The sequence below is a fragment of the Mustela erminea genome, chromosome X, assembly GCF_009829155.1.
Source record: "Mustela erminea isolate mMusErm1 chromosome X, mMusErm1.Pri, whole genome shotgun sequence".
Taxonomy (NCBI): domain Eukaryota; kingdom Metazoa; phylum Chordata; class Mammalia; order Carnivora; family Mustelidae; genus Mustela; species Mustela erminea.
Window position 1 is genome coordinate 80,956,218 of NC_045635.1, and position 144,179 is coordinate 81,100,396.

Here is a 144,179-nt window from a genome sequence, read left to right on the forward strand (position 1 = left end):
TTATAATTATAACATGAAAATCGGATACTCACTTCTTTTTATCTTAAGTATAAGGGCATATAAAAATTTATTTTTATGTTATTTGAATATTTGCTATAAAATTTTTTCTACATAATGATCTGGGCCTAGTATTTTGTTGTTTGTGAGATAACTTTAACTATATATTAATTTATTAATAAAATGTTTACTGTTGCAATTTATATTGTTCAAGAAATTTTTTCACTGTGATTAAATTTTCAAATATACTGATTTAAACTTTCTCAAAATTTAAATCTTTTCAGATATTTTGACTTTATTATTTTTTTCTAAACAGTTTTTAGCAATATTGAACATCTTCAATATATTCATTTATCAACTCTGCTTTAGTTGTATCAAAACAGGTTTATGTGTTAGGGCGCCTGGGTGGCTCAGGTGGATCATGACCCTGCCTTTGGCTTGGGTCATGATCACAGGGTTCTGGGATCAAGCCCAACATCAATCAGGCTTCTTGCTCAGTGGGGAGTGTACTTCTCCCTCTTTTGCTCCCCCTGCTTGTGCTCTCTCTCTCTCTCTCGCTCTCTCTCAAAGAAAGAAAAGAAAAGAAAAAGAAAGAAAGAAAGAAAGAAAGAAAGAGAGAGAGAAAGAAATAGAGAGACAGGTTTATGTGATTTTCATTTGCTATGAATTCTAAGTACGTTAATATTTACTTGTGATTTATTCATATATATATTTAATTTTTTCTACTTAAAAATTTAAAAAGTTTGTCATTTTTTTACTGACTTAATTATGTTTTCATTAGAGAATGTGTTCTTTATGATACCAATTCTTTGAACTTTTTTGAGAAACATTATAGGCTAGGATATAATTGATTTGAGGAAGTACTTTTTCAAAAATATGTATTTTATATTTGATGAATTTTTTTGTAATTGATTATAAGTATTTTTTCTACTCTTTTAGTTGTTTAGTTTCAATGATAGTCTGCTGTATGGTATGTACTGGATGTCTAGCTTGTGCAAGTATAATCTGAATGTCCCTGTTAAGGATAATCTTGAAAATGTTGTGATCCCATCCTTCCTCTGTATTCCCATCAAAGAGAATATGTAGAAGACTATGCTGTTTAACATTCAAGGTTGAGGACCAGGAGTAGAGTGGCCAATCCTGAGTGTATCATTTCTAAGAAAATGTGCCTGAATGACAAGCTTTGATTTCCTTGAAACATTGGCCAAGCAAGGAGGGGAAAGGCTACAGAATACTTGCTTGGCTAAGCTGCTGCATGATAAAAGTTTGAGGCATGTAGATCTTAGCAGCAGATGCTTTGTCCAGTTGGCAACTCCTGACTCCCTGTAAGAAAGTTATGTCTCCATCACTATCTCAAGATCATTTTCTCAGTTTCATTGGACTATCATTCACCCTTGTCTTGGAGTCTGCTAAAAAAATCATATTTTTAAAATTATATAAGTCATATATATGTATATATGACTTAACTTAATGAACTTAAGTTCATTAACTTAATGAAAAATACTTAATGAACTTATGAACTTAATGAACAATACAAGTGCTTTTTTAAATATTTTATTTTTTTTATAAACATATATTTTTATCCCTGGGGTACAGGTCTGTGAATCGCCAGGCTTACATACTTCACAGCATTCACCATAGCACGTACCCTCCCCAATGTCCATAACACCACCCCCCCTTCTATCAACCCCCCTTTCCCCAGCAACCCTCAGTTTGTTTTGTGAGATTAGGAGTCACTTATGGTTTGTCTCCCTCCAAATCCCATCTTGTTTCATTTATTCTTCTCCTACCCCCTTACCCCCCATGTTGCATTAACACTCCCTCATATCAGGGAGATCATATGATAGTTGTCTTTCTCTGATTGACTTATTTCACTAAGAATTATACCCTCTAGTTCCATACATGTTATCACAAATGGCAAGATTACATTTATTTTGATGGCTGCATAGTATTCTATTGTGTATATATACAACATCTTCTTTATCCATTCATCTATTGATGGGCATCTAGGTTTTTTCCATAGTTTGGCTAGTGTAGACATTGCTGCTATAAGCATTCGGGTGCACGTGCCCCTTTGGATCACTACGTTTGTATCTTTAGGGTAAATACACAGTACTGCAATTGCTGTGTCATACGGTAGTTCTATTTTCAACATTTTGAGGAACCTCCATGCTGTTTTTCAGAGTGGTTGCACCAGCTTGTATTCCCACCAACAGTGTAGGAGGGTTCCCGTTTCTACGCATCCTTGCCAGCATCTGTCACTTCCTGACTTGTTAATTTTAGCCATTATGACTGATGTGAGGTGATATCTCATTGCAGTTTTGATGTGTATTTCCCTGATGCCAAGTGTTATGGAGCACTTTTTCATATGTCTGTTGGCCATCTGGATGTCTTCTTTGCAGAAATGTCTGTTCATGTCTTCTGCTCATTTCTCAATTGGATTATTTATTCTTTGGGTGTTGAGTTTGATAAGTTCTTTAAAGATTTTGGACACTAGTCCTTTATCTGATATGTTGTTTGCAAATATCTTCTTCCATTCTGTCAGTTGCCGTTTGGTTTTGTTAACTGTTTCCTTTGCTGTGCAAAAGCTTTTGATCTTGATGAAATCCCAATAGTTCATTTTTGACCTTGCTTCCCTTGCCTTTGGCGATGTTCCTAGAAAGATGTTGCTGCATCTGACGTCGAAGAGGTTGCTGCCTATGTTCTCCTCAAGGATTTTGATGGATTCCTTTCTCACATTGAGGTCCTTCATCCATTTTGAGTCTATTTTCATGTGTGGTGTAAGGAAATGGTCCAATTTCATTTTTCTGCATGTGGCTGTCCAATTTTCCCAACACCATTTTTTGAAGAGGCTGTCTTTTTTCCTTTGGACATTCTTTCCTGCTTTGTAGAAGATTAGTTGACCATAGAGTTGAGGGTCTATTTCTGGACTCTCTATTCTGTTCCATTGATCTATGTGTCTGTTTTTGTGCCAGTACCATGCTGTCTTGATGATGACAGCTTTGTAATAGAGCTTGAAGTCTGGAATTGTGATGCCACCAACTTTGGCTTTCTTTTTCAATATTCCCTTGGATATTCAAGGTCTTTTCTGGTTCCATATAAATTTTAGGATTATTTGTTCCATTTCTTTGAAAAAGATGGATGGTACTTTGATAGGAATTGCATTAAATGTGTAGATTGCTTTAGGTAGCATAGACATTTTCACAATATTTGTTTTTCCAATCCAGGAGTATGGAACAATTTTCCATTTCTTTGTGTCTTCCTCAATTTCTTTCATGAGTACTTCATAGTTTTCTGAGTATAGATTCTTAGCCTCTTTGGTTAGGTTTATTCCTAGGTATCTTATACTTTTGGGTGCAATTGTAAATGGGATTGACTCCTTAATTTCTCTTTCTTCTGTCTTGTTGTTGGTGTAGAGAAATGCAACTGATTTCTGTGCATTGATTTTATATCCTGACACTTTACTGAATTCCTGTACAAGTTCTAGCAGTTTTGGAGTGGAGACTTTTGGGTTTTCCACATATAGTATCATATCATCTATGAAGAGTGATAGTTTGACTTCTTCTTTGCCGATTTGGATGCCTTTAATTTCCTTTTGTTGTCTGATTGCTGAGGCTAGGACTTCTAGTACTATGTTGAATAGCAGTGGTGATAATGGACATCCCTGCCATGTTACTGACCTTAGCGGAAAAGCTTTCAGTTTTTCTCCATTGATAATGATATTTGCGGAGGGTTTTTCATAGATGGCTTTGATGATATTGAGGTATGTGCCCTCTATCCCTACACTTTGAAGAGTTTTGATCAGGAAGGGATGCTGTACTTTGTCAAATGCTTTTTCAGCATCTATTGAGAGTATCATATGGTTCTTGTTCTTTCTTTTATTAATGTGTTTTATCACATTGATTGATTTGCAGATGTTGAACCAACCTTGCAGCCCTGGAATAAATCCAACTTGGTCATGGTGAATGATCCTTTTAATGTACCGTTGAATCCTATTGGCTAGTATTTTGGTGAGAATTTTTGCATCTGTGTTCATCAAGGATATTGGTCTGTAGTTCTCTTTTTTGATGGGATCCTTGTCTGGTTTTGGGATCAAGGTGATTCTGGCCTCATAAAATGATTTTGGACGTCTTCCTTCCATTTCTATTTTTTGGAAAAGTTTCAGGAGAATAGGAATTAGTTCTTCTTTAAATGTTTGGTAAAATTCCCCCGGGAAGCCGTCTGGCCCTGGGCTTTTGTTTATTTGGAGATTTTTGATGACTGTTTCAATCTCCTTACTCGTTTGTTGGGTATGTTCAGGTTTTTTATTTCTTCCTGGTTCAGTTATGGTAGTTTATATATCTCTAGAAATGCATCCATTTCTTCCAGATTGTCAAATTTGTTGGCGTAGAGTTGCTCATAGTATGTTCTTGTAATGGTTTGTATTTCTTTTTTTTTTAAAGATTTTATTTATTCATTTGACACAGAGAGATCACCAGTAGGCAGAGAGGCAGGCAGAGAGAGAGAGAGGAGGAAGCAGGCTCCCCGCGGAGCAGAGAACCCGATGCGGGACTCGATCCCAGGACCCTGAGATCATGACCTGAGCCGAAGGCAGCGGCTTAACCTACTGAGCCACCCAGGCGCCCTGGTTTGTATTTCTTTGTTGTTAGTTGGGATCTCTCCTCTTTCATTCATGATTTTATTTATTTGGGTCCTTTCTCTTTTCTTTTTGATAAGTCTGGTCAGGGGTTTATCAATCTTATTAATTCTTTCAAAGAACCAGCTCCTAGTTTCATTGATTTGTTCTATTTTTTTTTTTTTTTTTTGCTTTCTATTTCATTGATTTCTGCTCTAATCTTTATTATTTCTCTTCTCCTGCTGGGTTTAGGGTTTCTTTCTTGTTCTTTCTCCAGCTCCTTTAGGAGTAGGGTTAGTTTGTGTACTTGAGACCTTTCTTATTTCTTGAGAATTGCTTGTAAGGTTATATATTTTCCTCTCAGGACTGCCTTTGCTGTGTCCCACAGATTTTGAACCATTGTATTTTCATTATCATTTGTTTCCATGAATTTTTTTCCATTCTTCTTTAATTTCCTTGTTGACCCATTCATTCTTTAGAAGGATGCTGTTTAGTCTCCATGTATTTGGGTTCTTTCCAAATTTCCTCTTGTGATTGAGTTCTAGTTTCTGGGTATTATGGCCTGAGAATATGGAGGGAATGATCCCAATCTTTTGATACCGATTGAGACCTGATTTAGGAACCAGGATGTGATCTATTCTGGAGAATGTTCCATGTGCACTAGAGAAGAATGTGTATTCTATTGCTTTGGGATGAAATGTTCTGAATATATCTGTGATGTCCATCTGGTCCAGTGTGTCGTTTAAGGCCTTTATTTCCTTGCTGATCTTTTGCTTGGATGATCTGTCCATTTCAGTGAGGGGAGTGTTAAAGTCCCCTACTATTATTGTATTATTGTTGATGTGTTTCTTTGATTTTGTCATTAATTGGTTTATATAGTTGGCTGCTCCCACGTTGGGTGCATAGATATTTAAAATTGTTAGATCTTTTTGTTGGACAGATCCTTTGAGTATGAAATAGTTTCCTTCTTCAACTCTTATTATAGTCTTTGGCTTAAAATCTAATTGATCTGATATAAGGATTGCCACTCCTGCTTTCTTCTGATGTCCATTAGCATGGTAAATTGTTTTCCACTCCCTCACTTTAAATCTGGAGGTGTCTTTTGGCTTAAAATGAGTGTCTTTTAGACAACATATAGATTTTTTTTAAATCCATTCTGATACCCTGTGTCTTTTCATTGGGGCATTTAGCCCATTCACATTCAGGGTAATTATTGACAGATATGAATTTAGTGTCATTGTATTTCCTGTAACGTGACTGTTGCTGTATACTGTCCCTGTTCCTTTATGATCTACTACTTTTGGGCTCTCTCTTTGCTTAGAGGACCCCTTTCAATATTTCTTGTATAGCTGGTTTGGTGTTTGCAAATTCTTTCAGTTTTTGTTTGTCCTGGAAGCTTTTAATCTCTCCTTCTATTTTCAATGATAGCCTAGCTGGATATAGTATTCTTTGTGCATGTTCTTCTTATTTAGTGCTCTGAAAATAGCATGCCAGCTCTTTCTGGCCTTCCAGGTCTCTGTGGATAAGTCTGCTGCCAATCTAATATTTTTACCATTGTACGTTACAGACTTCTTTTCCTGGGCTGCTTTCAGGATTTTCTCTTTGTCACTAAAATTTGTAAATTTTACTCTTAGGTGACAGGGTGTGGACCTATTCTTATGGATTTTGAGGGGGGGTTCTCTGCACCACCTGGATTTTGATGCTTGTTCCCTTTGCCATATTGGGGAAATTCTCTCCAATAATTCTCTCCAGTATACTTTCTGCTTCCCTCTCTCTTTCTCCTTCTTCTGGAATCCCAATTATTCTAATGTTGTTTCATCTTATGGTGTCACTTATCTCTCGAATTCTCCCCTCGTGGTCCAGTAGTTGTTTGTCCCTCTTTTGCTCAGCTTCTTTATTCTCTGTCCTTTGTTCTTCTATATAGCTAATTCTTTCTTCTGCCTCATTTATCCTAGCAGTGAGAGCCTCATTTTTTGATTGTACCTCATTAATAGCTCTTTTTATTTCAAGTTGGTTAGATTTTAGTTCTTTTATTTCTCCAGAAAGGGCTTTTATATCTCCTGAGAGGATTTCTCTACTATCTTCCATGCCTTTTTCGATCCCAGCTAGAACCCTGAGAATTGTCATTCTGAAGTCTAGATCTGACATATTACCAATGTCTGTATTGATTAGGTCCCTAGCCTTCAGTACTGCCTTTTGTTCTTTTTTTGTGGTGAATTTTTCCGTCTTATCATTTTTTCCCGATAATGGTATATGAAGGAACAAGTAAGGTACTAAAAGTGTGGCTACAACCCCAGGAAAATATGTTTTAACCAAATCAGAAGTGATCCCAAATCGTGAGGGAGGAGAAAGGAGATAAAAAGAGCTTCAGGAAAAGAAAAAAAGAAAAAAGAGATAGAAAAGAAGCAATGAAAAGAAGAAAGCAAATAAAGAAAAAATATAAAAAAGAAAAAATATGTATTAGATAAACTAGTTAAAAAACATTAAAAAAGGGGTAAAAGTTTAAAAAAATTAACATAAGAAGAGAAAAAAATGAAAAAGAAAAAAAAATTAAATTAACTACAAGACTAAAGAATCATGGGGAGAAAGCCATGAGTTCTGTGCTTCGCTTTCTCCTCCTGTGGAATTCTGCTGCTCTCCTTGGTATTGAACCTGCTCTCCTTGGTAGGTGAACTTGGTCCTGGCTGGATTTCTTGTTGATATTCTGGGGGCCTGTTGTAGTGATTCTCAAATGTCTTTGCCCCAGGTGGAATTGCACCGCCCTTACCAGGGGCCGGGCTGAGTAATCCGCTCGGGTTTGCTTTCAGGAGCTTTTGTTCCCTGAGTGCTTTCCGTAGAGTTCCAGAGGACGGGAATGAAAATGGTGACCTCCAAGTCTCTGGCCCAGAGGAGCCGAGAGCCCGGGGTTGTACTCCTCAGTGCGACCTCAGAGAACAGCGCCTAGTTACTCTGGTGTCCATGGCCTCTGACCACGCTCTGATCTCACCAACCCTGGGACCACTTCAAGGTAACCCTGAGCTGGGAGCTCACTCCTTGGCTCTGTCTCTGTAGCTGGCTTCCCTTTCTAATACTTATAAGCTCTGCGACACTCAGACACCCCCGATCCTTCTGTGACCCTGTGGGACCTGAGGCCACGCTGACCCTGCGTGGTCTTCACCCTGGTTTAGCCTCTGGAGTGATGTCCCTCAGCAGAACAGACTTTTAAATGTCTTGATTTTGTGCTCCGTTGCTCCACCGCTTGCTGGGTGCTGGCCCCTCCCCCCAGGGTCTATCTTCCCGTTGCCTCGGATTTACTTCTCTGCCAGTCCCACCTTTCAGAAAAAGGTTGATTTTCTGTTTTTAGAATTGCTCTTTTTCTTCTCTTTGATCTGCCGTTGGAGTTGTAGGTGTTTGCAATCTTTAGATTAGTTATCTAGCTGATCTCCTGCTATCTGAAGTAGTCTCAGCCTGCTACTTCTCCACCATCTTGACTCCTCCCCAATACCAGTGCTCTAAAACAGTTCTGATCACCTTGTATATGTGTACATCTACAAACTTGTATGACATTTTTATTCTTTGTTTTAGTCTTATCTTATTTTTTTTTAGTTCCAGAAAATGTAAATCACTGGTATTGTCCTAACTTTTGAATTATTAAGCTAATCTTATATTTTTGAGACAAATATACTTAGTCATATAATCAATTTAAAATATTGTTAGATTCAGGTTGCTAATAAATCATTAAATGATTTGCCTCTAAGTTCATGAATGCTATTAATCTGTACTTTTATTGTAATGACTTCTTCAGAATAAAAAAATGGGTTATAAAATAAAATATGTTGAGAAGTGCTTTCTTAATATATATATATATATATATATATATATATATATATATATATATATTTTTTTTTTGGAGTGGGTTTTTGGAAGATTTGCATTATTTCATTCTAAAATGTTTGATATGTGGGCCTGGATGTTTCTTTGTAAAGAGATTTGTGATGACAAGTTTAATCTTTTACTAGATATAGGACTATTCATATTTTCTGTTTTATCTTCTGTCCCTTTTAGTATTTTGAAAGAATGTATCTGTTTTAACTAGATAGTCTAATTTGATAGCATAAAACTGTTTATAATATTCTTACTTTTTTAATGTGTAGAATATGCAAGGATAAGCTCCATTTCACTCTAAATAGGGATGATTTGTATTCTCTTCTTTATTATCGATCAAGCTAAGGGTTTGTAAATTTAGTCAGTCATTTCAAAGAACTATATTCTGTTTTTTATTTCACTGATTTTTAACCATATCTCTAACACTCCTTTTCATTTTCTTATGATGGAATTAATTTTTTACCTTTGTAAGGTAAAACATTAAATTATTAATTTAGGACATTTTTCTTTATGTATATACACTTTTAAAACTATACATTTTTCTTTAAGTATTGCTTTGCTACAACCCATAAATTTTGATATGTGTTACTCCCATTAAGTTTGAAAAATTTCTGCTTCCAATCATGATTTTTTTCTCTAACTCATGGAATTTATTGAAGTTTCTTTAAGTATCTTATTTTTCATTATATTTAATATAATCCTGCAGTGGTTAGTGGAAATACTTCATATGACTTTAATCTCTTTAGGTTAGTTGAGTTTTTTCTAATAGTCCAACATGTGGTCTATCTTGGAAAAGTATTAGGTTCAATTGAAAAAGAAATGAATTGTGAAGTACTTAAATGTAGTGTTCTATAAATATTAATTAGGTCAAAGTGGAGAATGATGTTATTCAAATCCTTTGTATCTTCTTTTATTGTCTGATTTATGTTTCTATAAAATTCAGCCGAAAAGAATGAGGGAGGTATTAAAATCTCTAATTATGTTGTACTTTTGGTTATTTATTTCTTCAATTCTGTCAAATTTTGCCATATTTATTGTGAATCTCTGTTATGAGTTACATCATACTTATGAGTGGCAATCCTTGGATGGATTATTTTATTATTACAAAAGGGTCCCATTTTCTCTTTACATCAAAGTCTATTTTGTCTCATATCAACACATCTTTCTTAAGCCTACTGATAGCATTAGATCTATTTTCCCATCAATTTATGTTTAAACTATATCTTTCTATTTTATATAGTATCCTCTACTTAGTAAATCCAATATATGTAGTATATGGAGTTTCAGATTCATATATATTCTTTTTTTCCCCTTGCTGATTCCCTTTTTTAAAAGATTTTATGTGTTTATTTGACAGAGAGAGCAAGCACAAGCAGGGGGAGTGGCAGGCAGAGGGAGAAGCAGGGTCCTTGCTGAGCAAGAAGACTGATATGGGTATTGTTCCCAGGATGCTGGGATCATGGTCTGAGTCAAAGGCAGATGTTTAACTGACTGAGCCACCCAGGCATCCCTCTGCTGATTTTCAAACAAGATGGCTTGTTATTTAGAGACTTATTTATTTATTTATTTACTGTGAACTTATATTTGGTCAGATGTTATCTGTGGGATATTTTGAGGTGACAGTTTAAATTGTATTCATGTATAAGATATGTTGGTTGTCCATGTCAGTTTTGTACTGTTTTGTTGGTGTTTTGGAGCACAATCAATACAGAAAAGTGTAAAACAAAGTTTCAGCTTTGATTTTTCAATTGCGGTAAACTATGCACAACATAAAATTTATCATTTTTAAGTGTAAAATTTTGTAGCATTAAGAACATTCACATTGTTGTGTGCCCATCATTACAATCTGTTTCAGAACTTTTTCATCATCCCAAATTGAGACTCTATACCCATTTAAAAAAATAATAATTCCTCATTTCCTCTTCCTCCAGCCTATGTAGCCTCTATTTGACTTTCTGTTTATATGAATTTGATCATTCTAAGTACTTCATATAAGTGGAATCATACAATATTTGTCCTTTGTGTGATTTCTTTCACTTAGCATAATGTCATCTAGGTTCTATATTGTAGTATTTATCAGAATTTATTTTTAATGTTGAGTAATATTTCGTTATATGTGTGGATATACAAACACACATACATATTCATCTGTTGGTGTATATTTGGGTTCTTCTCACCTTTTGGCTATTATAATAATGCTACTATGACATGGGTGTACAGATATTTGTTTAAGTTATTGCTTATAATTCTTTGCACATATACCTAGAAGGGGAATTGCTGGATATATGTTAACTGTTTAATTTTTGGTAAAATGTTATACACCTTCCACAGAAGCTTCACCATTTTACATTTTGAGGAGAAATGCACAAGGGCTCTAACTGGTCACATTCTCATCAACACGTTTTTGGTTTTTTTTGTTTTCTGTTTGTTTGCTTGTTTTTGTAATAGCATCTTAATGGGTGTGAAGTGGTATCTCAATGTGAGTTTGATTTGCAATACCTTAATAACTAGGGATGTTGAAGATTATCTCATGTATTTATCAGCTATTAATATGCCTTCTTTGGAGAAATACATACCCATTTTTTAATTGAGTTAGTTTTGTTGTTGTTGTTATTGAGTTGTGTGACCTAATTATATAATTCTGACTATAAATTATTTATCAGAAAAGTGATTATCAAATTCTTTTCACTCTCTTAACAGTGTCATTTTATGCATATAAGTTTTTTTTCTTAATTTTGATGAAAGTTACTTTACCTGTTTGTTTTATGTTGCCTGTATTTTGTTGTCATTGTCAAGTCCAATGTCATGAAGTTTATCCCCTATATTTTTCTTTAAGTTTTCTGGCACTTAAATTTCACCTCTGATCTATTTCAAGTTAATTTTTATGTGCTGTAAGGTTAGTGTCCACCTTTATTCTTTTTCATGTTGATATATGTCTTTTGCCTGATGTAGAACCTAAGAAAACAATAGAACAGATCAATGAAACCAGAAGCTGGTACTTTGAAAAATTGATAAATATCTTTCTCCAGCTCCTTTAGGTGTAGGGTTAGGTTGTGTACCTGAGACCTTTCTTGTTTCTTGAGAAAGGCTTGTACCGCTATATATTTTCCTCTCAGGACTGCCTTTGTTGTGTCCCACAGATTTTGAACCGTTGTATTTTCATTATCATTTGTTTCCATGATTTTTTTCAATTCTTCTTTAATTTCCCGGTTGACCCATTCATTCTTTAGAAGTATGCTGTTTAGTCTCCATGTATTTGGGTTCTTTCCAAACTTCCTTTTGTGGTTGAGTTCTAGCTTTAGAGCATTGTGGTCTGAAAATATGCAGGGAATGATCCCAATCTTTTGATACCAGTTGAGTCCCGATTTAGGACCGAGGATGTGATCTATTCTGGAGAATGTTCCATGTGCACTAGAGAAGAATGTGTATTCTGTTGCTTTGGGATGAAATATTCTGAATATATCTGTGATGTCCATCTGGTCCAGTGTGTCGTTTAAGGCCTTTATTTCCTTGCTGATCTTTTGCTTGGATGATCTGTCCATTTCAGTGAGGGGAGTGTTAAAGTCCCCTACTATTATTGTATTATTGTTGATGTGTTTCTTTGATTTTGTTATTAATTGGTTTATATAGTTGGCTGCTCCCACGTTGGGGGCATAGATATTTAAAATTGTTAAATCTTCTTGTTGGACAGACCCTTTGAGTATGATATAGTGTCCTTCCTCATCTCTTATTATAGTCTTTGGCTTAAAATCTAATTGATCTGATATAAGGATTGCCACTCCTGCTTTCTTCTGATGTCCATTAGCATGGTAAATTGTTTTCCACCCCCTCACTTTAAATCTGGAGGTGTCTTCGGGCTTAAAATGAGTTTCTTGGAGGCAACATATAGATGGGTTTTGTTTTTTTATCCATTCTGATACCCTGTGTCTTTTGACAGGGGCATTTAGCCCATTAACATTCAGGGTAACTATTGAGAGATATGAATTTAGTGCCATTGTATTGCCTGTAAGTTGACTGTTACTGTATATGGTCTCTGTTCCTTTCTGATCTACCACTTGTAGGCTCTCTCTTTGCTTAGAGGACCCCTTTCAATATTTCTTGTATAGCTGGTTTGGTATTTGCAAATTCTTTCAGTTTTTGTTTGTCCTGGAAGCTTTTAATCTCTCCTTCTATTTTCAATGATAGCCTAGCTGGATATAGTATTCTTGGCTGCATGTTTTTCTCATTTAGTGCTCTGAAAATATCATGCCAGCTCTTTCTGGCCTGCCAGGTCTCTGTGGATAAGTCAGCTGCCAATCTAATATTTTTACCATTGTATGTTACAGACTTCTTTTCCCGGGCTGCTTTCAGGATTTTCTCTTTGTCACTGAGACTTGTAAATTTTACTATTAGGTAACGGGGTGTGGGCCTATTCCTATTGATTTTGAGGGGCGTTCTCTGAACCTCCTGAATTTTGATGCTCGTTCCCTTTGCCATATTGGGGAAATTCTCCCCAATAATTCTCTCCAGTATACCTTCTGCTCCCCTCTCTCTTTCTTCTTCTTCTGGAATCCCAATTATTCTAATGTTGTTTCCTCTTATGGTGTCACTTATCTCTCGAATTCTCCCCTCGTGGGCCAGTAGATTTTTGTCCCTCTTTTGCTCAGCTTCTTTATTCTCTGTCATTTGGTCTTCTATATCACTAATTCTTTCTTCTGCCTCATTTATCCTAGCAGTGAGAGCCTCCATTTTTGATTGCACCTCATTAATAGCTTTTTTGATTTCAACTTGGTTAGATTTTAGTTCTTTTATTTCTCCAGAAAGGGCTTTTATATCTCTCGAGAGTGTTTCTCTAATATCTTCCATGCCTTTTTCGAGCCCGGCTAGAACCTTGAGAATTGTCATTCTGAACTCTAGATCTGACACATTACCAATGTCTGTATTGATTAGGTCCCTAGCCTTCGGTACTGCATCTTGTTCTTTTTTTTGTGTTGAATTTTTCCGTCTTGTCATTTTGTCCAGATAAGAGTATATGAAGGGGCAAGTAAAATACTAAAAGGGTGGCAACAACCCCAGGAAAAAATTCTTTAACCAAATTAGAAGAGATCCAAAATCGTGAGGGGGGAGAAAGGGGATAAAAAGAGGTTCAAAAAGGAAGAAAGAAAAAAAAAGAAAAAAGAAAAAAAAAGAAAAAAGAAAAGAAAAGAATTTAAAAAAAAGGAAAACACCTAAGAAAAATGTAAAAAAGAAAAAATATATATATTAGATAAACTAGTAAAAAATCGTTAAAAAAGAAAAAGGTAACAGTTAAAAAAAAAAAAATTTTACCCGAAGGCGAGAAAAAAAAAAAAAAAAAACAAAAAATGAAAAAGAAAAAAATTAAATTAACTGCAAGACTAAAAAAAAATCACAGGGAAAAAGCCATGAGTTCCGTGCTTGGCTTTCTCCTCCTCTGGAATTCTGCTGCTCTCCTTGGTATTGAAACCGCACTCCTTGGTAGGTGAACTTGGTCTCGGCTGGATTTCTTGTTGATCTTCTGGGGGAGGGGCCTGTTGTAGTGATTCTCAAGTGTCTTTGCCCCAGGCGGAATTACACCGCCCTTACCCGGGGCCGGGGTGAGTAATCCGCTCGGGTTTGCTTTCAGGAGCTTTTGTTCCCTGAGCGCTTTCCGTAGAGTTCCGGAGGACGGGGAATACAATTGGCGGCCTCCTGGTCTCCGGCCCGGAGGAGCTGAGAGCCCAGGGCCGCACTCCTCAGTGCGCCCTCAGAGAACAGCGCCCAGTTACTCCCGTTTGCCTGACCTCCGGCCGCGCTCCGAACTCTCCGAGCCTGCGACCAGTTCAAGGTAACACCGAGCTGTGAGCTTACTGTCGGCTCTGTCTCTGTAGCCGGCTTTCCCGTTCCAATACCCGCAAGGTCTGCGACACTCAGACACACCTGATCCTTCTGTGACCCTGCGGGACCTGAGGCCATGCTGAACCCGCGTGGGCTTCGCCCCGGTTTAGCCTCTGGAGCGATGTCCCTCAGCGGAATAGACTTTTAAAAGTCCTGATTTTGTGCGCCGTTGCTCCACCGCTTGCCAGGAGCCGGCCCCTCCCCCCGGGGTCTATCAATCCCATTTACAATTGCCCCCAAAACCATAAGATACCTAGGAATAAACCTAACCAAAGAGACACAGAATCTATACTCAGAAAACTATAAAGTACTCATGAAAGAAATTGAGGAAGACACAAAGAAATGGAAAAATATTCCATGCTCCTGGATTGGAAGAATAAATATTGTGAAAATGTCTATGCTACCTAAAGCAATCTACACATTTAATGCAATTCCTATCAAAGTACCATCCATCTTTTTCAAAGAAATGGAACAAATAATGCTAAAATTTATATGGAACCAGAAAAGACCTCGAATAGCCAAAGGGATATTGAAAAAGAAAGCCAACGTTGGTGGCATCACAATTCCGGACTTCAAGCTCTATTACAAAGCTGTCGTCATCAAGACAGCATGGTACTGGCACAAAAACAGACACATAGATCAATGGAACAGAATAGAGAGCCCAGAAATAGACCCTCAACTCTATGGTCAACTAATCTTCGACAAAGCAGGAAAGAATGTCCAATGGAAAAAAGACAGCCTCTTCAATAAATGGTGCTGGGAAAATTGGACAGCCACATGCAGAAAAATGAAATTGGACCATTTCCTTACACCACACACAAAAATAGACTCAAAATGGATGAAGGACCTCAATGTGTGTAAGGAATCCATCAAAATCCTTGAGGAGAACACAGGCAGCAACCTCTTTGACCTCAACCGCAGCAACATCTTCCTAGGAACAACGCAAAAGGCAAGGGAAGCAAGGGCAAAAATGAACTATTGGGATTTCATCAAGATCAAAAGCTTTTGCACAGCAAAGGAAACAGTTAACAAAATCAAAAGACAACTGACAGAATGGGAGAAGATATTTGCAAATGACATATCATATAAAGGACTAGTGTCCAGAATCTATAAAGAACTTAGCAAACTCAACACCCAAAGAACAAATAATCCAATCAAGAAATGGGCAGAGGACATGAACAGACATTTCTGCAAAGAAGACATCCAGATGGCCAACAGACACATGAAAAAGTGCTCCATATCACTTGGCATCAGGGAAATACAAATCAAAACCACAATGAGATATCACCTCACACCAGTCAGAATGGCTAAAATAAACAAGTCAAGAAATGACAGATGCTGGCGAGGATGCGGAGAAAGGGGAACCCTCCTACACTGTTGGTGGGAATACAAGCTGGTGCAGCCACTCTGGAAAACAGCATGGAGGTTCCTCAAAATGTTGAAAATAGAACTGCTCTATGACCCAGCAATTGCACTATTGGGTATTTACCCTAAGGATACAAACGTAGTGATCCAAAGGGGCACGTGCACCCGAATGTTTATAGCAGCAATGTCCACAATAGCCAAACTATGGAAAGAACCTAGATGTCCATCAACAAATGAATGGATCAAGAAGATGTGGTATATATACACAATGGAATACTATGCAGCCATCAAAAGAAATGAAATCTTGCCATTTGCGACAACATGGATGGAACTAGAGCGTATCATGCTTAGCGAAATAAGTCAAGCAGAGAAAGACAACTATCATATGATCTCCCTGATATGAGGAAGTGGTGATGCAACATGGGGGCTTAAGTGCGTAGGAGAAGAATAAATGAAACAAGATGGGATTGGGAGGGAGACAAACCATAAGTGACTTTTAATCTCACAAAACAAACTGAGGGTTGCTGGGGGGAGGGGGTTTGGGAGAAGGGGGTGGGATTATGGACATTGGGGAGGGTATGTGCTTTGGTGAGTGCTGTGAAGTGTGTAAACCTGGTGATTCACAGACCTGTACCCCTGGGGATAGAGTATTATGCCTCCATCAGAAAGGATGAATACCCAACTTTTGTAGCAACATGGACGGGACTGGAAGAGATTATGCTGAGTGAAATAAGTCAAGCAGAGAGAGTCAATTATCCTATGGTTTCACTTATTTGTGGAGCATAACAAATAGCATGGAGGACATGGGGACTTAGAGTGGAGAAGGGAGTTGGGGGAAATTGGAAGGGGAGGTGAACCATGAGAGACTATGGACTCTGAAAAACAATCTGAGGGTTTTGAAGGGACGGGGGGTGGGAGGTTGGGGTACCAGGTGGTGGGTATTATAGAGGACACGGATTGCATGGAGCACGGGGTGTGGTGCAAAAATAATGAATACTGTTATGCTGGAAATAAAAAAAAATTGATAAATATCTATCCAATCTTAATCAAAAAGAAAAGTAAAAGGATATATGTCTTTCCCCATTGGACAGCTAATAAATTTGAGGGTTTATTTCTGGGCTCTTTATTCTATTTTATTGATCTATATGTCTGTCTTTATGCCAGTACCACACTCTTTCAACTACTGTAGCTTTAAAATAAGTTTTGAACTTAGGACTTTGAATCTCCCAACTTAGTTATTTATCGAGTTACTTTTTCTTACTTAGGTTTTTCTGAGATTTCATATGGTTTTTCTATTTCATTTGAGTTTTGATGGTGATTACATTGGATCTGTAGGTTGACTTGATTAATATTCACACATTACCATATTAAGCTTTACAATCTATAAATAGAAGATGCCTTACCCATTATTTTTGTCTTCTCTAAATTTTTCAGAACTGTTTTATAGTTTTTTGTATTCATGTCTTTCACCTCATTGATCAAGTTTATTCCTAAGTACCTTATTCTTTTTGATGTTCTTGTAAATGAAATTGATTTCATAAATTCATTTTCAGATTTTTCATGATTAGTGTATAGAAGTGTAACTGAATTTTTAAATTTTTTTTTGATCTTGCAATATGCTACATTTACTTATTAACTCTGATAGATATTTTTTGTAATCTTCAGGATATCTACATATATGGACATATCTTCAAAAAGAGATCATTTAACTTCTTCATTTCTTTTTTTTTTTTTTTTTTTTTTTTTATTATTTATTTGACAGAGAAATCACAAGTAGGCGGAAAGGCAGGCAGAGAGAGAGGGAAGCAGGCTCCCCGCCGAGCAGAGAACCCGACGCTGGACTCGATCCCACGACCCTGAGATCATGACCCGAGCCGAAGGCAGCGGCTCAACCCACTGAGCCACCCAGGCGCCCCATTAACTTCTTCATTTCTAATTCAGATTTTTTTCCTCTTGCTTTACTGCTTTGGCTAGATTTTTCAATACAATGTTGAATGTAAGTAACAGATTGGTCATTCTTAATTTGTTCCTGATTTTAGGTAACAGCTTTCAATATTTCACCAGTAAGTTTGATCTTAGCTGTAGATTTTTCATATACGGCCTTGAATATCTTGAAGTTTTCTTCCATTCCTAATTTGATGAATGATTTCATCATGAAAGAGTGTCATACTTTCTACATCAATTGAGAAGTTCATGTAGGTTTCTTCTTTTGCCTTCATTCTGTTAATGTGGGGTCTTATGTTGATTTATTTTCACATTTTGTATTCTAGGATTAACAGAAGACACAGAACATGTTGCTGACTTCAATATAGCTTTGGTGATTCATGCTTTCTCTTTATTTTTAGCCTCTAATGATGACCCTTTCTTATCTGATATTTGCACAATACAGTGAAGTCTTTAAAACATTTTTATCCAGTATTTTTATTTTGTAAGACAAGATGTTTTCTGAAACATGTAGCCCACCATATTGCCACACACATAACTGCATCATCACTCATTTTTGTCAGTTTTTCTTAAAGGCCATAAAACACAACTGATTATCTTCTGCAGTTTGTTTCTAGACAATGTGTGAATTTACACAGTGTTCAGGGACAAATCTTTGGTAATAAACATTTCCACATTTTGGTTACCAAGGTATGGGTTCTGAAAATCCTAATTTCTAACATTTTTGTAATTATAGACAGCATGCAGACTGTGTTTAACTCATTGATTACAAACTTAGTGTATGTTACATCACTGGTTTGATAATCAAACTTCTACTCCTGGACTTGTAACTGTTGTCCAATTGGCCCTTCCAAAATCTCTCTTTTTGGGAATTTTATTTTGGGGTGAATAAGCAGAAAAATTCTGGAGATATAGGGTAGTGTATCAATGCAGAGACATTTGGTATACAGTTGCAGATAGATAGGAACAGAGAAACTTCAATCCAAGATGGTAATATAGAAAGACCCTGATTCACCTGCTCCATGGAACACATCAAATTACAACCATTTATATAGAAATTTCTCCTAAAAAAGAACTGAAGGCCAGCTAAACAACTTCTGTACAGAAAATTGTAAAGAGAATGGCGAAAGAGAAATATAGCAGATACAGGACATGGTAATAGAGGGAACCCCAAACCTTAACGCCAGGAACTGCATTATGGAGGGATAGTACTGAGGGTCCAGGAACAGATTAATATTTCCTTCGGCACAGAAAGCAAACAAATAAACACAGTTTAAGAGAACAACTAGTATATAAAAAAAGCCATCCCTAAAACTTGCCAGGCTGCATTGGGAGCTGCTTTAACTCTCTCTGTATGGAAGAGACTGATGGACAAAGCCTATATTCTCCCTCTAGCTTGAAAGCACAGACCAGTACATGCTAACCAGTTACCCAGTTAGCTAATCAGACAGTTAACCAGTATGTCACATCAATGAACCCAAGGCCCCTAACACACCTACCCCAACAATCCCCACCAGGGTAGTCACAGGGTGGTGTACATGGGGACAACCCTGGTTAGCAGTCACTATAGTTCCAGCATCCCCGCCAAGAAGACATAACTAGAAGGTACCTCAGAATGCTCTAGGCTTACACCACTTTGGCCTCAGAACTCTTGCTAGGGCACATCCAGACCAAAGTGCTCTGGAACCTTCTGGTTGACATCTGCTTTGGTCCAGTTGCCCTGACAGGGTTATCCTTTTGCAGGGCATCCTGGAAACCTCTGACATAAGCCTACCTCATTTCAAGTAATCCTGCAAGAGAACTCCCAGCATGGAGTTGACCAGATTCCCCAATGTACACTCACTTTGGATTTAGCTGTCCTGTTAGTGTGCCCTCAGCATGTAGAACTATGAGAGCCCCCACCCTACCTCTACTTCAGCTTTAGCTGTCCTGCCAGAATTCCAGCTGTGAAGAAAGCTCTGGGACCTCCTGGTGTGAATCCTGCCTCAACTCCAGTCATCTGGATGGGACACCATATGTGCAGAAAGCCCTGGAGCAGCCAAGATAAAAACTTCAGCTTTAGCTATCCTGCCAATGTACACCCTGTCTACAGAAACTTGCAGCACACTAACTTACACCCATTTCAATTTCAGCTGTCCTGTCAGGACATCTAGAAGATGGAGAGGCCAGGGAACCCCAGGCCATATCAGCCAGAGATCAATCCAGCCAACAAAAGTCACCAAGCATACATACTCTACCTAGTGGATAATTATTCATAAGACTGTTCCTTCAAGTTCAGGAGAAGTAGCTGTTCTGCCTAATTCTTAGAAATAAACACAGAAAGTCAAACAAAATAGAGATACAAAAGAATATCCTCCAGACAAAAGAACAATACAGAGCCTCAGAAAAAGAACTAAATGGAATAGAGATAAGCAATATGCCAGATAAATAATTTAAAGTAGTGTCCTGGGGTCAAGATTGTGGGTGTTTCATCTGGTCCCTCAAATTTAGCTGGATATCTACCAAGCCATTCTGAACACACATGAATTCAACCTGAGATGTAAGAAGTTTTATCTGGATCTCTGCAAGCAGAAAAATGACTACTTTTTGGAAGGTAGGAGGTCAGAATCTTGAATCTTCAGGGGAAATATTGGAAGACAAATAAAGCGGACAGGGAGCCTCTATAAACCAGCCAATGGAAAGTAATATAATACTGGAGCACAAAGTTGGGACACTCTGAAATCTGCTCTAGTGAGAGATACCCCTTTCTGAAAAGGGAAAAGCGAATGAACAGGGCAGAAATCCAAGTGGATCTTTGTGGTCTCAGGATCTCAGGAGACTCAGAAAGTACAGGGGAGCCTGAACCGATAGAGTGCCCAAGCAGTGGAGCATTGACACTGGTTATGGTCAACAAGCACAGAAGTGACTCTCAGCTCCAGTCACCATAAACTATGAGCCAAGCCAGTAGGGATACCACTCTCTGCCTGAGCACCCTGAAAAGGACCAGAAGGTGTGGGCCATTAACAACATAGAGGGGGTTTAAAATAGTTTACATCCATGACAATAGCTCTCAGGGCAGTGTGGCCCACAAAAGAACACAAGGGCAAAACCTAGCATGACCTGGGAACTGTAGAAAAGGATGCAAATGTGAGCCCACAGCAACTAGCAACTGCAAAATCGCAAAGTGAAGCCATGCCCACAGGTCCCCATAACTCCCCCTGGAGAGGAGCAGCACACATGAATACCATGAGTCTGTGGGTTGGTACACACAGAAGTGGAGACTATTTGGCCTGGAGGATCTATTGAAGAAAGGGGAATGTGAACTTGTGGCTCTGAGCCAGAGATTCCCAAATGGCCCTATTTGTTTTGACACTCTAAAGAGAAGTAGAAAGCCACCAGGGAACAAAAGCCACACAGATGTCCAAGTCACATTAAGCCCATCCAGTTGATAAGGAGTGGGGCAACTCCACAAAGGCAAAGATACCTGAGAAGCCCAGCAGCTGGCTCCTCCCCAGGAAAACATACTGGAAGAACAGGTGAATGAATAGCTTATTTCCCACAGAACTATAGAACTCCAGCACTAAAAGAAAGTAATATAAGGAGCTCAATATGTTCCCTCATGACTCGTTTATACTTCAGAGTAAAATCTTACATTTCTTTTTTATTTCTTTTCTTATCCTTCTTTTTTTTTTCACCCTGTCCTATTTCAAATAGATTTTTATTTCCCAACTTATATTTTTAAGTGGCTTTTTAATTTCTATTTTTTTCACATCTAAGTTTTATAGATTTATGCCCCATTCTAGCCCATTTTGCACTTTATTCAATTTTATATACATATATATTATTTATATATATGTACATATACACATACATATATATACACACACACAAGTTTGGATTTCTTTGTAACTTTAGGATATAGTGTCTTCTAATATACAGACAAAAATCAATCAGGAACAAGCAGACCACCCTGCTTTGTCCACCCTGAAAGACTATACTCTCTTCTCCCCACATCACCTTTTTTATTATTTTGGATCATCTGGGCTTGGGTGGCATATCTGTGGTAGCTTTTGAACACTTCTGATTTTTTCTGAGTTCCATTGATATTTTGGGCTCTATTCATTTGCTCAACCATCCCTCAACGGAATGACTAGGAGGAGGACCTCTCAACAAAGAAAAGAACCAGAGACAATGTACTCTGTCACAGAACTAATGGATATGGATATAAGCAAGATGTAAGAGATAGAATTCAGGATAGCAATCATGAAGTCAATAGCTAGGCTTGAAAAAAGTATCAGTGACAAATAGAATCTCTAAGGGCAGAAATGAAATCTAATCAGGTCGAAATTAAATTTTCTATGAATGATATGCAGTCTAAACTGGATACTCTAACAGGCAGTGAAAATGAGGCAGAACTGTGAATCAGTGATCAAGAAGAAATGCTGAAAGAAAGGAAGAAAGTTGAGAAAGATAGTGATATGCAGCTAGTAGCCCATGAAAACAGACTTAGATAGACCAATTATGCCATGAAACATTCTAATGTCAGAATTAATGGGATCCATGAGGGTGTGGGGAAATTGTATCTGAACATATCTTAGTTGAGAACTTCCCTAATCTGGGGAAGAAAACAAGCATTTGTGTCCAAGAAGCAGAGAAGACCCCTCTTAAGATCAATCAAAATAGATCAACACCCCAACATAAAATAGTGAATCTTGGAAATCTTAGAGCCATGGAAGCTATCCTGAGAGCAACTGGGGAAAGAGATTTCTTATGCATGGAGTGAATAGCATCAGAATAACATCAGACCTCTCCACAGAGACCTGGCAAGACAGAAAGTGCTGGCAAGGCATATTCAGGATGCTAAGTGAGAAGAACATGCAGCCAAGAATACTTTATCCAGCAAGGCTGTTATTGAGAATGGATGGAGAGATAAGAAACTTCCAAGATAGGCAGAAACTGAAAGAATACGGGACTACCAAGACATCCTTGTAAGAAATATTGAGAGGGTCCTATTAATGAAGAAATACCCCAAGAGTAATATAGACCATAAATTAACAATATACAGAAACAGGGACTTTATGAGCAATAAAATGGCACTAAATTAAAATCTTTCAATAGTTACTTTCAATGTGAATGGGCTGAATACTGCCATCAAAAGAAACAGGGCTTCAGATTGGATTTTAAAATAGCAGGACCCATCCATATGTTGTCTACAAGAGACTCATTTTCAACCTAAAGTCACCTCCCAATTGAAAGTAAGGAGATGGAGAACAATCCACCACACTAATGGACCTCAAAAAAAGCTGGGGTAACAATCCTCATATCAGACAAATTAGATTTTAAGCCAAAGACTGTCATAACAGATGTAGCGGGACACTATATCACACTTAAATAGTCTATCTAGCAAGAAAAACTAACAATTGGAAATATCTATGCCCCTAACACAGGGGCAGCCAACTATAGAAACCAACTAATAACCAAAATAAACATATTGATAATAATACATTAATAATAGGAGATGTCAGCATGCATAGCTACAATAGTAGGAGACCTTAATACTCATAGCTATAGACAGATCATCTAAGAAGAATTTCAACGAAGAAACAAGAGCTTTAAAAGGCACATTGGACCAGATGGACTTCATAGATATATACAGAACATTCCATCCTATAACAACAGAATACTCATTCTTCCTCGAGTGCACCTGGAACTTTCTCCAGAATAAATGACATACTGGGTCATAAATCAGGTTTCAAACATACCAAAATATTGAGATTATTCCCTGTATATTTTCAGACCACAATGCTTTGAAACTGGAACTCAACCACAAAGAAAAATTTGGAAGGAATGCAAACACTTCAAAGTTAAAAGGTATCCTACTAAAATGAATGGGATAACCAGGAAATCAAAGAAAAACTTAAAGAATTCATGCAATCCAATGAAAATGAAAACACATCCATTCAAAACCTATGAGATACTGCAAAGGTGGTCCTTAGAAGGAAGTACATAGTCATCCAAGCCTCTCTCAAAAAATTAAAACAAACAAACAAACAAACCAAAAAACAAAACAAAACAAAACAAAAAACCCACAAATGCACAAGCTAACATGACATGTAAAGAACCTGGAGAAAGAACAGCAAATAAAGTTTAAGCCAAGCAGGAGAAGAGAAATAATAAAGACTAGAGCATAAATAAATAAAATAGAAAACAGAAAAAAGGGAGAACAGATCAACAGACCTAGAAACTTGCTTTTTGGCAGAACTCATAAGATTGATAACCCTCTGGCCAGATTTATCCAAAAGAAAAGGGAAAGGACCTGAATTAATAAAATCATGAATGAAAGTGGAGAGGTCACAACTAACACCAAGGGAATAGAAACAATTATTAGAACTTATTACCAGCAAATGTATGTCAAAAAATTAAGCAATGTGAAAGAAATGAATTTCTTCCTGGAAACTTATAAACTACCAAGACTGAAACAGGATGAAATAGACAATCTGAATAGACCAATAATCAGTAACAAAATTGAAGCAATAATCAAGAGCCTCCCCACAAAAGAGTCCAGGACCAGGTGGCTTCCCAGGGGTTTTCCACCAAACATCTAAAGAACTCATACATATTCTACTGAAGCTGTTTAAAAAAAAAAAAAAAAAAAAGAAGGAAAGAAAAAAAGAAAATTAAAGAAATAGAAGGAAAACTTCCAAACTTCTTCTATGAGGCCATTATTACCCTGATCCCCAAAGCAGGGAATGACCCCTTAAAAGGAAAACTACAGACCATTATCCTTGATGAACACGGATGACAAAATACTCAACAAGATCCTAGCCAACAGGATCCCACAGTATATTAAAAGGATTACCCATCATGACCAGGTGGGATTTATTCCTGAGATGTGAGAATGATTCAACATTCACAAACAACCTGATAGAGCACGTTAATAAAAGAAGAGACAAGAAACAAATGATCCTCTCAATTGATTAAAAAAAATGACAAAATACAACATCCTTTCTGATTAAAACTCTGCCAAGTGTAGGGATAGAGAGAGCATACCTCAATATCATAAAATCCATCTATGAAAAGCCCACGGCAAATATCATTCTCAAAGGGAAAAAACTGAGAACTTTTCCCTTAAGGTCAAGAACATGACAGGGATGCCCACTCTCATCATTATTATTCAACATAGTACAAGAAGTCCTAGCCTCAGCAATCAGACAGCATAAAGAAATGGAAGGCATTCAAATTCCCAAAGAAGTCAAACTCCCTATCTTCACAGATTACATTTTACTGTATGTGAAAAACCCAAAAGACTCCACCCTCAAAATAATAGAACTCATACAGCATTTCAGCAATGTATCATGATAAAAAATGAATGCACAGAAACAAGTTGCATTTCAATACACCAACAATGTAACTGGAAAAAGAGAAATTAAGGAATCAATTCCATTTACAATAGCACAAAAAGCCATAAGATACCTTGGAATAAATCTAACCAAAGAGGTAAATGATATATATTCTAGAAACTACAGAACACATAAAAGAAATTGAGGAAGACACAAAGAGATAGAAAAACATGCCATGCTCATGGATTGGAAGAACGAACATTGTTAAAATGTCTCTGCTTCCCAGAGCAATCTACATTTTCAATGCCATCCTTATTAAAATACTATTGGCATTTTCCACAGAGCTAAAAGAAACAATCCAAAAATTTGTATGAAGCCAGAAACCATCTGGAATCGCCAGGGGAAAGTTGAAAAAGAAAACCAAACCTGGGGACATTTTGGTGCCTGACTGGAAGCTATATTACAAAGCTGTTATCTTCAAGACAGCCTGATATGGGCACAAAAACAGACACATAGATCAATAGCTCAGAGTAGAGACTCCAGAAATGGGCCTTTACCTCTATAGTCAACTAATCTTTGGCAAATCAGAGAAGAACATCCAATGGAAAAAAGAGAGTCTCTGCAATAAATGGTGCTGGGAAAATTGGACAGCTGCATACAGAACAATGAAACTGGACCATTATTTTACAGCATACATAAGGATAAACTGAAAATGGATGGAAGACCTCAATATGAGACAGGAATCCATCAAAACCCTAGAGGAGAACATGGGCATTAAATTCTTCCACATTGGCTACAACTTCTTTCATGACGTTTTTCTTTTTTTTTTAATTTTTTTTAATTTTTTATTTTTTATAAACATATGTTTTTATCCCCAGGGGTACAGGTCTGTGAATCACCAGGTTTACACACTTCACAGCACTCACCAAAGCACATACCCTCCCCAATGTCCATAATCCCACCCCCTTCTCCCAAACCCCCTCCTCCCAGCAACCCTCAGTTTGTTTTGTGAGATTAAAAGTCACTTATGGTTTGTCTCCCTCCCAATCCCATCTTGTTTCATTGATTCTTCTCCTACCCACTTAAGCCCCCATGTTGCATCACCACTTCCTCATATCAGGGAGATCATATGATAGTTGTCTTTCTCTGCTTGACTTATTTCGCTAAGCATGATACGCTCTAGTTCCATCCATGTTGTCGCAAATGGCAAGATTTCATTTCTTTTGATGGCTGCATAGTATTCCATTGTGTATATATACCACATCTTCTTGATCCATTCATCTGTTGATGGACATCTAGGTTCTTTCCATAGTTTGGCTATTGTGGACATTGCTGCTATAAACATTCGGGTGCACGTGCCCCTTTGTATCACTACGTTTGTATCTTTAGGGTAAATACCCAATAGTGCAATTGCTGGGTCATAGGGCAGTTCTATTTTCAACATTTTGAGGAACCTCCGTGCTGTTTTCCAGAGTGGCTGCACCAGCTTGCATTCCCACCAACAGTGTAGGAGAGTTCCCCTTTCTCTGAATCCTCGCCAGCACCTGTCATTTCCTGACTTGTTGATTTTAGCCATTCTGACTGGTGTGAGGTGATATCTCATTGTGGTTTTGATTTGTATTTCCCTGATGCCGAGGGATATGGAGCACTTTTTCATGTGTCTGTTGGCCATCTGGATGTCTTCTTTGCAGAAATGTCTGTTCATGTCCTCTGCCCATTTCTTGATTGGATTATTTGTTCTTTGGGTGTTGAGTTTGGTAAGTTCTTTGGGTCAACTAATCTTCGACAAAGCAGGAAAGAATGTCCAATGGAAAAAAGACAGCCTCTTCAATAAGTGGTGCTGGGAAAATTGGACAGCCACATGCAGAAAAATGAAATTGGACCATTTCCTTACACCACACACAAAAATAGACTCAAAATGGATAAAGGACCTCAATGTGCGAAAGGAATCCATCAAAATCCTTGAGGAGAACACAGGCAGCAACCTCTTCGACCTCAGCCGCAGCAATATCTTCCTAGGAACAATGCCAAAGGCAAGGGAAGCAAGGGCAAAAATGAACTATTGGGATTTCATCAAGATCAAAAGCTTTTGCACAGCAAAGGAAACAGTTAACAAAATCAAAAGACAACTGACAGAATGTGAGAAGATATTTGCAAATGACTTTCATGACGTTTTTCTAAAGGCAAGGGAAATGAAACCAAAAATGAACATTTAGAACTTCAACTAGAGAAAAAGCTTTTGCATATCAAAGGAAACATACAGGGGCACCTGGGTGGCTCAGTGGGTTGAGGCCTCTGCCTTTGGCTCAGGTCATGATCCCAGGGTCCTGGGATTGAACCCCACATTGGGCTCTCTGCTCAGCTTCAACTTCTTTCTGCCTGCTTCTCTGCCTGCTTGTGATCTCCCTCTGTCAAATAAATAAATAAAAATTAAAAAAAGAAACACAAAGGAAACATACAACAAAACTAAGAAGCAACCCACAGAATGGGGGAAGATATTTACAAATGATATTGCAGATAAAGTGCTGGTATCCAATATCTATAAAGAATTTCTCAAAATCAACCCTCAAAATAAAAATAATCAAGTCAATAAATGCCAGAAGACATAAAGAGACACTTCTTCTAAGAAGATGTATAAATGGCTAATAGGCACATGAGGTGAGGATGTAGATAAAGGGGAAACCTCTACTCTGTTGGTAGGAATGCATGTTCAGATAGCCACTCTGGAAGCACTATGAAGGTTCTGCAAAGTTGTTAACTATAGAGCTATACTGTTACCCAGAAATTATACTACTATGTATTTACCCCAAAGATACAGATGTAGTGAAAAGAAGGGACACATACACCCTAATAGTCGTAGCAGCAGTGTCCATAATAGCCAAACTGGATGGAGGTGAGATGTCCCTCAACAAAAGAATGGATAAAGAAAGTGCGGTTCATATATACAATGGGATATTACTCAGCCTTCAGAAAAGATGAATAGCTGTCATTTGCATCAACATAGATGGAACTAGAAGGGATTATGAAAAGTGAAATAAGTCAAGCAAAGACAATTATCATATGGTTTCACTCGTATATGAAACATAAGGAATAACACCAAAGACCATGGGGGAAGGAAAGGAAAACTGAATGTGAAAAAGTCAGAGAGGGAGACAAACCATGAGAGACTCTGGACTCTGGAAAATAAACTGAAGCTTGCAGAAGGAAGGAGGTGGGAGATGGTGTCACTTGGTGATGGGTATTAAGGAAGGCATGTGTGATGATGAGCACTGTGTGTTATACACAACATCTAAAACTAATGATGTACTATATGCTGGCTAATTTAAAATAATAATACCAAAAAAAAAAGAAAGAAAGACATGACAAAAATAATTTAAAGTAATGATCATAAAGCTGCTCATCAGGCTGGAGAGAAGAATAAAATAACTCAAAGAAACCTTCAATAAAGAGATAGGAAATCTAAAAGAGAACCAATAAGGTTTGAAGATTATAATCATTGAAACTAAAATCACTAGAGGAAACAACAATAGATTACTGGGTACAGAAGAATATAGCAGTGATCTGGAAGATAAGGTACTGGAAAACACCCAAGATGAACACCAGAAAGGTGAAAAGAGTTTTAAAAATGAGGATACTTCAGAGATCTCTGACAACATCTAGTGCACAAGCATTAACATTATAGAGGTCTAAGCAGAAGAGAAAAGTTAAAGGACAGAAAAAATATTTGAAAATTTCCTTAACCTTGGGAAGGAAATAGATATCTCAGTTCAAGAAGCACAGAGAGCTCCAAACAAGAGAAATCCAGGGAGCGCCACACTAAAACATACAAAAATTATGTCAAAGTTTGAACATAAGAAAATTTTGAAAGTACCAAGAAAATTTCCGAAAGTTCATTTTTTCTTTTGTTTCCTTTGCCTTAATCAAGATCAAAAGCTTGTGCACAGCAAAGGAAACAGTCAACAAAACAAAGAGACAACCCACAGATTGGGAGAAGATATTCGCAAATGACAATACAAAGAGATGGTATCCAAGACCTATAAGGAACTTCTCAAACCCAACACCCAAAACAACAGATAATCAAGTCAAAAAATGAGGAGAAGACATGAACAGACACTTCTCCAAAGAAGACATACAAATGGCTAACAGATACATGAAAAGATGTTCATCCACTAGCCATCAGGGAGATTCAAATCAAAAACACATTTTGATACCACCTTACACCAGTTAGAATGGCCAAAATTAACTAGACAGTAAACAACATGTGTTGGAAAGGATGTGGAGAAAGGGGAACCCTCTTACACTATTGGTGAGAATGAACGTTGGCACAGCCACTTTGGAAAACAGTGTGGAGATTCCTTAAGAAATTAAAAATAGATCTTCCCTATGACCCTGCAATTACACTACTGGGTATTTACCTCAAATATACAGATGCACTGAAAAGAAGGGCCATTTTACCCCAATGTTCATAGCAGCAATGGCCAGTCACCAAACTGTGGAAAGAACCAAGATTCCTTTCAATGGATGAATGGATAAAGAAGATATGGTCCATCTATACAATGACGTATTATGCCTCCATCAGAAAGGATAAATACCAAGCTTTCATATCAATATAGACAGAAATGGAAGAGATTATTCTGAGTGAAATAAGTCAAGCAGAGAGAGTCAATGATCATATGGTTTCACTTACTTGCGGCGCAGAAGGAATAACACAGAGGACATTGGGAGCTGGAGAGGAGAAGGGAGTTGGGGGAAATTGCAGGGAGAGACAATTCATGAGAGACTGTGGACTCTGAGAAACAAACTGAGGGTTTTGGGGGGGAGGGGAGTGAGAGGTAGGGTGAGCTCTGTGGTGGGTATTATGGAGGGCATGTATTGCATGGAGCCTTAGGTGTGTTGCATAAACAATGAATCTTGGAACACTGAAAATAAATAAAATAAAATAAAATGAAAAACAAAAGAAAAAATGTTAAAAAGAAAAAGTAGCAAGAGAAAAGAAAAAAGTTACCTATGAGGGAAACGCTATAGAGCTGTCAGAGAATTCCTCAGTAGAAACTTTGCAGTACAGAAAGGAGTGACATAATGTGTTAAAACTGCTGAAGGAAAAAAACAAAAACAAAAACAAACTTACAACTAAGAATATGCTACCTGATAATATTATCATTCAGAATTGAAGAAGAGATGAGGATTTCCCCAGACAATCAAAAGTTAAAGGATTTTATCATCACTAAACCAGTGATACAAGAAATGAACTTCTTCAAGGGAAAAGAAAAGGCCATTATAAGAAAATTATTAATAAATTATTTAAAATAGGACAACATATACATAAACCATGGAAAAGGGAATAAAAAAGTTTTCTTTAGAATGCATTTGAACATACAAGACCGTCAACTGCTATGGATATTGTATATGGACCTTATAGTAACCACAAAACTGAAATGTAAAACAGATACACAAAAAATAAAGACAAAAAAAGCCAACATCACTGCAAAAACTCATCAATCACAAAGAAAGAGAAGAGGAGAAGAAAGGAATAGAAAATTACATGAACACCATTAAACAACAAAATGGCAATAAATACATAATTATCAATGTTTTCTTAATTTTTATCTTGTTTGTATGCTTCAAGTTTTTATTTAAGTTCTAATTATTTGGATGTATATTTATATACATTTAATGTATAATGTATATTGTAATATTGGTTTCATGAGAAGAATTAGTGATTCATCATGCACATATAACATCCAGGGATTATTACAATTGCCCTCCTTAATATCCACTACTAATTTAATTCATTCCCCACTGATCCAGTTTTCTCAGTAGAGTCAAGAGTTTGCTTTATGAGATATGCCTCCCTCCTTTTTCCCCTTCCTCTATGTTCATCTATTATTTTTTCTTAAATTTCACATGAATGAAATAATATGGTTTTATGTCTTTCTCTGACTGACTTATTTCACCTAAGGATAATACTTTCTAGTTCCATCCACATTGTATCAAATGGAAAGATTTCATTATTTTATATGCCTGATCAATATTCATATCTATATACTACAACTTCTCTATCATTCATCAGTTGAAGGACATTTGGGCTCTTTCTATAATTTGTCTATTGTTGATAAAGTCACAAAACAGTGGGGAACATGTATCCCTTAGAATCAGTATTTTTGTGGGGCGTCTGGGTGGCTCAGTGGGTTAAAGACTGCCTTCGGCTCAGGTCATGATCCCAGGGTCCAGGGATCGAGCCCCGCATCGGGCTCTCTGCTCTGCAGGGAGCCTGCTTCCTCCTCTCTCTCTCTCTCTCTGCCTGCCTCTCTGCCTACTTGTGATCTCTGTCTGTCAAATAAATAAATAAAATCTTTAAAAAAAAAAGAATCAGTATTTTTGTATTGGTTGGGTATATACCTAGTAATGCAATTGCTGGGTCAAAGGGCAATTCTATTTTTAACTCTTTGAGGAATCTCCATACTGCTTTCCAAAGTGCCTGCGCTAGTTTGCATTTCGAGCAATAGTGTAAGAGGGTTCCCCTTTCTCGGCATACTTTCCAAAATCTGTTGTTTTCTGTGTTTTTTATTTTAGCCATTCTGACAGATATTAGTTGATATCTTGTTCTAGTTTTGATTTGAACTTCCCTGATGATGAGGAATGTTGGGCATCTTTCTGTGGGTTCGTTAGCCATTTGGATGTCTTTGAAAAAAAAAAATGTCTGCTCATGTCTTCATAACTTCATTTCTTAACTGGATTATTGGTTTTTGGGTGTTCAATTTGTTAAATTCTTTACATATTTTGGATATTAACCTTTTATTGCATGCATCATTTGCAATTATCTTCTCCCATTCCATGGGTAGCCTTTTAGTTTTGTTGATCGATTCCTTCACTGTGTAGAAGGTTTTATCTTGATGGAGTCTCAATTTTTACTTTTGTTTCCCTTTTGGAAACATGTCTACCAAGAAGTTGATACAGCCCAGGTAAAATAGCTTGCTGCCTGTGTTTTCCTCCAGGATTTTGATGAGTTCCTGTATCATATTTAGGTCTTTCATCTATTTTAATCTATTTTTGTGTATGGTGTAAGAAAGTGTTCCACTTTCATTCTCCATCTTACTGTCCAGATTTCCCAACACTGTTTGTTGAAGAGACTGTCTTTCTTCCATTGCATATTCTTTCCTGCTTTGTCAAGGATTATTTGACCATAGAGTTATGGATCAATTTCTCCTATTTTGTCTCATTGATATATGTGTCTGTTTTTATGCCAGTACAATACTGTTTTAATCACTATACCTTTTAAATAGAACTTAAATTATGTAATTGTGATGCCTCCAACTTTTCTTTTTTTTTTTCAAGATTATTTTGGCTATTTGGGATCTTCTGTGGTTCCATAAAAATTTTACGATTTTTTGTTCTAGCTCTATAAAAATTGCTGGTAATAATTCTTTTTTTAAATCATGTAAAGAATTTTAGTGTATTTTTTCTGTTAAAACAATGGGCAAGAAATTATTGTTTCTGTGGCCCCCAAACACCCTATCAAACACAGGATGTAATAATATACTAATAAAACAATCATTATCAATTGTCCTTGTAATTTACAAAGAGATTTTACATATAATATTTCACTCAGTTCTTCTTTGACACAAACTGTACAAAACAGAAAACTAAAGTGAACCAACTTTCCCAATTTGAAAATGGCAATTTCAGATTCAAACTTATATCTGACTCCGAAGTCCATAATCATTCTGTTGCCTCTGACTACTGAATAAATTAGCCACATCATACCAAATAAAGAAATTCTTTAGCAGGAACATCATATGGAAGTTATAGCAAGTGATCTTGGCTGTGATATCATACTTTAGTTACACAAGATATTACCCTTGAGGAAGACTGGGTGAAGGGTAAATGGGGCCTCTTTGTACTCCTTTTTTTTCTTTTCAGTGTAACAGAATTCATTGTTTTTGCACCACAGCCAGTGCTCCATGCAATACATGCCCTCCTTAATAACCACCACCTGGCTCCCCCAACCTCACACCCCTCAAACCTTCAAAACCCTCAGGCTGTTTTTCAGAGTCCATACTCTCTCATGGTTCACCTCCGCATCCAATTTCCCTCAACTCCCTTCACCTCTCCTCTCCCTATATTTTCCATGTTATTTGTTATGCTCCACAAATAAGTGAAACCATATAATAATTGGCTCTCTCTGCCTGACTTAATTCACTCAGCATAATCTCTTCCAGTCCTGTCCATGTTGCTACAAAAGTTGGGTATTCATCCTTTTTGATGGAGGCATAATACTCCATAGTGTATATGGACCACATCTTTCTTATCCATTCGTCCGTTGAAGGGCATCTTGGTTCTTTCCACAGTTTGGCAACCATGGCCATTGTTGCTATAAACATTGGGGTACAGATGGCCCTTCTTTTCACGGCATCTGTATCTTTGAGGTAAATACCCAGGAGTGCAATTGCAGGGTCATAGGGAAGTTCTATTTTCAACATTTTGAGGAACCTCCATGCTGTTTTACAGAGTGGCTGAACCAGCTTGCACTCCCACCAACAGTGAAGGAGGGTTCCCCTTTCTCCACATTCTCTCCAACACACGTTGTTTCCTGTCTTGCTAATGTTGGCCATTCTAACTGGTGTAAGGTGGTATCTCAATGTGGTTTTAATTTGAATCTCCCTGATGGCTAGTGATGATGAACATGTTTTTATGTGTCTAATAGCCATTTGTATGTCTTCATTGGAGAAGTGTCTCTTCATATCTTCTGCCCATTTTTTGATATGATTATCTGTTTTGTGTGTGTTGTGTTTGAGAAGTACTTTATTGATCCTGGACATCAACCTTTTGTCTGTACTGTCATTTGCAAATATCTTCTCCCATTTCATGGGTTGCCTTTTTGTTTTATTGACTGTTTCTTTGCTGTGCAGAAGCTTCTGATCTTGATGAAGTCCCAAAAGTTCATTTTCACTTTTGTTTCCTTTGCCTTTGGAGACATATCTTGAAAGAAGTTACTGTGGCTGATATCGAAGAGGCTACTGCCTATGTTCTCCTCTAGGATTCTGATGGATTCCTATCTCATGTTGAGCTCTTTTATCCATTTTGAGTTGATCTTTGTGTATAGTGTAAGAGAATGGTCGAATTTCATTCTTTTACATATAGCTGTCCCATTTTCCCAGCACCATTTATTGAAGAGACTGTCTTTTATCCACTGTAAATTTTTTCCTGCTTTGTCAAAGATTATTTGGCCATAGAGTTGAGGGTCTATATCTGGGCTCTCTACTCTGTTCCACTGGTCTATGTGTCTGTTTTTATGCCAGTACCATGCTGTCTTGTTGATCACAGCTTTGTAGTAAAGCTTGAAATCAGGTAACGTGAAGCCCCAGTTCTGCTTTTCTTTTTCAACATTTCCTTAGCAATTTGGGGTCTCTTCTGATTCCATACAAATTTTAAGATTATTTTCTCCAGCTCTTTGAAAAATACCTGTGGAATTTTGATTGGAATGGCATTAAAAGTATAGATTGCTCTTGGCAGTATAGACATTTTTAACAATGTTTATTTTTCTGATCCAAGAGCATGGAATGGTCTTCCATCTTTTTGTGTCTTCTTCAATTTCTTTCATGAGTGTTCTGTAGTTCTTCAAGTACAGATCCTTTACATCTCTGGTTAGGTTTATTCCCACGTATCTTATGGTTCTTGGTGGTATAGTAAATGAAATTGATTCTCTAACTTTCCTTTCTGCATTTTCATTGTTAGTGTATAAAAAAGCACTGATTTTTGTACATTTACTTTGTATCCTGCCATGTTACTGAATTGCTGTATGAGTTCTAGTAGTTTGGGGGTGGGGTCTTTTGGGTTTTCCATATAAAGTATCATGCCATCTGTGAAGAGAGATTTTGACTTCTTCATTGCCAATTTGGATACCTTTTATTTCTCTTTGTTGTCTGATTGTTGTTGCTAGGACTTCTAATACTATGTTGAACAAGAGTGGTGAGAGTGGGCATCCTTGTCACATTCCTGATCTCAACGGGAAGGCTGTGAGCTTTTTCCCATTGAGAATGATACTTGCTGTGGGTCTTTCATGGATAGATTTTATGAAGTTGAGGAATGTTCCCTCCATCCCTATACTTTGAAGCGTTTTAATCAGGAACGGATGCTGGATTTTGTCAAATGCTTTTTCTGCATCAATTGAGAGGACCATGTGATTCTTTCTTCTCTTATTGATTTGTTCTATCACATTGATTGATTGGCGAATGTTGAACCATCCTTGTAACCCAGGGATGAATCCCACCTGGTCACGATGGATAATCTTTTTAATACACTGTTGGATCCTGTTTTCTAAGATCTTGTTGAGAATCTTAGCATCCATATTCATCAGTGATATTGGTCTGAAATTCTCCTTTTTGGTAGGGTCTTTGCCTGGTTTGGGGATCAGGGTAAGTCTGGCATCATAAACAGATTCTGGAACTTTTCCTTCTGCTTCAATTTTTTGAAACAGCTTCAGGAGTATAGGTGTCATTTCTTCTTTGAAAGTTTGGTAGATTTCCCTTGGGAATCCATCAGGTCCCAGGCTCTGGTTTTCTGGGATGTTTTTGATCACTGCTTCAATCTCCTTACTTGCTCTCGGTCTATTCAGGTTGTCAATTTCTTCCTGGTTCAATTTTAGGAGTTTATAGTTTTCCAGGAATGCATCCATTTCATCTAGGTCGCTTAACTTATTGGCATATAACTGTTGATAATAACTTCTGATGATTGTTTCTATTTCCTTGGTGTTAGTTGTGATCTCTCCGTTTTCATTTATGATTTTATTAATTTGAGCTTTCTCTCTTTTCTTTTGGATTAGTGTTGTCAATGGTTTATCGATCTTATTGATTCTTTCAATAAACCAGCTTCTAGTTTCATTGATAACGTTCTACTGTATCTCTAGTTTCTACCTCATTGTTCTCTGCTCCAATCTTGATTATTTCCCTTCCTATGTGTGAAGTTGGTTGTATTTGTTTTTGATTCTCCAGCTCTTTAAGATGTAGAGACAGCTGGTGTATTCTGGATTTTTCAAATTTTTTTGAGGGGGGCTTGGATGGCTATGTATTTCTCCCTTAGGACCACCTTTGATGTATCCCATAGGTTTTCGACCGAAGTGTCTTCATTCTCATTGGTTTCCATGGTTGTTTAAGTTCTTCTTTGATTTCCTCATGGATCCAAGCATTCTTAAGCAACGTGGTCTTTAGCTTCCAGGTGTTTGAGTTCTTTCCAACTTTTCCTTATGATTGAGCTCCAGTTTCAAAGCATTGTGATCTGAGAATATGCAGAGAATAATCTCAGTCTTTTGATATTGGTTGAGTCCTGATTTGTGATCCAGTATGTGGTCTGTTCTGGAGAAATTTCCATGTGCATCGAGAAGAATGAGCATTCTGTTTTAGGGTGGAATGTTCTGTATATATCTATGAGATCCATCTGGTCCAATACGTCCTTCAGTGCTCTTGTTTCTTTATTGATTTTCTGCTTGGATGACCTGTCTATTACTGAGAGAAATGTGTTAAGATCTCTTACTATTTATGTATTCATATCAATATGACTATGATTAATAGTTTTCTTATGTAAGTGTCTGCTCCCATAATGGGGGCATAGATATTTACAATTGTTAGATCATCTTGGTGGATAGTCCCTTTAAGAATGATTTAGTGTCCTTCTGTATCTCTGACTGCAGTCTTTAGTTAAAATCTAATTTATCTGATATGAGAATCGCTACCCTGGCTTTCTTTTGAGGCCCTTTGGCATGAAAGGTGCTTCTTCATCCCTTCACTTTCAGCCTGGGTGTATATTTAGGTTCAAAATGGGTGTCTTGTAGACAACATATGGATGGTTCCTGTCGTTTTATCCAATCTGCAACCCTGTGTCATTTTATGGGCTCATTTAGGCCATTCACACTGAGAGTTATCATTGATAGATATGTTTTTATTGGCATCATGTTACCTTTGATGTATTTCTTTGTGTAGATTGTCTCTATATTTCTGTTCAATGATATTCTTAAGATTTTTCCTCTTATATAGAATCCCCCTTAATATTTCCTGCAGTGTCGGTTTGGTTGTTGCATACTCTTTTAAGCCTTGCCAGTCTTGGAAACTATCTCTCCATCCATTTTGAATGTCAGTCTTGCTGGATAAAGTATTCTTGGCTGCATGTTCTTCTCACTTAGTGCCCTGAATATATCTTGCCAGCTCTTTATGGCTTGCCAGGTTCCTGTGGACAGATCTGTTGTTATTCTGATGGGCTTTCCTCTGTATGTAAGGAGCTTCTTTGTCCTAGCTGCATTCAAGAGGGCATGTCTACAATTATATTTCCTCATTCTTATTACCAGGTGCCTCAAGGACTTTCAAGAACCGCTAATCTTGGGGGGAGACCGTTCTGCTTCTAGTACATGAACGCTGGTTCCATTCGCATGATTGGGAAAATTTTCATGGAGAACTTGTTCCACTATATCTTCTAGACTTCTTTCTTTCTCCTTCCTTTCAGGGATTCCAATAATTCTGACATTGGAACATTTCATGGCATTATTTATTTCCCTGATTCTGTTATCATGGCTTCTAAGCTGTTTGTTCCAGGCTTCCTCCTGATCCTTTCTCTCTATCTGTTTGTCCTCCAGATCACTAATTCTATCTTCTGTCTTAGTTACCCTAGCTTTGAAAGAATTTAGATTAGATTGGAACTCATTGAGAGCATTGTCAACATCATTCCTGGTGTCTTTCAGTTCTGCCCTAATCAATTCCGTTTAGTCATCCATGGCTTTCTCCACCCTAGCTATTGCCTGGATAATTCTTTGCCTGAATTCCCTTTCTGACATATTGTCTATGTTGATAGCCATTGGTTCTATTGCAGAAAGCCCATCCTCTGAATTTTTCTTCTGTTGTGCATTCCTCCTCCTAGTCCTTTTTGTGAGAGATGGCTGAATGGATGTAGCTGGATGTATCGACTGTGGTGCAGTCAAGGTGCACCCTGAAATGCTTCTGAGCAAGCAAGAGTCCCCACCCAAATGAAAGAAAAAAGAAAGAGAGAAAAAAGAAAAAAAAACAAGTGAGAGAGAGAGAGACAGGAAAAAAAAAGAAAGATAAAAGAGAAGGCTCAGCCCAAATGGGTGCCTAGGTAATATTTATGAAGTATAGAAACAAAAACAGACAAACAAAAAGACTGATAAAAGTAGATGACAAGAGAATATATATATATATATATACATATATATATACACATATTTATACACAAACACACACACAAATATATATATATGCAAAATGAAAGAAAACAAGAAACAAAACAAAGCAAACAAAAAGAACCTTGTCGAAAAGAACCCCAAGTAGAAGATTTATATACTATCAGGACAAACACAAATACACAGAAACACTGGCAGAAGAAGAAGATGGGAGAGTGGTTATAAATTCTCAGTGTGGGTGCGGAAGGTTATTTTGATTCTTCCTGGGTGTATCTTGATATCTTTGTTAAAGGACTTAACTTTCCTAAGATAAAAATTGGTTTACCTATAGGGGTAGCATTGATTGGGGAAAGGGGATTACCTTGAAGTTGAACTCTATATGAATATTAAAAAATAAAATAAAATAAAGAATAAACAGAACTAAAATAAAATAAAATTTAAAAAAAATTAAAAAATAGAAAAGCAAAAGAAAAACATGGGTATATGTATCAAAAAGTTCAGGTTAAAAGGTTATTATGGAATTTGATGTACTGCACATCTCACTGTGATGATAAATAGGTTAAAAAATAATCTATATATAAAAATGAACCAGAATAATGGGAACGAATTAAAAATAAAAGTTGTATCTATGAAGTAGTGGTGGTTGTTCTCTTGTCCCCCCCCCCCGTTGGCTTTCTGGGGGAGGGGCCTGCCACGTGGGTTTTAGGCAGTGTTCCCTGAGTTAAGTCCTCCTGCCCCCCCTCAAGGGGGTGGGCTCTGAGGAAACCAGTTTTTCAGGCTTTTGTTCTCTGGAGGTTTTTATGATTGTTTGTTCATTTGTTCTCTCACCTTGACGGCTTTTGATGGCTTTTGGAGGTTTAGAGGAAAGCCAACTGCACCCAGACCTCCCTCTCAGAGAGAAGCCTCAGTCTGTTCCCCTCTGGGTGCTCCAGAGCACATAAGTTCCCCCTTGGCCACTGGCAGAGCACGTTCCAAGTCGCAGTCCCTGTGGACACAGGAACTCCTGCTTGTACACAAAACCATGACAGTGGCGGTTGTCTGGGCAGCTCTGGACCACCAGAGAGGTTTGAGTCAGCGATCACACACTGAGATTTTCCCGCTGGCCTGAGCTGGGAGTGCCTAGACTTTCTGGGTCCAAGAGCGCCCATGTGCACCTTTCTCGGGGGGAGGTGTGGGGCCCGACTCAGGCTCTGATAGCACGACATGGCTCATGCATGAGGACTGCAAAAAGGCTGTAGTTCCGCTGACTGGTGAGGCTCCCAACCCCTCACGGGAGCCAAACCCCACGCTCTCTCAGACGTGCTCATGTCTCAGGGACCAAGACCTGGTTTCTTTGCTGCATGCTCTCTGGCTCAGCACCAGGGATGTTTGTCCTGGGTCCAGGGACTTATGCCCCTGTCCCTAACTGCCCCAATTCCCACAATTTCCCCCCACGATCCTTTGCTCTTTTTGAGTGCTTTCTACCAGACTCCAAGTTAATGCTGGTCCCCAATTGCAGGGCACTCTCATATTGGGGTATTACTTTCCAGGGGGTCACCTCTGTGTGACTCCCTCCCTCTTTTGTTTATCTTCCAATATCAGTCCGACATTCCCACTCTGCTTTACCTGACCACTGGTGTCTTCTGCTCCCATAGAGATCCAGACGTGTATAATTCTAATCTCAGGCTGATTTCATGGGTGATCAGAGTTCTTTGGTAGGTAATCAGCTCTCTTAAGGGTACAGGTCAAAATGGCGCCTCCTCCTACTTCCCCGCCATCTTGTCTCCCCCTCTGCTGGTGATACTTTGATAGGGATTGCATCAAATGTGCATATTGCTTTGGCCAATACAGACATTTAAGCCATATTTATTCTTCCAATCAATGGGAATGGATTTTTTTTCACTTTTCTGTGCTATCATCAATTTGTTTTATAAATGTTCTATAGTTTTCAGAATACAAATATTTTCCTTTTTTCAGTTAGGTTCATTTCTAGGTATTGTGTCCTTTTTGGTGCAATTGTAAATGGGATTGGTTCTTTGATTTCTCTTTCTATTGTTTAATTTTTGGTATAGAAAAATGCAACAGATCTCTATATATTAATTTTATATCCTGTGACTTTACTTAATTCATGAAAATGTTCCAGTAATTGTTTGTGGAGTCGTTCATGTTTTCTACATAGAGTATCATGTTCTCTTCAGATAGTGAAAGGTTGACTTCTTTGCTGATTTGGATGCCTTTTATTTTTATTTCTTGTCTGATTGCTGAGGCTAGGACTTTTAGTACTATGTTAAATAACAAGGGTAAAAGTGGACATCTTAGTTTGTTCCTTACCCTAGAGGAAAAGTTTTCATTTTTTTGTACACGGTTTTTATGGTGTTGAGATATATTCCTTCTATCCCCACTTGGTTGAGGATTTTTATCAATAAAGGATGTTGTAGAGAGAACCCAAGATGGTGGAGCACTGGGGGACTCCTTTTCAACAGATCCCTGAATTCAGCTAGAAATCTACTAAGCCACTCTGAACACCCATGAAATCAGCCTGAGAAGTAAGATTATACACATCTGGATCTCTACAGGGGTAGAGGATGATCAGTCAAGAGGTACAAAGAATGGAGTTGGGATTACACAGGTATTGGAGAATAAAGAGATGGGGGAGGGAACCACCAGAAGCTAGCCACTGGAAAGTAATACCCTAGTACAAAAGTGCCCTGTTCTCAGCATTCAAACAGAACAAAGGGGCTTAAGGGGAAAACACTGAGACTGGGCAGGTGCTACAGGTGCTGACCTATGCCCACGGTTCTGGGACCAGCTGCAGCTGCTGCCCAACCCAGCCTAAGAGGACCCTGTGTGGACTTGAGTCAACTGTCACTGCTGCCAGTGCCACCACCACTGTCACTGCCACTGCCTGCACCCAAGAAGACATGGCTTTGACTGGAGCCCACAGTCCAAGAAATGGCTGCCACCAGGGCCCAAGCTCACCCAAACAAGGATCTCTCATGGTTTTGGTGGCACAGGGATATAGAGACAAGCAAGGATCTGGTGCAACCACTGAGAGGATTGCTGGGGGTGTGCACAGCTTGTGGGAGGCTACAGTTTTCAGAGGCACTTACAAATAAGGGAGAATATGTGTTCTGGAGTGTTCAGAGTGGAATAGACTGTGACTTCTATATGAGGTGGAGGTCAGGGTACAGACAATTTACTTTGCTCTGACCCTCAAAAAGGCATGAAAAGCCACCAGAGAACAAAAGCCTCCAGAAAACAAAAGCCGAAAACACAGATTCCACAGAGTCCAACCCCTTGATGGGGGCAAGACAACTCAGCCCAAGCAGGATTGGCTGAAAAACAGCACAGCAGGACCCTACCCAGAAGACAAGCTGAAAGAACAAGAGGACAACAGCTGCAGGGTCCCCGTAAAACTGTAAAACCTCAACACCAGGGGAAAACAATGTATTAAGCTCCTGACATTACCTCATGGTCTGTATATTTCTTAGATAAACTTTTCTCTCTCTTTTTTAAAAATTTTATTTTTTTAAAAAATTCATTCTCATTTTTTAAAACTTACTTATCATTTCAACTAGATGTTTAATACAATATATTCCATAGTAACTTTTTCTTAAAGATTTTATTTATTTGAAAGTGTGAGAGAGATCACAAGTAGGCAGAGAGGTAGGCAGAGGGGGAAGGGGAAGCAGGACCCCTGCTGAGCAGAGAGCCCCATGTGGGGCTCAATCCCAGGACCCTAAGATCATGACCTGAGCTGAAGGCAGAAGCTTAACCCACTGAGCCACCCAGTCAACCCCTGTAGTAAACTTTTAAACTGAAATTCTTTATACATGTACTTTTTTTTCTTTTTCGTTTAGATAGATAGCTAGATAGAAGCTCCAATGTAGTCCTTTCCCTTCCCCCCATTCACTACTACCTTTATATATATATATACCAGTTTTAATTTCCCTGTATCTCTGGGAAGTAGATGTTTCTAACAAACAGAAAAAAAAAATACACCCAAGAAGAAATGAAATACTCTTCCCAAGGGATTATAGCCATCTTCCTGTCACCCCCCCCTTTTATTTGGGTTCCTTTTATTATTTTTCTTTTGTCAGTCTTTTTTTTTTTTTTTTAACTTTATAAATCTTACTCTTAGGTCCCATTTTCGCTTTGTTTGTTTTGTTTTCTTTTTGTTGACTTCCAGTTGTGCCAATCCTTCCCAAGGTGAAAATTGCCTGGATTATGGTTGATATTTTTGGCTGCACATCCTCTCAAATACAACTTAACAGAATGACTGGGAGGAGGAACTCCCAACAGAGAAAAGACCGAGAGACAGTGGCCTCTCCCACAGATCTAATGGATATGGATCTAAGCACCATGTCAGAAATAGACTTCAGGGTAGCAGTTATGAAGACAATAGTCAGGCTGGAGAAAATTATTAATGGCAACATAGATTCCTTAATGGCAGAAATGAGAGCAGATCTGGTACAACATAAAAATGCAATCAATGAGATCCAATCTATTCTATATGCTCTAACACTTAGGGTAAATGAGGCAGAAGAACAAATTAGTGAACTTGAAGACAAACTGATAGAAAAGAAGGAGTAGGAGGAGGCCTGGAACAAACAGCTTAAAATCTGTGAAAGCAGAATTAGAGAAATAAATGATGTCATGAGACATTCCAAGGCCAGAATTATTGGGAACCCTGATGGGGTAGAGAGAAAGAGAGGGCTATAAGATATATTTGAGCAAATGGTAGCCAAGAACTTCCCTGATCTGGGAAATGAAACAAGCTTTTGTGTCCTAGAGGCAGAGAGGACCCCTCCCAAGATGCTCCAACATATAATATTAAAACTCACAAATCTTAGAACCAAGGAAACCATTTTAAGGGCAGTTAGGGAGAGGAGATTCCTTACATGCAGAGGAACATCAGAATAATGACAGACTTGTGTACAGGGACCAGCAAGCCAGAAAGGGCTGGCAAGACATATTCAGGGTACTAAATGAGAAAAATACACAACCAAGAATTCCTTATCTGGCAAGGCTGTCACTCAGAATGCATGGAGAGGTAGGGAGCTTCCAGGACTGGCAGAGACTGAAAAAATATGTGACCACTGGAGTGCCTGGGTGGCTCATGGATGGACTGGAAGAGATTATGCTGAGTGAAATAAGTCAAACAGAGAGAGTCAATTATCATACATTTTCACTTATTTGTGAAGCATAAGGAATAACACAGAGGACATGGAGAGATGGAGAGGAGAAGGGAGTTGGAGGAAATTGGAGGGGGAGAAGAACCATGAGAGACTATGGACTCTGAGGAACTAACTGAGGGTTTTGGAGGGGGGTGCGTGGAGGAGGTTGGGTGAGCCTGGTGGTGGGTATAATGGAGGACAGATATTGCATGGAGTACTGGGTGTGGTGTATAAACAATGAATTCTGGAACACTAAAAATAAATTTTAAAAAATAAATATTTTTTTTAAAAAAGAAAGAAATTATTATCAATAGCTATATGACAATAAATTAAGCAACCTTGAAGAAATGGATGGCTCCCTGGAAACCTATAAACTACCAAGACTAAAACAGGAAGAAATTGACAACCTGAATAGACCAAAAACCAGTAACTAGATTGAAGCAGAGATAAAAAAAATCTCCCAAAAAATAAGAGTCCAGGACCTGATGGATTCTCTGGGAAATCCTACCAAACATTCAATGAAGAAATGTGACTATTCTCCTAAAGTTGTTTCAAAAAATAGAAACAGAAGGAAAACCTCCAGACACTTTCTATGATGTCAGCATTACCCTGATCCCCAAATCAGGCAAAGACCCCATCAAAAAGGAGAATTTCAGACCAACATCCCTGATGAATATGGGTGCCAAGATTCTCAACAAGATCCTAGCTAATAGGATCCAACAGTACATTAAAAAGATTATCCACCATGACAAGGTGTGATTTATCCATGGGATGCAAAGGTGGTTCAACATTCGCAAATCAATCTGTGATTGAACTCATAAATAAGAGGAGAGACAAGAACCACATGGTCCTTTCAATTGATGCAGAAAAAAGCACTTGACAGCATCCTTTCCTGATTAAAACTCTGTAGAGTATAAGGATAGAGGGGACATTCCTCAAGTTCATATGATCCATCTATAAAAAAACCCACAGGAACACGACAAGGATGCCCACTCTTACCACTACTGTTCAACATAGTACTAGAAGTCCTAGCAACAGCAATCCCACAACAAAAAGAAATAAAAGCTATTTAATATGGCAAAGAAGAAGCCAAACTCTCTCTTCTCAGATGATACCATACTTTATATGTTTATAGCAGCAATGTCTACAATAGCCAAACTATGGAAAGAACCTAGATGTCTATCAACAGATGAATGGATAAAGAAGAGTTGTATATCTATACAATGGAATACTATGCAGCCATCAAAAGAAATGAAATCTTGCCATTTGTGACGACGTGGATGGAACTAGAGCGCATCATGCTTAGCGAAATAAGTCAATTGGAGAAAGACAACTATCATATGATCTCCCTGATATGAGGAAGTGGAGATGCAACATGGGGGGGGTAAGTGGTTAGGAGAAGAATAAATGAAACAAGATGGGATTGGGAGGGAGACAAACCATAAGTGACTCTTAATCTCACAAAACAAACTGAAGGTTGCTGGGGGGAGGGGGGTTGGGAGAGGGGGGTGAGGTTATGGACATTGGGGAGGGCATGTGCTATGGTGAGTGCTGTGAAGTGCATAAACCTGGTGATTCACAGACCCGTACCCCTGGGGATAAAAATATATTATTTGTTCATAAAAAATTAAAAAAAAAAAAAGAAAGAAAAGAATGCATTCTGCTGCTTTAGGATGAAATGTTCTGGATATATCTGCTAGGTCTATCTGGTCCAGTATGTCATTCAAAGGCACTGTTTACTTGTTGGTTTGCTTCTTAGATCATCTGTCCATTGTTGTATGTGGGGTGTTAAAGTCCACTACAATTACTGTACTTTGATTAATGAGTTTCATTATGTTTTATATTAGTTGATTTATATATTTGGGTGCTCCTGAGTTGGGGGCATAAATATTTGCAATCAATAGATCATGTTGGAGAGACCACTTTATTATGATACAATGCCTTTCTTCATCTCTTGCTCTACTCTTTGGTTTAAAATCTAGTTTGATATAAGTATAGGTACTCCAGCTTTCTTTCGATGTTCATTAGCACTATAGATGGTTCTCCATCTTCTCATATTTAACCTGGAGGTGCTTTAGGCCTAAAATGAGGTTCTTGTAGACAGCATGTAGATGGCTTTTGTTGTGTGTAGGTTTTGTTTTGTTTTGTTTTTATCCACTCTGATACCCTATATCTTTTGATTTGAACATTTAGTCCATTTACTTATTGGTGATTATTGGCATTATTGAGTAATACTATAGTAATAATATAATATTATTGAGTAATAATAATATTATTATTATTATATTATTATTATTATGGGGATTTTCTTTGTTCCTTTCTAGTCTGTGTTACATAGTCCTCTTTTGTATTTCTTTCATGGCTGGTTTAGTGGTCACAAACTCCTTTAATTTTTGTTTATTTAAGAAACTTTTTATCACTCCTTCGATTCTGAATGACAGCCTTGGTTAATAAAGTATTTTTGGCTGCATATTTTACCCATTAGAACTTTTGAATATACCATGCCACTTTCTCTGGCCTGCCAGGTTTATGTGAAGAGTTCTCCTGTTAAACTTATTTTTTTGGTGTCTTATTATCTTTTATCTTCCCTTGTGGGTTAGGGATTTCTTTACCCTTGCTGCTTTTAGAATTCTGTCTCTATCTCTATATTTTGAGAATTTTACTACAATGTATCTTGGTTTTGGCCTTCTTTTGTTGATTTTCAGGTGAGTTTTCTGTGTCTCTATAATATGAATGTTATGAATTTTATTGTGTTTTTTGGATTTGCTGAGATCTTTTAAGTCTACCCTTTTTATCCAATTTTGTTTCTTTCCCTCTCTTTTTCAGTTTCATTATTTTCCATAATTTTATCTCATATCAGTTATTCATTCTTCTCTTTCTACCTTTGCAGTCATTACATTCAGTTGATTTTGTATGTTGGTTCTTATTTTTTTTTTTATTTTTAAAAAAATTTCAGCCTGAAAAGTTGCTATGTCTTTTATGTCTATGGTAAGGACTCCCTAGTTTCTTCTTTGCTTTTCTCAAGCCCAACTAGTCTCTTTAAGTTTTTTTTTTAAATTCTGTTCAGTCATATTATACATATATATATACATACATATACATACATATATATGTATGTATATATATGTAAATATATGTATGTATGTATGTATGTATATGTATGTATATGTATGTATATATATGTATGCATATATATATATTATTAGTTCCCTGTCTATTACATTTTCTTGTTCTTTCTTTGGTGTAAATTCCCCCATTTTGGCATTTTGTCTAGGTCTCTGCCTTGTGTGTGTTAGGAAAGCCTATTATGTTTCCTACTACTGAGGATAAGAGTTATATTAATAAGAAGTAATACACTATGCAGAGCCTGAAACTTTAGGAAGTGTTTCTGGTGTTGTGTGCACTCTGCTATTATGTCTTGGCTGTTCTTTCCCTCAGGTCAGTCATCTGCAAAGTTTCTCCTTGCCTGCAGTAGGGAGTCCACTGTTTGGTGAGTTTTAACCAAATATGTTTTGGCTTACCTTTTACAAGAGGCTAGATTATATTTCCCCTAGAGCTGAATATTTGCAGCATCCTATGGTCAGTAGACTTGGTGGTTTCAGGGGGCTTGTGCTTGTGTTCTGAGGGAGGTACCACTGTTTTTATGACTCTGAGGCACACCTATTCTTGTAGAAAAGCATCTTCAGAGCAAAGGGGTATTCAGCGTTTGGTGAAAGTAGTTCAAGCCTACTCTGTGGGTGCTGTAATGCTCACTTCAGTCTCTCCATGGTCATGGACAGGGATACAAATGGCATCAGCTGACTTTCTCATTTCTGTTTAACACTTTAATCAAATATAGTATATAAAAAATAAAATATACATCTTTGTTATTTTAAATTTTGTAAGCTTGATTATTTGGAAGAAGATACATGTAAAATATTATTTTTTTTTCTTTTCTGCTACTGACTTTAAACTCATCACATATTTGTAACTCACAAATAAGTAGTCAAGACTCTTTCATTAATGAATATTAGGCACAGTTTCAACATATATTATGCCAGGAAAATTGAAGAAGACTATATGTGATACCATGTGATAACTGATGAAATAATATTGGCCAAATAAAATTGAACTATTGATCAATTTGATGTGGTGTGCCAGTGAAAGTTTTCTTTCTCTATGATGATTAGTTTTTTGTTTGTTTGTTTGTTTTTAAAGACAGAGATCACAAGTAGACAGAAAGGCAGGCAGAGAGAGAGGAAGGGAAGCAGGTTCCCTGCTGAGCAGCGAGCCCAATGTGGGGCTCGATCCCAGGACCCTGGGATCATAACCTGAGCCAAAGGCAGAGTCTTTAACCCACTGAGCCACCCAGACATCCCTGATTAGTTTTTTAAATCATCTCTGTTTAGATCTTCGAAATACTTCTTCTTGAAAAATCTTACTGTGAAGTAGACATCTCTTTTTTGCCCAAGAATTTTCTTCTGTTAAGACATGAACTTAGTATTTTTTTTGAAGAATATTTTCTTTTTCACATTCAATTCATACAGTCTACCTAGGATTGAGATCATCCCCAAACATTCAAGGTTACACCCTAATTAGCCTAAGTCATTTATCTGTTCTCAATGATTGTTTTAAGGATGGATATTTTTCCTACTGTAGCTAATAATATGCAATCAAAATTTTGCTAATGTTTCTGGGAAATAGGCTGTTATTCTTTCTTCTTGGACAGAAATATGAGATGATGTAGACATTGCAGACAGTGTCAATATCTTCGGATTTTATAGAGATTGAATATGAAGCCAACCCAGCTGGAGGAAGAGTAATGACATAGAGATGAAATGAGTCCTGATGACATCATTAAACCCTAAATACAGCTGTTCATGAAGCAATTTCTACCCCCGGATTTTTCAGTAGTTAGGCAACCCACATATTCCTATCTCTCTCTTCCCCAGCCTCTCCTTTTTTTTTTTTTTTAATCTTAACACACTGTATGTTGAGTTTTCTATTACTTGAAGCTATGGGTAAAATATAAATGGATAGGTAAAATGAGAGTAAATGGGTAAAGTTCCCCAAACTTGGAACATGTTACCATAGTTCTCAGGGCTTCTTAAAGCCTAGGATTTTAATAAATGTTACTTTTGAGAAAAGGTGAGGTGAGGAGCTTAGATTTTTATATTCTTAATACATCTATATTATATAAGTTCTTTGAAATATCTTTGAAATGGTGTATAAGAAAGCAACTTATTTCTACAAAAGTTGGGTATTCATCCTTTCTGATGGAGGCATATTGATTTTGTATCCTGCCACATTACTGAATGCTCTATGAGTTCTGGTAGCTTGGGGGTGGAGTTTTTTGGGTTTTCCATATGAAATATCATGTCATCTGCAAAAAGAGAGACTTTGAATTCTTCTTTGCCAATTTGAATACATTTTATTTCTTTTTGTTGTCTGATTGCTGTTGCTAGGTCTTTTCAATACTATGTTGAACAATAGTCGTGATAGTAGATATCTTCCTTGTTCCTGACCTCAAAGTGAAGGCTATTACGTTTTCCCCATTGAGGATGATATTCACTGTGGGTTTTTCATAGATAGATTTTAATAAGTTCAGGAATGTTCCCTTAATTCCTATACTTTGAAGGGTTTTAATCAGAAATGGATGCTGTATCTTGTCAAATGCTTTTTCTGCATCAATTGAGAAGACTATGTGGTTCTTCTCTCTTCTCTTGTTGATTTTTTTTCTATCACATTGATGTGTGAATGTTGAACCACCCTTGCATTCCATGGATAAATCCCACCTGGTCATGGTGGATAATCGTTTAATGTACTGTTGGATACTATTAATGAGGATCTTGTTGAGAATCTTGGCATCCATATTCATCACGGATACTGGTCTAAAATTCCCCTTTTTGATGGGGCCTTTGCCTGGTTTGGTGATCAGGGTAATGCTGGCTTTATAAAAAGAGCCTGGAAGTTTTCTTTCTCTTTCTACTTTTTGAAACAACTTCATGAGAATAGGTATTATTTCTTCTTTGAATGTTTGGTAGAATTCTCCAGGGAATCCATCAGTTCCTGGACTCTTGTTTATTTTTGGAGGTTTTTGATCACTGTTTCAATCTTATTTCTAGGTATTGGTCTATTCAGGTTGTCAATTTCTTTATGATTCAGTCTTGGAAGTTTATAGGTTTCCAGGAATGTATCCATTTTATCTAGGTTGCTTAACTTACTGGCATATAGCTGCTGATAATAATTTCTGATGATTGTTTCTATTTCTTTGGTGTTAGTCGTAATCTCTCCCTTTTCATTCATAATTTTATTAAATTGGGTTCTCTTTTCTGTTGGATTATTTTGGCCAGTGGTTAATTGATCTTTATTGGTTCTTTCAAAGAAACAGCTTCTAGTTTCACTGATGTGTTCTACTGTTTCTCTAGTTTGTAACTCATTGATCTCTGCTCTAATCTTGATTTTTTTTCCCTTCTTGTGCATGGATTTGTTTAATTTGTTGTTTATTTTCCAGTTCTTCAAGGTGTAAAGAGAGCTGGTGTGTTGGGGATTTTTCATTTTTTTTGAGTGAGACTTGGATGACTATGTATTTCCTCCTGAGGGCCACCTTTGCCATATCCCACAGGTTTTAGACCAATGTGTCTTTATTCTCTTCCATGAACTGTTTTAAGTTATTCTTTGATTTCCTGGGTGATCCAAACATTCTTAAGCAGGGTGGTGTTTAGCTTCCAATTGTTCGATTTCCTTCTGTACTTCTTCTTGTGGTTAAGTTCCAGTTTCAAAGTATTGTGGTCTGAGAATATGCAGGGAATAATCTTAATCTTTTGGTATCAGTTAAGTACTTATTTGTGACTCAGTATGTGGTCTATTCTGGAGAAAGTTCCATGTGCACTTGAGGAGAATGAGTATTCTTGGTTTTAGGGTGGGATATTCTGTATATTTCTATGAAGTCCATCTAGTCTAAAGTGTCATTCAAAACGCTTGTTTTATTGCTGATTTTCTGTTTAGATTATTTGTCTACTGCTGAAAGTGTCATGTTAAGATCCCCTACTATTAGTGTATTCATATCAATATGACTATCTTGATTAATTGTTGTCTTATGTAGTTGGCTACTCCCATATTGAGGGCATAAATATTTACAATTGCTAGGTGTTCTTGGTGGATAGACACTTTAAGAATGATGTAGTGACCTTCTTTATCACTGACTACAGTCTTTAGTTTAAAATCTAATTAATCTGATATGAGAATCACTACCCCAGCTTTCTTTTTTTTTAAATGTTTTATTTATTTATTTAACAGACAGAGATCACAAGTAGGCAGAGAGGCAGGCAGAGAGAGAGAGAGAGGAGGAAGCAGAATCCCTGCAGAGCAGAGAGCCTGATGTGGGGCTTGGTCCCAGGACCCTGGGATCATGACCTGAGCCAAAGGCAGAGGCTTTGACCCACTGTGCCACCCAAGTGCCCCTACCCCAGCTTTATTTTGAGACCTGTTGGCATGAAAGATACTTCTACTTTCCTTCACTTTCAGTCTGGATATATCTTTAGGTTCCAAATAGATCTCTTGTAGACAGAATATGGACAGGTCCTGCCATTTTATCCAACTGGCAATGCTGTGCCATTTTATGGGATTGCTTGGGCCGTTCACATTGAGAGTAATTATCGAAGTTCATGTTGCCTGTGAAGTTCTTGTTTCTATAGATAGTCTCTGCAAATTTCCGATCTATGTCACTCTTGGATTCTTTCTTCTTTTATAGAACCTACTCCCCCTTAATATTTCTTGTAGGGCCAGCTTGGTGATCACATACTCTTCTAAACCTTGCTGGTCATGAAAGCTCTTCATCTCTCCATCCATTTTGAATGTCAGCCTTGTTGGGTAAAGTATTCTTGGCTGCATGTTCTTCTCCTTTAGTGCAATGAATATGTCTTGCTAGCCCTTTCTGGCTTGCCAGGTTTCTGTGGACAGGTCTGACATTATTCTGATGGACTTTCTTCTGTACATAAGGAATCTCTTCACCCCAGCTGCCCTCAGGAGCTCTTGACTAAAATTATGATTCATTAGTCTCACAATCAAGTGTCTCGATGTTTTACTAGATTCGTTGATCTTAGTGGGTGTCCTTTCTGTCTCTAGGACATAAACACTGGTTCCATTCCCCAGATCGGGAAAATTTTCATCGAAAGTTTGTACAACTGTATCTTTTTGTATTCTTTCTTTCTCCTCCCCCTCAGGGATCCCAATAATTCTGATGTTAGAACATTTCATGGCATTATTTATTTTCCTAAATCTGTTTCCATGGCTTCTAAGTTGTTTGTTCCAGGCTTCCACCTGATCCTTTTTATCCATCAGTTACTCCTCTAGATTATTAATTCTATCTTCTTCCTCAATTACCCTAGCTGTTAGAGTATTTAGTTTAGATTGGATCTCATTGATGGCATTTTTAACATCTTCCTGCATGACATTCACTTCTACCCTTAGAGATTCCATGTTGCCATTAATGGTTTTCTCCAACATAGCCATTGCCTGGATAATTGTTACCCTGAATTCCCTTTCCAACTTATTGTTTATGTCCATATCCAATAGTTCTGGTGGAGAGGACACAGTCTGAATTTTTCCCCTGTTGGGTGTTCCTCATCCTAATCATTTTGGTGAGAGGTGTTTGAGGGGATATATAGTTGAATATATCAACCACAGTCCAGACAAGGGGCACCCTGGAACGCTTTTAAGCAATCGGAAGTCACCACTCTCCACTGGCATCTTCTGCCATTGTAGAGGTCCAGGATTGTATAGTCTTATATCTCAGGCAGATTTCATGACTGTTCAGAGTGTTCTGGTAGATAATTAGCTCACTACAGGGAACCGATTGAAACAGGGTCTCCTACTTCTCTGCCATCTTGCCCCTTCTCCTAAACAGACATTTTTAAAAAGAAATCACAGTTGGGGGAAATTGGAGGGGGAGACAAACCATGAGATACTGTGGACTCTGAAAAACAATCTGAGGGTTTTAGAGGGGCAGGGGGTTGGAGGTTGGGTGAGCCTGGTGGTGGGTATTATGGAGGGCATGTATTGCATGGAGCACTGGGTGTGGTGCATAAACAATGAATTCTGGAACACTGAAAAGAAATTTAAAAATAAATATATATTTTTTTAAAAAATCACAGATGGACAACAGGTACATAAAAGATACTCAGCATTACTGATTGTCAAGGAAACACAAATCAAAAACAGAATGAGGTAACACTTTATACCTTTTAGAAGGGCTATCATCAAAAAGACAAGAGATAATGTTGATGAGGGTTCAGAGAAAAGGGAATATGTGCACTTTTGTTGGGAATATAAGTTGGTATGGTCACTGTGGAAAACAATGTAGAAGTTTCTTAAAAAATTGAAAATAGATTTACAATATGATCCAGCAATTCCACTTCTTGGTATATACCCAAAGGTCATTAAAGCAGAATATCAAAGAGTTATCTATACTCCCATGTTCACTCTAGCACTATTCACAATAGCCACGATACATAAATAGTGTAAGTGTCCATCAACAGATAAATGAATAAAAAAAGTGATTATATATAAAATTCAGCCATGCAAAAGAAGGAAATTCTGTTATTCCTGGCAACACAAATAAATTCTGAGGATGATATATGGAGATAAGCCAAACATAGAAAGAGAAATACATGATATCACTTATATATGGAATCTAAAAATCCAAACACATGAAAGCAGAGAGTAAAATGGTAATTAAAAGGGCCTGGGAAGTTGGGGGGCATAGAAAGATTTTTTTTTTTTAAAAGAACAAACTTACAATGAGTAACAAATAAATTCTAGGGATCTAATGCACAGTATAGTGAATACAGGTAACCCTATGTGTTATAATTATCAAAGTTGCAAGGAGACTAGGTTTCAATTATTTTGAAGACAAAAAATAAATAATAGTTATGTGATATTATAAAAGTGCTATCACTACAGTGACATCATATTAAAATATATAAATAAATTAATATGTTGCATATCTTAAACTCACACATTGTAAAATCTCAAATATATTTAAATTAAAAAGAGAAAATCATGAATATATAATAAGAGAAATAAAATATAATGCAATTAAAGACTTGGTGTCCTACATTTTGGAATACAAAATGTTGCATAGAAAATGTTTAGTATTACATACAAATTCATAAATTACCCCAAGTTCAGAATTATATGTTAAAGAAAAAAAATTAAGTAAAATACTCAAGTCTGAAATAGAACATGACAGATTTTACTCAAGAGTCACCTAGAGGATAGCACATTTTTGTGACATATGTTAGGCTGCATAGAAAGAACAAACATTTACAATAAAATAAAACTCTCTTAAAAATAAGATATACCAGATTCCTCCACGAGATTTCTAAAGATTCTGTTACTGAAATTGCATACTATTTGCATGTTTTTAAATTAAAAACATCCTCTAAAATGTGATTTTCAATTTGATCATTAGAAATGTGCCTGACAACAAAAACATGATTTACGGTTTCAACAATTTTTACATATGATTAAAATCAGAGTAATGTCAGATAGTGGAACATGTTGATTAAATAATTAATTGTTATTTTATGCTATTCTGAAATAAAGGTAGAATCATTCAGAGACAACTACTTTGTTGCTTCAAAATCTGGGACTATATCCTCTTGTTAGAGTTCTTCTCTATGACTACCAATTTTTTTCTTAATCTAGTTTCTCTGATATTTCAAGGAATGATCTAGTCTAAGAATATAATTAGAATACACCAATAAAGCTGACAAAAATGGAGATCACATACCAGCATTCAATAGAGGAACTCTATGGAAAACAAAACAAAACAAAACAAAAACATTTCCAACAGTATTTAATATTTGACCATGCTCATAGAATTTAGTATACTCAGGCTGATTTTGCCTTGGTTTGATTTATTCACCAAGAAGTAGTAAACTGAATTGGAATGGACTATATGTATTTGAAGTTACTCGGGGAGAATATAGCTCTAATTTTTTAACCTCCACATGAAATGTAAGATCTACTTGTTAGTAGATAATGCCCAATTTCCTACACAATATGAAACCTGAATTAAGATATCATATATGGTTTGAGGAGGGGCAAGATGGTGGAGAAGTAGGAGATCCTGTTTCAACTGTTTCCCTAAAGTGAGCTAAATATCTACCAGAACACTCTGAGCAACCAGGAAATCAGCCTGAGATGCAAGATTATACACTTCTGGATCTCTAAGGGGGCAGAAAACATCAGTGGAGAGGTAACACAGAGTGAGAACATTCAGACTGATATCGAAGGATAAACAGAAGGGGAGGGTAGCCACCAGAAGTGACCCATTGGAAAGTAAAACCCCATTACAAAAGTGCCCTGTGTTTTGGAACCAGAATTAACATGGAATATGTTTAAAAGCACTCAAAAAGAGCAAAAGGTCTTCAGGGGCATCTGGTGTAATCAGGCAGTCATGGGCACGGACCTAAGCCCACAGACCCAGGACAACCAACACCAGCAACCTTCCATGCCAGAGAGAATGAAGTGGAATCCCCAGTCTGTGGTCCTTGAGCCACTGGATTTCCACTGTTTGTACCACTGCTCAACTGGGCGTCTTACTGCCCATGTGTGAGACAGTCTGGTATTGGTGCTAGCTGGTACTCTCTAGGTCCACAGCCTTCTGCACTCTGTGCGCCCTGCACAACTGCAGGGTTTGAGTGAACTCCCAGCTATACCTGAGAGAGCTTGGTGTGGACACCAGCTGGCAGCCTCTAGGACTGTGGCCTTCTGCAACTGGCCAAGGGTCTGAACACTCCGAGCCTATGCCTGAGAGAACCCGGTGCAATCTTTGGTCAGGAACCTTCAGCAGTGGCAACATTCCATGTGAGGATCTGAGCATACCCTGTGTGACCCTGGACTCCAGACAGCAATCCTGGCAAAGGCAACCACCAGAAGTGGGCTCCCTGGACAAATACCACTCAAAATTTTAGTGACACAAGGGTGCAGAGAAAAGCAGGCACCTTGGGCGACCACTGAGACGATGGCTGGGGACGTGCACTGCCTGTGGAAGTTTGTGCTATTCAGCATAGTTTGCAGAGAGGGAGTCTGTGTGTTCTGGAACACTCAGAGGGAAGCAGACTGAGGCTTGTCTCTGAGGTGAAGGTCTGAGAGCAGTTTGCTTTCCACTAAACCTCTGAAAAGCTGCAAAAAGCCACCAAAGAACAAAAACCTCCAGAGAACAAACACCTGAAAAAACGGTTTCCACAGAGCCCAGAACATTGATAGGGCAGAGGGCGATTCAAACCAAGCCAGACTGACTGAAAAACAGTGAGACAGGCCCCTTCCCCAGAGGGCAAGCCAAAAGAATGAGAGGACAACCATCACAGGGTCCCCATAAAACTATAAAACCACAACATCAGGGAAAAACAATATATTAAGCTCAGGATATTGCCCTAAAACCTATATATTTCATAGATACAACTTTTTAATTTTTTTCAATTTGTTCTCAGGATTCTTGTTCTTTTAATGTTTTTAACCTACTTAAAATTACAACTAGAGGTTTAATACAAAATATTCCATAATACCCTTTTAATTTGAACTTCCTTCATACATATTCCTGTGCTTTTCTTCTTCTTTTCTTTTTTTTTCTTTTTTTTTAAATATACATATAGATATAAGCTTCAAGGTAATCAATTTTCCCTATTCAATACTTCCCCTATATATAAACCAGTTTTAATCTCCCTTTATCTCTGGAAAATTGAGTACTTTAACAAAGATATCAAGATACACCTAGAGGAACCAAAATAACCTTCCTTGCCCACTTCAAGGATTTATAACCACGCTCCCATGTTTTTCTTCTGTCAGTGCTTCTGAACATTTGTTTTTGTTCTGGTATTAAATAAATCTTATCCTTGGCATTCATTTTCTCTGGGTTTTCTCCTTCTCCTCCTCCTCCTCCTCCTCCTCCTCCTCCTCCTCCTCCTCCTCCTCCTCCTCCTCCTTCTTCTTCTTCTTCTTCTTCTTCTTCTTCTTCTTCTTCTTTTTTCTTATCATTTATTTTCTCAGTCTTTTTGTTTGTCCGTTTTTGTTTATAAACCTTATAGATCTTACTTTTGGGGTTCATTCTGGCTAGGTTTTCTCTTTCTCTCTCTCTCTCTCTTTTGCTCTCTCTCTCTCTCTCTCTCTCTCTCTTTTTCTTTCTTTTTGGTGGTGACTTCTAATTCCACCAAAACATTCCAGGGTGCACCTTGCCTGGTTCAAGGATGATATATTCTGCTATACAACCCCTCAACCACCTCTCACCAAAATGACTAGGATGAGGAACACTCAACAGAGGAAAAATTCAGAGACAGTGCCCTCTCCATCAGAACTATTGGATATGGACATAAACGGTATATTGGAAAGGGAATTCAGGGTAACAATTATCCTGGCAATGGTGGTTAGGTTGGAGAAAACCATTAGTGACAACGTGGAATCACTAAAGCTGGAAGTGAGAGACAACCTGGCAGAAGTTAAAAATGCTATCAATGAGATCCAACCTAATCTAAATACTCTAACAGCTAGGCTAACTGTGATAGAAGACAAAATCAGTGATCTAAGGACAAAATGATAAGAGAAAAGGGATCAGGAGGAGGCCTGGAATGAACAGCTTAGAAGACATGAAAACAGAATTAGGGAACTAAATGATGCCATGAAATGTTCCAACATCAGAATTATTAGGATCCCTGAGAGGTTGGAGAAAGAGAGAAGACTAGAATATATAATTGAACAAACTCTGGATAAAAAGTTCCCCAATCTGGGGAATGGGACAAGTGTTCATGTGCTAGAGGCAGAAATGTCATCCACCAAGATCAGTGAATTTAGAAAGACCACAAGACACTTAATTGTGAAACTCACAAATCATAATTTTAGGCAAGAGCTTCTGAGGGCAGCTAGGGGATGAGATTCTTTATGTACAGAGAGAGGTCCATCAGAACGATAGACCTGTCCACAGAAACCTGCCAAGCCAGAAAGGGCTGACAAGACATATTCAGGGCACTAAATGAGAACAGGCAGTCAAGAATACTTTAATCAGCAAGGCTGACATTCAAAATGGATGGAGAGATAAAGAGCTTATAATACTGGCAAGGTTTAAAAAAGTTATTAAACCACGAAGGTGGCCCTGAAAAAAAATATTAAGGGAGATTCTATAAAAGAAGAAAGAAGCCAAGAGTGACATAGAACAGAATTTTACAGAGACAATGTATAGAAACAAGGAATTCACAGGCAACATTATGCCAATAAAAATGTATCTTTCAATAATCACTCTCAATGTAAATGGCCTAAATGCTCATATAAAATGGCACAGTGTTGCAGAAAGCAATAGAACCCATCCACATGCTGTCTATAAGAGACACATCTGGAACCTAAAGATACATCCAAACTGAAAGTGAAAGGAAGGAGAAGCATCTTTTGTGCCAACGGGCCACAAAAGAATGCTGAGATAGTGATTCTCATACCAGATTAATTAGATTTAAACTAAAGGCTGTAGTCAGAGATAAAGTGGGACACTACATCATTCTTATGTTCAGTTAGCCAACATATAATCATCATAGGTTTTCATTGTAGTATTCAACAATTCATTAGTTGCATATAACACCCAGTGCTCATTCCAATGTGTTCTCTCCTTAATACCTGTCCCCTGGTCACCCCATCCCTATACCCCCTCCTTTCTGTAACCCTCATTTTTTTTTCCCCCGGAGTCCAGGGTCTCTCATGGTTTATGTCCCTCCCTGGTTCCTTCCCATTCAGTTTTCCCACCCTTCCTCTGTGGTCCTTTGCTCTATTCCTTATGTTCCTCATTTGAGAGATACCACCGTCAACCAGCCAGAATGGCCAAAGTTAACAAGACAGAAAACAACAGGTGTTGGCAAGGTTATGGAGAAGGGGGAACCTCCTTGCACTGTTGGTGAGAATGCAACCTGGAACAGTCAGTCTGGAGAAAAGTACGGAGGTTTCTCAAGACTTTAAAATAGAGCTACCCTATGACACATTGATTGCACTACTAGGCATTTACTCCAAAGCTTGGGCATTTCTGAGAGTCTCTAAGAAGTACTCAACAGAAGAGGATAAAACCATTTATTTGTAAAATTAATAACAAAAGGATTAGGCTTAGGTGGGGACTTACAGGTTGATATTTCCACTTGGGTATCAACTCTGACTTCTGACTTCTCCATTCCATATGATCACAGACCCAATCCAAAGAATAATGTCATATCTTCATACTTCTACAATATATGGCAACCTAGACTTTTTTTGAAACTTGAAAAAAAAAAAAAGTAGGACAGTACATCATTCTTAAAGGGTCTGTTAACCAAGAAGATCCAACAATTGTAAATATTTATGCCCCCAATATGGAAGCAGCCAACTACATAAGACAACTGTTAATCAAAATAAAGCATCATATTGATATGAATACATAAATAGTAGGGGACCTTAACACGACACTCTCAGCAATAGACAGATCATCTAAACAGAAAATCAGCAAAGAAACAAGAGCTTAGAATGATACATTAGACCAGATGGACTTCATAGAAATATACAGAACTTTCCACCCTTAAACAACAGAATACTCATTCTCCTCGAGCACACAAGGAACTTTCTTCAGAATAGACCACATACTGGGTCACAAATCAGAGCTCAAAAGATACCAAAAGACTAAGAGTATTCCCTGCACATTCTCAAACCACAATGTTTGACACTGGAATTCAACCACAAAAAAAAATTTTGAAGGAATTCAAACACTTGGAAGCTAAAGACCACCCTGCTTAAGAATGTTTGGATCAACCAGGAAATCAAAGAAGAACTTAAACAATTCATGGAAACCAATGAGAATGAACACACATTGGTGCAAAACCTATGGGATATGGCAAAGGTGGTCCTGAGAAGGAAATACAATGACCACCCAAGCCTCACTCAAAAAAATTGAAAAATCCCAAATACACCACCTCTCTTTACACCTTGAATAACTGCAAAATCAACAACAAATTAAGCCAACCCCATGTACAAGAAGGGAAATAATCAAGATTAAAGAGGGATCAATGAGTTAGAAACTAGAGATATAGTAGAAGAACACATCAATGAAACTAGAAGCTGATTCTTTGAAGGAATCAATAAGAATGATATACCACTGTCCAAAATAATCCAACAGAAGAGAGACAGGACCCAAATTAATAAAATTATGAATGAAAGGGGAGATATCAAAAGAAACACCAAGGAAATAGAAACAATCATAAAAAAATTATTATCAGCAGCTATATGCCAATACGTTAAGCAACATAGAAAAAAATGGATGCATTCCAGGAAACCTATAAACATCGAAGACTGAAACATGAAGAAATTGGTAACCAGAATAGACCAACATCTAGTAACGAGATTGAGGCACTGATCAAAAACCTCTACAAAAACAAGAGCCCAGGACCTGATGGATGCCCTAGGGGATTCTACCAAACTTTCAAAGAAGAAATAATACCTATTCACCTGAAGTTTCTTCAAAAAATAGAAACAGAAGGAAAACTTCCAGACACTTTCGATGATGCCAGCATTACCCTGATCCCCAAATCAGGCAAAGACCCCATCAAAGGGGAATTTCAGACCAGTATCCATGATGAATATGGATGCCAAGATTCTCAACAAGATCCTAGCTAATAGGATCCAACAGTACATTAAAAAGGTTATCCACCATGACGAGGTGGGATTTATCCATGGGATGCAAGTGTGCTTCAACATTTGCAAGTCAATCAATGTGATTGAACTCATAAATAAGAGGAGAGAGAAGAATCACATGGTCTTCTCAGTTGATGCAAAAAAGGATTTGACAAGATACAGCATCCATTCCTGATTAAAACCATTCAAAGTATAGGGATAGAGGGAACATTCCTCAACTTCATAAAATCTATATATGAAAAACCCACAGCAAATATCATTTTCAATGGGGAAAAGCTGACAGCCTTCCCCTTGAGATCAGGAAGATGACAAGGTTTCCCACTCTTGCCATTGTTGTTGAACATAGTAAGAAAAGTCCTAGCAACAGCAATCAGACAACAAAAAGAAGTAAAAAGTATTCAAATTGTCAAAGAAGAAGCCAAGGTCTCTCTCTTCACAAATGACATGATACTTTATATGGAAAACCCAAAAGACTCCACCCCCAAACTACCAGAACTCATACAACAATTTAGTAATGTGGCAGGATACAAAATCAATGTACAGAAATCAGTTGCTTTCTTATACTCTACCAATGAAAATATATAAAGGGAAATTAGAAAATTGATTCCATTTACTATAGCTAAAGAACTATAAGATACCTGGGAATAAACCTACCCAAAGAGGTAAAGGATCTGTACTCAAGGAATTACATAACATTCATGAAAGAAATTGAAGAAGATGGAAGACCATTCCATGCTCATGGATTGGAAGAATAAACATTATTAAAATGTGTATACTGCCAGAGCAATCTATACTTTCAATGCCATCCCTTCAAAATTACACTTATATTTTTCTAAAAGCTGGAAAAACAATCCTAAAATTTGTATGGAACCAGAAGAGACCCCTAATTGTTAAGGAAATGTTGAAAAAGAAAAACAAAACTGGGGGCATCATGTTGCCTGATTTCAGGCTTTACTACAAAGCTGTGATCACCAAGATAGCATGGTACTGGCACAAAAACAGACACATAGATCAGAAGAACAGAGTCCAGAGTCCAGATATGGACCACAACTCTATGGTCACATGATCTTCAACAAAGTAAAAAAAAATATCCAGTGGAAAAGACAGTCTCTTTAATAAATGGTGCTGGGAAAATTGAACAGCTATCTATAGAAGAATGAAACTTGGCCATTCTCTTACATCATACACAAAGATAAACTCAAAATGGATAAAAGACCTCAATCTGTGCCAGGAATCTATCAACATTCTAGAGGAGAACATAGGCAGTAACCTCTTCAACATTGGTCGTGGCAAATTCTTTCAAGACATGTCTCCAAAGGCAAAGAAAACAAAAGCGAAAATCAACTTTTGGGACTTCTTCAAGATCAAAAGCCTCTATACAGCAAAGGAAACTGTCAACGAAACAAAGAGGCATCCCACTGAATGGGAGAAGATATTTGCATATGACACTACAGAAAAGGGGCTGATATCCACAATTTATAAAGAACTCTTCAAACTCAATGCTCAAAAAACACATAATCACATCAAAAAATGGGCAGAAGACATGAACAGACACTTATCCAAAGAAGACATACAGATGGCTAACAGACACATGAAAAAAGGTTCATCATCATTAGCTATCAGGGATATTCAAATCCAAACCACAATGAGATACCACCTTTTACCAGTTAGAATGACCAAAATCACAAGACAGTAAGCAACAAGTGTTGGAGAGGACGTGGAGAAAGGGAACCCTGTTACACTGTTGGTTGGAATGCAAGTTGGTGCAGCCACTTTTGAAAACGGTGTGGAGATGCCTTAAGAAATTAAAAATAGAGCTTCCCTATGACCCTACAATTGCACTACTGGGTATTTACCACAAAGATACAGAGGTAGTGAAAAGAAGGGCCATATGTACCCAATGTTTATAGCAGCAATGTCTGCAGTCTCCAAACTGTGGAAAGAGCTGAGATGCCCTTCAACAGACGAATGGCTAAAGAAGAGGTGGCCTATATATACAATGGAATATTACTCAGCCATCAGAAAGGATGAACACTTCACTTTTACATCAACATGGCTGGGACTGGAGGAGATCATGTTGAGTGAAATAAGTCAAGCAGAGAGATTATATTATCATACAGTTTTGCTTACTTGTGGAACATAAGGAATAACATGGAGGACATTAGGAGAAGGAAAGGAAAAGTGAATTGGGGGAAATCAGAGTGGGAGATGAACTATGATAGACTGTGGACTCTGAGAAACTGACTGAGAGTTTTAGAAAGAAGGGGGTGGGAGGATGGGTGAGCCCAGTGGTGGGTATTAAGGAGAATATGTATTGCATAGAGTAATGGGTGTGGTACATAAATAATGAATATTGGAACACTGAAAAAATAAAATAAAATAAAATAAATAAAAGCAGTGTAAGTGTTAAGATGAGATACTTAGGATCAATATTATTTACTGATGTAATCAATATGGTACAATGAAAATAAACAAATACTTTCTCTGAATTCAAAATTAGTAAAGAGGTATATTCCTGGACAAGCTGTAATTTCCCTTTAAAATTAAAGAAAGCTTCCCTATGGAATATCAACCTAAGTATGATCCATGATATACTACAGGATAAATCAGTGTCTCAAAAGTAGTGAGTCCTTAAGGTAACCTTTCAAGGTAATTCTGAAGGCAGGTAATGTAATGTACATGATAAAAAGGTGTTTTATTTATTTATTTATTTATTTATTTTTTCATTATGTTCAATTAGCTAACGTATAGTACATCATAGGTTTTTGTTGTAGTGCTCAATGATTCATTAGTTACATATAGCACATCAAGTGCCCTCCCTAATACCCATCACCCAATCACTCCATCCCATAACCCCCCTCTCCTCTGTAACCCTCAGTTTGTTTACCCCCATCCAGAATCTCTCATGGTTTGTCTCCCTTTCTGATTTCTTCCCATTCAGTTTTTCCTTCCTTCCCCTGTGGTCCTCTGCTCTATTACTTATGTTCCACATGTGAGTGAAACTATATGATAATTGTTTTTCTCTGCTTGACTTATTTCACTCAGGATAATCGTCTCTAGTTCCATCCATGTCAGTGCAAATGGTGAGTATTCATCTTTTCTGATAGCTGAGTAATATTCCATTGTATATACACACCGCACCTTCTTTATCCATTCATCTGTTGAAGGACATCTAGGTTCCTTCCATAGTTTGACTCTTGTGGACATTGCTGCTATGAGCATTGGGGTGCATTAAAATATGATAGATAGAGCCCTACATGTGGAAAAGTTACAGATGAAGCAAGTCCAAGTGTTGCATACTTTATATACTACCATAGAATTGCAATATCACCCAAATTAAGAGGTAATGGTGGAGTCGTAAGGATTTCTGCAAACAGTTGACACATTTGGTGGGGCCAACACTAGGGCCAATAACATACAGCTCTCAACTCTCAGCAAAGCTACATTTGTGAAATAAATGGATAGAGGTAATATCTGGACACAACCTGGAGAAAATAAATTTATTAGAAAGAACAGTTATTTATAAGTGTATTAGTTTGTATGTGTTTCCCCTCAGATACACCTAGATACATAATGATAAAAGTTATTATCATACTTGGAAAACATAATAACAACAAAAAAGCAAATAATGAGCAAATATCCAAGTCCATTGCATGTGTGACAATGAAATTAAAGGAAAAGAAAAAAGAAGTCTTCAGTGACTTTTTTGAACCTGTGGCATATATTGTTATTGCACAGCATAGGCATGTTTCTGGCAAAGAATAGTAATAAAATATTTGATTGACATCTTCAAAGTTACAAAAGAGTGGGGAATAAAATATTTCAGGCTCCCCTTTTAGTTCTGTATTGAAACTTGAAAATCAAAGTGTCATTTGACATTAACGGCTCGCAAATTTGGATATAATAAAAATTATTATTGCTTTGGTCAATGTGAGCCAGGCTGAAGGACTGTGAAGGTCACAGAGGCCAATTCTGTAGTCAGTTCCAGGAAGGATTTGGTAATTTTATGACCATTAATAATGTTTGTGGATTTCATGCAAGCTAAGCTAATGAAGAGGGTAGTCAAAGCCATGCTGCAGTGTTTAAAATAGCCATCTCCCATATGTTAAAGAAATAATTTCATTTTCACCTTGCACCATTAGCTCAAAAGAGATGATTTTCTCCATCTGGGAGATTCTAACCTAGGCACTGTGCTCTTATAGAATCAAATATGACTACATTAATTGCATTAATAGAACTATCTCACATTTTTATAGTAATTAACGTTTTACAAAATAATTTCTATCTAATTATTCACTTACTTTTCATAGTACCCCAAAGTAATGATAATCATCTGGGATATTATTCTTACTTTTTGTTTGTTTTTTTAACCTGAATAGAACCCAGGCCAGATATTTCTTAGAACTCATATAAAGCCCTTTACTATTGATGACTATAGAACCAGAGAACAAGGTTAAGGGGGCTAAGTAATTTCACTGCTTTTGATCTCAGCTTTCTCACCAGTAAAATGAAGAAGATGATCCTTAAGGTATCTCCAGCTCTAACATTACAGAGAGCTATGAGTCCAGTTTGCTGTCGAAGCCAACCTCATTTTGACATAAAATCCTTCCAGCCTGTTTAACAACCTTCTATCATCCTTGTAGTACTGAGGAAAATGTACATGCACTGTTAAGAGCTGTTGTGTCCATTTTCTCACTAATGTGTTTTGCTTCTTAGGAAGCACATCATCAGTATTGCATGAATTCACATATGCTTTCTTTTCCTTTTATTCTCTGTTAAAATAAAATCTTATACAGAAAGCTTGTATATTAACATCATGTTCAAATTTCAAGGTACAGTGAACTTAGGTGTTTAAGTATGTAACATATATTTCAAAAACTAAAATTAATTCTACTGGAGTCCTTATTTTGTCTGAAGCAGAAATGGTAATAAAGGTACTGTTCAGACAAACTTAGTCACTTTTATTATGTTTCACAGTCATTTCAATTTAAATATGATCAAATTAACGGTATCCCTCTTGCCCCTCCCTTCTCCCCATGTTATATTCTAAGCTTACGAGGGTGTTTATGCTAATGCCACAGGGATATCACTCTTAATTTTTATTTGTCTTTATTTTCTCAGATGCAACTAATTCTAAATTCCTTTTTTAAATATTTATTCATTTATTTGACACAAAGAGAGAGTACACACACAGGCAAGGGACACTGGAGAGGGAGAAGGAGAAACAGGCACCCCACTGAACAGAGAGCCCAATATGCGGTTTTGATCACAGAACCCTGGGATCATGACCTGAACTGAAAGCAGATGCTTAAGTAACTGAGCCACCCAGCAGCCCCAAGATGCAACTAATTCTAATACTGAATTGCATTACTGTGCTTGCTAGTATCATTTTGATGTAATTGTGTCCTTACCTGATTCTCTGGTGGATTATCTACACTTGAACGTTGTTGTAGCCTAATCTCATAGCATTCACAAGATACCTGTAGGTCTGTTGGTTTTCTCTCCTTCTCAGCTAGTTTTCACACATGACACTTGGAGATCATGGGGAAATTTTTGTATTTAGCTTAGTTACTTCAGAACTTTAGGAAACCCAATGTACCTCTCTCATACTCCAATTGTTAGAAATGTCATACTATCGATTCTTGGAACATGTTGTCAAGGGAAGACTTTTCCATGAGCCTTGTAGATTACCTGTGTTTTATCAGAGAAAGAGGTTCAAATAGTTTCTCATGGGGAAATCTAAAATTAAAGGGGTTAATATTCCCCTCTTCTCCAAATCTTAGACTGTGTTACCACATTGTTCCTAAATTTACATTCTCTCCAAATTATTAATGTCTCTTATTTGGCCCAGAGAGCTCTGTTTTCCTTCTCCTGTGACAGGAAAAATGGCTAGCTAAGTATTTTTACAAATATAAGGTATATGATAGGACTTGGGACCTTGGAAGTTCAATGTTAGTAATACATTTTTATTGTTTTTCTTTGCATTTCAGCTGTGATCTCACTTTTCTGGATATAGAGGCCAAGTTGAATTTAAATAGGAATGAGGGTGAGGCAATGGGTACCAAAGAAAAGCCAGAAGGATGTCAAATTAAGGAAATAACTAGGAAGAGTAAAAACAGAAAAGAATCAACCACAGAGACTAATGATTTACATATGATGTCTCCATATACAGATAAAGTAGGAACTAGTTAGAGACCCACCCACTGTCTTTTGTCTTTTTCCCCTTGAAATAACCACTAGAATTTCTCAGAAACCACAGTAATCCTTGGAACACAGTTTGAAAACTACTGGGACATATTAAAAATTGGGGTTTAGTATTGATTCTACAATTACCTATTTATGTGATTTTGGTTAGGTCACTTAATCTCTTGTGCTCTGCTAACCACATTTAAAAAATAATAACAAAACACAATAAAACAAAAAGGTAAAATTAGACCTTCTATGTGTAACTCATAGGCTATTGAAATGAAAACACACAAAATAGATGTAAAGCACTACTAGAGTCAAGCACTATAGTCAAAGAAATACATGTTTCCATACACATTATATATCTATACAGAAACAGAGAAAGAATGTTTATTTTCTTTTTGTTTTACTCCTCCTGGTTCTTTCAAGATCTCAGCACTTCACTGAAAATATTTTCACAATAATGAACTGTCTTATAGTGAAATTATGATGTGCCTTTGGTATGCTCAGAGACTTCATTACCATGACTTGCTAGGCATTGTCTCCACAATCATACCCCATTTATACAAAACCTTTTCTTCATCTTTTTCTCTGTCAAAACTTACCATTCATTCAGGATCTTGAGTGCTACTGTTCCATTCCTAATAATTCCTGTTATCTTGACAAGGATCATCTAGAGGCAATGATCCAAATTATATTAGCAACTCTAGTTGTGTAAACTTAAGTCTAATTGTGGATATTAATATTGTGTAAAGGTATTTGAAAAAATTAGTGGTGATAGCAGAAGTAGGAGAAGCAGAGTAGATGGGCAGGGAAAAGTTTTTTTAGTATATCGTAAATAATACCAAAGTTTATTAATTGAGCTCAGCCTTTAAATTATGAAAAATGTATTGATCTAGAAAGAAGGCATGGTTAGTAATCTTGAACATTCACTGAAGGATAAATATCTGGATAATAGATTAGTGTGCATGTGTGTGTGTACATGTGTGTAAATTTTGTGCACACATACTTGTGATTGGGAAAAGGGAATATAAATTTTTCTTTCCATCAACATTTAATCTGTTTTAATTCAGACAAGATTTTGCAAACATTAAAGAGAACAGGGGAAACCAGCAATAGAACTTGCGAGAAATGAATTAAATGACAGTATTACTGAGCTATAACATACAAAGTGTTTTGGAACATGCCACTACTTTATTGAGTCATTTCTTTCCTCTGCTGTTGTTTCAAGTCCCATGCACAAATTAGGAATATCCCCAGCCTACAATTTTTTTTTGTTTTATGCTTTAGACAGACCAAGGCATTATTCAACAGAGACAAAACCCTTGACCATATTTCTTGGCTGGCTCCATATTCAATTAACTTTGCCATGTTTTTCAAAAATAGACATATAGTTGAGACTATTATAAAATATCTTTTGTAGTGGAAGGTTAAAAAAACTAATCAAAATCTTGCCATGTCTCTTCCCCAAAGAAATCTCATTCTCCATACGGAAACCAGATTATCAGAATCTAAGAAGGAAAATCAGTAAAAATTATGGAGTTTGGAAAATATAAACAAACAAAAAATTTTCATCTACAGCAATAGCTGAGAATGGCATTAGAACTAAGTGCCATTCAGATGCTGTAAAGCTGATGAAAATGGATGGAACTGTACAACTTAATGGTGCAAAAAGATGGGTTCAGCTATTTGTTCAGAAGGAACATTTCAATAAATTCTTGAATGTATTTCAAAGTTGCTGTCATCACTTTGTGTTTTCTAAATGCCAGCTGGGGGAAGATGGCAGAAGTGGTAGATATCAAACCATCTCTTTTTCAGAAAAAAAAACTCCATTACCAGTAATAAAGACCTGAATTCCTCTGCATGGAACTTGTCAGTGGAACTCAGAACAAGCATCACATTTTCTAAAGTTGTAGCTATGGGCACAACTATTGGGTAGAATTGACAAAGTGAAAGTCTTATTTTTTATTTCCAATATCTTTATTAAGAAATATAAAAAGTTCATTACAGTTTCTTACACAGTTTCATAAATTTCAAGTGAAGGCAAAGTAGAGATACCATCATATGTATGTTTGAACACTACAGTAGATAACCAGAGGTAACCCTATAATTTCTGTCACATTGTTTAACAGTGAGCCCCCAAAATGCCTTTTCCCCACTTCTACTACGTACAACATAATATCTTAAGTTACTATAAAGAATTTAGATGTGTCATAAATACTTCTTACACATTTGTCCTTTTATTTTATCATCGATGTTACCCCAAGAAGCTGAACTATTTATAAGAAGCACAAAATCTTTGAGTCCCACTCACTGCTGTTTGTAGTACATTTTCACCAAGCCTACTTTGAGAGGGGGATAACATTACAAATTACATGTTACCATATTATAGTTGGGAAAGAACTTCACACATTTTTTTTTAATTTAGCATTTAACAAAAAGGGGAGAATCACTAAACTTGGAGACAAAACACCACAGTCTTTCAGTGGAATCATTAAGTACAGGACATGTCTGCCAATTCCACTGAGCTCCTCACAAGCAGTAAATGACATGACCAAGAACTGGATCCAGGAACATCAACACAGAGTACAGAAAGGGATCTTCCTGGGGATAATACATCACAATCTTTTATGTCACAGACATTGCATCAGAATGGCATTACATTTTCAAAACAAGAATAGTACGTCATTAGCACCTGATGAGAAACACAATGGTGTGATAAGCCTTGGTGAAGCCTAGTGCTGGGTTCTTTTAAGTAGGTTTTTGAAGATATTGTACAGCAACATCAAAATGAACCATCTTAAGAGGAATGACTCTTTATTCATCCATATGAGGCTGCAAGTCTCATTGGGCTTGCATTCATATTCAGTGACAGAGAAGGGTCTAACACACTGGCAGTGATCCTGCTTGTGGTAAATGTAGAACTTGCCCTGCCACACCATATTCAAGGTCCCAATGAAAGTGAAGGTCATGGTGATCTGGATGGGTTGCTCCTCTCCACTCTTAGTTGGGGCCACACACTCTGTGTCATATGTGTCCATATAAACAATTCTGTCCCCTTCAGACTCTTTAGACTTCAGCTCCAGTTGACAAGTGCACCACCAAAGGAAATGTTTTCAAACTGAAATGTGGTGGGTTTAATGGTGAAGCAAAAGTCTTCATAAAATTGTTGACTTCACTGTTAGAAACTGGATGATAATGTCATTAGAATCTGAAGTACAAATACTTGTGTTCTCCTACTTCCTTCTATGGGGATGCACATGACAGGGGAATGGAGAGGAAATATTTCCTTTATCTAATAAAATGGTCACATATTCAATATTTGACATACTGCTTTCATATACAAAGGAATGATAGGACTCAATTTACCTCAAACTATATAATTCAATGTTTCATCAAGATTAAGGCAGAATTTAAAAGAAAGAATAAGGCAGAATTCCATTCCTTTCTTTCCTTTTTTAAAAAGAATCTATTTATTTATTTATTTATTTGAGAGAGACAACAGAGAGAGAGGAAACACAAGCAGGGGGACTGGGAGAGGGAGAAGCAGGCTTCCAACTGGGCAGGGAGCCCAATGTGGGGCTTGATCCCAGGACCCTGGGATCATGACCTGAGTGAAAGGCAGATACATAATGACTGAACCACTCAGGCGCCCCAGCACAATTCCATTTCTATTATATAATGGAAAGTAACTGAAGAATAGATAGCTAATTCTTGATTATTTTAAAATAATATAAAAGATACAGCCACATTCCTTCTAGACCATCTTTATGTGAACAGATTCTCAGCATATTTGAATTAAGCATGATATAAGTCACTGAGATAGCTGGGTGGAAATTCCTAAATGGGGATGTAGTCTTGCCTTTTCAAGGTCACTAAATAAAATATCAGCCAGGGAAGTAAGAACTGTGGGTCATTACCATTTTGAGACTAGTTAGGAACCAAAGTGAAATGAATCAGTGGTATGTGTACTACCCCTACAGAACTGTGTCAGATATGCCCCAAAGCACCAACATAGCTAGTATTAATTAGAGGTCTGGCTGGCAGTCTTAGGAAAATGGTCAGTGCCATTGTTACAGGAGAGGTCAGTTCATTAAAATTCAAATTTTACTTCTTAGCTGTAGAAGTGACTCCTTTAGAACCAAGTTGTGACATTTTTGCTTTAGTAAGCCAAGATCTTCAATCCTCATTACCTTCAAATACTTATTAAAAACAAAAACTGATTTAAAAATATTATTACAAATATTTATCTTTTGTTTTCTTTCTTGGAAATTCTAATTAAATATAACAGTAATATGTGAATATTCAAAACATTTCAGCCTATTAAGGAATTAAGTTATAGGCACCCTATACAAATTATCAATTAACATTATGTTTAGTTTTGTAAGACTTACATCTCAATTTTTCAGCAATAAAAACTCTTCTTGCAGACTGCCATGACTTAAAGGAAATCATTAGTATTTGACCACATCTGAGATATTTTCATGAAAATTTTTAAGATATTACACTACACCAAAGGAAGTAGTTGAAAAGTTTAAGAAATGGACTCAAGCAATCACTTGTAGTTTGGCTAAGCAATGCAAAAGGGTTGACGTTTTCATATCATTCATGAATTTCTATATTGTGGCAGTCATTTCAAACTTGCAAACTTGTCAATAGAGGTGTGCATGAGAAAGGAAGAGAGGGTGCATGGGGAAGAGGGGTGAGACGAAGTTGACCAACAGTATTTTTTAAATAAATGTCTTGGTATTTTCGTTTGAAAAAAAAATACAGAAAATCTAGAAAAATACTACTGACTCTTTAACTTCATCCTGTTTTCCCATTTTAAAACACCTTACATGATTTGTCAAAACCAATAAATGAACACTGGTATATTACAATTATCCAAAGCCCATAATTTATTTATTTTTCTTTGTGGCCACCTAATGTCTCTCTCGCTCTCTCTCTTTTTTTTTTTTTTTCTGTTGCAAATTATTATCCAGAATAACATATTTTTACATTTTTATTTTATTTTATTTTTTCAGTGATCGACAATTCATTGTTTATTCACAACCTGCAGTGCTCCATACAATAAATGCCCATTTTATTTGTTTTTGTGTCTTCTTAATCTTCTTAGATCTATGACAGTTTCTATAATCTTTGTTTTTCATTACCTTTGTAGTTTTAAAAAGTACTAATATTTTATAGAATGTCCCTTAATTTTGGTTCATCTGCCTTTTAAATTAATTAGACTGTGTAATAATTTGTAGGGCAAAATGCCATGGAGCTAAAGTGTTTTCATTCTACTGTATTTAGCTGTAACTTAAGGAATTATCTACATTGGTGATGTTAACATTGAGCACTTGGTTAAGTCATATTTATTCACTGTAAAATTATTATTTATGTCTTTTTCAAACTCTATTCTTTGGAAACCCAGCACTAATTTCAGCCTACACTCTGGTGAGAATGGTAGTTGAGGAGAAGGTTTAAGCTCCACCTTGATGAGTAGTCTACAAATGTACACCTACAAAAATGATTTGTACATTTTTAAATGACTCAAACTAAATTTTATGTAATTTCTATTTTATCATAATAAAAAATAGGTATGTAGAAGATAAAGTCAACAGAATTTAGTAACTGGTAAGAAGTAAAGAATGAGGGAGGAGGATGAATTAAGGAAGACCCGAGTGCATACCTATATATTTTATTTGGAAATTTCACATAAGAAATATGTGTCTATTCACCTCCATTTATATTTATCAATGATTCATTTATATCAGTTCAAAGTCCTGTATATTTATTTGGTTTATAATCCAATACTACTTTATGTTTTTTGCTCAAATTGTTCCAGTTTTGACTACTGGGAGCTATTTCACATTGTTTCCTGTATCCCTTTGGCATGCCCCATAAGTTTGTTTTTACAGACTTCCTTATTTTCAAATGCTATAGGATTCTCCAGGCTCATTGATATATTCCTTGCTCTAATTCTAGAATCAACCATTTGTTCAAAGATTTTGCATTCTTTTTTTAGGAGAATATTATCTATCTATCTATCTATCTATGTATCTATCATCTATCTATGTATCTATCATCTATCTATCTATCATCTATATATCATCTATCTATCTCTTATCTATCTATCTATATAATTCCTCTATTCAGTTTTAGAGGTGTTTCTATCAGCCCAGGTAAGGAATCAGAGAGTTCTAGATCAGTATTATAGAGATTTAATTTTATTTCATTCCTCATTGCTCAAAAACACTCTTAATAAAACTGGATTAGGGAAGTAGAAGATAGTATCAAAGGGTAAGTTCAAATGCTAAAAATTAATTCTTTCTCAAGGTATTAGTTTGTAATGTTTTGGCAACATCTAATATCATGGTTGGAGAAAACCTTTTCATTCCCTTTTCCTCCCCTCAGTCCCTGAGTTTCCTAGTTCGAGTATTTCCACATGAGTGATATGCAATGTCATTCAAGGAATGGAAAGCAGTTGAGATTTTTCATGTGATTATTGTGCGTTGTTGAATGTTCCTTAAAGCAACCTCCAAGAAAGCTTTAGTCTGTATACTTTCTGAATGAATGTTGGATTTCAATTCTTGTCAGGTCAAGGATTAAGATAGTAAGTTAACTATGGGTTCTCTACATTTTGGGGTAAGTGTAATTCATTCATTCTCCAGGCCTGAGATCAACAATGCATTCTCCCATCTAGCCCTAGAATCAGCCATTTATTCAAGAATCCCTGTTCCTTCTTTTTTTTTTTTTTTAAGAGAATGTTATTTAGAAAGCAAGATCTGGGTATTTGGTGTGCTTACTGTTGTAAGAACCACATTTTTTTCACAAATATTTGTATTTGAAGACTACTGGAAGTGATATAGGTCATTTAAATGCTTACACTAATAAATAATAAATAAATAAATAAATAAATAAATAAATACATGCTTACATTCCTCACTAGACTTTACTGAGTTTTTATCTGAACTCTTTATATATATATATATATATATATATATATATATATATATATATATATATTTTTTTTTTTTAATTAGGTTTTCATTCCTGCAAAGATATTTCAGTGATACATAAAATTTGTGAGGGCATAGATCAGTTTCTCGATCTCCTGTAAAAAGGTAATAATTTGGAGGAACTGGTAATTTAGGATACATAAAAGTAATTCATATTAAAAAATGTGAGCCTGGCATATGATAGGGGATACATGATGGCAGGGAAGTAGGAGGAGGCAACCTTTCAACCTGCACCCTAAAGTGAGCTGATTACCTTCCAAAGATCTCCAATCACCCATGAAATCAGCCTGAAATCAGAATTATACACGTCTGGATCTCTACTGGAGCAGAAGATGCCAGTGGGCAGGTAAAGCAGAGTGGGAAAGTCAGACTGATATGGGAAGATAAACAAAAGTGGGAGGGAGCCACCAGAGGTGACCCGTTGGAAAGTAATATCTCAATATGAGAGGGCTCTGCGCCTGGGGAACAGCATTAACTTGGGAGTCTAGTAGAAAGCACTCAAAAAGAGCAAAGGATCATCGGGGGGAAATTGTGGGAATTGGGGTGTTAGGGTCTGGGATTAAGTCCCCAGACCCAGGACAGCCACCCCTGGCTCAGAGCCAGAGAGAGTGCGGCAGAGAAACCAGGTCTCAGTCCCTGAACCACCAGCACACCTGAGAGTGCCTGGCGCCTGGCTCCCTTGAGGGGCTAGGAGCCTCTCCAGCCAACAGAAGCACAGCCTTTTTGCTGTCCCGACGCAAATGTCCTGCTGTACCATCAGAGTCGAAGTCGTGCCCCGCGCCCTACCCTGACAGAGGTGCACACAAACAACCACCCAGATTCTCTCGGTCCTGAAAGACCAGGCACACCCAGCCAGGGCCAGCGGGAAAATCTCAGTGTGTGATGGCTGCTTGGAACTTCTCTGGCAGTCTGGAGCTGCCCAGACAGCCGCCGCTGCCGTGGTTTTGGGTACAAGCAAAAAATGGGACCGTGACTGGGAACCTGCTCTAACAGTGGCCAAGGGGGTATTTATATGGGCTCTGCAGCCAGACTGAGGCTTCTCTCTGAGAGGGAGGTCAGGGTGCAGTTTGCTTTCCTCTAAACCTACAAAAACCATCAAAAGCGGTCAAGGCAAGAGAGAAAAACAAAAGTGAACAAATATAAAAACCTCCAGAGAACAAAAGCCTGAAAAAACCAGTTTCCTCAGAGCCCACCCCCTTGAAGGGGGCAGGATGACATAGCTGAGAGAACTTCAGGGACTGAAAACCCACGTGGCAGGCCCCTCCCCCAGAAAACCAACCAGGAAAGGAAAAAAAAAAAAAAAAAAGACGACAAGAGAAAAACCACCACTGCTTCATAGGATAATTTTTATTATTAATTCGATCCCACTATTCTGGCTCATTTTTTATATAGTTAATTTTTTATTATTATATAGATAATTTTTAACCTATTTACCGTCACAGTGAGATGTCCAGTACATCAAATTCCATAATAACCTTCTAACCTGAACTTTTTGATACATACACCTGTGTTTTCCTTTTGCATTTCTATTTTTTAAATTTCTTTGTTTTTTAATTTTAGTTTAGTTTAGTTTATTCCTTTTTTTAATTTGTATTTTCTAATATTCATATAGAGTTAAACTTCAAGGTAATCTCCTTTCCCCAATCAATGCCACCCCTATAGGTAAACCAATTCCTAATCCCCACTTATCTTAGGAAAGTTGAGTCCTTTAACAAAGATATCAAGATACATCCAGGAAGAATCAAAACAACCTTCCTCACCCACACTGAGAATTTACAACCACTGTCCCATCTTTTTCTTCCACCACTATTTCTGTGTTTTTGTGTTTGTCCTGATAGTATATAAATCTTACACTCAGGGTTCTTTTTGACAAGGTTCTTCCTTTATTTGCATATATATATATATATAATTTTTTTCTCTTGTCATTATACTTTTATCAGTCTTTTTGTTTGTCTGTGCCTGTTTGTATACATCATAAATCTTACCTTGGGACCCATTTGGGCTAAACCATCTCTTTTATCTCACCTTTCTTTCCTGTCTCTCTCCCTCTCTCTTTTTTTTTTTTTCTTTTCCTTTTCTTTTTCCACTCATTTGGGTGGGGAACCCTGATTGCTCAGAAGCATTCCAGGGTGCACCTTGACTGCACCACAGTTGATACACCCAGCTACACCCGTTCAGCCATCTCTCACCAAAATGACTAGGAGGAGGAATGCCCAACAGAAGAAAAATACAGAGGATGGACCTTCTGCAACAGACCTAATGGCTATCAACATAGACAATATGTCGGAAAGAGAATTGAGGCTAACAATTATCCAGGCAATAGCTAGGTTGGAGAGAGCAATGCGTGTCCAAATGGAATTGTTTAGAGCCAAACTGAAAATGACCAGAGATCATGTTTTCAGTGTTAGGGAAGAGATGAAAGCTACCAGGGATGAGCGTCACAATGCTTTCAATGAGTTCCAATCTAATATAAATTCTCTCAACGCTAGAGTAACTGAGAGAGAAGATCGAATTAGTGATCTGGAGGACAAACAGATAGAGAGAAAGGATCAGGAGGAAGCCTGGAACAAACAGGTTAGAAGCCACGAAAAGAGAATCAGGGAAATAAATGATGCCATAAAACGTTCCAACGTCAGAATTATTGGAATCCCTGAAGGGGAGGAGAAAGAAAGACATCTAGAAGATAGAGTGGAACAAGTTCTTCATGAAAATTGTCCAAATCTCGTGAATGGAACCAGTGTTTAAGTACTAGAGGATGAAAGGTTTCACCCCAAGATTACATATTCTCGAAATTCCTCGAGACACCTAATAGTAAGAATGAAGAATTATAATTGTAGGCAGAACCTCTTGAAAACAGCTAGGACAAAGATCCTTACGTACAGAGGAAAGCCCATCAGAATAACTTCAGACTTGTCCACAGAGACCTGGAAAGCCAGAAAGGGCTGGCAAGATATATCCAGGGCAATGAATGAGAAGAACATGCAGCCAAGAATACTTTATCCAGCAAGACTGACATTCAAAATGGATGGAGAGATAAAGAGTTTCCAGGACCAGCAAGGCTTAAAAGACTATGCAACCACCAAGCCGATACTGCAGGAAATATTAAGGGGGCTCCATTAAAGGAGGAAAAAGCCCAAGAATATCATTGAACAGAAATATAGAGACAATCTACAGAAAGAAAGACTTCAAAGGTAACACGATGTCAATAAAAACATATCTATCAATAATCACCCTCGATGTGAATGGCCTAAATGTGCCCATAAAAAGGCACAGGGTTGCAGACTAGATAAAATGTCAGGACCCATCCATATGTTGTCTACAAGAGACCCATTTTGAACCTAAAGAAACACCCAGACTGAAAGTGGAGGGATGGAGAAGCATCTTTCAAGGCAATGGGCCTCAAAAAAAGGCTGGGGTAGCAATTATCATATCAGACAAATTAGATTTTAAACTAAAGACTGTAGTCAGAGATACAGAAGGACACTATATCATTCTTAAAGGACTATCCACCAAGATGATCTAACAATTGTAAATATCTATGCCCCCAATATGGGAGCAGCCAATTACATAAGAAAACTATTAATCAAGATAAAGAGTCATATTGATATGAATACACTAATCATTGGAGATCTTAACACGCCTCTCTCAGAAATAGACAGATCATCGAAGCAGAAAATCAATAAAGAAACAAGAGCATTGAATGTCACATTGGACCAGATGGACCTCATAGATATATAAAGAACATTCCACCCTAAAACAACAGAATACTCATTCTTCTCAAGTGCACATGGAACTTTCTCCAGAATAGACCACATACTGGGTCACAAATCAGGACTCAACCGATACCAAAATACTGAGATTATTCCCTGCACATTCCCAGATCACAATGCTTTGAAACTGGAGCTCAATCACAAGGAAAAGTTCTGAAGGAACTCAAACACCTGGAAGCTAAAGACCACCTTGCTGAAAAATGCTTGGATCAACCAGGAGATCAAGGAAGAACTGAAACAATTCATGGAAACCGATGAGAATGAAGACACCTCGATCCAAAAACTATGGGATACAGCAAAGGCGGTTCTAAGGGGGAAATACATAGCCATCCAAGCCTCCCTCAAAAAACCTGAAAAATCCAGAACACAGCAGCTGTCTCTACGCCTTAAAGAACTGGAGAATCAACAACAAATCAAACCAACTCCACACATAAGAAGGGAAATAATCAAGATTAGAGCTGAGATCGATGAGGTAGAAACCAGAGATACAATAGAACGTATCAATGAAACTAGAAGCTGTTTTTTTTGAAAGAATCAATAAGATCGATAAACCATTGGCAACACTAATCCAAAAGAAAAGAGAGAAAGCTCAAATACATAAAATTATGAATGAAAAAGGAGAGATCACAACAAACACCAAGGAAGTAGAAACAATCATCAGAAGTTATTATCAACAGTTATATGCCAATAAGCTAAGCAACCTAGATGAAAGGGAACCTCCAAAAAAACAAGAGCACAGGACCTGATGGATTCCATGGGGAATTCTACCAAACTTTCAAAGAAGAAATAACACCTATTCTCCTGAAGCTGGTTCAAAAAATTGAAGCAGAAGGTCAAATTCCTGACTCTTTCTATGAAGCCAGCATTATGCTCAACCAGAAACCAGGCAAAGACCCTACCAAAAAGGAGAATTTCAGACCAATATCACTGATGAATATGGATGCTAAGATTCTCAACAAGATCCTAGCAAACAGGATCCAACAGCACATTAGAAAGATTATCCACCATGACCAGTTGGGATTCATCCCTGGGCTACAAGGCTGGTTCAACATTCGCAAATCAATCAATGTGATAGAACAAATTAATAAGAGAAGTGAGAAGAACCACATGGTCCTCTCAATTGATGCAGAAAAAGCATTTGACAAAATCCAGCACCCGTTCCTGATTAAAACACTTCAAAGTATAGGGATAGAGGGAACAGTCCTGAACCTCATCAAATCTATCTATGAAAGACCCACAGCAAATATCATCCTCAAAGGGAAAAAGCTTGCATCCTTCCCATTGAGATCAGGAACACGACAAGGATGTCCACTCTCACCACTCTTGTTCAACATAGTATTAGAAGTCGTAGCAACATCAATCAGACAACAAAGGGAAATAATAGGTATCCAAATTGGCAATGAAGAAGTCAAACTCTGTATCTTTGCAGATGACATGATTCTTTATATGGAAAATCCAAAAGACTCCACCTCCAAACTACTAGAACTCATACAGCAATTCAGCAACGTGGCAGGATACAAAGTCAATGTGCAGAAATCAGTGGCTTTCTTATACACTAACAATGAAAATACAGAAAGGGAAATTAGCAAATCGATTTCATTTACTATAGCACCAAGAACCATAAGATACCTAGGAATAAACCTAACCAAAGAGGTAAAGGATCTGTACTCGAGGAACTACAGAACACTCATGAGAGAAATTGAAGAAGACACAAAAAGATGGAAGACCATTCCATGCTCTTGGATTGGAAGAATAAACATTGTTAAAATGTCTATACTGCCTAGAGCAATCTATATTTTAATGCTAGTCCGATCAAAATTCCACTGGTATTCTTCAAAGAGCTGGAGTAAATAATCCTAAAATTTGTATGGAATCAGAAGAGACCCCGAATCGCTAAGGAAATGTTGAAAACAAAATTAAAACTGGTGGCATCACGTTATGTGATTTCAAGCTTTACTACAAAGTTGTGATCACCAAGACAACATGGTACTGACATAAAAACAGACACATAGACCAGTGGAACAGAGCAGAGAGCCCAGATATGGACCCTCAACTCTGTGGTCAAATAATCTTCGACAAAACAGGAAAAAATATACAGTGGAAAAAAGACAGTCTCTTCAATAAATAGTGCTGGAAAAACTGGACAGCTATATGTAGAAGAATGAAACTCGACCATTCTCTTACACCATACACAAAGATAAACTCAAAATGGATAAAAGACCTCAATGTGAGACAGGAATCCATCAGAATCCTAGAGGAGAACATAGGCAGTAATCTCTTCGATATCAGCCACAGCAACTTCTTTCAAGATATGTCTCCAAAGGCAAAGGAAACAAAAGCAAAGATGAACTTTTGGGACTTCATCACAATCAAAAGCTTCTGCACAGCCAAGGAAACAGTTAAGAAAACAAAGAGGCAACCCACAGAATGGGAGAAGATATTTTCAAATGACAGTACAGACAAAAGGTTGATATCCAGGATCTGTAATGAACTCCTCAAACTAAACACACACAAAACAGACAATCATATCAAAAAATGGGCAGAAGATATGGACAGACACTTCTCCAATAAAGACATACAAATGGCTATCAGACACATGAAAAAATGTTCATCATCTCTAGGCATCAGGGAGATTCAAATTAAAACTACATTGAGATATCACCTTACACCAGTTAGAATGGCCAAAATTAGCAAGACAGGAAACCACATATGTTGTAGAGGATGTGGAGAAAGGGGAACCATCTTACACTGTTGGTGGGAATGCAAGTTGGTGCAGCCTCTTTGGAGAACAGTGTGGAGATTCCTCAAGAAATTAAAAATAGAAATTCCCTATGTCCCTGCCATTGCACTCCTGGGTATTTACCCCAATGATACAGATGTCGTGAAAAGAAGGGCCATCTGTACCCCAATGTTTATAGCAGCAATGGCCACAGTCGCCAAACTGTGGAAAGAACCAAGATGCCCTTCAACGGATGAATGGATAAGGAAGATGTGGTCCATATACACTATGGAGTAGTATGCCTCCATCAGAAAGGATGGATATCCAACTTTTGTAGCAACATGGACGGGACTGGAAGAGATCATACTAAGTGAAATAAGTTAAGCAGAGAGAGTCAATTATCATATGGTTTCACTTATTTGTGGAACATAACAAAAACATGGAGGACATGGGGAGTTAGAGAGAAGGGGGTTGGGGTAAATTTGAAGGGGAGGTGAATCATGAGAGACTATGAACTCTAAAAACAATCTGAGGGGTTTGAAGTGGTGGGGGAGTTGGAGGGCGGGGTACCAGGTGGTGGGTATTATAGAAGGCACTGATTGCATGGAGCACTGGGTGTGATGAAAAAATAATGATATTGTTATGCTGAAAAGAAAGAAAGAAAGAAAGAAAGAAAGAAAGAAAGAAAGAAAGAAAGAAAGAAAGAAAATGTGAGCCTATCATTAATGTGAATAAATACATTACTTGGTATTGAAATATGGCTCTACATTTTTGTGTACAAAAGGGCTTGAACATTATATGCTCAGCGTTTATGAAACTCAGCAATGGTGCTACCAGGTATTTATCCAAAGGATACAAACTTAGTGATCCAAAGGGGCACATGCAGCCCAATATTTATAACAGCAATATTCACAACAGCCAAAATATGGAAAGAGCCCATATATCCATCAACAGATGAATGGATAAAGTTGTTTTCCATAAAGCAGAAGTTTCAAATTCATTATATGCTGAAATTTGTTTATTACTTCCTTCATATCTTCTGAGTTTCAAGTGCTGCTTAGAAATAACTTTCCCTTACACAGGTTATCAAAATAGTCTCCTATCTTATTATTCTACCATTTTCTTCAGTTTTGTTCACATTTATATCTTTATGTGGAATTTTTAATGGTAAGTCAATATGTTCATTATTACACTATGAATACATTGATCAATGATTAGCTAGTAGGGTACTGTGTTTATGTTTTCTTTTTCAAATTGCTTATTGATTAGCCCGATAATATCACTATTAAAGAGGTTAAGGTTCAAAATAGTAACTTCTTATAACTTTAATGAAATTTAATAATTTCTCCACTCTTTATAGTTTTGCTCATGAGTCTAATATCACTATAACCAATTTCCATTTTACATGACTTTTTTTAAATTTCTGAAATTAAAAGGATATTCTTGTTATTTCTTACATCCAAAAATAAAAAGTGACTTAGCATAGTTCTGTATTTATTGGATAGAACATTTGATGAGCCATTTCTATCTAGAAAGTAGTATTTTTCAGTTTGGAAATTTTTTCCTATAACATATTCAGAATTTTTTCTTCCTCAATTTTGTATCCACTATCTGGTAATGCTAATGGTCAGATGTTAAACCTCCTAAATTTATCCTTAAATTTCCTTAAATTTTTAAAATTATACATTACTTTGTATATATGTTCAATACTTAAAATTTTCTAACCTAATCATCCAGAGCTATCATTTTTTCCTTATATAAACTTTTCATGCCGAAAACTTTATATTGAGAGAAAAATGCAAAAATAGTAAACAGAACTCCCATATTTGTCACACCCAGTTTTCCCACTTGTTCACATCTTATATTTCCATGGTACATTTGTCAAAGTTAAGAAATTGACATTGGTATATTACTATTATTCAAATTGTACACTTTATTAAAATTTCCTTAGGAGTTACCAAATGTTGTTTTACTATGCCAAAATAACTTCCACTATTGCACATTACATTTAGTATTTTATTACTTTCCTACTTCTGCTGTAACAAATTATCACAAATTTTGTGGCTTAAACAACCTAAATTTATAATGTTACAGTTGTGGATGTCAGAAGTTCAAAATGAGTCTTACAGGGTAAAAATCAAGATGCTGACAAAGGTACATTTCTTTATGACACTCTAGGGTAGAATCTATGTCTGCCTTGTTTAGTTTCTAGGGGCTACCAGCATTCTTAGGCTCTTAGTACTTCTCAGCAATTGCATTCTTCAGACCTTTGCGTCCCTCATCACATCTGCTATGATTCTAAAACATACGCATTTTTGTTTCACTTTTATATGAACCTTTGTGATTACAGTGGCCCCACCCAGATAATTCAGGATAATAGGATAATTACTTCATTTCAAAACTGTCACCTTAATCATATTCCCAAAGTCTCTATTGTCCTGTTTGGTAACATATTCCATACTCTGGAGACTAGGACATGGAATTTTTTGAGTAGGAATGTCATTATTCTGCCTACCATAGATGTCATGTCTTCTTAAGTTCTTCTCGGTTGTGACAGTTTCTCAGATAAATCTTATTTCTGATTACCTTAACACTTTTGAGGATTTCTGGTCAGGTATTTGGCAGGATGTTCTACAACTAAGATTGTTTTGATGTTTTTCTCATGATTAGACTAGATTTAGGAGTTTTAGGAAGGTAGTCCACAGAGGTAAAGTGCCATTTTTAAAAAAAATATATCAACATGACCTATCATTGTTACTATTGACTTTCATCACATTGCTCAGGTAGTTTTTATCAGGTCACCCACTGTAAATATAGTTTTTCTCCCCATTACCATACCGAATTTTAGAAAGGAGTCACTATGTGCAGCCCACATTTGATTATTGGGTTTATATGCTCTACATCATTTAGAGAAGACTATCTGTAAAAATTATTTAAAATTCTTCCACAAAGAAAATTTGTCCCTTCTTTCATTTTTAAAAATTTATTTACTCAAGCATTTATTTAAATAAGTATGAATTCATGGACATTTAGTTTATATTTTGTGTTATAATACAATAACATTTTGGGTATTTTTTTGCTCAAATAGTTCCAGGTTTGCCCTTTGGCAACTCTTTCAGTTGACTTCCAAAGTCCCTTTGATATGTCCCTGTGTGTATGTGTGTGTGTGTGTGTGTGTGTGTGTGTGTGTGTGTGTGTGATTTTGAGCACTGCCTTATTTTCTGACACTATAAGGTTTTACAGGTCCATCTTGTGCATTTACAATAATAGTTCTAGAATCAGCCATTTCTCTAAGGCGCCCTAGTCTGTTTTTATTGGATAGTTGCATTAGAAATCAAGATCTAGGTGTTAGATGTGCTTATTACTACTGGATTGTTATTTCTTTTAGACCCTCTCAGTGTACAGAGCAAACAAATATATGTGGGTACACATACATGTCTATATTTTTTCTTTGCAATCATTCATAGCAATATTAAGAAAAACATGAATTCTTACTGTTCCCAGCTCTAATCCATCCTCACATCCACTTCAATAGTGAGAAATCTACCAGCTGCCATTTATTTGTTTAGTCATTCAATTCCAGTATATACATATCATATCAAAATTGTTAACCTGTACCCTTATGAAAAACAATTTTATCAATGAGAGTACAGTGATTATGCTCAGTTGCTTTTGCCTTTAGTTTTGCAGACTCCACTCATTTCCAAAATGATTTAATTCAACAACATTTTTCCCATACATATCAGAGAATCTGATTCATGTTTGTGATACAGTTACATTTTTGACACATTCTGCATTACATCCAGATATTCTCTGATGTCCTAAGTTATTTTGTTGATTTGCATATATGAAGGTTTACTCTTTTTTAATATTAAACTTTATGGTTTTGACAAATATAGTCATGTATCCATCATTAAATTATCATACAGAGTAGTTCCACATCCTTAAATATTCCCTTTGCTTCACTTTTTCAGCCCTTCCCCAAGACCCTGGTAGCCATTGATCTTTTTACCATTGCTACAATTTTGTCTATTCCTGTCTTAATTTTTTTGATGTATTCATTCAAAATATGTTTTTTTTAATTTTTAAATTTTTATTTTAAATTTCTTTTCAGTGTTCCAGAATTCATTGTTTATGCACCACACCCAGTGCTCCATGCAATATGTGCCCTCCATAATACCCACCACCAGGCTCACCTAACCCTCCAACCCCCACCTCTCCAAAACCCTCAGTTTTTTTCAGAGTCCACAGTATCTCATGGTTCATCTCCCCTTCCAATTTCCTCCTCTCCATCTCCCCATGTCCTCCATGTTATTCCTTATTCTCCACAAATAAGTGAAACCACATGATAATTGACTCTCTCTGCTTGACTTATTTCACTCAACATCATCTCTTCCAGTACTGTTCATGTTGATACAAAAGTTGAGTATTCATCCTTTCTGATGGAGGTATAATACTTCGTAGTATATATGGACCACATCTTCCTTATCCACTTGTCCGCTGAAGGGCATCTTGGTTCTTCCCACAGTTTGGTAACTGGCCATTGCTACTATGAACATTGGGGTACAAATGGTCCTTCTTTTCACTACATCTGTATCTTTAGGATAAATACCCAGTAGTGCAATTGCAGGGTCATAGGAAAGATCTATTTTTAATTTCTTAAGGAATCTCCACACTGTTTTCCAAAGTGGCTGTAGCAACTTGCATTCCCATCAACAGTGTAAGAGCATTCCCCTTTCTCCAGATCCTCTCCAACACTTGTTGTTTACTGTATTCTTAATTTTGGCCATCCTAACTGGTGTAAGGTGGTATCTCTATGTGTTTTTTATTTGAATCTCTTTGATGGCTAATGATGATGAACATTTTTTCATGCGTATGCTAGCCATTTGTATACCTTCATTGGAGAAGTGTCTGTTCATGACTTTTGCCCATTTTTTGACTTGATTATCTGTTTTTGGGGGTGTTGGGTTTGAGAAGTTCTTTGTAGATCTTGGATATCAGCCCTTTGTCTGTACTGTCATTTGCAAATAACTTCTCCCATTCCATGGGTTGCCTCTTTGCTTTGTTGACTGTTTCCTTTGCTGTGGACACAAGTTTTTTAATTAATTGGGTAAATACCCATGAGTGTAATTGATGGATCATGGAGTAAAAGCATGTTTAGCTTTAGAAGGAACTGATAAACTGTCTTCTGAAGTAGCTGCTGCATTTTACATTTCCACCAAAAATGAATGAGAGTTCCTTTGTTTTGCATTTGCATCAGCATTTGGTATTGTCAATTTTTATCTATCGTCTATCTATTACCTATCTATCTATTTTTTATTTATTTGTTTGTTTTGAATTTTAGTCATTCTAATAGGTGTGTAGTGATAAATCATTGTTGTTTAATTTGAACCTCCCTAATGACAAATAATGTTGGCAATATTTTTTTGCTTCATTTGTTTTATTCCTTAATGACAAATAATGTTGGCAATATTTCATTTGCTTTATTTGACATTTGCTTTATTTATGCAACATATTGCATGCATATGTTAATGAGGTACCCAGATCATTTTCTCATTGTTAACTGGATTGTTTGTGTTTTTTTATTGAGATTAAATGATTCTTTGTATATTTCACAGAAGTCCATTATTAGTCACTTTGAAAATAATTTTCTGCCAGTCAGGCTTGTGTTTTATAGAATAGAAGATTTATTTCAAAACTTTATTAAACCCAAACATTTTTTTTCTTTTATGCATCATGCTTTTGATGTTGCATATAAAAACTCATAACCAAACTCAATGACTTGTGATTTTCTTCTAAGTTTTGTTCTAGAATTTTTGCATTTTGCATTATAAATTTAGGTTTTTGAAATATTTTAATTTACTTTTTTGTAAAATTTAAGTTTACTGTGTAGGTTTTAATATTTTTTCCTGCATGTGGTCATCTAATTGTTCTAGCAACATTTGTTGTAAAGATTATTCTTGCTCCATTGAATTGCTTTTGGTTTTTGCTAAAATATCAGTTTACTATATTTGTGTGGGTCCATTTCTGGACTCTCTTTCTATTGCCTTTATTTTGTGCTTATTCTTTTCCCCATTCTCTTAACTGGTTAGCATTTCTTTATAATAAATCCTGAAATGGGGTAATTGGGTCTTCTGGTGTTACCTTCCTTCTTCAGTATTGTGTTGCCTAATATAACACTTTTGAATTCCATATGATCTTATATAAATAAAAAAATCTTAAAAAAAAGAGTCAGACATATGATCTTTAGAATTAGTTTGTGGGTATATACAAAAGAGTTTCCTGAAATTTTTAATGGGATGGCATTGAATATCTAGATCTTATTGGGAAAACTGACAATTCATCAACACTGTATTTTCTAACCAATAAACAGAATTCTCACTCCATGTATTTAGATGTTTGATTTTTTTTCAAAACTGTTTCATAACTCTTCACGTAGAGATATTATACATATTTGGTTACATTTATAGTTAATAATTTCATTTCTTGAGGTGTTATTATAAGTGAAATTTTTAAATTAAATTAAATTATTTTTTAAATTTTATTTATTTTTCATTTTTTTCAAAATTTACTTTCTGAACAGTTAACTTAGAGTGTTATATTGATTGCAGGTATACAATATAGTGTTCCAACAACTCTGCATTACTCAGTTTTAATCATGATAAGAGTATTTATTACCCATTATCTTTATTTATTTTTTTTTATTATTACCCATTTTATTACCCATTTCCTATTTCATCCATACCCTACCCACCTCTCTCTGGTAACCACAAGTTTGGACTCTATAATTAATAGTCTGCTTCTTGGTTTGCCTCTCTCTTTTATTCTCCTGTATTCATTTGTTTGGTTTCTTAAATTCCACATATGAATAAAATCATATGCTATTTGTCTTTCTCTGACTTATTTCACTTAGCATTATAATCTATTTGTTATGAAGATCAAGATTTCATTCTTTATATGGCTGAATCCCATTTCTTTACTCATTCATTTATTAATGAACACTTGGGCTGCATCCATTATTTGGTTATTGTAAATGCTGCTATAAACATAGGGGTGCATTTATCTCTTTGAATTAGTGTTTTTGTATTCTTTAGGTAAATACCCAGTAGTGTTATTACAGGATCATAGCATAGTCTATTTTTAAACTACATACCGTTTTCCACAGTGGCTGCACCAGTTTGCATTCCTACCAACAGTGCATGAGGGCTCCTTTATATCCATATCCTCACCAACATCTCTTGTTTCTTGTGTTGTTGATTTTAACCATTCTGACAGGTATGAGGTGATTTTTCTCACTGTAGTTTTAATTTGCACTTTCCTGATGATGAGTGATGTTGAGCAGGTTTTCATGAGTCTGTTAGCCATCGGATGTCTTCTTTGGAAAAATGTCTATTCATGTCTTCTGCCCATTTCTTAACTGGATTATTTGTTTTTTGGTGTTGAGTTTGATAAGTTCTTTATGAATTTTGGATACTAACCCTTTATCAGCTACATCATTTGCAAATATCTTCTCCCATTCAGTAGTTTGAGGTTCAGTTTTGTCGATTGTTTCTTTCACTGTGTGGAAGTTTTCTATCTTGATATAGTCCCAAATAGAATTGTAAATAGAATTGTTTTTTTTAAGCTTTAAAATCTTGGCTTTTATTAGTATTATTTACTTTATTAATATTGTCAAAGTTTATTGAAATATATAAAAACACCTAACAATTAGAGATCATCACTGCCTCTATATTATTTCTTTACAGCTTTGAATGTAGTCATATTTCAATTCTTATATGAGAGAAAGCTCTGTTATGGTCTATGAGGGATATTATCTATGAGAAAAATAAAACTCATTACAGTATTGTCAGCAAATTGATCAACACAAACAAGTAAAGATGAATCATAACATATTCATTTATACATTGCCTGTAATGTCCTCTGAAACTTGGTGGGGATACATAGCGCTATATATGTATATGCAATTTGGCTTAAATTTGTGTTTTGGTGGGTAATGAGCCAATGAACTACCATAACATAAGATCTGTACCATGCAATTTCCTAATGAACACATTCAGTATTCTAAATATATAATAGAAGAATCATTAATTATGTTAAGATATAATAGAGAGAGTTTTACATTTTCCAGCTTTATTGACTTCCAATTGACAAATAAAATTGTATATATTTAAAGTGTAGAAGATGATATTTTGGTATACATATACATTGTGAATTGAGTACAAAAATCAAACTAATTAACATGTCTATCACCTCATATAGTTACCATTTTATTTTTGTGGTAAAATAACTTGAGGTGTATTTTCTTAACAAATTTCAAGTATATTACATATTATTAGTAACTATAATAAGGTCTCCAGACCTTATTCATCTTATAACTGAAAGTTTGTACCCTTCAATCAGTAATACATCACTTCTCCCAACCCTAACCTCTGGTAACCACCATTCTAATTTCTGTTACTATGAGCTTCACTTTTATTTATTTATTTTTTTATTTTTTATAAACATATAATATATTTTTATCTCCAGGGGTACAGTGAATCACCAGGTTTACACACTTCACAGCACTCACCAAAGCACATACCCCCCCCAATGTCCATAACCCCAACCCCCATCTCCCAACCCCCTTCCCCCCAGCAACCCTCAGTTTGTTTTGTGAGATTGAGTCACTTATGGTTTGTCTCCCTCTCAATCCCATCTTGTTTCATTTATTCTTCTCCTACCCCCTTAAACCCATGCTGCATCACCACTTCCCCATATCAGGGAGATAATATGATAGTTGTCTTTCTCTGCTTGACTTATTTCGCTAAGCATGATACTCTCTAGTTCCATACACGTTGTCGCAAATGACAAGATTTCATTTCTTTTGATGTCTGCATAGTATTCCATTGTGTATATATACCACATCTTCTTTATCCATTCATCTGTTGATGGACATCTAGGTTCTTTCCATAGTTTGGCTATTATAGACATTGCTGCTATAAACATTCGGGTGTACGTGCCCAAAGAACAAATAATCCAATCAAGAAATGGGCAGAGGACATGAACAGACATTTCTGCAAAGACGACATCCAGATGACCAACAGACACATGGAAAAGTGCTTCACATTTTAAGATTCCACATGTAAGTAAGATCATGCAATATTTGCCTTTCTGTGTCTGTTTTATTTTACTTAAGAGAACGTCATCTATGTTCAGCCATACTGTCATGAATGGCAAGATTTACTACTTCTTATTTTGTAGTAATGAAGAGTATTTAACTGTATATATAAAACATATTCCTTTATCCATTCACCTATTAACATCACTTAGGTTGTTTCCATGCTTTGGCTACTGTGACTAACGCTGCAAAAATATGAGAGCTTTGGGACACCTGGATGACTCTGTTATTAGCACCTGTCATTGACTCAGTTCATGACCCCAGGATCCTGAGACTGAGCCCTGCATGAGGCTCTCTGCCTGTTTCTCCCACTCCCATTCCCCCCTACTTGTGTTCCCTCTCATACTGTCTCTCTCTGTCAAATAAATTAAATAAATCTTTAAAAATATATATGAGAGGGACGCCTGGGTGGCTCAGTTGGTTGGACGACTGCCTTCGGCTCAGGTTATGATACCGGAGTCCTGGGATTGAGTCCCGCATTGGGCTCCCAGCTCCATGAGGAGTCTGCTTCTCCCTCTGACCTTCTCCTCGCTCATGCTCTCTCTCACTGTCTCTCTCTCTCAAATAAATAAATAAAATCTTTAAAAAAATATATATATGGGAGTGTAAGTTTCTAAATTTCAATTTCAAATTTTAATTTCTTGCATATAGGAACATAAATTTACTTTTCTATTTTGACCTGACCTCCAGCAACCTTGTTATATTGATTTTTAATTCCTGAAATTTTTCCTTTTTTTATAGATAGACAATCAAATCATATCAACTCCAAACAAACACAGTTTTATTACCACCTTTTCAATTCATACACATTTCTTATTATTATCTCACTTTGCTACCTAGTATTTTCAATACAATGCTGAATAAGAATAGTGACCCTTGAATACCTACCATTTGCACTGCCAAGGATGGAACTGGAGGGGATTATGTTAAGTGAAATAAGTCAAGCAGTGAAAGACAATTATCACTCCTTTGTGAATCCATGAGAGACTCTAGACTCTGGGAAACAAATTGAGGGTTACAGAAGGGAGAGGGTGGGTGGGCAATATAACAGGGTCATGGGTATTAAGGAGGGCTCCTGTTGTGATGAGTCCTGGGTGTTATATACAACTAAGGAATCATTGAACACTACATCAAGAACTAATGATGTACTATATGTTGGTTAACCAAAGATAAATAAAAAAAAAAAGTGATCCTTGCCTTTCCTTAATCTCAGAAAAAAATTCTATATTTCTCTGTTAAGTATGACATGAATGGTAGGTTTTTTAGAGTTGTCCTTAATCAGGTTGAGGAACTTCTTTCTTATCCTAGTTCACTGAATGTTTTTATTATGAATGAGTGTTGGATTTTGTCCATATTTTTTCTTCTTTTATTGCATGATCATGTGATATTTCTTCTTTAGTCAATTAGGTATTGAATGTTTAGCCAACCTTGTATATCTTGGACAAATCCTAGTTGATCGTGGAGTATAAATAGTTTTATGTAGTTAGATTCAGTTTGCTAATGTTTTCTTCAGGATTTTTGTCCCTATATTCATGAGACCTAATTGTCTGTAGTTTTCCTTTTTTGTAATGTCTTTTTCTGGTTTTGATAATGCTGGATAGGGTAATAATGGTCTCATAACATGAGTTAGGGTGTATATGCTTTGGTTCTATTATCTGGAAGTAATTGTGAAAAATTGAAATTGAGTTTTCCTTAAATATTTGATAATTTTGACAGTGAAATAATCTGAGTCTAGTGTTTTCTGTTTTGGAAAGTTATTAACTCAATTCCTTTAATAGATAAAGGAACAATTAGTTATACATGTTTTCTGTGAATTTGGGTAGTTTGTGTTTTAAAGAAATTGGTCTTTTATGCAAATTATCGTATTTGTGGGTATAGAGTTGTTCATAGTATTTATTATCCTCTTACTGTTTTTGAAATGAGTAACAATATCTACTTTCATATACAATATTGATTGTTATCTTCCTACTTTTCCAGTTAGCATAATTAGAGGTTTATTAATTTTATTGAACTTAACAAGGAACACATTTTTAGTTTCATAATTTTGTGTATTCCTTTCCTGCTTTCAATTTCATTGATTTCTGCACTAATTTATGTTGTTTTTATTTTCATTGTGTAGAGCTAAATTACTCTTCTCTCTACTTTCTTAAAACTGAAGCTTAGATTACCAATTTTATATCTTCATTTTATAATATGATGTTTTTAAAATTTCACATTTCTAGAAAAACACAATTGTATGCTTTTGCTTTAACTCACAAACTTTTCTTTTACTTTTTTTCTCATTAAGTTCAAACTATTTTCTTATTTTTTTAAATTTAATTATTTTTTAAAATTTTATGAAGCTTTCTTTGACTCATGGGTTATTTATGAGTTTAAATATTTCCAAATATTTAATGACTTTCCAGTTATATTTATGCTATTAACTTATAGTATATATTATAGTCTGAAAGCACACTTTTTCTGATTCCAATTTAAAAATTTGTTCCGGTGTTTTTTTAAGAACCAATATGTCATCTATCTTGATGAATGTTCCATGACAGATTAAAAAGAATATATATTCCCCTGTTGTTGGGTGGAACATAAGATAAAAGTCAAGTAAATCAAGTTGACTCATGGTATTATTCAGGCCATCTATATTATTACTGATTCACTGCCTTTTTGAACTATCAATTACTAAAAGAAAAGTGTTGAAGTCACCAAATGTAATAGTGAATTTGTCTTTCTCTTCTTTCAGATGTGTCATTTCTGCCTCATGTATTTTGATGTTCTATTAGGTGCACACATGTTTATAATTGTATGGTGTATTGGCGAATTGGCCCCTTTGACAAATGCTATGTAATGTCCCTCTTCATCACTGATAATATTCCCTGTTGGAAAATCTGCCTTTTTTGAAATTCATATAGGTACTCCAGCTTTCTTTTCATTAGTGTAGATCTATATTTTCCATTTTATACTTTTATCTGTGATTTTATATTTAATGTGCCTTACCTATAGATAACACATAATTGGGTTTATTTGGGGATCCACTTTGACAATCTCTGTCTTTTACCTCATATATTTAGACTATTCACATTCAAAGTGCCTATAGCTATAGCTGGATTAATATCTACCATATTTGTAACTGTTCAATTTTGTTCTTTTTCTGCCTTCTCTGATTGTAATTGAGCATTTAATATTTCATTTTAGCTCATCTCTTAGTGTATCAATTAACTTTTTTTATACTTGTTGCTCTAGAGTTCACAATATACAACTTTGTTTATTTTTTATTATTTTTTAAATTTCAATTCAATTAATCAACATACAGTACACCATTGGTTTCAAATATAGGATTCAATCATCCATCAGTTGCATATAACCCCATGTACTCATCACATAATTTGCCCTCCTTAATGCCCATCATAAGATTACCCCATTCCCCCACCCACTTCCCATCTGTCAACCTTGTTTGTTTCCTATTGTTAATAGTCTCTTATGGTTTGTCTCCCTTTCTGATTTCTCCCCATTCAGTTTTTCCTCCCTTCTCCTATGATACTCTGCACTTTTTATCATATTCCATAAATGAGTGAAACCATATGACAATCATCTTTCTCGGTTTGACTTAATTCGCTGAGCAAAATCCCCTCCAGTTCCTTCCATGTCTATATAAATGGTAAGATTTCATCTTATTTTTTTTTAAGTTTGGAAGGAATTCAATATAGTTTATTTTTTTAATATTTTATTTAGTTATTTGACAGAGATCACAGATAGGCAGAGAGACAGGCATAGAGAGAGAGGGGGAAGCAGGCTCCCCGCTGAGCAGAGAGCCCGATGTGAGAGTTGATCCCAGGACCCTGAGATCATGACCTGAGTGAAGGCAGAGGCTTAACCCACTGAGCCACCCAGGCACCCCTAGATTTCATCCTTTTTGATGGGCGGTTTCATATGGATGAACGCTTACCATATACATACATATATATGGTAAGCGTTCATCCTTTTTGATGGCCAGGTATATATATATATATAATAGATATATTATAATAAAGTAATTATATATATAATACATATATATATATATATATAGAGAGAGAGAGAGAGAGTATGTATATATATGGTATGTATATGGTAAGAGTTCATCCTTTTTGATGACTGGGGAATTATATATATATTATAATAACCCGGCTATCAAAAAGGATGAACTCTTACCATATACATACCATATATATATACATACTATATATATAATTACCTGGCCATCACAAAAGATGAACTCTTACCATATACATATCATATATATATATATATATATATATATATATATATATATATATAGTGGACTTTGCTGCTATAAACATTGGCAGTTGCCCCTTTGGGTCGTTATACAATTTTAATAGAATAATAGCAACAAAAAATTATAGCAGTTTAAGTTTCACAGCAAAATTGAGCAGGAAGTCCAAAGATTTCTTATATACTTTCTGCCTCCCCACATGCCTAGCCTTCCTCATTATCAACATCTTCCAGCAAATGGTGAATTTGTTATAATTGGTGAACCTACACTGATGCAACATCATCACCCAGAGTGCATAATTTACATTAGTTTATTAGTTTTTACTCTCAGTGTTCAAATTTTTTGGATTTTGTTAAATGTGTAATGATGTATATGCACAAATATAGTACACACAGGGTAGTTTCACTACCTTAAAAATTCTCTGTTCTCCACTTATTGATCCCTTCACACTTCCAGCCCTCATCAACCACAGATCTTCTGTTTCCATAGTATCGCCATCCAGCAGCAATAATAACGACCCTCCATCTGGTTGGGTTTCAAAAAAGCCCTTTATTTCATATGGCCATCGCTTATATAGGGGAGCTAAGCCAATCAGCATAGACAGTGATATGCATCCACCAATCTTAAGCTTGTTACCAAGTACCCACAGCATAGCAATAGTTCAACAGCCAATAGGTAGTACTTCCTATTTACAATCAGTCACTCTAGACACACCTTCTGGCAAATCGCCAGGCGCCATTTTGCAAAGCTCTGCGGTTGACGGATCTCCGGGCCCCTGGTGCATCTGCCCTCGACACCATAGTTTTGCCTTTTTGAAAATGTCATATCGTTGGATTCATATAGTATGGAGACTTTTCAGACTGAACTCTTTCATCTACTAACATGCATGTAAGTTTCTGCCATGTCTGTTCATGACGTGATAGCTCATTTGTTTTTGTGCTGAATAATATTCCATTTCCTGGAATGTGCCAAAGTTTATTTATTCTTCACCTATTCAGGGTATCTTGACTGCTTCCAAGATTTAGCAGTTGTGAATAAAGTTCTTGTGAATACCCATGTACAGATTATGATGTGGACATAAATTTTTAGCTCCTTTGGATAAATGCCAGTAGTGTGATTGCTGGATTGGACATGTTTTAGTCTGTTTGAGATGTTATAATAAAGTACCATAGACACAGTAGTTGATAAACAACATAAATTTATTTCTTACAGTTCTGTTGTAACAAACAGTTATGTCTTCTTAGAGAATTTACCCCTTTATTATTATGTAGTGCCCCACTTTATCCCTGGTAACTTTTATTTCACTGAATTCTCTGCTGTTTCTTAAATTAATATATACACTTTTGCTTTGTTTTGATTAGTGTTTGTATAAGACATTTTTCTTCATGAATTTACTGTTAATCTATATGCATTTTATATTAAAACCGAGTTTCTTGTAAAAATATATTTTGTTCCTTTTTTTAAGATTTTATTTATTTTTCTCAATGAGGGAGATCACAAGCATGGTGAGTGGCAGACAGAGGGAGAAACAGACTCCCCGCTGAGCAAGAAACCTGATGTGGGACTTGATCTCAGGACTTTAAAATCATGACGTGAGAGAGGAATCAAGATGGCGGAGAAGTAGCAGGCTGAGACTGCTTTAGCTAGCAGGAGATCAGCTAGATAGCTTATATAAAGATTGCAAACATCTACAAATCCAATGCCATATCAAAGAGAAGAAGAACAGCAATTCTACAAACAGAAAATCAACCACTTTCTGAAAGGTAGGACTGGTGAAGAAGTAAATCCAAAGTGACGAGAACATAGACCCCGGGGGGAGGGGCCGGCTCCCGGCAAGCGCCAGAGCAATGGAGCACAAAATAAGGACTTTTAAAAGTCTGTTCTGCTGAGGGACATCGCTCCAGAGGCTAAACCGGGGTGAAGCCCATGCAGGGTCAACATGGCCTCAGGTCCTGCAGGGTCACAGAAGGATTGGGGTGTCTGAGTGTGGCAGAGCTTGCAGGTATTAGAACGGGGAAGCCAGCTACAGAGACAGAGCCGAGAGTGAGCTCACAGATGGGGGTTACCTTGAAGTGGTCGCAGGCTCAGTGAGCTCAGAGCATGGCCAGAGGTCAGGCAGACGGGAGTTATTGGGTGCTGTTCTCTGAGGGTTAACTGAGGAATGGGGCCCCGGGATCTCAGCTCCTCCGGGCTGGAGAACAGGAGGCTGCCATTTTCATTCCTGTCCTCTGGATCTCTACGGAAAGTGCTTAGGAAACAAAAGCTCCTGAAAGCAAACCCTAGCAGATTATCCAGCCCTGCCCCTGGTAAGGGTGGTGCAATTTCACCTAGGGCAAAGACACTTGAGAATCACTACAACAGGCCCCTCCCCCAGAAGATCAACAATAAATCCAGCCAAGACCAAGTTCACCAACCAAGGAGTGCAGTTTCAATACATGAGGAGAAGAGTAGAATTCCAGAGGAGGAGAAAGCAAAGCACAGAACTCATGGCTTTCTCCCCATGATTCTTTAGTCTTGCAGTTAATTTAATTTTTTTTTCTTTTTCGATTTTTTTTTCTCTTCTTCTGCTAATTTTTTTTAAACTTTTACCCTTTTCTTTTTTAACATTTTTAACCAGTTTATCTAATATATATTTTTTTCTTTTTTATACATTTTCTTTATTCGTTTTCTTTTTTTAATTGTTTCTTCTCTTTTCTTTTCTTTTTCTTTCTGAACCTCTTTTTATCCCCTTTCTCCCCCCTCATGAGTTCTGATATCTTTTGATTTGGTTAAAGCATATTTTCCTGGGGTTGTTGCCACCCTTTTAGTATATTACTTGCTCCTTCATACACTCTTATCTGGACAAAATGACAAGACGGAAAAATTCAACACAAAAAAAGAGAACAAGAGGCAGTACCAAAGGCTAGGGACATAATCAATACAGACATTGGTAATATGACAGATCTACAGTTCAGAATGACGATTCTCAAGGTTCTAGACGGGCTCGAAAAAGGCATGGAAGATATTAGAGAAACCCTCTCGGGAGATATAAAAGCCCTTTCTGGAGAAATAAAAGAACTAAAATCTAACCAACTTGAAATGCAGAAAGCTATTAATGAGGTGCAATAAAAAATGGAGGCTCTCACTGCTAGCATAAATGAGGCAGAAGAAAGAATTAGCGATATAGAAGACCAAATGACAAAGAATAAAGAGGCTGAGCAAAAGAGGGATAAACAGCTACTGGACCACGAGGGGAGAATTCAAGAGATAAGTGACACCATAAGATGAAACAACATTAGAATAATTGGGATTCCTGAAGAAGAAGAGAGAGGGGAGCAGAAGGTATACTGGAGAGAATTATTGGAGAGAATTTCCCCAATATGGCAAAGGGAACAAGCATCAAAATCCAGGAGGTGCAGAGAATGCCCCTCAAAATCAATAAGAATAGGTCCACACCCCGTCACCTAAGAGTAAAATTTACAAGTCTTAGTGACAAAGAGAAAATCCTGAAAGCATCCCAGGTAAAGAAGTCGGTAACATACAATGGTAAAAATATTAGATTGGCAGCATACTTATCCACAGAGACCTGGCCGTCCAGAAAGAGCTGGCATGAAATATTCAGAGCACTAAACGAGAAAAACATGCAGCCAAGAATACTATATCCAGCTAGGCTATCACTGAAAATAGAAGGAGAGATAAAAATCTCCCAAGACGAATAAAAACTGAAAGAATTTGCAAACACCAAACCAACTCTACAGGAAATATTGAAAGGGGTGCTCTAAGCAAAGAGAAAGCCTACAAGTGGTAGATCAGAAAGGAACAGAGACAATATACAGTAATAGTCACCTTACAGTCAATACAATGGCACTAAATTCATATCTCTCAATAGCTACCCTGAATGTGAATGGGTTAAGTGTCCCAATCAAAAGACACAGGGTATCAGAATGGATAAAAAACCAAAACCCATCTATATGTTGCCTACAAGAAACTCATTTTAAACCCGAAGACACCTCCAGATTTAAAGTGAGGGGGTGGAAAAGAATTTACCATGCTAATGGACATCAGAAGAAAGCAGGAGTGGCTATCCTTATATCAAATAAATTAGATTTTAAGCCAAAGACTATATTAAGAGATGAGGAACGACACTATATCATACTCAAATGATCTGTCCAACAAGAAGATCTAACAAATTTAAATATCTATGCCCCCAAGGTGGAAGCAGCCAACTATATAAACCAATTAATGACAAAATCAAAGAAACACATCAACAATAATACAATAATAGTAGGGGACTTTAACACTCCCCTCACTGAAATGGACAGATCATCCAAGCAAAAGATCAACAAGGAAATAAAGGCCTTAAATGACACACTGAACCAGATGGACATCACAGATATATTCAGAACATTTCATCCCAAAGCAACAGAATACACATTCTTCTCTAGTGCACATGGAACATTCTCCAGAATAGATCACATCCTCAATCCTAAATCAGGTCTTGACTGGTATCAAAACATTGGGATCACTCCCTGCATATTTTCAGACCGCAATGCTCTGAAGCTAGAACTCAACCACAAGAGGAAATTTGGAAAGTACCCAAATACTTGGAAACTAAACAGCATCCTTCTTAAGAATGAATGGGTCAACCAGGAAATTAAAGAAGAATTGAAAAAATTCATGGAAACAAATGATAATGAAAACACAATGATTCAAAATCTGTGGGACACAGAAAAGGGAGTCCTGAGAGAAAAATATAAAATGGTACAAGCCTTTCTCAAGAAATAAGAAAGGTCTCAAGTACACAAGCTAACCCTACACCTAAAGGAGCTGGAAAAAGAACAAGAAAGAAACCCTAAGCCCAGCAGGAGAAGAGAAATCATAAAGATCAGAGCAGAAATCAATGAAATAGAAACCAAAAAATCAATAGAACAAATCAACAAAACTACGAGCTGGTTTTTTGAAAGAATTAATAAGATTGATAAACCCCTGGCCAGACTTATCAAAAAGAAAAGAGAAAGGACCCAAATAAATGAAATCATGAAGAAAAGAGGAGAAATCACAACTAACACCAAAGAAATACAGACAACTATAAAAACATATTATGAGCAACTCTATGCCAACAAATTTGACAATCTCGAAGAAATTGATGCATTCCTAGAGACATATAAATTACCACAACTGAACCAGGAAGAAATAGAAAGCCTGAACAGACCCATAACCAGTAAGAAGATTGAAACAGTCATCAAAAATCTCCAAATAAACACAAGCCCAGGGCCAGACGGCTTCCCGGGGGAATTTTACCAAACATTTAAAGAAGAATTAATTCCTATTCTCCTAAAACTGTTTGAAAAAATAGAAACGGAAGGAAAATTTCCAAACTTATTTTATGAGGCCGGCATCACCTTGATCCCCAAACCAGACAAGGATCCCATCAAAAAAGAGAACTACAGACCAATATCCTTGATGAACACAAATGCAAAAATTCTCACCAACATACTAGCTAATAGGATTCAACAGTACATTTAAAGGATTATTCACCACGACAAAGTGGGATTTATTTCAGGGCTGCAAGGTTGGTTCAACATCCGCAAATCAATTAATGTGATACAGCACATCAATAAAAGAAAGAACAAGAACCATAGGGTACTCTCAATAGATGCTGAAAAAGCATTTGACAAAGTACAACATCCCTTCCTGATCAAAATTCTTCAAAGTTTAGGGATAGAGGGCACAATATTATCAAAGCCACTTATGAAAAATCCACCAGAAATATCATTCTCAATGGAGAAAAACTGAAAGCTTTTCCGCTAAGGTCAGTAACATGGCAGGGATGTCCATTATCACCACTGCTATTCAACATAGTACTAGACGTTGTAGCCTCAGCAATCAGACAACAAAAGGAAATTAAAGGCATCCAAATCAGCAAAGAAGAAGTCAAACTATCACTCTTGGCAGATGATATGATACTATATGTGGAAAACCCGAAAACTCCACTCCAAAACTGCTAGAACTTATACAGGAATTCAGTAAAGTGTCAGGATATAAAATCAATGCACAGAAATCAGTTGCATTTCTCTACACCAACAACAAGACAGAAGAAAGAGAAATTAAGGAGTCATTCCCATTTATAACTGCACCCAAAACCATAAGATACCTAGGGATAAACCTTACCAAAGAGACAAAATCTATACTCAGAAAGCTATAAAGTAATCATGAAAGAAATTGAGGAAGACACAAAGAAATGGAAAAATGTTCCATGATCCTGGATCGGAAGAATAAATACCGTGAAAATGTCTATGGTACCTAAAGCAATCTACACATTTAATGCAATTCTTATCAAAGTACCATCCATCTTTTTCAAAGAAATGGAACAAATAATCCTAAAATTCATATTGAACCAGAAAAGACCTCGAATAACCAAAGGGGTATTGAAAAAGAAAGCCAGAGTTGGTGGCATCACAATTCCAGACTTCAAGCTCTATTACAAAGCTGTCATCATCAAGACAGCATGGTACTGTCACAAAAACAGACACATAGATCAATGGAGCAGAATAGAAAGCCCAGAAATAGACCCTCAACTCTATGGTCAACTAATCTTTGACAAAGTAGGAAAGAATGTCCAATGAAAAAAAGACAGCCTGTTCAATAAATGGTGTTGGGAAAATTGGACAGCCACATGCAGAAAAATGAAATTGGACCATTTCCTTACACCACACATGAAAATAGACTCAAAATGGATGAAGGACCTCAATGTGAGAAAGGGTTCCATCAAAATCCTGGAGGAGAACACAGGCAGCAACCTCTTCGACCTCAGCTGCAGCAACATCTTCCTAGGAACATCACCAATGGCAAGGGAAGCAAGGACAAAAATGAGTTATTGGGATTTTATCAAGATCAAAAGCTTTTGCACAGCAAAGGAAACAATTAACAAAACCAAAAGGCAACTGACAGAATGGGAGAAGATATTTGCAAAAAACATATCAGATAAAGGACTAGTGTCCAAAATCTATAAAGAACTTAGCAAACAAATAATCCAATTGAGAAATGGGTAGAGGACATGAACAGACATTTCTGCAAAGAAGACATCCAGATGGCCAACAGACACATGGAAAAGTGCTCCTTATCACTCATCATCAGGGAAATACAAATCAAAACCACAGTGGGATATCACCTCACACCTGTCAGAATGGCTAAAATTAACAAGTCAGGAAATGACAGATGCTGGCGAGGATGCGGAGAAGGGGAACCCTCCTACACTGTTGGTGGGAATGCAAGCTGGCGCAATCACTCTGAAAAACAGCAAGGAGGTTCTTCAAAATGTTGAAAATAGAACTACCCTATGACCCAGCAATTGCACTACTAGGTATTTACCCGAAAGATACAAATGTAGTGATCCAAAGGGGCTCGTGTACCCAAATATTTATACCAACAATGTCCACAATAGCCAAACTATGGAAAGTACATAGATGTCCATCCACAGATGAATGGATAAAGAAGATGTGGTATATATACACAATGGAATACTATGCAGCCATCAAAAGAAATGAAATCTTGCCATTTGTGACAACGTGGATGGTTGTAGAGCATATCATGCTTAGCGAAATAAGTCAATCAGAGAAAGACAACTATCATGTGATCTCCCTGATATGAGGAAGTGGTGATGCAACATGGGGGGTTAAAGGGATAAGAGAAGAATAAATGAAACAAGATGGGATTGGAAGGGAGACACATAAGTGACTCTTAATCTCACAAAACAAACTGAAGTTTGCTGGGGGGAGGGGGTTGGGAGAAGGGAGTTGGGGTTATGGACATTGGGGCGGGTATGTGCTATGGTGAGTGCTGTGAAGTGTGTAAACATGGCAATTCACAGACCTGTACCCCTGGAGATAAAAATATATAATATGTTTATAAAAAATAAAAAATTAAAAAACAAACAAACGAACAAAATTCATGACGTGAGCTAAATGCAGATGCTTAATCAACTGAGCCACCCAGGCATTCCAGTTCTGCTTATTTCTCTGTTTGGTTATTTTGTTTTTGTTTTTGTTAATTTTGTTTTTAAATTCATTTCAACAGTCTCTTTTAATTGGTGTATTCAGACCATTCTTGCTCAAAATGATTATTGATGCAGTTGGATTAATATCTATCATATTTGTTACTTTTTTCTATTTGTTGCAATTGTTCTTGTTTTAGTCTTCTATCCTTTTCCTAACTTTGGTATTTTTAATTGAATATTTTTATGTGATTCCATGTTCTTTCCTTGCTTAACATATCAGTGGTAGTTTTATTTTTTAATCTTTATTTAGTGGATGCCCCAAATGTTGCAATGTACATTTACATCTATTTACATCTAATCCAAGTCCATTTTCAAATAACACTGTAATGCTTCACAAGCAGGGCAGATACTTTATAATAACAAAATAATCCTTGGATTTTTTCCCAGTAGAACTTCCTTATAAAAATGTTAGAAGGAGCACCTGGATTGCTCAGATGATTAAGCATATGCCTCTGGCTCAGGGAGTGATTCCAGGGTACTGGGATTGAGCCCCAAATTGGACTCTCTACTTAGAACCTGTGTCTTTCTCTTCCTCTGCATCTTCCCCTGTTGTGCTCTCTCTCTGTCAAATAAACAAAATATTTTTAAAAATGTTAGAAAATGTTCTCTAGCGGGAAGGAAAATGATATATGTTATAAACTTGATATTACACAAAAAGAGCATAGCATCATAGAAGGAATATGTGAAGATAAAATATAAATTTTATTTTTGTAATTGACCTGACAATCATTTGTTTAATTAACATAATAATACCAACAATGTACTGTATGTAAGTGGAGACATGTAATATGTGCATTGTGTCTAGCTTATTTCACGGAGCATAACTTCCTTCAGGTTCATACATATTGTTGCAAATCACAGGATTTCCTTCTTTTTTAATGATTAAATAATGTTATCTTATTTCTATACCATATTTTCTCCATCTATTTGTCCATGTTCACTTGGATTACTTCCATAGTTTTAATGTTATGATTACTCCTGCAATGAACATGGAAGTGCAGATACGTCTTTGAGATTCTGATTTCATTTCCTTTGGTGCTATACCTAGAGTGAGATTGTTAGATCATATGGTAGTTCTATGCCTAATTTTCAAGGAATCTCAATACTGTTTTTCATAGTTGCTGCAGTTTTCTACATTCCCACTACCAAGGTGCAAGAGTTCCAATTTACCTACAACTTTGCTAACACTTATTATTCTACATTTTTGATAATAGTCATCCTAAAAGTTGTAGCATAGTATTTCATTGGAGTATTTATTTGCATTTCTTTGATAATTAATAATGTTGATCATATTTTCATGTAACCATTGGCCACTTGTATATTATTATTTTTTTAATCTGAGTATAATTAACACATAATGTTACATTAGTTTTAGGTGTATAAGACAGTGATTCAACTTCTGTACACATTATACTATGGTCACCACACATGTAGCTACAATCTGTCACCATACAAATGTTATTATATTATCATTGGCTATATTTCCTTTGCTGTACCTTTAATTTCCATGACTTATTCATTGCATAACTGGAAGCCAGTGTGTCTCACTCCCTTACTTGTTTTGTCCATCTGCTTACCTCCTCCCCTCTGGGAACCATCAAGTGTTTGTCTGTATTTACAGTTGATTCTGCATTTTACTTTTTATTCATTTGTTTTATTTATTTATTTATTTTTTAATTTTTAAAATTTTATTTCCTTTCAGTGTTACGGCATTCATTGTTTATACACCACACCCAGATCTCCATGCAGTATGTGCTCTCCGTAATACCCACCACCAGGCTCACCCAACCTCCCACTCTTCTCTCCTCCAAAACTTTCCGTTTATTTCTCAGAATCTATAGTCTCTCATGGTTTGTCTCTCCCTGCAATTTCCCCCAACCCCCTTCTCCTCTCCATCTCCCAATGTCCTCTGTGTTATTCCTTATGCACCACAAGTAAGTGAAACCATATGATCATTGACTCTCTCTGCTTGACTTATTTCACTCAGTGTAATCTCTTCCAGTCCCCTCCATGTTGATACAAATCTTGGGTATTCATCCTTTCTGATAGAGGCATAATACTCCATTGTATATATGGTCCATATCTTCCGTATCTATTCATCCATTGAAGGACATCTTGGTTCTTTCCACAGTCTGGAAACTGTGACGATTGCTGCTATGAACATTGGGGTACAGATGGCCCTTCTTTTCACTACATCTGTATCTTTGGGGTAAATACACAGTTGTGCAATTGCAGGGTCATAGGGAAGATCTTTTTTTAATGTTCTAAGAAATCTTCATGTGGTTTTCCAAAGTGGCTGCACCAACTTGCATTCCCACCAACAGTGTAAGAGGTTTCCCCTTTCTCCACATGCCCTCCAACACCTGGAGTTTACTGTCTTGTTAATTTTGGCCATTCTAACTGGTGTAAGGTGGTATCTCAATGTGGTTTTGATTTGAATCTCCCTGATTGCAAATGATGATGAACACATTTTCATATGTCTGTTAGCAATTTGTGTGTTTTCTTGAGAGAAATGTCTGTTCATGTCCTCTGTCCATTTTTTGACATGCTTATCTGTTTTGTGTTTGTTGAGTTTGAGGACTTTTTTATAGATCTTGAATATCAGCCCTTTGTCTGTAGTATCATTTGTGAATATCTTCTTCCATTATGTGGGCAGCCTCTTTGTTGACTGTTTCCTTTGCTGTGCACAAGCTTTTAATCTTGATGAAGTTGCAAAAGTTGATTTTTGCTTTTGTTTCCCTTGTCTTTGGAGACATGTCTTGAAATAAGTCACTGTGGCCAATGTTGAAGAGGTTACTGCCTATGTTCTCCTGTAGGATTTTGATTGATTCATACTTCACATTTAGGTCTTTTGCCCATTTCACATCTATCTTTGTGTATGGGGTAAAAGAATGGTCAGATTTCATTTTTCTACATATAGCTGTCCAGTTTTTCCAGCACCATTTATTGAAGAGACTGTCTTTTCTCCACTGGATATTTTTTCCTGGTTTGTTGAAGATTATTTGGTCATAGAGTTGTGGGTCCATATCTGGGCTCTCTACTCTGTTCCACTGGTCTATGTGTCTGTTTTTGTGTCAATACCATGCTGTCTTGGTGATCACAGTTTGTAGTAAAGCTTGAAATCAAGCAATGTGAGGCCCTCACTTTTGTTTTTCTTTTTCAACATTTCCTTAGCAATTTGGGGTCTCATATAAATTTTAGGATTGTTTGTTCCACCTCTTTAAAAATGCCAGTGGAATTTTGATCAGAATGGCATTGAAAGTACAGATGGCTATAAGCAACATAGACATTTTAACAATGTTTATTCTTCTGATCCATGAGCATGGAATGGTCTTCCATCTTTTTGTGTCTCCCTCATTTTTTTTTTTTTTTTTTTTGGTGAGTGTTCTGTAGTTCCTCAAGTACAGATCCTTTACCTCTTTGTTTAGGTTTATTGCCAGGTATCTTATTGTTCCTGATGCTATAATAAATGGAATTGATCCTCTAATTTCCCTTTCTATATTTTCATTGTTAGTGTATAAGAAAGCAACTGATTTCTGTACATTGATTTTGTATCCTGCCACATTACTGAATTGCTTTGTGAGTCTGGTATTTGGGGGGTGGAGTTATTTGGGTTTTCCATATAAAGTATCATGTCATCTGTGAAGAGAGAGTTTGATTTCTTCTTTCCCAGTTTGAATAGTTTTATTTCTTCTTGTTGTCTTCTTGCTGTTGCTAGGACTTCTAGTACTATATTGAACAAAAGTGGAGAGAGTGTGCATCCTTGTCATGTTCCTGATCTCAAAGGGAAGGCTGTCAGCTTTTCCCCATTGAGAATGATATTCACTGTGGTTTTTTCATACATAGATTTTAGAAAGGTTAGGAATATTCCCTCTATCACTATACTTTGAGTTGTTTTAATCAGGAACGGATGTTTTATCTTCTCAAATGCTTTTTTTCTTCACCAAATGAGAGGGCCACATGCTTCTTCTCTCTTCTCTTATTGATTTGTTCTATCACATTGATTGATTTGTGAATGTTGAACCTCCCTTGCTTCCCATGGGTCAATCCCACCTGGTCATGATGGATAATCTTTTTAACGTACTGTTGAATCCTATTAGCAAAGATCTTGTTGATATTCTTAGCATCCACATTCATCAGGGATATTGGTCTGAAATGCTCCCTTTTGGGTGGTCTTTGCCTGGTTTAGCAATCAGGGTAATGCTGGCTTCATAAAAAGAGTCTGGAAGTTTTCCTTCTGTTTCTATTTTTTTAAAACAACTTCAGAAGAATAGGTATTATTTCTTCTTTGAATGTTTGGTAGAATTCTCTAGAGAATCCGTCAGGTCCTTGGTTGTTGTTTTTTGGGAGTTTTTTTGATCACTGCTTCAATCTTGTTACTAGATATTGATCAATTCAGGTTGTCAATTTCTTTGTGAGTTATTTTTGGAAGTTTATAGATTTCCAGGAATGCATCCATTTTGTCTAGGTGGCTTAAAATTATTGGCCTATAGCTGTTGATAATAATTTCTGATGTTTTTTTCTATTTCCTTGGTATTAGTCCTGATCTCTTCTTTTCCATGAATAATTTTATTAATTTGGGTCCTCTCCCTTTTTTTTTTTTTGGATTAGTTTGGCCAGTGGTTTATCGATCTTATTGATTCTTTCCAAAAAACCAGCTTTTAGTTTTATTGATGCATTTTACTGTATCTCTAGTTTCTATCTCATTGATCTTATCTTGATTATTTTCCTTCTTGTGCTTGGGGTTCACTTAATTTGTTGTTTATTCTCAAGTTCTTTCAAGGTGCAAAGAGAGCTGGTGTATTTGGGATTTTTCAATTTTTTTGAGAGGCTTGGACGGCTATGTATTTCCCTCTTAGGACCACCTTTTTGCATCCCATAGATTCTGGATCAAAGTGTCTTCATTCTCATTGGTTTCCATGAATTGTTTAAGTTCTTCTTTGATTTCCTGGTTGGCACAAACATTCTTAAGCAAGGTGATATTTAGCTTCCAAGTGTGTGGATTCCTTCCAAACTTTTTCTTGTGGTTGAGTTTCAGTTTCAAAACATTGGGGTCTAAGAATATGCAGGGAATAATCTCAATCTTTTGGTATTGGTTGAGCCCTGATTTGTGACCCAGTATGTGGTCTATTCTCGAAAAAGTTCCATGTCTGCTTGAGAAGAATGATTATTCTCTTATTTTAGGGTGGAATGTTCTGTATATATCAATGAGGTCCATCTGGTCTAATGTGTCATTCAATGTTCTTGTTCCTTTATTGATTTTCTTTGGATGGTCCATCTATTACTGAGAGTGACATGTTAAGTTCCCCTACTATTAATGTATTCATACCAATATGACTCTTTATCTTGATTAATAATTGTCTTATGTAGTTTGCTGCTCCTGTATTGGGGGTATAAATATTTATAATTGTTAGATCCTCTTGGCGCATAGACCCATTAATAATGATGTAGTGTCCTTCTTTGTTTCTGACTACAGTCTTTAGTTTAACATCTAATTTATCTGATATGAGAACCATTACCCCACCTTTCTTTTGAGGCCCATTGTCATGAACAACGCTTCTCCATCCCTTCACTTTCATTATCCTTAGTTTCCTTAGGTTCCAAATGGGTCTCTTGTACATAACATATTGATGGGCCCTGTCTTTTCATCCAATCTGCAGCTCTGTGCCATTTTATGGGAGCATTTAGGGTGTTCACGTTGAGAGTGATTATTGAAAGATATGTTTTTATTGACATCTTGTTGCCTGTGATGTCCCTGTTTCTATAGATTGTCTTTGTAAATTTCTGTTCCATGACACTCTTGGGCTTTCTCCTCTTTTATAGAACCCCCCTTAATATGTTTTGTAGGGCCGGCTTGGTGGTCATATACTCTTTTAAACCTTGTTGGTCTTGGAAGATCTTTATTTCCTTCCATTTTGAATGTCAGCCTTGGTGGGTAAAGTACTCTTGGCTGCACTTTCTTCTCATTTAGTGCTCTGAATATGTCTTGTCTGCTCTTTCTGACTTATGAGGTTTCTGTGGACCAGTCTGACGTTATTCAGGTGGAAATTCCTCTGTGCCCAAGGAATCTCTTCCCCCTAGCTGCTCTCAAGAGCTCCTTTCTAAAATTTTGATTCATTGGTTTAACAATCAGGTGTCTCAAGGTCTTTCTAGATTCTATGATCTTGGGTGGGTGACCTTTCTGCCCCTAGGACACGAACACTGGTTCCATTCTACAGATTGGGAAAATTATCATGGAGAATTTGTTCAACTCTATCTTCTAGTCTTCTTCCTTTCTCCTCTCCCTCAGGGATCCCAATAATTCTGAGGTTGGAACATTTTATGACATCATTTATTTTCCTAATTTTGTTTTCATAGCTTCTAAGCTATTTCCTCCAGGCACCCTCTTGATCCTTTTACTCTATAAGTTTGTCCTCTAGATTACTAATTCTATCTTCTGCCTCAGTTACTCTACCTGTTAGAGAACTTAGATCAGATTGGATCTCCTTGATAACATTTTTACCTTCTTCCCAGGTGGCTTTCACTTCTGCCCTAATGGATTCCATGTTGTCATTAATGTTTTTCTCCAACCTGGCCATTACCTTGATAATTGTTACCCTGAATTCCCTTTCCAACATACTGTTTATGTCCATATCCAATAGCTCTGTTGGAGAGGGCACAGTCTCTGAATTTTCCCTCTGTTAAGCATTCCTCCTCCTTGTCATTTTAGTGAGAGGTGTTTGATGGGTTGTGTAGCTGAGTATGTCAACCACAATCTAGGCAAGGTGCACCCTGGAATGCTTCTAAACAATCAGAAGTCACTACTAAAAAGAAAGAAAAAAGAAAAAAAAAAAAGAGGAAGGAGGAGAGAGAGACAGAAAAAAAAAGAGAGAGAGAGAGAGAGAAAACTCAGCCAAAATGGGCCCCAAATGTAAGATATACAAGGTATACAAACAAAAATGGACAAACTAAAAGACTGACAAAAACAAATGACAAGAGAAAAAAAAAAAAAAAAAAAAGAACCCAGCCAAAATGAAATCCAAGGATAAGATTTATGTAATACCAGAACAAAAACAAATACACAAAAACCCTGACACAAGAAAAAGACAGGAGGCTCTTACAAATCCTCAATTTGGGTGAGAAAGGTTACTTTGATTCTTCCTGGGTGTATCTTGATGTCTTTTTTAAAGGGCTCAACTTTCCAGAGAAAGGGAGATTAAAACTGGATTATATATAGGGATAATATTGATTAGGGAAAGAGGATTACCTTGAAGCTTACATCTATATGTATATTAAATAAAACAGAATAGCAAAAGAAATACACAGGTATATTTATGAAAAAAAAAGTTCATGTGAAAATGTTATTATGGAATTTGTTGTATTGAACTTCTCATTGTAATGGTAAATAGGCTAAAATAATTTTAAAAGAAAGAGAATAGTGACAGCAAATTAAAAATAAAAGTTGTATCTATGAAATATACAGGCTTTAGGGAAATATCAGGAGCTTAATATCTTCTTTTCCCCAGATATTGGGGTTTTACAGTTTTATGGGGACCCTGTTGGTTGTCCACTCGTTTTTTTGGCTGACTTTCTGGGGAGGGGCCTGCCGCATTGTTTTTCAGGCAGTCTAGCATGGGTTGAGTCCTCATGGCTCCTGTGAAAAGGATGGGCTCTGAGGAAACTGGTTTTTCAGGCTTTTGTTCTCTGGAGGTATTTGTTCTTTGGTAGCTTTTTTGTGGCTTTTCAGAGCTCCTCTCAGAGAGAAGCCTCAGTCTGGTCCCCTCTGGGTGTTCCAGAACACTTAGAATCTCCCTCTGGAAACTCTTCTGAGCTGTGCCACGTCCCACAGACAGTGTACATCCCAAGTCACCATCTCAGGGGCCACGCAAAGGGCCCGCTTCTCTCTGTACCCCTGTGCCCCTAAAACCATGAGGGATATTGGTCCAGGGGCCCCACTTCCAGTGGTTACCTTTGCCAGGACTGCTGTCTGGGGTCCAGACTGCCCAAGAGATCCCAACCAGAGATAGTGTGGTGAGATTTTCAAGCCTGGGCTGGGAGTGTTCAGACTCTGCTGGTCTAGAGACCACCTGCTAGCATCTACATGGAGATCTCTCAGGGGAGGGTGGGGAGCAGAGTTCAGGCCCCGGTCACTCAGTGCACGTGCAGAGTGCAAAATGCTGTGGTTCTAGAGAGCTCTGGCTGGCATCCACAACAGACTCCCATGTGCGCTGGGGGGAAGTGTGCCTAGCCCAGCACTGGTGCAGGCTGCAGAAAGCCGGGGTATAGATATGGTATCTGGGCAATGGCCTTGTAAAATGAGTTTGGAGGTATTTCCTCCTCTTCAGTTTTATTAGAAGAGTTTCAGCAAAAATTCTATTAATCTTTCATTAAGTGTTTGGTAGAATTTACTATGAAGCCACCTAATTTGTGTTTTCATTTTCTAGAATAGTTTTGATTACTAAATCTGAATAGACTATTAATATATGAGGGTTCACCTCATATATTAATAGTCTTCAGATTTTCTAATTCTTCATGATCTAGTATTGATAGGTTGTATATATTTAAGACTTTATCACTGGGGTTGTAAGATAACAGCACAGTAGGAGGACTCTAGTCTTGTCTCTTCACACAATTACAACAAGATAACTATGAAAACATCATAAATATCACCAAATTTGACCTGAAGACTGGTAGGTCAAACTCTACAACTAAAGGTAGAGAGCAGGTCACATCAAAGAAAGGAAGTGCAGAAATGCAAAGAGGGGGCCACAATTCCAGTCGCAAAGAAGAGTGAAAGACTAACACACAAGGGAGCACATGGAGAAGATAATTCCACATAGTCATTGGCATGGAAAGTGAGAGGGACCAAATTTGAGTTATGGCAACCAGTCTGGCTTAAAGGTCAATAGATGTGGCTGGGATAGAGGCCAGAGGGCATTGCACTGTTCTTGGAAGGAAGGCATGCAAACAACTTGTGGAAATACAAAATGGAAACAGGAATCTGAAGAGCACCTAGGGAACACAGTGGGGAGGTTATTTACTCATCTTAAAGCACATTCCATAGAAGCATTATTTATGGACAGACACCTCGAGACCAGGGAACTGGCTAGTTCCATTTCTTTCCCCCACCCTTCAGCAAAAGCACATGGCAACTGGTGAAAACCAGCCCAATGTCAATACATACTACCTAACTTGTTTATTCCAAGACTTGCTGTACACACACACACACACACACACACACACACACACACTACAGTGAAATCACCTTTCCTAGTCACACTAGCTTCAGCCCCAGCCTGGCAGATCCACCCCGCCAAGAGACCCACCAAAGTGATGCTCACTCTGCATCTCCAGACACAGGAGTTTTGCAGACACTCAGTTCAGGTGGCAGGGGTGACAAATATTATTTCACAATCCAGTTAAACTTTCCACATTCAGTCTAGGGACCAAACACTGCACACAGTAGACAAATGGAGCCTCTGCAGATAACTGCCTTGAAGGACAAAGTGGACAGGTAAAAACAGCAGAACACATGGAGCACACATTAGAGACTCCCAGAAGTACCAGGCCCTGGGGAACAAGAACCACAGCACGGCAGGGCACTATAGGATCTCTTCTTCATAAGGATATTACTCTCATGAACAGGAAGCTGAATATCCTAAAAAATAAGTAGGTACAGAGACTTAGACACAATGAGAAGACAGATAAATTTGCACTATCTCAAATGAAAGAACAGGACAAAAGGCCACCACCAGAGATCTAAGTGAACAGATTTAAGAAGCATGCTTGATGGAGTATGTGAAGCAATGAACATAAGGATATTTACAGAACTTGAGAAAAGAAAGGAAGACATCATTGAGACAAATACTATAGAGATAAGTAATGACAAAGAAGAGATAAAGGCCTCAATACATAAAACCAGAAACACAATTGATGGAACGAACACCAGGCCAGAAGAAGCAGAAGAATGAATTAATGTATGCACTCTCTCTCTCCCAAAATAAACAAATAAATAAATCTTTTAAACAATGGCAAAATATAATGATTAAACAAAATTAAAAGGAACAATACACTAGAAAATAGTAATTTACAGGCACCTGGGTGGCTCCATTAATTAAGCAACTGCCTTCAGCTCATGTCATGATCTTGGAATCCCAGGATGGAGTCCTGCACTGGGCTCCCAGATCTGCAGGGAGTCTGCTTCTCCTTCTAATCTCCCTTCTCATGCTCCCTGTCACTCTCTCTCTCTCAAATAAATAAAGAAAAATTTTTTTTAAAGGGAAAATAGTAATTTACAAGGGAAACCCCATAAGGCCAGCAGGAGATTTTTCAACAAAAGCTCTCTAAGTCAGAAAGGAGTGGTGTGATATATTTAAAGTTCTGAATAGTAAAAATTTGCAGCCAAAAATACTTCACTTGGCAAGGCTATCATTCAGAATAGAAGGAGAGATACAGAGTTTTCCATGCAAATAGAAACTAAAAGAGTTCATGCTCACTAAAACAGCCCTATAAAAATATTAAGGGTGCACTCTGTGAAGAAAAGAGAGATTAAATGTGAGAGTATAAAGGTTGGAACACAAATGCAGTAAAAATAAATATTTCTGTAAAAGATCATTTAAAGAACTCACAAGACAAAAGGATATAAAATATGACAACATATACCTAAATTGTGGGGAGGAGAGGAGTAAAAATGGGATCAAACCTAAAGGGACCATCAACTTAATATAGATGTGTATATGCAGAAGAGGTTATACACAAACTTAATGTATTAAAAACTACTAACAATTATGCAAATAATAAAAAGAAAAAAATTCAAATATATCACTAAAGAAAATCAGTAAACCATAAACAAGAAAAACACAAGAAAAAAATTAGAGAAAAATTTTCAGAAATAATGACAAAGCAAATAATAAAGATTTTATTCATTTATTTGACAGAGATCACAAGTAGGCAGAGATGCAGGCAAAGAGAGGGGGTGGGGGAAGCAAGCTCCCTGCCAAGCAGAGAGCCCCATGCAGGGTTCTATCCCAGGGTCCTGGGATCATGACCAGAGCCGAAGGCAGAGGCTTTAACCCACTGAGCCACCCAGGTGCCCCCAAAACAAATAATAAAATGACAATAAATACATAGCTATCAATAATCACTTGAAAATGTAAACAGAATAAATGCTCTAATCATGAGACATAGAGTGAAAGAATACATAAAAAAAAAGCAAGACTCATCTATACACTGCATATAAGAGACTCATTTAAGATCTAAAGACACATACAGATTGAAAGTGAGGGGATGGAGAAACACATATTATGCAAATGGATGCCAAAAGAAAGCTAGAGTAGCAATACTGATATTGGAAAAAATGGATATTGAAAACAGAGACTATAGGGGCAACCAGGTGGCTCAGTTACTTGAGTGTCTGCCTTCAGCTCAGGTAATGATCCTGGAGTCCTGGGATTGAGCCCCCACATTCAGCTCCCTGCTCAGCAGGACGTCTTCTCCCCTGCCCCTCACCCTGCTTGTGTGCTCTCTCTCTTCTCTCTCTCTCTCTCTCTCTCTCTCATAAATGAATTTTTTAAAAAAACCGTAAAAAGTGATAAAGATGGACAGACATTATGTAATAATGAAGGGAACAATTCAACAATGAAGGTATAGCAATTGTAAATATTTATGCACCCAGTATAGGAATACCTGAACACACAGAACAGTTAATAACAAACATGAAGAACTGATTGATGAAAATACAATAACCAGTAGGGGACTTTATCACCTCACTTACTTCAATGGACAGATCTCTAAACAGAAAATAAGCAAGGAAAGAACGGCTTAGAATGACACACTGGAATAGATAGATTGGGATTTAACAGATATATTTAACTGATAGTATATCCCATTCTAAAACAGCAGAATACACATTCTTTTCAAGTACACATGGAACATTCTCTGAAATAGGTCACACATTTGTCCATGAAACCAACCTCAACAACTTCAGGATAATTGAAATCATACCATGAATCCTTTTCCAATCTATTTTTCACAAGAAAACAATTTGGAAAGTCTACAAAAACATGAAGGCTAAATAACATACTACTAAACAATGAATTGGGTCAACCAGGAAATAAAATGCATTTTAGACAATTACATGGAAATAAATGAAAATGAAAACACAAAATTCACAAACCTTTTGGATGCAGCAAAAGTGGTCTAAGAGGGAAGTTTATAACAATACAGCCCTGCACCAGGAAGCAAAAACAAACAAACAAACAAAACAAAAACAACAACAAAAAAACAAAAATAAAAAACCTCAAATACACAACACAATACCACAACAACAACAACAAATACAACCTAATGTTACAGCTAAAAAGGTAGAAAATGAACATCCAACAAAAACCTAAAATCAGCAGAAGGAAGGAAATAATGAAGATAGGAGCAGAGAGGCAACTGGGTAGCTCAGTTGGTTAAGTGTCTGACTCTTGATTTCAGCTCAGGTCATGACCTCAGAGTTATAAAATTGATCCCTGTGTTGGGCTTCATGTTCAGTGGAGAGTCTGCTTCTATGCCTCTCCCCCTGCTTATGCTCTCACTCTTTCTTTCTAAAATATATAATTCTTTAAAAAAATAGAAAATAAACAAATGATATAGAACTTATAACAAAACAAACATTAAAACACACACACACACAAACACACACAAACACACACACAATAGAACAGATCAATGAAACCAGGAGCTGGTCTTCTGAAAAAATAAATATGACTGATAAACCTCTAGCCAGACTTCTCAAGGAAAAAAAAAGAAAGTACTCAAATAGAATCACAAACAAGAGAGGAGAAATAATAACTAATATCACAGAAATACAAATAATTTTTAGAGACTATTATTATAAAAACTATATGCCAAAAATTGGGCAACCTAGAATAAACAGATAAATTTCTAAAAACCTGTGAAATGCAAAACCTGAAAGAGGAATAATTACAAAATTTAAATAGACTAAAAACCACCAAGTAAATTGCATCAGGAATCAAAAACTCCCAACATACAAAAGTCCAGGACCTGATGGCTTCACAGGAGAACTGTAATAAATATTTGAAGAAGAGGACACCTGAATGGTTCAGTTCTTAAGTGTCTGCATTTAACTCAGTTCATGATCACAAGGTCCTGGGATTGATCCCTGCATTGGGCTCCCTCCTCAGTTGGAAGCCTGCTTTTTCCTGTCCCACTCACCCTGCTTTGGCTCCCTCTTTCACTCTATCTCTCTCTCTCTCTGTGTCAAATAAATAAATAAAATCTTTAAAAATAAATAAATAAATAAATATTTAAAGAAGAAATAATACCTATTCTCAAAATATTCCAAAAATAGAAAAGGAAGGAAAGATTCCAAATTCATTCTATGAGGTCAGGATTACCCTGATAACAAACCCAGATAAAGATACCACTAAAAAGAGAACTACAGTCCAATATTGCTAATGAACACAGATGCAAAAATCCTTAACAATATATTAGCAAACTGAATCCAATAATACATTTAAAAAAAAAAAAAAAAAAGCATTCACCATGATCAAGTGGGATTTTTTTTTCCTGAGTTGCAAGTGTGGTTCTTGACATTTGCCAATTAACCAATGTTACACATCACATCAGTAAAGGAAAGGATAAGAACCATATGACCATTTCAATAAATGCAGAAAAAGCATTAGACCAAGTATAATATTTATTTATTCATGAAAGGTGCATGGGTGAATTAGGCTCCCCACTCAGCAGAGAGTCTGCTTGTTTTCCTCTCCCTCTCCCCCTTCCTCTCTTAAATAAATAAATAAATATTTTGATAAAACCTATTCATGATTAAAACCCTCAACAAAGTAAGTTTAGAGCAATCATACCTCAACATAATAAAGGCCATATATGAAAAACCCACAGCAAACATTACACTCAATGGGGAGAAACAGACTTTTCCCCCTAAAGTCACGAAAAAGGCAAGGATATCCATGCTCATCACTTTTATTCAACATGGTACTGTAAGTCTTAGCCATAACAATCAGACAACAAAAAGAAATAAAAGGCATCCAAAGCAGCAAGGAAGAAGTAAAACTTTCACTCTTTGCAAATGACATGATACTATCTATAGAAAATCCTTAAGACTTTACAAAAAAAAAAAAATGCTAGATCTGATAAAATGAATTCAGTAAAGCTGAAGGATACAAAATGAATGTAGAGAATTCTGCTTCAATAATGAAGCTGTAGAAAGAGAAATTAAGAAAACAATCCCATTAACAACTGTACCAAAAATACTAAAATATGACTTCAAAGACCTCTATTCTGAAAAGTAAAACACACTAATAAAAGAAATTATAGACAACACACAGAGATGGAAAAACTTCCCATTCTAATGGACTAGAGGAAAAAAAAATATAATTAAAACCTTTACAGTACCCTAAGAGATCTACACATTTCATACAGTCCTTATCTAAATACCAGTAGGATTCTTCATACAACTACAGCAAACAATCCTAAAAGTTGTATGGAACCATAAAAGACCCCAAAGAGCCAAAGAAATCTTGAAAAATAAAAGCAAAGCTGGAAGCACCACAATTCCAGATTTCAAGTTATATTACAAAACTATAGAAATCAAAACAGTACGGTATTGCCACAAAATTTGACACATAGATCAATGGAGGAGAATAGAAAACCCAGAAATAAACACAATCATATCACCAATTAATCTTTGATAAGCAGAAAGAATGCCAATGGGTAAAAGTCAGTCTCCTCAATAAAGATTTTGGAAGAACTGGACAGCAACATGGAAAAGAATGGAGCTGGACCACTTTCTTACACCATATACAAAAATAAATTCTAAGTGGATTAAACACGTAAGTTTGAGACCTGAAATCATTAAAATCCTAGAAAAGATACCAACAGAAACTTCCTTGACATCAGCTATAGCAACTTTTTTCTAAATATGTCTCCTGATAAGAGGGGAATAAAAAGAAAAATAAACTATTGAGACTACATAAAATAAAAATATGCACAGTGAAGGAAACTATCAACAAAACTAAAAAACAGCCTGCAGAATGGGAAAACACATTTTCAAATAATATATCTGATAAAGGGTTATTATCCAAAATATATTTTTAAAAAACTACCAAAATCAACACCCAGAAAACAAATGATCCAATTAAAAAATGGGCAACAACAGATGTAAACAGACATTTCTTCAAAGAAGAATCCAGATATCCAACAGACATATGAGAAGATGTTCATTGTCACATTCCGTCAGGAAAATGCAAATCAAATTTACTATGAGATATCACCTCACACCCATCGGAATGGCTAAAATCAGCAACACAAGATAAATCATGTGTTGGCGATGATGTAGAGAAAGGGGAACCCTCTTACACTGTTGATGAGCATGCAAACTGATGCAGATCCTCTGGAGAACAGTATGGACATTCCTCAAAAACTGAAAAATAGAACTACCCTACAATTTAAGAATGGCACTACTGGGTATTTAGACAAATTAAAAACAACAACAAAAACAACAACAACACTAATTCAAGTGGACACATGAACCCATATGTTTATCACAACATTATTCACAATAGCAAAAATTATGGAAGCAGCCCAAGTGTCCACTGATTTATGAATGGGTACAAAAGTGGTATATGTACACACACTCACACACACACACACACACAGGAATATTTATTAGTCAATAAAAAAGAAGATAATCCTGCCATTTGTAAGGGCATAGATAGAGCTATAGAATATACTGCTAAGCAAAATATGTCAGTGAAAAGACAGATACTATATGATTTCACTCATATGTGGAATTCAAGAAACCAAACAAACAAGTGAAGGGGAAAAAAAGAGAGGCAAACCAAGAAACAGATGTTTAATTATAGAGAACAAATTGATGGTTATCAGAAGGGAGGTGGGTGGGGGAATGGGTTAAATAGGTGATGGGGCACCTGGGTGGCTCAGTTGGTTAAGCAACTGACTTTGGCTCAGGTCATAATCCTGGAGTCCTGGGATAGAGTCCCACATAGGGCTCCCTGCTCGGTGGGGTCTCTGCTTCTCCCTCTGACCTCTCAAGCTCTCTCTCTCTCATTCTCTCTTTCTCAAATAAACTCTTTTTAAAAATAGGTGATGGACAGGAGTGCACTTGTGAAGAGCACTGGATGACGTATGGAACTGTTGAATCACTGTATCCTCCCTATACCTGAAACTAATATAACTATATATTAACTAACTGGAATTAAAATGAAAACTTTAAAACAGGAAGGAAGCAAGGAAAGAAGGAATGAAAGAAGGAAGGAAGGAACAAAAGAAATGAAGGAAGGAAAGGAGGGAGGGAAGGGAAGGAAAGAGAATGGAGGAAGGGAGGGAGGAAAGGGAAGGGAAGGGGAGTGGAGGAAAAGGGGAGGGAGGGAAGGGAGTGAAAGGAGGGAAGGGAAGAAGAAGGAAGAGTAGGGGAGGGAAGGGAAGGGAATGAAAGGAAAGAAAGAAGGAAAATAGAAGAAAAAGAAATTTATCTATTTCTTCTAGTTTATCCCATCTCTTCGGTTTATAAGTATCCATAGTACTCTCATAATTCCTTTCATTTCTGTAGCTTCAGTTGTAATGTCTCCTCTTCTGTTTCTGATTTTTTTTTCTCTTTTTTCTTAGTCTAACAAGAACTTTGATAACATAAAAACCACTTTTGGTCTCTCTCTCTCTCTCTCTCTCTCTCTCTCTTTTCTGTTATTTCTCTAGTCTCAATTTCATTTACTTCTCTGGTCTTTATTATTTACTTCTTTCTGCTAACTTTCAGCATTTTTTCCCTAGTGACTTGAGGTGAAAATGTAAGATGTTTACTGGTATTTTACATGTATGTGTTTATTACAATAATCTTCCCTCTCAGTACTGCTTTTGATACATCCCCTAAGTTGTAGTGTGTTGTATTTTCACTTTCATTTGTCTCAAAATGTTTTTAGATTCTAAAAATTTCCTCATTGGATCACGTGTTCAGGAAATTTTTGCTTGATTTCCACATATGTGTGATATTGTCCATTCTCCTCCTTTTGATTTGTAGCAGATTTTTTTTTAGATTTTTAGATTTTATGGATTCATACCGTTCTGGTCAGAAAATATATCTGATATAAGTTTTGTCTTCTTTAAATTTGCTATGACTTGTCTTGTGACCTAACCTGTGTGCTATCCTAGAGAATGTTTTGTGTGTACTTGTGAAGAACATGTATTCTGCTGCTGTTGTAGAGAACGTTCTATGTATGTTCTGTTAGGTCCATTTGGTCTATAGTGTTAAATCCTATTTCCTTAGTTTCTGTCTGGGTGATCTATCCATTATTGAAAGTAGAATACTGAAATCCTCTACTCTTATTTTGTTGCTGTTTTTTCCTTTAGTCCTGTCAGTGATTGTGTTATGTATTTTGGTGTCCTGATGTTGGGTGCATATTTATTTCTAATTATTATATCTTTCTGATGAATTGATCTTTATCATTGTATAATGTTCTTTGTTGTCCCTTGTGATAGTTTATGACTTAAAGTCTATTTTGCCTAATATATGTATAGCCATCCTGCTCTCTTTTGTTTCTCATTGGTGTAAAATGTCTTTTTGATACCTTTACTTACAGGCTATGTGTATCCTTAAGTCTAAAATGAGTCTCTTATAGACAGCATAGAGTTGGATCTTATCCTATCATCCATTCAGAAAATATGTCTCTTGATTAGGGTGTTTGATGCATTTAAAATAATTTTTGAAGAAAACTAATTGACATTTTGTTAATTGTTTCTTTTCCTTTTAAAGAAAATATTTTAGTATCATGTAACCTACCTATAGAAAATATGTGTATTTTTCCATGAAGTTTCACAAAGTGAACAGACTTGTAAACCTAGTACTTAAAAAAAGACAAAGAGGGGCGTCTGGGTGACTCAGTGGGTTAAAGCCGCTGCCTTTGGCTCAGGTTATGATCCCAGGGTCCTGGGATTGAGCCCACATCAGGCTCTCTGCTTGGTGGGGAGCCTGCTCCACCCCTGCCACCCCCCCCCCCGCTGCCTCTCTGCCTGCTTATGATCTCTGTCTGTCAAATAAATAAATAAAACCTTTTTACAAAAAGACAAAGAACACAATAAACCAAACAACTTGAGAGGCTTCCTCCGGCTGTTGTTCACTATTCATTTAAGAAAAATCACTCACCTGGTCTCTAGTAAGATGGGTTTGTTTATTTTGTGAGTTGATATACATGAAATCTTACCTTTTGTGAAAAGCTTTCTTCCTTTGTTTCTTTTTGTCCACAAACTGCAATTTTTATTCATTTATTTGTTAGTTTATTTTAAGTTCCAGTTATTTAACATATAGTGGAATACTGGTTTCAGGCGTAGAATTTAGTGATTCTTCACTTACTTACAACACCCGGTACTCAACACAAGTGTCCTCTTTAATACCCATCAATGATTTACCCTACCCCCTGCCCATCTCCCTCCATCAACCATCAGGTTTTGTTTTGTTTTGTTTTGTTTTTTGCTATAGTTAAGAGTCTCTTTATGGTTTGTTTCTCTTTCTGTGTTTCCCTTCCCTTACATTAGTCTGATTTGTTCCTAAAATTCCACATATGAGTGAAAATTATATGCTATCTGTATTTCTCTGATGACGAATTTCACTTAGCATAATACACCCTAGTTTTATCAACGTCATTGCAGAAGGCAACATTTTATTCTTTTTGATAATGAACTCTGTGTGTGTGTGTGTGTGTGTGTGTGTGTGTGTGTGTGCCACAATTTCTTTATCCATTCATCAGTTAATGGAATTTGGGCTCTTTCTTTAATTTCGCTATTGTTGATAGTGCTGCTATAAGCAGAGGGGAGCATATGACCCGTTGAATCACTATTTGTGCATCCTTTTTTTTAATTTATTTTTTATTTTCAGCATAACAGTATTCATTATTTTTGCACCCAGTGCTCCATGCAATCCGTGCCCTCTATAATACCCACCACCTGGTAAGCCGACCTCCCACCACCCGCCCCTTCAAAACCCTCAGATTGTTTTTTAGAGTCCATAGTCTCTCATGGTTCACCTCCCCTTCCAATTTCCCCCAACTCCCTTCTCCTCTCTAACTCCCCATGTCCTCCATGCTATTTGTTATGCTCCACAAATAAGTGAAACCAAATGATAATTGACTCTCTTTGCTTGACTTATTTCACTCAGCATAATCTCTTCCAGTCCCCTCCATGTTGCTACAAAAGTTGGGTATTCATCCTTTCTGATGGAGGCATAATACTCCATAGTGTATATGGACCACATCTTCCTAATCCATTCTTCCACTGAAGGGCATCTTGGTTCTTTCCACAGTTTGGCGACCGTGGCCATTGCTGCTATAAACATTGGGGTACAGATGGCCCTTCTTTTCACTACATCTGTATCTTTGGGGTAAATACCAGTAGTGCAATGGCAAGGGCATAGGGAAGTTCTATTTTTAATTTCTTGAGGAATCTCTACACTGTTCTACAATGAGGCTGCACCAACTTGCATTCCCACCAACAGTGGAAAAGGGTTCCCCTTTCTCCACATCCTCTACAACACATGTTGTTTCCTGTCTTGCTAATTTTGGCCATTCTAACTGGTATAAGGTGATATCTCAATGTAGTTTTAATTTGAATCTCCCTGACGGCTAGTGATGATGAACATTTCTTCATGTGTCTGAGAGCCATTTGTATGTCTTTATTGGAGAAGTGTCTGTCCATATCTTCTGCCCATTTTTTGATGATTGTCTGTTTTGTGTGTGTTGAGTTTGAGGAGTTCATTACAGATCATGAATATCAACCTTTTGTCTGTACTGTCATTTGCAAATATCTTCTCCCATTCCGTGGGTTGCCTCTATGTTTTGTTGACTGTTTCCTTGGCTGTGCAGAAACTTTTGATTTTGATGAAGTCCCAAAAGTCCATCTTCGCTTTTGTTTCCTTTGCCTTTGGAGACATATCTTGAAAGAAGTTGCTGTGGCTGATATCGAAGAGATTACTGCCTATGTTCTCATCTAGGATTTTCAATCCTTTAGGATTGAGTTTATCTTTGTGTATGGTGTAAGAGAATGGCTGAGTTTCATTCTTCTACATATAGCTGCCCAGTTTTCCCAGCACCATTTATTGAAGAGACTGTCTTTTTTCAACTGTATATTTTTTCCTATTTTATCGAAGATTATTTGACCATAGAGTTGGGGGTCCATATCTGGGCTATCTACTCTGTTCCACTGGTCTATGTGTCTGTTTTAATGCCAGTACCATGCTGTCTTGGTGATCACAGCTTTGTAGTAAAGCTTGAAATCAGGTAACGTGATGCCGATGCCCCCCGTTTTATTTTTGTTTTTCAACATTTCCTTAGCGATTCGGGGTCTCTTCTGATTCCACACAAATTTTAAGATTATTTGCTCCAGCTCTTTGAAGAATACCGGTCGAATTTTGATCAGAATAGCATTAAAAGTATAGATTTCTCTAGGCAGTATAGACATTTTAACAATGTTTATTCTTCCGATCCAAGAGCATGAAATGGTCTTCCATCTTTTTGTGTCTTCTTCAATTTCTCTCATGAGTGTTCTGTAGTTCCTCGAGTACAGATCCTTTACCTGTTTGGATAGGTTTATTCCCAGGTATCTTATGGTTCTTGGTGCTATAGTAAATGGAATTGATTCTCTAATTTCCCTTTCTGTATTTTCATTGTTAGTGTATAAGAAAGCCACTGATTTCTGTACATTGACTTTCTATCCTGCCACGTTTCTGAATTGCTGTATGAGTTCTAGTAGTTTGGGGGTGGAATCTTTTGGGTTTTCCATATAAAGAATCATGTCATCTGGAAAGAGAGAGTTCGTCTTCTTCATCAACAATTTGGATACCTTTTAATGTCTTTGTTGTCTGATTGCTGTTGCTAGGACTTCTAATACTATGATGAACAAGAGTGGTGAGAGTGGGCATCCTTGTCATGTTCCTGATCTCAACGGGAAGGACACAAGCTTTTTCCCATTAAGGATGATATTTGCTGTGGGTATTTCATAGATAGATTTGATGAGGTTCAGGAATGTTCCCTCTATCCCTATACTTTGAAGGGTTTTAATCAGGAACGGGTGCTGGATTTTGTCAAATGCTTTTTCTGCATCAATTGAGAGGACCATGTGGTTCTTCTCTCTTCTCTTATTAATTTGTTCTATCACACTGATTGATTTGCAAATGTTGAACCACCCTTGTAGCCCAGGGATGAATCCCACCTGGTCATGGTGGATAATCTTTTTAATGTGCTGTTGGATCCTGTTTGCTAGGATCTTGCTGAGAATCTTAGCATCCATATTCATCAGTGATATTGGTCTGAAATTCTCCTTTTTGGTAGGGTCTTTGCCTGGTTTGGGGATCAGCGTAATGCTGGCCTTATAGAAAGAGTCAGGAACTTTTCCTTCTGCTTCAATTTTTTGAAACAGCTTCAGGAGAATAGGTGTTATTTCTTCTTTGAAAGTTTGGTAGAATTCCCCATGGAATCCATCAGGTCCTGGGCTTTTGTTTTTTTTTGGGAGGTTTTTGATCACCACTTCAATCTTGTTACTAGATATTGGTTTATTCAGGTTGTCAATTTCTTCCTGATTCAATTTTGGGAGTTTATAGTTTTCCAGGAATGCATCCGTTTCATCTAGGTTGCTTAGCTTATTGGCATATAACTGTTGATAATAACTTCTGATGATTTTTTCTACGTCCTTGGTGTTCGTTGTGATCTCTCCCTTTTCATTCATAATTTTATGTATTTGAGCTTTCTCTCTTTTCTTTTGGATTAGTGTCGCCAATGGTTTATCAATCTTATTGATTCTTTCAAAAAACCAGCTTCTAGTTTCATTGATACGTTCTACTGTATCTCTAGTTTCTACCTCATCGATCTCAGCTCTAATCTTGATTATTTCCCTTCTTATGTGTGGAGTTGGTTTGATTTGTTGTTGATTCTCCAGTTCTTTAAGGTGTAGAGACAGCTGCTGTGTTCTGGATTTTTCAATTTTTTGAGGGAGTCTTGGATGGCTATGTATTTCCCCCTTAAGACTGCCTTTGCTGTATCCCATAGGTTTTGGATCGAAGTGTCTTCATTCTCATTGGTTTCCATGAATTGTTTCAGTTCTTCCTTGTTCTCCTGGTTGATCCAAGCATTCTTCAGCAAGGTGGTCTTTAGCTTCCAGGTTTTTGAGTTCCTTCAGAACTTTTCCTTGTGATTGAGCTCCAGTTTCAAAGCATTGTGATCTGGGAATGTGCAGGGAATAACCTCAATATTTTGGTATCAGTTGAGTCCTGATTTGTGACACAGTATGTGGTCTATTCTGCAGAAAGTTCCATGTGCACTTGAGAAGAATGAGTATTCTGTTGTTTTAGGGTGGAATGGTCTTTATATATCTATGAGGTCCATCTGGTCCAATGTAACATTCTATGCTCTTGTTTCTTTATTGATTTTCTGCTTCAATGATCTGTCTATTTCTGAGAGAGGCATGTTAAGATCTCCAATGATTAGTGTATTCATATCAATATGACTCTTTATCTTGATTAATAGTTTTCTTATGTAATTGGCTGCTCCCATATTGGGGCATAGATATTTACAATTGTTAGATCATCTTGGTGGATAGTCCCTTTAAGAATGATGTAGTGTTGTCTCTATCTCCTACTACAGACTTTAGTTTAAAATCTAATTTGTCTGATATGAGCATCGCTACCCCAGCCTTTTTTTTGAGGCCCATTGGCATGAAAGATGCTTCTCCATTCCTTCACTTTCAGTCTGGGTGTATCTTTAGGTTCAAAATGAGTCTCTTGTAGACAACATATGGATGGGTCCTGACGTTTTCTCCAGTCTGAAACCCCGTGCCTTTTTATGGGCGCATTTAGGCCATTCACATTGAGGGTGATTATTGATAGATACGTTTTTATTGACATCATGTTACTTTTGAAGTCTTTCTTTCTGTAGATTGTCTCTATATTTCTGTTCAGTGCTATCCTTGGGCTTTTTCCTCCTTTAATGAAGCCCCCTTAATATTTCCTGCAGTATCGGCTTGGTGGTTGCATAGTCTTTTAAGCCTGCCGGTCCTGGAAACTCTTTATCTCTCCATCCATTTTGAATGTCAGTCTTGCTAGATAAAGTATTCTTGGCTGCATGTTCTTCTCATTCAGTGCCCTGAATATATCTTGCCAGCCCTTTCTCGCTTGCCAGGTTTCTGTGGACAAGTCTGAAGTTATTCTGATGGGCTTTCCTCTGTACATAATGATCTTCTTTGTCCTAACTGTTTTCAAGTGGTTCTGCCTACAATTATAATTCTTCATTCTTACTATTAGGTGTCTCGAGGACTTTCGAGAATATGTAATCTTGGGGGGAAACCTTTCAGACTCTAGTACATGAACACTGGTTCTATTCACGAGATTTGGACAATTTTCTTGAAGAACTTGTTCCACTCTATCTTCTAGATGTCTTTCTTTCTCCTCCCCTTCAGGGATTCCAATAATTCTGACGTTGGAACGTTTTATGGCATCATTTATTTCCCTGATTCTGTTTTCGTGGCTTCTAACCTGTTTGTTCCAGGCTTCCTCCTGATCCTTTCTCTCTATCTGTTTGAGCAATCAGAAGTATTCCCCACCCAAATGAGAGGAAAAAGAAAAGGAAAAGAAAAAATGAGAGAGGGAGAGAGACAGAAACGAAAGTTGAGATAAAAGAGAAGGTTCAGCCCAAATGGCCCCAAGGTAAGATTTATGAAGTATACAAACAAAAACAGACAAACAAAAAGACTGATAAAAGTATATGACAAGAGAAAAAAAAAAAAAATATATATATATATATATATATATATATATATATATATATATGCAAATAAAGGAAGACCTTGTCAAAAAGAACCCTGAGTGTTAGATTTATATACTATCAGGACAAACACAAAAACACAGAAATACTGGTGGAAGAAAAAGATGGGACATTGGTTGTAAATTCTCATTGTGGGTGAAGAAGGTTGTTTTGATTCGTCCTGGATGTATCTTGATATCTTTGTTAAAGGACTCAACTTTCCTAAGATAAGTGGGGATTAGGAATTGGTTTACCTATAGGGGTGGTACTGATTGGGGAAAGGGGATTACCTTGAAGTTTAACTCTATATGATTATTAGAAAATAAAAATTAAAAAAAGGAATAAACTAAACTAAAATTAAAAAAAAAGAAATTTAAAAAATAGAAATGCAAAAGGAAAACACAGGTGTATGTATCAAAAAGTTCAGGTTAGAAGGTTATTATGGAATTTGATGTACTGGACATCTCACTGTGATGGTAAATAGGTTAAAAAATTATCTACATAGTAATAAAAAATTAACTATATAAAAAAATGAGCCAGAATAGTGGTATCAAATTAATAATAAAAGTTGTTCTATGAAGTAATGGTGGTTGTTCCCTTGTTGTCTTTTTTTTTTTTTTTTTTTTTTTCCTTTCCTGGTTGGTTTTCTGGGGGATGGGCCTGCCAGGTGGGTTTTCAGTCCCTGAAGTTCTCTCAGTTAAGTCCTCCGGCCCCTCTCAAGGGGGTGGGCTCTGAGGAAACTATTTTTTTCAGGCTTTTGTTCTCTGGAGGTTTTTATATTTGTTCACTTTTGGTTTTTTTTCTCTCACCTTGACCGCTTTTGATGGTTTTTGTAGGTTTAGAGGAAAGCAAACTGCACCCTGACCTCCCTCTCAGAGAGAAGCCTCAGTCCAGCTGCAGAGCCCATATAAATCCCCCCTTGGCCACTGTCAGAGCAGGTTCCCAGTCGCGGTCCCTGGGGACTCAGGATTTTTGCTTGTACCCAAAACCAGGGCAGCAGTAACTGTCTGGGCAGCTCCAGACTGCCAGAGAAGTTCCAAGCAGGAATCACATACTGAGATTTTCCTGCTGGCCGGGGCTGGGAGTGCCTGGTCTTTCCAGACTGAGAGCACCTGGCTGGCTTCTTTGTGCACCTCTCTCAAGGTAGGGCGTGGGGCATGACTAGGACTCTGATGGCAAGGCAGGACACTCTCGTGGGGACTGCAAAAAGGCTGTGCTTCTGTTGGCTGGCGAGGTTCCCAGCCCCTCATGGGAGCCGGGCGCCATGCACTCTCAGGCGCGTCGCACTCTCTGGCTCTGTGCCATGGGTGGCTGTCCTGGGTCTGGGGACTTAAGCCCCGACCCTAACACCCCGCAATTTCCCCCCAGTGATCCTTTGCTCTTTTTTTTTTAATTAATTTTTTATTTTTTATAAACATATATTTTTATCCCCAGGGGTACAGGTCTGTGAATCACCAGGTTTACACACTTCACAGCACTCACCAAAGCACATACCCTCCCCAATGTCCATAATCCCACCCCCTTCTCCCAAACTCCCTCCCCCCAGCAACCCTCAGTTTGTTTTGTGAGATTAAGAGTCACTTATGGTTTGTCTCCCTCCCAATCCCATCTTGTTTCATTGATTCTTCTCCTACCCACTTAAGCCCCCATGTTGCATCACCACTTCCTCATATCAGGGAGATCATATGATAGTTGTCTTTCTCTGCTTGACTTATTTCGCTAAGCATGATACGCTCTAGTTCCATCCATGTTGTCGCAAATGGCAAGATTTCATTTCTTTTGATGGCTGCATAGTATTCCATTGTGTATATTTCTACCAGACTCCCAAGTTAATGCTGGTCCCCAGGCGCAGGGCACTCTCATATTGGGATATTACTTTCCAAAGGGTCACCTCTGGTGGCTCCCTCCCCCTTTTGTTTATCTTCAGATATCAGTCCTTTCCCACTCCACTTTACCTGCCCACTGGCGTCTTCTGCTCTGGTAGAAATCCAGACGTGTATAATTCTGATCTCAGGCTGATTTCGTGGGTGATTGGAGTTCTTTGGAAGGTAATCAGCTCACTTTAGGGTACAGGTTGAAAGAGCGCCTCCTCCTACTTCCCTGCCATCTTGTCTCCCCACTATTTGTGCATCCTTTAGGTATATCCCTAATAGTGCAATTGTTGGGTCATAGGGTAGTTCTACTTTTAACTTTTTGGGAAGCTTCCATACTGTTTTCCAGAATGGCTGCACCTGTTCACATTCAAAGGTCAAAGAGGTTGTTGCTTGAGTTCTCCTAGATTTTGACGGTTTCTTGTCTCATAGTTAGGTCTTTCATCCATTCTGAATTTACTTTTATGTGTGATGTAAGAAAGTGGTCCAGGTACATTCTTCTGCATGCTGCTGTTCAATTTTTCCAACATCATTTGTGGAAGAGACCATGATTTTCCCATTAGGTATTCTTCCGTGCTTTGTCGAAGATCACTTGACAATCGGTCGTGGCTCCACTTCTGGGTTTCTTCTCCTGTTCCATTGATCTATGTGCCTGTTTTTGTGCCATCACCATACTATCTTGACGCCTACTTCTTTGTAATATAGCTTGAAGTGTGGAATTGTGATGTATCCAGGTTTGCTTTTCTTTCTCAAGATTGCATTAGCTATTTGGAGTCTTTTGTTGTTTCATACAATTTGTGATGGTTTGTTCTAGTTCTGTGAAAAATGCTGGTGGTATTTTGATAGGGATTGCATTATATGTGTAGGTTGCTTTGGGTATTATAGACTTCTTAATGATATTTGTTCTTCCAATCCATAAGCATGAAACATTTTTCCATTTATTTGTGTCATTATCAATTTCTTTCATAAATGTTCTATAGTTTTCAAAGTACAGATCTTTTACCTCTTTACGTAAGTTTATTCCTAGATACCTTATGGATTTTTGTGAAATCTTAAATGGAATCAGTTCCTTGATTTCTTTTTCTGCATTTTCATTATTGGTGTATAGAAATGCAACACAAATGCAACATTGCTTTTGTATTCTGGAACTTCACTAAATTCATGTATAAGTTCTAGAAAATTTTTGGTGAAGTCTTTCAGTATTCTACATAGATTTATCACGTCATCTGCAAATAGTGAAAATTTGACTTTTTCTTTGCTGATTTGGGTGACTTTTTTTGTTTTTTGTTTTGTGATTGTTGAGCCTAGGACTTCCAGTACTGTGTTAAATAATCAAGGTGAGATGGACATTCCTGTCTTGTTCCCAACCATAGAGGAAAAGCTCTTAGGTTTGTTGTTGTTGTTGTTGTTGTTGTTGTTTTGTTTTGTTTTTGGTTTGTTTGTTTGTTTTTATCACATGGAAGTTCATGTTACCTGTACGTCTTTCATATATGGCCTCTATGATGTTGAGTTATGTTCCTGTAACCTTCCTTTTTGAAGGTTAATTGTTTTCTATATCTTTTGTAGTTCTTTTGTCCTTTTTCTTCCTTGTGTTGTCTTTCTGTATGTTTCACTGAATTTTTTTTAAATGACACTATTTATTTCTTTTTCTTTTTTTCTCTTGTGTATCTTAAGTATGCACTATTTTTGTGGATACCATGAGGCTTAAATAAAATAATTCTCTCTCTCTGTGTCTCTCAGTTCCTATTTTTCCTCTCTTTCTTCCGTTTTCCCCCCATCCTTCCATTTTTCTCCCTTCTTTCCTCCCTCGCATTCTTCCTCCCTGTCCCTTTCTTCCTTTTCCCCCTTCCTTCCATTTTTCTCCCTTCTTTCCTCCCTCGCTTCCTTCCTCCCTCCCCTTTCTTCCTTCTTTTCTTCCTTCCTTCCTTCTCTTGATTCAAGTTCTCATATTTCCCTTGATCTATTGCTTGGTGTTTGTCATTAATTTTGAAAATTCTTGCACATTAATAATTCATATATATATATTATAATATATATGTACTTATTTGAGCATATATGTGTGTGTTCTTAATTTTTCCTTTCTATATATATATTTCCTTTACTTTATATATATATATATGTATATATATATATGAAAATATCATAATATATATATGATACTCTATTTATACATTTTGTAATTCTCCCATAGGTGTTAGATTCCCATTCTGGTTTTTTCAGCCTTTTTTTCTCTTTGCATTTCAGTTGGGAAGAATGTTCAACCATACCAATTTCTTTTTTAGCTGTATTTGTTCTTCTAATAAGCCCATATAAAACATTCTTCACTTCTGTTACAGTGTGTGTGTTTTTTTAATTCTACTGTTTAATTTTCATTCTTTATTGAATTTGCCTACCTTTGTTTGCATTACCTATCCATTTTAGCCTGTTTTCAACTGTTTTCATTTGAGTCCTTAACATACAAAGTTGTTTTAAATTGCCTAATAATGCCATTATCTGTGTTATATTGAAGTGTTGCTTTAATGATCACTTTTCTCTCTCTTTTTATTTATTTATTTATTTTTTACCTTTTGGTATGCCTTATAATTTTTTTGTTGAAAGATGAACAGGAGGTAAATAGGCCTTTAAGATATAATTTGTTAATCTGGCTAGGAATTGGACTGTGTTAAATATTTGTAGTAGCTGTAATGTGTCAGAGGCTTCAAACTTCTCTAGTGTCCTTGGTTGTTGGTGTTTTGGTTTTTGTTTTCCTTTGAACTTCTTTAAGTACTGCTCCTCAAAGAAAGCCTCTGTTTTGAAGTTCTTTCAGTTCAATCCCTTGTTATTATACTGGAGTCCTATTAGTGTGGTGATAAGCTGTAGGAGAGAGAAAACTTTCTATAAACATGATTAAATCTCAGTGTTGAGTGCTTGAGTCTTAACTGTGACCTTCACAAGTGTTTCTTCAGTAGTTATTACGTTTTTTTCCCCTTGCCTTGTACTTTCTTCCCATGACATAACTTTTTTAACCTATTACATTAAAACCCTGAGTCCTATTGACTATCTTTGTTTGTTTTTCACTTCAGTGATAAAAAAAGACAAGAAAGCACTTGAAATAGAGGGATTCCCATTCTCCACCTGTGATAAGGCTTTGAAAAAGTCTTTATCTCTGCATGGTTAAGAACTTGTTGAAGAGAAGTCAGTAGGTATATTTCACAAAAGTTATCATTTTCCTTTCTCTGTCAAAACCTGATGGAATATTTACTGTATCTTCAACATGGGAACCTGGTGGTCCTGGAGGTAATACTTATGGAAATGTGGGATACCACTCTAATCAGTGATCCTCAAGAGTTTCTTATTCTTGAGCTAGTTCCCCACTAAGATTTCATCAAGTTGTGAATCTCTGGATGCACTTGTCTCTGCTGATATTAGGGTGATGGTTTGTCCTACAAACTCAGTTTTCTGATGGGTAAAGAAGAGTTATTTATTTTAAGTTTGCATGGGTGTTCTTTGTAGGAATAAGACCGATTACCTTTGAGTTCTTCATATTTTGAAGAGGAAACCAAAAATCATGATGTGAAATGTTTTGGTAAGTGAAAAGCAGTGACCAGTTTGTTTCTTTCCTCAATGGGTATTCAGGAATGACTGACATTTATTCTACTTTACTGATTTAAATATTAAATTTATAAGAATAAATACCAATATTTTTATGTGTCTGTTTATTTATAGTCTTATTTTGTTATATTTTTGCCTGGATGTTCCTGTACCAATAATTTTCTTTAAAGGAAGCAACTTTCCAGTATACCTTGACATATGATACCTTGTAAGTTAACATAGAAAAAATAAGAAGAAAACAGTATTTTCATCCTGAAAACACTAAGTTAATATTGACTTGTATATGTTGATCTTATGTTCCAATATGCTAATAAATAATATTAATTCTAGTAATTTTCCAGGTGATTCACTTGGATTTTCTACGTAGACAATAAATTTCCTGGGGCGCCTTGGTGGCTCAGTTGGTTAAGTGACTGCCTTCAGTTCAAGTCATGATCCCAGTGTCCTGGGATCCAGACTGGCTTTGGTGTTGGGATCCCTTCTCAGCGGGGAGACTGCTTCTCCCTCCCCCACTTCTCCTGCTTGTGCAATCCCTCTCAATCTGTCAAATAAATAAATAAAATATTTTTAAAATATTTTTAAAAAATAAATAAAAATAAATTTTCTTCAAAGATTAACAGTTTTTCTCTTCCTTTGAAATATTAATACTTACACTTTTTGGAAGGGAATTGTTTTCTTGCTGCATATACTAGATATTGCAGTGCAGTATTAAGTGATCATAGGTAGAAAGCAATTTTGTCTATTTTTATATGTTTTTCCCTCAAAAACGTTAGCTTCTGTGTGGAACATGATGTATTGACTCACTGAGTATTTATTTCGATAATTTCTAGTGTGTCTTTCTATACTACAATGGATACAATGCTACAAATATTGGCTTATATCTCTAATGTCCCTTTGTAGCTAGAGTCTTGTATCGAAGTCAGAGTCTTCCAATCAGATTCACTCATCAAAGATTTAATTTAAAGTGAGGTACTATGAATGTAGTTAGTGTTTTCATAATGGCTTTGTGACTAGCCAGAGACAGGTTCAAGTTCTTCTAGCATCCATTCTTTATATTGTGAGGCATGTGTAGGCTGTTCAAGAGGTAAAAACAGACCTTATTGTTGTTTTGATTTGTTTTGACTGACTGCTAATGAGGTTAGGGGGAATATTTGGAGGATTTATCTGCAATTATTTTTCTGTCTGTAAATTGATATTAATTTCCCTAGCTCAATTTTCATTGGGTTGATTGTAAAATTCTTGTTGATTTCTAAAATTATTTCATATATTTGAGTACTTATTTTTCAGTGATATATATGAACATATTTTCTCCAATCATATATTCCATTTTCTAACTTATTTATGTTGTCCTTTGTTATAAAGAAATCTTCACAAAGTAAAATCTATATTTTTTTTCTTGCAGCTTCTAGATTGTATATCTTCCTCTGAAATCCTGAATCTCAAGATTATTGAACACTACTTATTTTCTTTTTTTAAAGGTTTTATTTATTTATTTGTGAGAGAGAGAGAGTACAAGCAGAGGATAAGTAAAGTGAGAAGAAGACTCCCTGCTGAGCAAGGAACCCCATGCAGGACTCCACCCCACGATCCTGAGACCATGACCTGAACTGAAGACAGATGCCTAACTAACTGAGCCACCAAGGATTCCCAAACATTACTTATTTTCTTAATGATATCTCAATGCTCTATTGTGTTTTTTTTAATTTTTTTAAAAGATTTTACTTATTTATTTGACAGACAGAGATCACAAGTAGACAGAGAGTCAGGCAGAGAGAGAGGAAGGGAAGCAGACCCTCTGCTGAGCAGAGAGTCCGATGCGGGGCTCGATCCCAGGACCCTGGGATCATGACCTGAGCTGAAGGCAGAGGCTTTAAGCCACTGAGCCACCCAGGTGCCCCTCAATGCTCTATTATTTAACACATAAATAATTTGACTTGTTTTACCTTCTGGATTGAGTAGAACTTTTGTAAATATAAACTATTCTTCTTCCACAGCTATCATAAAGAATGAGATATTGCTATTTAAAAAAAAAAGACATGAATGGAACAAGAAGGTATTATGCTAAGCTAAATAAGTCAGTCAGAGAAAGACAAATACCATAGGATTTCACTTATATTTAGAATTTAAGGAAAAAAAAAACAGATGGACATAGGGAAAGGGAAGGAAAAATAAAAGATAGAAACAGAGAGGGAGGCCAACCATAAGACAGTCTTAACTATAGAAAACAAACTGAGGGTTGCTGGAGGGGAAGTGGGTGAGAGGATGGGTTACTGGGTGATAGGCATTAAAAAGGGCACTTGTAATGAGTCCTGGGTGTCATATGCAACTGATAAATCACTAGATTCTAGCCCTGAAAGTAATATATTATATGTTAACTAAATTGAATTTAAATAAAATTAAAAAAATAAATGAATAATAAAATATTCTTCCTCATTTAATTTAATATTTTTCTTACTTGGGATTTTACCTAGACTAACAGAAATATTGTTCCTGTTTTCTTTTTGTATATCTTAAATATACATGTCATCATTTTAAATCTCTTTTCATTTAAGGTGGGACTTAAAAAAAGAGTTTAAAGAAGCAGCATGGGGATTTAACACATTCAGGCTTTTGAATTCTTTTATGCTATGTGCCTCGTGTTTTCTGTCATATTTTGCAAATTTTTCTCTACTTACCTAATACCTAAAAGAATATGTTTATTTCAAAATATATTTTCTTGTTTAAGTTTTTATTTAAATTCCAGTTAGTTAATGCACAGTGTAATATTAGTTTTCTGTGTAGAAGTCAGTGATAAAACAAATCAATACCCAGTGCTCATTAAAAGTGCCCTCTTTAATTCCCATCAAGTATGTATGTGTGTATGTATTTTCCTTTTTTTATTATGTTATGTTAGTCACCATACATATATGTCATTAGTTTTTTATGTAGTGTTCTATGATTCATTGTTTTTATATAACACCCAGTGCTCCATGCATCATGCCCTCCTTAATAGCCATCAATGGGCTAACCCATCCCCTTGCCCCTGTCCCCTCTAAAACCTGCAGATTGTTTGTTAAAGTCCATAGTCTCTCATGGTTCTTCTCCCCCTCTGATTCCCACCCTTCATTTTTCCTTTACTTCTCCCAATGTCCTCCATGCTATTCCTTTTGATCCACAAATAAGTGAAATCATATGATAATTCACTTTCTCTGCTTGACTTATTTCACTTAGCATCATGTCCTCCAGTCTCAGCCATGTTGATGTAAAAGTTGTGTATTGATTCTTTCTGATGGCTGAGTAATATTCCATTGTATATATGGACAACATCTTCTTTATCCATTCATCTGTTGAGAAGCATCTCAGGTCTTTGCAGAGTTAGGCTATTGTGGACATTGCTGCTATGGACATTGGGATACACGTGGTATAGTTTACCCGAAGAAAACAAAAAAGTTAATTCAAAAAGGGCACATGTTGTGATGAGCACTGGGTGTTATATGTAATTAATGAGTCATTGAACAATGCATCAAAAACTAATGATACAGCGGCTAATTGAACATAATAAAAAATTTAAAAATATATATAAAATTTAATAAATTTAAACAATTTAAAAAAGAAACATTCACTCAAATGTTTATTGCAATATTATTTACAATAGCCAATATATGGAAACAACCTAAGTGTCCATAGTTAGACAAATGAATAAAGAAGTTGTGAAATATATGTCCAAGAATATTACACAACCATAAAAATAATGAGATCTTGCCATTTGAGATAGCATGGATATATTTAGAAAACACTATTTCTATGGGAAATAAATAAGACAGAGAAAGACAAATACCATAGGATTTCACTTGTATTTGTAATCTAAAACAAAACAAAACAACAACAAAAATAAATGAAGAAACAAACAAAAAGCAGAATTAGATCTATATAATTCAAAATATAAATTACAAAAAACAGTTGATAGTTGCCAAAGGGTAGGGCATTGGACAATGGGCAAAATAGGTAAAGAGCAATGGGAGATACAGGCTTCCGTTATGGAATGATTAAATCATCGAATATATGGTAGAGATTAGAGAATATAGCCAGTGATATAGTAATGGTATTGCATGATGACAAATTGTAGCTACCATTTTGGTGGGCATAGAATAATGAGTAGAGATACTAAATTTTCATGTTGTATAGCTGAAACTAGTACATTTTTAATTTTAAACAAATTTTTATTTTTATCTCTCCTTTTTCAAAGCATCATGAAATTTTATGCATATAACATTCTCTTGAATCTCTTAGATTCTGATATACACACTTTTTTTTTGCCTTATGTTTCTAAAATAAGTTTATACCTTTTTATGGATGAGATTTGTCTCCACCAAATTCACTTGTTATAGCCTTAACTCCCTTGGGACTGTATTTGAATTAAATTGGTTCTGTAAGTGTGGTACTTTGGTACAATAGGATTAGTGTCCTTATAACAAGAGATACCAAAGAACTTGCCTTTCCTTTCTCTCTCCACCATGTGAAGACATATAAAGTTATTTGCAAGATAGGGAGAGAATTCTCACAAGAATCTGACCAGGCTGGTGCCTTAGTCTTAAACTTCCAGAACTCCAGAACTGCAAGAAAATAAATTTCCATTCTTTAAACGATTCAGTCTATATAGTATTTTGCTATGGCAGCCCAAGATGACTAAACGACATTTATAACCAATTTGTAAATATTTTTAATTGATTTGATGAAACATCTTAAACACTTTTTTAAGAATTGAAAAAAATATATATTATTTATACTTTCCAAAGTATTTTCTGTTCCTTAGATTTTTTTTTCTTTATTTTTCCAGGGACTTTTTTTTTTTTTTTTTTTTGCTTATAATATTTATCCTTCTATTCAATGCTATTGGTTTTCATGAAAATTCTAGTGACATTTTATTTTATTAAATTATGCAGGTTTTATTTATTTATTTGAAAGAGAGAGTGAGAGAGATCATGAACAGGGAGAACAGTAGAGGGAGAAGACTCCCCACTGATGCAGACCTGATGCAGACCTTGATCCCAGGACCTTTGGATCATGACCCAAACTGAAGGCAGACACTTATCCTACTGAGCCATGCAGGCACCCATATTGCAGATGTTTAAATTAAGGACTATATTAGTCAGTATAATTTACTATGGTTGGTTGTGGTGGTTAATTGCCTAATAGATACTTATAAAATGGGTTTATGGTAATAAGCCCATGAAGAACAGATATTGCTGAAAGTCCCATTTCTCCTCAGACTGTGTGAACAGAGAAGAACAAGTACAGTTGAGGATACCTAATGAAAATAAATGCATTCATCCTTTTGTGTTATACAAAAACCTATGAATTATTGTAGTCACCTCACTGTTTCCCAACCACTTGGAAAAATGTAGGATAGCATGGCTGCAGCAAAGACAACAAAATCACACAGAGTTAGAGTACAGTTCCTATTATTGCTGAAATATGTCTTGAATCTATCACTACTTTCTGCTTCCTATGGCACTTTGTGCATTCTACTTCATTTTTCCCTTTGAATACTACATTTTTCATTATTCCGTCCACCTTTTTAAATCCTTTCAACGTCTTCTTTATGCTCTTAAGAAAAAGAAAACTTAACCTATAAATTCCTGTGTGATATAACTCCAATTAGGCTTCATTTCTATGTATTTCTTTTGTGTCCTTGCTGCAGCCTGCTTTTTATTTATTTTTTTAAATGTTATGATGATGGTAATGATGATGATGAAGATGATGACAATGATGTTAATTAGAGTATAGGTAATATTCAGTGTCATATTAGGCTCGGGTTACAATATAGTGATTCAAAAATTCCTTACATCGACTAGTGTCCATCACAAGTGCATTCCTTAATCCCCATCACCTATTTCACACCTCCAATCATCACTTTGTTTTCTATAGATATAGTCTGTTTCTTGATTTGTATCTCTCACTCTCTCTCTTTTTTACTTTGATCATTTGTTTTATATCTTATATTCTGCATATGAGTAAAATCATATAAAATTTGTCTTCCTCTGACTGACTTAACAGTATACTCTATAGCTTCATCCAAGTCATTGTAAATGGAAAGATTTCCTTCTTTTGATGGCCAAATAATATTCATATATATATATATATATATATATATATATATATATATATATAATCATGTACTTTTTATCCATACTAGCCTACTTTATTTTGTATTATCCAAGATTTCTTTCATCACTAGGCTTTTCAACATACCATTTTCTTTAGCATCCACATTCTTTCATCTTTTTCTTTAATCTTTATGAGCTCAGCTTAAACATCACTCCCTCACAAGACTTTTCTGAACTCCTTAAAGTAGTAAAATCTCCTTTCTTTGTTCTTTCTTGACCAATAAATCTTTATAAATCTTTGCATAATAGAAATGATCATTTGACCAATGTATTTCTCCCTCAACAAGCCAATTTCATGAAAACATAAACTGTCCAGTTTCATTCACCTTATTACCCCCAACATCTTGCACAAAATCAAGACATGGTAAGGACTCAATATATATTTTATACGAAAATATGTAAGTAAATAAATGAAATAATACTTTAGCATATTTGATACCTACAGTATTTGCCACTGTTTTTGTTTTGTTTTCCTTTGCTTTGTTTGTTTGTATTATTCCTTCTTCATTTGTTATCTGTTTATCCATTGGCAATGCTCAAAGTAACTTGGATTTTGTTCTGCTTATTTCTCTATACTGATCTTTGCAGGCTCATTTGTTTTCTGATATGGAGGATTGATTTCTATTTTTTTCAGCACCTCACGTTTAAATCTCTTTGAATTGTAGATCTTTCTACCATTTTGTTTATTTTTTTTCCATCACTGTACCCAAGCATGCTTTTGTGTTAACAAGTATCCTCTATTTGTAGGATGATTAGGGACAATAATTTATTTAATTGTGAGTCATAGTAATTAGATTATTTATAGACAAGAACATAGCTTAGTTCTTCAAACCTAAAGAATAAGAATTTTGAATGACAGCTATAAAGAATAGACAAGCAATTTTGGAGCATGAATCACACTGGGCATATGTACTCTTAGTAGGACATTATCATTGGGGAATTTGCAAAAGCAAAGGCAATTTGAGAGAGCTGGATAGCATAGAGATAATGGAAAAAGAGCACTCCATATTGCATAAAAAATATGCACGTGTGGCAAAGGCAAATTCATCAATTACACAATTTACCCATGGGCTTGATCAGAGATAGAGATATATTAATTCATTCTTGAAGTGCAATGACTTAAAAATAACACAGTCCAATCATTACAAACTTTAACAATTAATAGTAAATAATTGAAAACCATGATGTTTCTATTAATAATGATACTGCTGGCCCAATTGTGTAATCAGGAACTTACCAGGTTAGTCAAAATTACAGCATTTGTAGATATGATATTAAGATGCAAGAACTTAGCCACAAGCCAAGTGACTCAAATCCTTATTTATAGTCTGAGCTAGGAAATACTCTTTAACATTACTTGTCATATCTAACATGTACACTTTAGTTTGCATTTTACATATTATATTAAGTGATAGATACTTTTGACACTCTTGATGCCCACATTATTTTTTTTAATTTTTTCAATTTATTTATTTTCAGAAAAACAGTATTCATTATTTTTTCACCACACCAGTGCTCCATGCAATCCATGCCCTCTATAATACCCACCACCTGGTACCCCAACCTCCCACCCCCCGCCACTTCAAACCCCTCAGATTGTTTTTCAGAATCCATAGTCTCGTGATTCACCTCCCCTTCCAATTTACCCCAAGTCCCTTCTCCTCTCTAACACCCCTTGTCCTCCATGATATTTGTTATGCTCCACAAATAAGTGAAACCATATGATAATTGACTCTCTCTGCTTGACTTATTTCACTCCACATAATCTCTTCTAGTCCAGTCCTAGAGCAATATATACTTTTAATGCCATTCTGATCAAAATTCTACCGGTATTCTTCAAAGAGCTGGAGCAAATAATCCTAAAATTTGTATGGAATCAGAAGAGACCCCGAATCGCTAAGGAAATGTTGAAAAACAAAAATAAAGCTGGGGGCATCACGTTACCTGATTTCAAGCTTTATTACAAAACTGTGATCACCAAGACAGCATGGTACTGGCATAAAACCAGACACATAGACCAGTGGAACAGAGTAGAGAGCCCACATATGGACCCTCAACTCTATGGTCAATTAATATTCGACAAAACAGGAAAAAATATACAGTGGAAAAAAGACAGTCTCTTCAATAAATGGTGCTGGGAAAACTGGACAGCTATATGTAGAAGAATGAAACTCGACCATTCTCTTACACCATACACAAAGATAAATTCAAAATGGATATAAGACCTCAACATGAGACAGGAATCCATCAGAATCCTAGAGGAGAACATAGGCAGTAATCTCTTCAATATCAGCCACAACAACTTCTTTCAAGATATGTCTCCAAAGGCAAAAGAAACAAAAGCAAAGATGAACTTTTGGGACTTCATCAAAATGAAAATCTTCCGCACAGCAAAGGAAACAGTCAAAAAAAAAAAAAAAAAAAAGGGAACCCACAGAATGGGAGAAGATATTTGCAAATGACAGTACAGACAAAAGATTGATATCCAGGATCTATAATGAACACCTCAGACTCAACACACACGAAACAGGCAAACATATCAAAAATGGGCAGAAGATATGAGCAGACACTTCTCCAATCAAGACATACAAATGGTTATCAGACACATGAAAAAATGTTCATCATCACTAGCCCTCAGGGAGATTCAAATTAAAACCACATTGAGATATCACCTTACACCAGTTAGAATGGCCAAAATTAGCAAGACAGGAAACCACATGTGTTGGAGAGGATGTGGAGAAAGGGGAATCCTCTTATACTATTGGTGGGAATGCAAGTTGGTGCAGCCTCTTTGGAGAACAGTGTGGAGATTCCTCAAGAAATTAAAAATAGAGCTTCCCTATGACCCTGCTATTGCATTCCTGAGTATTTACCCCAAGGATACAGATGTTCTGAAAAGAAGAGCCATCTGTACCCCAATGCTTATAGCAGCAATGGCCACGGTCGCCAAACTGTGGAAAGAACCAAGATGCCCTTCAACGGACGAATGGATAAGGAAGATGTGGTCCATATACACTATGGAGTATTATGCCTCCATCAGAAAGGATGAATACCCAACTTTTTAGCAACATGGACGGGACTGGAAGAGATTATACCCACATTATTTTTAACAGCTCAACTGTTGAAGTTATTTTATAGCCTAGGTGTCCTTAATTTCAAATGATCATTCACCTCTTGTCTTTCTTTTTTTTACAAGTTTAATGAAACACATTTTAAATTAGCAGCATGCTATGTAATAAATATAAACATATCTATTCCCCAATTTCACTACCATATGTATATGTTTATTAAGCACTTATTGTAAACATTAAAATTAAAGCAAAATAGAGGTTTTTTTAAAAATATTTTATTTATTTATTAGAGAGAGAGATAGTAGGAGAGAGCATGAGAGAGGAGAATGTCAGAGGGAGAAGTGGACTTCCCAGGGAGCAGGGAGCCAGCCCAATGCAGGACTCAATCTCGGGACTCCAGTATCATGACCTGAGCCAAAGGCAGTCACTCAACCAACTGAGCCACCCAGGTGCCCCATAAAATAAAGTTATTTCTTGAAAAGTGATTTCAGAGGCTCATAATTTAAGAGTTTGTTTTTGTCAACTTTATTCCTTTAGTTAGGGAAAATGATGTTCTTAAACTTGTGAAAAATTTAGAAAAAAAACAGTACTGTATTAGAAGACATTAGCCAAGAATTTCTAAATGCATAGAGTACATTTTATGATAAATTAATATCATTTTATGATAAATTAATATGCAGAAGGGGTACTTGGACAACTCAGTTGGTTAAGCTTCTGCCTTCAGCTTAGGTCATGGTCCTGGGGTACTGGGATTGAGCCCCAAACCAGGTTCCCTGTTCAGTGAAGAGCCTGCTTATCTCTCACCCTTTGCATGTCACTCCTCCAGCTTGTGCTCTCTCTGTGTCAGGTAAATAAGTAACTTTTTACTATTTACTTTGAAAAATAAAACAATAATACATAATTAAGTAATAAATAAGTAAAACATGCATAAAATTTCAAGTTAGAATATTTGTGTTAAATTTATGATTCTGTGACTAGCTATGTGACTTGCATGAATGAACTTTTTCTTAACCTTAGTTTTCCTCTTTGTATAATAAAAATGATACTTTTATTAACAAGTTTTGTGCAGGATAATTAAAATCAAGAACAAAGAGTTACTGTTTGAAACTATAAAGCATGATACAGATAAGCTACTTAGTGTATTTTTTAAAGATTTCATTTATTTATTTGAGAGAGAGAGATACACAGCAGGAGAGGGAACACAAGCAGGGGGAGTGGGAAAGGGACAAGCAGGCTTCCCGCTGATAATGGAGCCCAATGTGGGACTTGATCTCAGGACCCTGGGATCATGACCTGAGCTGAAGGCAGATGCTTTATGACTGAGCCACCCAGGCACCCCAACTATTATTTTATTTTATTCTGTTTTCTTTTTCCCTGAAGATGTTTTCATTCTGATTCTCTAAATATTTAAACTTATAACACAAGTTTCAAGTATGAAAATTGTCCTCAAAATCCAACACACTATATATTCCTGCAGCTGCTCTTCGAATACTGCACTATAACCATTTTTTAAAAATTATTCTTAACTTCTTATATCTAAATAACTTTAGATTTATAGAAAAGCTACAAAGATAACATAAAAAGTTTGCATACCCTTTATCCACCTTCCCTTAATATTAACATCTTACATAGCTATAGTAACATTACCAAAACTAGTAAGTTAGTACAATACTATTACTAAATGACAGACTTTATTCAGACGTCACCAATTTTTTTTTCCCTGTTCCAAGATCAAATCTAGGCTCTCTCATTGCATTTTGTGGTCATGTCCCATTAACTACTTTCACTCTATGATGGTTTCCTAGTTTTCCATTTTCCTTCATGACCTTGACATTTTGAATACTCATCAGTTATTTTGTAGAATGTCCCTTCATTTCAGTTTTGCTGATGCTTTTGGTCAATTAGTTGAGGTTACTTGTTATGGTGAGAAATATCACATAGATGCCATTTTCAGTATAAAGAGTATATGTCTTATTATTGGTCACATTAATTTTGGTTAAGGTGGGGCCAGCCAATTTTCTCCACAAAAGTTTCCATTTTCAATTTGTAATTAATATTTTGTGATAGGTACTTTGAGACTATGGCAAAAGATTTTTTATCTAAATTTGTGCCCACTAATTTCAGCATTTATTGGTGGCTGTTACATCTAGCAATTATTACTATAGCATTCTCATAGTGAGTTTCTATTTTTCCCACTTGTTCTATATTTATTAATCAGATTATTCTATAAGAATTTTCAGGGGCACCTGAGTGGCTCAGGTTCTTAAACATCTGCCTCTGTATCAGCTCATAATCTCAGAGACCTGAGGACCCTGGATTGGGGCCCTCTCCTGACTCCCTGCTTCTGCTCTCACTCTCTCTATCTCTTTCTCTGTCAAATAAATAAATAAATAAAATCTTAAAAAAAGAGTTTTCACACTTTCTCCATTTAGTTATTTATTTAGTCATTTATTTATATTAGTGTAAACTCATGAATATTTACTTCATGCTTTGGCTTATAAAATATCACCAACCTTATTTATATATTTGGTCAAAGTGATACTGTTTCAGTACTTGAGATCTCATTCAAGTTGGCTTCTATGTCATTCTGATATGCTTCTATCACCACCCCCTATAAATATTTTTTCTTTTTTTTTTCCTAACACTTCCTTACTTTCTGGCACCACAAGCTATCCCATATTTATCTTGTATTTTCCTTTTCCTAGACTGCTGATTAGATAGTTCTCCAGGGAGCACTGGGTACTTTTAAGAACAATGGTATTTAGAAACTATAATCTGGGTGCTATATGTACTTATTGTTATTGGGGTATCCACAAGTTATAATCCCTTTCAGCAGAGAGAACTAGAATGTATCTATACAAATATACATTCACTTCTCTATTTTAAAATATGAGTTTTTACTGGTATCGCCATCTTTTAGTATACCATGAGTTTATTTTATTATTTTTTATTTTTTTGAAACAAAATTTGACATATAATAGTGTATTAGTTTCAATTGTACAACCAAGTGATTTGATATTTATATACATTACAAAGCTATCATCACAATACGTCCATTATAAACCCAACTTTACTGAATTTATTCTAGCCTTTCCTTTGTAACTTTCTTTCATGACAATGAGTTACTTGACTTACATTATCTCCAAAATGCTTACTCATTTGTTCAACCCTGGTGTAACGTGTTGGTTTTTTGTTTTTGTTTTGTTTCTGATACAAGTAAAGTAGTTTTAGAATTTCTAACCCCTACTTTGATGAGAAACAAATTTAGAGTTACAATATCAAGACAGAACATACTTTTCATTTTACTTAGTTCATTTTTTCTTTAATTTCTCAGCCCCATCTCTGAATACCAATAAAGTCAACTTCATTGATAGTGTTGTTCAAGTCATGTATAGTCTTACTGATTTTCTGCCTCTTTTTTCTATCAGTTTGTTTTAGGAAGAATTGTACATTTTAACTCTGTGAATCTATTTCATCTTTAAGTTATATTAACTTCTGACTCATATTTTATAGCTCTGCTGAACAATACAGGAAACAACAGATGTTGGTGAGGATACAGAGATGCAGATGTTGGTGGGAATGCAAACTGGTGCAGGCAATCTGGAAAATAGTATACAGGTTCTTCAAAAAGTTAAAAATAGAACTACTCTATGATCCAGAAGTTTCACTACTAGGTATTTACCTGATGAATACAAAAATATGGACTCAAAGGGATATATGCACCCCAATGTTTATAGCAGCAATGTTTACAACTCATTATGGAATGGATAGAGCCCACATGTCCATTGATTGATTATTGGATAAAGAAGTTGTGAGATTATACACACACACACATACATATACATACATACATACATACATACATACATACACACACAATTGAATATTACTTAGCCATAAAAAGAATTAAATCTTATCATTTGCAATATGAATATGGAGTGAGAGTATATAATGCAAAGAAAATAAGTCAGAGAAATACAAATACTATATGATTTCACTCATATGTGGAATTTAAAAAACAAAATAGATGAATATGAGGAAAAAAAATAAGAGAGTCAAACCAGAAAACAGACTCTTAACTATAGAGAACAAACTGAGGGCTGCTCAAGGGGAAGTAGGTGGGGAGGTGGGTTTAATGGGTGGTGGGTATTAAGGGGGGGTACTTGTGATGAGCACTGTGTATTGAATGTAAATGATGAATTATTAGATTCTACAACTGAAACTAATATTACAATGTATGGGACGCCTGGGTGGCTCAGTTGGTTAAGCAGCTGCCTTCGGCTCAGGTCATGATCCCAGCGTCCTGGGATCGAGTCCCACATCGGGCTCCTTGCTCAGCGGGGAGCCTGCTTCTCCCTCTGCCTCTGCCTGCCATTCTGTCTGCCTGTGCTCACTCTCTCTCACTCTCTCTCTGATAAATAAATAAAATATTAAAAAAAATATGACAATGTATGTTACCTAAATGAAATTTAAATAAAAACTTGAAGAAAGGAAAAAAAAATAAAGCTCTGTGTTATCTACACATTTTTATAAGTGCTATGTCTACTTGGAGAATTGACCCTTTGTTATAACA